This window comes from Pseudophryne corroboree, assembly GCF_028390025.1.
Source record: "Pseudophryne corroboree isolate aPseCor3 chromosome 3 unlocalized genomic scaffold, aPseCor3.hap2 SUPER_3_unloc_70, whole genome shotgun sequence".
In the NCBI taxonomy this organism is placed as follows: domain Eukaryota; kingdom Metazoa; phylum Chordata; class Amphibia; order Anura; family Myobatrachidae; genus Pseudophryne; species Pseudophryne corroboree.
In genome coordinates, this window is record NW_026967564.1 from 296,442 (window position 1) to 440,620 (window position 144,179).

General features: G+C 45.3%; 3 protein-coding genes across 3 annotated transcripts; 2 read left to right on the top strand and 1 right to left on the bottom strand.

Moving 5' to 3' along the window:
- Positions 1-16,494: 16,494 nt before the first annotated feature.
- LOC134984660 (zinc finger protein OZF-like) lies at positions 16,495-23,279 on the bottom strand. Its single transcript, XM_063950188.1, has 3 exons — positions 22,719-23,279; positions 17,610-18,068; positions 16,495-17,357 (listed from the first exon to the last, which is right to left on the bottom strand). The coding sequence occupies exons 1-3, from the start codon at positions 22,906-22,908 to the stop codon at positions 16,654-16,656; spliced, it is 1,353 nt and encodes a 450-aa protein (XP_063806258.1). The 5' UTR covers positions 22,909-23,279; the 3' UTR covers positions 16,495-16,653.
- Positions 23,280-37,638: 14,359 nt separating this feature from the next.
- Positions 37,639-76,490, top strand: LOC134984662 (oocyte zinc finger protein XlCOF6.1-like). Its single transcript, XM_063950189.1, has 3 exons — positions 37,639-38,039; positions 38,970-39,131; positions 74,627-76,490. The coding sequence occupies exons 1-3, from the start codon at positions 37,639-37,641 to the stop codon at positions 75,390-75,392; spliced, it is 1,329 nt and encodes a 442-aa protein (XP_063806259.1). The 3' UTR covers positions 75,393-76,490.
- A 41,950-nt stretch (positions 76,491-118,440) lies between these two features.
- On the top strand, positions 118,441-121,099 carry LOC134984663 (uncharacterized). The gene is made up of 4 exons (XM_063950190.1): positions 118,441-118,941; positions 119,468-119,527; positions 119,603-119,815; positions 120,432-121,099. Exons 1-4 carry the CDS (start codon positions 118,593-118,595, stop codon positions 121,097-121,099), a joined length of 1,290 nt encoding a protein of 429 aa, XP_063806260.1. The 5' UTR covers positions 118,441-118,592.
- The last annotated feature ends 23,080 nt before the right edge of the window (positions 121,100-144,179 follow it).

Consider the following 144,179-nt stretch of genomic DNA (forward strand, 5'->3'; position numbering starts at 1 on the left):
CGCTCCGGCGATCGCATTGTGATTGACAGGAAATGGGTGTTACTGGGCGGAAACACTGCGTTTTAGGGGCGTGTGGCTGAAAACGCTACCGTTTCCGGAAAAAACGCAGGAGTGGCCGGAGAAACGGTGGGAGTGCCTGGACGAACGCTGGGTGTGTTTGTGACGTCAGCCAGGACCGAAAAGCACTGAACTGATCGCACAGGCAGAGTAAGTCTGAAGCTACTCAAAAACTGCTAACTCGTTTGTGATCGCAATATTGCGCATACATCGGTCGCACATTTAAGAAGCTAAGATTCACTCCCAGTAGGCGGCGGCTTAGCGTGTGTAACTCTGCTAAATTCGCCTTGCGAGCGATCAACTCGGAATGAGGGCCATGGTTTTGCCCAATTGCTAACAAACTTGCTGCTGCGATAATCTCAGAATTACCCCCATTATGTCTGTTTATCTGGACTGGAATGGAACAGATAAACCATGCCCTAAAATACCAGTGTTAAGTTTTTGTATTCACGATTGGATAAATCTGTGTCATACTATGGGATTTAAAATGATACATATGTGTGTGCCTCGCTATTATTAATAAATGCGGTCATCAAGTGCTTTATATTATTGTTCTACAAGTTACGGGTGCTCTCTGTAATACGTACAGCAGTAATTGTTTTTAGAGAATTGTAGCACAGTGGGAGGTTGAATGTGTATCTCTTTTTATGGGTGTTGTGATGTGTTTTCTACGCTGTACATATTATTTTGCTGATTGTGTTTGAATAGGGTATATCTCTTATATTTTGATATATTATGATTATATTATCTATTATATTATGATTATTTTAATCAATTTGTAAATATTTTTAATACAAAAATGCACTGCATTATTCAACTAGTTATCATCCATCTATAATACACACCGTCATATTTGTTTTTAGAGAACCACATACTGTATTTGTTCTGCATTGTACAGCTGTGTTAACAAAATAGCGGCGACTCATTGTAATGTAATATATTTTAAAAAAAATACATTGGGGTATATGCAAATGCGGTCGAATTGCCGCAAATGTCGAAAAACGGGGCATTTTTAACACACAAAAAAATTGACAATGCAATACAGTACTTTTCGACAAAAAAACGGATGTTTCAGTTTCAACTTTTTGAAATTCGACAGTTGTCAAATTCGACATGTCTGCAATGGTAAAAATGTGGCTTTTAGACAAAAGTATATTCAATTGAAGAATGTCTATTCGACAACAGTGCTTTTCGACAGTAATTTTGTCAGTTTCATTCCGCCTCACTTGCTGGCGGAATCTAATAAAAAATTTAAAAACATGTTTTTTTGTGTTTTTTTTTATTGCTAATAGCATATCTATTTATATTAGAAGGGATTATGTGCTTGGTTTGTCTATTAGAAGACACAAGTATTATTTATAGATTTTTTAAAATAATATATTTTTTTAACTGATTAAAATAGAGAGAGCATCGTTTTCAGTGGGAAGGGGTGGGAATTGGTTAAAATCAAGAAAAAAATGCGTGGGGTCCCCCTTCCTAAGCATAACCAGCCTTGGGCTCATTGAGCCAGTCCTGGTTGTAAAAATACGGGGGGAAAATTGACAGGGGATCCCCAGTATTTTTACAACGAGCACCGGGCTCTGCGTCCGGTCCTGGTGCAAAAAATATGGGGGACAAAAGACCAGTGCGGGCTCCACTAGCTGGAAAGATAATGCCACAGCCGGGGGACACTTTTATATCGGTCCCTGCGGCCGTGGCATAAAATCCCCAACTAGTTACCCCTGGCCAGGGTACCCTGGAGGAGTGGGGATCCCTTCAATCAAGGGGTCCCCCCTCCAGCCACCCAAGGGCCAGGGGTGGAGCCCGAGGCTGCTCCCCCCATCCAAGGGCTGCGGAATATGGAAACCAGAGGAAGTCACATGATATAATTTCAGCTTCCTGACAGGCCACTGCCCCCACTCCACATAATGCTCGGATATAAATGTCTGCCACTATTTAGTTACACAGAAAGAGACCCCCCCTGTAATGTCACCCACTATTCACATGATATGTCACAATCACACATAGCCACAATCACAGGTACATACAGTCACTATTGGTGGTTCTGGGCTCCGGACAGTTCAAGGGAAATCGCACAGTCACAATGGCAGTGTGTGTATCCACCTTTACACACCAGACGAGATATATATACACAGCAACACTGATATTATGTGGACACAAAAGTAACAATACAAGTGACACATTAACAGGAAATTGTTTCTGTCACCATAGCGACAATTATCTGATAATAAGATAATACACAGACACATAAAAAGACTCAACGGAAATCTTTTGTTTTTAAACGACTTTATTTCATATCTTTAATACACAGATTTTTCTCCATATTTTAAACTGAAATACTTTACTCTGCACAACATGGATAAAAATAAGATTTTAATTACGTACCAGTAAATCCTTTTCTCGTAGTCCATAGAGGATACTGGGGTTCTATTTAGTACCATGGGGTATAGACGGGTCCACTAGGAGCCAAGGGCACTTTAAGAGTTTAATAGTGTGGGCTGGCTCCTCCCTCTATGCCCCTCCTACCAGACTCAGTCTAGAAACTGTGCCCAAGGAGACGGACATACTTCGAGAACAGGATTCACACAGACAGTGGTGAGATTTGAACCAGAACACACATGACCAAAGGAAAACCATGGCAACAAATCATGAAACATGAACAGCAACAGCTGAACCAATACTTAACCAAGTAACTATGCAGGAATACGAAGCACTGGGCGGGTGCCCAGCATCCTCTACAGCAGGCATTCCCAACCGCGGCCCTCAAGGCACACCAACAGTGCAGGTTTTAGTGATATCCAGGCTTCAGCACAGATGGTTAAAATAAGATTTTACTTACCGGTAAATCTATTTCTCGTACTCCGTAGAGAATGCTGGGGACTCCGTAAGGACCATGGGGAATAGACGGGCTCCGCAGGAGATAGGGCACTTTAAGGAAGACTTTGGATTCTGGGTGTGCACTGGCTCCTCCCTCTATGCCCCTCCTCCAGACCTCAGTTAGGGAAACTGTGCCCAGAGGCGACGGACAGTACGAGGAAAGGATTTTAGTTAATCCAAGGGCAAGATTCATACCAGCCACACCAATCACACTGTATAACCTGTGATAAACTACCCAGTTAACAGCATGAACAACAACATATCATCAGCGCAAGACCGATGCAACTATAACATAACCCTTATGTAAGCAATAACTATATACAAGTCTTGCAGAAGAAGTCCGCACTTGGGACGGGCACCCAGCATCCTTTACGGACTACGAGAAATAGAATTACCTGTAAGTAAAATCTAATTTTCTCTTACGTCCTAGAGGATGCTGGGGACTCCGTAAGAACCATGGGGATTATACCAAAGCTCCCAAACGGGCGGGAGAGTGCGGATGACTCTGCAGCACCGATTGAGCAAACAGGAGGTCCTTCTCAGCCAGGGTATCAAACTTATAGAACTTTGCAAAGGTGTTTGACCCCGACCAAGTAGCAGCTCGGCATAGTTGTAGTGCCGAGATCCCTCGGGCAGCCGCCCAAGAAGAGCCCACCTTCCTAGTGGAATGGGCCCTAACCGATTTAGGCAATGGCAATCATGCCGTAGAATGCGCCTGCTGAATCGTGTTACAGATCCAGCGAGCAATAGTCTGCTTTGAAACAGGAGCGCCAACTTTGTTGTCTGCATACAGAACAAACAGAGCTTCAGTCTTCCTGATCCTAGCCGTTCTGGTCATATAAATCTTCAAAGCCCTGACTACATCCAGGGACTCGGAATCCTCCAAGTCCCGTGTAGCCACAGGCACGACAATAGGTTGGTTCATATGAAAAGATGAGACCACTTTTGGCAGAAACTGAGGAAGCGTCCTCAACTCTGCCCTATCCACGTGAAAAACCAGGGCAGGGGCTTTTATGTGATAAAGCTGCCAATTCCGAAACACGCATTGCCGAAGCCAAGGCCAACAACATGACCACTTTCCAAGTGAGATATTTCAACTCCACTGTTTTGAGTAGCTCAAACCAAGGTGACCTGAGGAAACTAAATACCACAGAAAGATCCCACGGCGCCACTGGAGGTACAAAAGGAGGCTGATTATGCAACACCCCCTTCACGAATGTCTGTACTTCAGGAAGAGAAGCCAATTCTTTTTGAAATAAAATGGACAAGGTCGAAATTTCTCCCAAATCCACTCCTGTTTGCAGGAAGTGAAGCAGACGACCCAAATGGAAGTCCTCCGTAGGAGCAGCCCTGGCCTCACACCAAAAAACATATTTTCGCCATATATGGTGATAATGTTTCAATGTCAGATCCTTCCTAGCCTTTATTAGTGTAGGAATGACCTCCTCCGGAATACCTTTTTTCGCTAGGATCCGGCGTTCAACCGTCATGCCGTCAAACGCAGCCGCGGTAAGTCTTGGAACAGACAGTGCCCCTGCTGCAGAAGGTCCTGTCTTAGAGGAAGAGGCCACGGATCTTCTGTGAGCAACTCTTGCAGATCCGGACACCACGTCCTTTGTGGCCAATCTGGAACAATGAGGATTGTTCTGACTCTATTATTCTCAACACCTTGTGTATGAGAGGCAGAGGAGGAAACACATAGACCGACCTGAACACCCAAGGTGTCACTAGAGCGTCCACCGCTACCGCCTGAGGGTCTCTTGACCTGGCGCAATACTGCTTTAGCTTTTTGTTGAGATGGGACGCCATCATGTATATCTGAGGCAGTCCCCACCGACCAACGATCTGAGCGAAGACTTCTGGATGAACTCCCCACTCTCCCGGATGCAGGTCGTGTCTGCTGAGGAAGTCCGCTTCCCAGTTGTCCACCCCTGGGATGAATACTGCTGCTAGGGCGCTTACATGGCCTTCCGCCCAGCGAAGAATCCTGGTCATTTCTGCCATGGCCACTCTGCTCCTTGTGCCGCCTTGGCGGTTTACATGAGCCACTGCTGTGACATTGTCCGACTGAATCAGAACCGGTTTGTTCCGAAGCAATGCCTCCGCTTGGAGTAGGGCGTTGTATATGGCCCTCAACTCCAGGACGTTGATGTGGAGACAAGTCTCTAGATTTGACCAGAGACCTTGGAAATTTCTTCCCAGTGTGACTGCTCCCCAACCTCGGAGGCTTGCGTCCGTGGTCACCAGGATCCAGTCCTGAATTCCGAACCTGCGGCCTTCTAGGAGGTGAGCACTGTGCAGCCACCACAGGAGAGATACTCTGGAAGACAGGGTGATCCTTTGATACATTTGTAAATGGGACCCGGACCATTTGTCCAGTAAATCCCATTGAAAGGTCCTCGCATGGAACCCTCCGAAGGGGATGGCCTTGTACGATGCCACCATCTTCCCCAGGACACGCGTGCAGTGATGCACTGAAACCTTTTTTTAGCTTTAATAGGTTACTGACTAGGGCCATGACCTCCTGAGCCTTTTCCGTCGGAATAAAAACCTTTTTCTGGTCTGTGTCTAGAATCAGGCCCAGAAAGGTCAGACGCGTTGTAGGGACTAGCTGGGACTTCGGTATATTGAGAATCCAGCCGTGCCTTTGCAACTTTCTCACCGACAGCGACACGCTGTCCAGCAACTTCTCCCGAGATCTCGCCATTATGAGGAGATCGTTCAAGTATGGGATAATTGTGACCCCCTGCTTGCGCAGGAGCACCATCATTTCCGCCATTACCTTGGTGAAAATTCTCGGGGCTGTGGAAAGCCCAAATGGCAACGTCTGAAATTGGTAATGACAGTCCTGTACTGCAAATCTCAGGAACGCCTGGTGAGGAGGGAAAATCGGAACATGAAGGTATGCATCCTTTATGTCCAGGGACACCATCCAATTCCCCCCCCCCCCCCCCAGGCTGGCGATGACCGCTCTGAGCGATTCCATCTTGAACTTTTTCAAGTACAAGTTCAGAGATTTTAGATTCAAAATGGGCCTGACCGAACCGTCTGGTTTCGGGACCACAAACAGGGTTGAGTAATACCCCTTTCCTTGCTGGAGAAGGGGAACTTTGACTATCACCTGTTGAAGATACAATTTTTAAATTGCAGTCAACACTAACTCCCTCTCTGATGGGGAAGCTGGCAGAGCCGATTTGAAAAACCGGCGAGGAGGCACGTCTTCGAATTCCAGCCCGTATACCTGAGAAACAATCTCTATAGCCCAGGGATACACCTGTGAGTGAACCCAGACCTGGCTGAAAAATCTAAGACGTTCCCCCACTTGAGCTGACTCCCCCCGGGAAGCCCCAGCGTCATGCGGTGGACTTTGCAGATGTAGGGGAGGACTTCTGCTCCTGGGAACTAGCTGCATGCAGCTTTTTTCCCTTGCCTTTTCCTCTGGCAAGGAAGGACAATCCCCGTACCTTCTTGCTTTTATGGGAACGAAAGGACTGCATTTGATAATCAGGTGCCTTTTTAGTATGCTGCGGGGGGACATAAGGTAAGAAATTCGATTTACCCGCCGTAGCAGTAGAGACAAGGTCAGAGAGGCCTTCTCCAAACAACTCCTCCCCCTTGTAAGGCAACGAGTCCATATGCCGCTTTGAATCGGCATCCCCCATCCACTGTCGGGTCCACAAGAGTCACCTAGCAGAAATAGACATAGCATTTATTTTGGAGCTTAGTAAACAAATGTCTCTTTGAGCATCCCTCATAAAAAAAGCAGCATCTTTGATATGCTCTAGGGTCATTAGAATGGTATCCTAATCTAGGGTGTCAAGTTCCGTAGATAAGGAATCTGTCCATGCTGCGACAGCACTACAAACCTAAGCCGATGCCATGGCCGGTCTAACGATAGTACCGGAATGTGTGTAAATGTGCTTCATGGTAACCTCCTGCTTACGATCAGCAGGATCCTTGAGGGAAGCTGTATCCTGAGAAGGCAGTGCCACCTTCTTGGATAAGCGTGTCAGTGCCTTGTCTACCTCCGGCGAAGATTCCCATCGTATCCTGTCCTTTTGTGGAAAGGGATACGCAATGAGAATCCTTTTGGGAACTTGTAGTCTCCTATCTGGAGATTCCCAAGCCTTTTCGCACAAGTCGCTTAGATCAAATGAGGACAGAAAGGTGACTTCAGGCTTTTTCCCTTTATACATGTGTACCCTCGTGTCAGGGACAGGGGGTTACTCAGTGATATGCAAAACTTCTTTAATGGCCATAATCATGTAACGAATACCTTTCGCCACCTTTGGCTGTAATTTTGCATCCTCATAGTCGACACTAGAGTCAGTATCTGTGTCGGTATCTGTGTCAGTGATCTGGCATATTGTGCGTTTTTGAGACCCCAAAGGACCTGGTGCCACAGGGACAGGTATGGACTGGCTACCTGACTGATCCCTAGCTTCAGCCTTGTCTACTCTTTTATGCAGTAAATTTACATTTGCATTCAAGACATTCCACATATCCACCCAGTCCGGTGTCGGCGTTGCCGACGGCGACCTAACAATCATACGTTCCCCCTCCTCTTTAGATGAGCCTTCCAAATCAAACATGTCGACACACACGTACCGACACACTTCACACACACAGGGAATCTCTTTTCTGAAGAGAGGTTCCCCCTTAGGCCCTTTGGAGAGACAGAGAGAGTATGCCAACACACCCCAGCGCAATATACCCCTGGAGACAAACACAGAATGTTTTTCCCAGTAGCGCTGTGAAATGTATAAAATGCCAATAATGTGCCCCCCCTCTACTTTCAAACCCCCTTTCACCGTATGTAAAGCAGGGGAGAGTCTGGGGAGCTTCCTCTCAGCGGTGCTGTGGAGAGAAAATGGCGCTGGTAAGTGCTGAGGGAGAAGCCTCGCCCCCTCGGCGGCGGGCTTCAGTCCCGCTCAAACTTATGAAAAAAAGGCGGGGCTCTTTTATATACATGTACAGCGCCCACCTGTACATGTATATATACTTTTTGCCATAGGAGAGGTGTTATATTGCTGCCCAGGGCGCCCCCCCTGCACCCTGCACCCTTACAGTGACCGGAGTGTGTGAGGTGTATGGAGCAATGACGCACAGCTGCAGTGCTGTGCGTTACCTCTGTGAAGTACCGAAGGCTTCTGCCGCCTGAGACATCTTCTGTCTTCGTTTCTTTTGCTCTGTAAAGAGAACAGCGGCGCGGCTCTGGGAGTGAACGCCCAGGACGAACCTGTGTTTACCCTCTCTGGAGCTAATGGTGTCCAGTAGCCAAGGAAGCAGAGCCTATCATTTAAGTAGGTCTGCTCCTCTCTCCCCAGTCCCTCGATGCAGGGAGCCTGTTGCCAGCAGTGCTCCCTGAAAAAGAGAAAAAATCCTAACAAAAATGCTTTCTAAGCAGGAAGCTCAGGAGAGCTCCCTGCAGTGCACCCATTCTCCTCTGGGCACAGTGTAAAACTGGAGGAGGGGCATAGAGGAAGGAGCCAGTGCACACCCAGTATCCAAAGTCTTTCTTAAAGTGCCCTATCTCCTGCGGAGCCCGTCTATTCCCCATGGTCCTTACGGAGTCCCCAGCATCCTCTAGGACGTTAGAGAAATCAAAATAACTGAGCTAATTAAGTCACCTGTGTTCAAGCCTGGATATCACTAAAACCAGGACTGTTAGTGTGCCTTGAGGAAGGGAGGGAGAATGCTGAGGGTCCTGCAGAACTGATTGGCCTCTGAGGACCTAACGTTTGGTCAAAGTATCGAACTTGTAGAACTTAGCAAACGTGTTTGAACCTGACCAAGTAGCTGCTCGGCAAAGCTGTAGAGCCGAGACACCCAGGGCAGCTGCCCAGGAAGAAACGAAGAACTGAATGTGGGCCTATACAGATCTTGGAACCGGCAATCCTGCCATGGAATAAGCATGCTGGATAGTAAACCTGATCCAGTGAGCAATTGTCTGCTTAGAAGCAGGACACCCAATCTTATTGGGATCATAAAGGACAAACAGCGCGTCCGATTTCCTGTGACGATCTGTCCGCTTCACATATATCTTCAAAGCTCTCACAACGTCCAATGACTTTGAAGAAGCTGAGGTGTCAGTAGCCACTGGCACCACAATAGGTTGGTTGATATGAAATGCAGGCACGACCTTAGGAAGAAACTGCTGACGCGTTCTGAGCTCAGCTCTATCCTCATAAAAACCAAGTAGGGGCTTTTGTGCGACAATGCCCCCAATTCTGACACACGTCTTGCTGATGCCAAGGCCAACAGTGTGACAGCCTTTCACGTAAGAAACTTTACGTCTACCTCCTGTAAAGGCTGAAACCAATCTGATTGCAGGAACTGTAACACCACATTAAAATCCCAAGGTGTCGTAGGAAACACAAAGGGCGGTTGGATGTGCAGAACCCCTTATGTCTGAGCCTAAGGGAGAACAGCCAATTGTTTCTGGAAGAAAATGGACAAGGCTGAAATGTGGACCTTTATTGAGCTTCTTGTTGAGACGAGAGGCCATCATGTCTATCTGAGGTACTCCCCACCTGCTTGTTACCTCCGCGAAGACCTCCGGGTGGAAGTCCCACTCTCCTGGATGGAGATCGTGTCTGCTGAGAAAGTCTGCTTCCCAGTAGTCCACTCCCGGAATGAAGATTGCTGACAGCGCCAATGCATGTCTTCCCTAGAGAATAATTCTTGCTACCTCTGACAGTGCAGCTCTGCTCTTCTTTCCACCCTGTCTCTTTATGTAGGACACCGCCGTTACATTGTCTGACTGAACCTGAATGGCTTGATCTCGCAGAAGATGTGCCGCTTGTAGAAGGGCATTGTATACGACCCTTAGTTCCAGAATGTTTATTGGAAGGATGGCTTCCTGACTTGACCACTTTCCTTAGAAGTTTTCCCCCTGGGTGACTGCTCCCCAACCTCTAAGACTTGCATCTGTGGGTAGAAGAATCCAATTTTGAATCCCGAACCTGCGGCCTTCGATCAAGTGAGAAGTCTGCAGCCACCGGAGAAGTGAAATTCTGGCTTTTGGCGACAGGCGTATCTGCTGGTGTATGTGAAGATTTGATCTGGACCACTTGTCCAGGAGATCCAGCTGGAAGAATCTTGCATGGAATCTTCCGTACTGCAGTGACTCATAGGACGCTACCATCTTCCCCAGAAGGCAAATGCACTAATGAACCGATACCCAGGCTGGATTCAGGACATCCCGGACCATTAACTGGATCACCAACGCTTTTTCCAATGGAAGAAACACCCTCTGAACTTCCATGTCGAGTATCATCCCCAAGAAGGGAAGTCTCATTGTCGGCTCCAAATGTGATTTTGGAAGGTTCAGAATCCATCCATGATCCTGAAGTAGATGAGTTGAGAGAGTAGTACTCTGCAATAACCACTCCCTGGAAGATGCTTTTATCAGTAAATCATCCAGATATGTAATTATGTTCACTCCCTGCTTGCGGAGGAGCATCAGCTCTTCCATGACCTTGGTGAACACCCTCGGTGCTGTAGAGGCCAAATGGCAGTGTCTGGAACTGATAGTGACAGTCCTGTAGTGCAAACCTTCGATAAGTCTGGTGAGGCGGCCAGATCGGAATGTGAAGGTACACATCCTTGATATCAAGGGAAATTAGGAATTCCCTCTCCTCCAGACCTGAGATTACCGCTATCAGAGACTCCATCTTGAATTTGAATACCCACAAGTAAGGGTTCAAGGATTTTAGGTTCAATATCGGTCTTAACAAACTGTCCGGTTTCGGTACCACAAACAGATTGGAGTAATAACCCCTGTTCTGTAGTTGAGGTGGAACTGGAACAATGACTTGTGTTTGTAACAATTTTTTAATAGCCTTCTGCAGGATTGTACTGTCTTCCTGAGAAGCTGGTAAGCCTGATTTGATGAATCTGTGAGGTGGGAGTTCTTGAAACTCCAGTCTGTACCCCTGGTCAATAATATCTTTTATCCAGGGGTCTAGGCATGATGTTGCCCAGATGTGACTGAAATCTTTTAACCTATGTCGACTTACCTGCAGCTGCCTTGGATATTCACATATCCAGTGTGTCCCCAAACAGGTCCTCACCTGTGAAGGGCAGGATCTCCACACACGTTTCTTGGATTATGTGTCCACAGTCCATTGGCGAAGCCACAGTCCCCTGCATGCCGAAACGGCCATAGTTGTGGCCCTTGCATTAAGCAGGCCAATTTCCTTCATGGCCTACACCTTGAAGCCTGCAGAATCCTGTATGTGATGTAAAAACATGTCAATGTCACTCCTATTCATGGAATCTAAATCATCTAGTAAGGTGCCTGACCACTTTACTATGGCCCTAGAAATCCACGCACAAGCAATAGTGGGTCTCTAAACCACTCCTGTAGCAGTGTATAGTGATTTGAGCGTAGTCTCAATCTTGTGTTTAGCCGGCTCCTTTAAGGAGGCTGTACCAGGGACAGGTAAAACAACCTTTTTTGACAATCTAGACACAGAGGCATCCACAATAGGTGGATTTTCCCACTTCTTCCTATACTCCTGAGGGAAAGGGAAAGAAATGAGCAGCCTTTTAGGGATTTGGAATTTTTTCTATGGGTTTTCCCAGGTTCCTTCAAATAGGGAGTTTAACTCCTTTGATGCAGGGAAGGTAACCGAGGATTTCTTTTTTACATTAAAATAAGATTCCTCTTCCTGAACAGAAACCTTCTCGGTTATCTGCAAAATATCCCTAATGGCCGCAATCATAGCTTGTACCCGTCGGGTAGGAGTTGCATCTCCCCACCAGATCCACCTCACCATCCCCTGTATCTGAGGCATCGGTATCAGTGTCAGCCTGCATTATCTGGGCCAGTGTACACTTTTGTGGATACGTGGGTGGGGTGAGAGGCGCAGTTGTGGGGGCTGAATCCCTATTCATCAGATCCTCCACAGACTCTCTCTAAAATGACGCGTCTTTCTCAGTATGGGATAATCTGGTAGAGATAGTTGATATCATACCCCTTATGGAGTCCACCCAAACGGGTTCAGACCCAGAAGCCTGAGAAGGTGTACTGTTTTGAGTACATAGCAGGGACTCCCCTGGAGAAGATCAACACTCTGCAGTACAAGACACACGGGGTCATTCCAAGTTGATCGCTCGCTGTCGATTTTCGCAGCGCAGCGATCAGGTGAAAAACTGCATTCCTGCGCATGCGTATGCCCCACATTGTGCACATGTGACGTATGGGTACAAAGCCCTTTGTGGTTGTGCTCAGGTTCTAGCAAAGTTTTTCTTCGCACTGGCGGTGTTATAATTCCAGCACTCCTGGTCAGAGGAGATCTTATGGCAAGGACCGGAGCACTGGAACGGAATGCGGGAAAAGGGAGCAGGAAAGAACAATAGCCCCTGGCGCCCTAACTCTGTTGTCTCACCCGTGCTGTCAGAAATCCCTTGCGAGACTATGGTTTCTTGAGCCCTTGGCAGCCGCGTTTGAAGGGCGTATTATGTCTGCCCAACTCTGATGCCCCCCCGGTCTTAGTGAGAGACAAAGGGAAATCCGAGACAGGATGATAACAAGAGGCCCTCTAACTAAACAAACAGGCCAGGGGCTACGAGCTAACTAAAAACCTAAAGTATGTGCGGAGAAACCGCCAGGGAAAAGGACAACCAAAATCCACTTGTCCAATACTCCTACCCGCCACCGCCGAATACCAGAGTGGACCTGTGGAAGCGGAACCCTCCGCAAATGCTCCAAACACAAAATATAAAGGGTAAAGCGGCCGAGCCGCTACACACGGCAGAACCGCGATTCACGAACACCACTGGATGTTAAACGGTGATCAGTCAGGACTCCAGGGACGAGATGATAACTCCAGAGTACAGGACTTCAGAGGACTGGAATGATCGGATACAGCAGGACTGGAAACGGACTCTCAGCAAACAAAGGCAGCATGCAGGAAGCTATTACCGGCGTCTGTGAGAAGCCCTGGGAGTGTACTTAACAGGGAGTCCTCCAATCAGCTGTTTAGAGGCTGATTGGACTAAATGCCGTGCAGCTGCCTTGCTGCACGGCCAGAGAACAGGTGAACGCATTAAATCCTAAAACCCGGCAACGGGGAACGCGGTCCGCTAGTGGCGTCCCCGTTGCTAGGGTCCGTGCGGCTTCAGCGCGCCCGGTGTCTAGCGTTGCTAGGGAGCCGGCGGCTGTACGTGCACGGCGTCCCTAGTTGCTAGGCACCGGGTCGCGCAGACAAGCGGACCCCGGCGCCTAACAGTAGGCTGCTAGAAGATTGCCAGAAAGGGGGCGTTACTGGGTGTCAACTGACCATTTTCAGTGAGTGTTTGCAAAAACGCAGGCATGTCTGAAAAATCGCAGGCATGGCTGGGCGGGTGTATGACGTCAAATCCAGACAAGAATAGGCTGAAGTGATCGCTAGTGCTGAGTAGGTTCAGAGCTACTCAGAAACTGCACAAACTGTTTTTGCAGCGCTCGGCTGCACATGCGTTCGCACTTCTGCCAAGCTAAAATACACTCCCAAGTGGGCGGAGGCATAGCGTTTGCACGGCTGCTAAAACTAGCTAGCGAGCGATCAACTCGGAATGACCCCCACAGTCCCTTGCCATGGTAATGTGAGATATATGCGCACACACACACAGGAAAATGTCAGCTTCCCCCACAGTACCGTCAGAGTGTCACAGAGTATGAGGGACAACCCACACAGTGCCCTATCTGCCTAATATTATGATAAAAGCCCGGCGCTGACCAGCTACCCTCAATAGGGTAGCTAGTACCATTTAATTACACTCCCCCCTCTATAACCCCCTGGTACTGCAGAGGTATGCTGGAGTTGTCTGGAGGGGCAGCGCTTCTCTGTCAGCATTCTGTTGTGAGATCTGCAAGGAGAAAATGGCGCTGGTGAGCTGCTGGGTCTGCCCTGAGTGGAAGCCCCGCCCCCCTGTAATGACGCGCAGCTTCCCGCCCTTTTGTTTATACTGGCCTTGTGGTATTATGTCTGAGAGTGGGATACAGCCCCAGTCAGACCAGTGTAGGGTAGTCTTATTGGCTTCCGAACACCCCTCATAGTGCAGAAAAATATGTTGCTGAGCCTTGCAGGAGCGCAGCCTGCAACCAGAGCTGCGCTCCCACCCTTGTGCCGCCATACCCGCCGGTGACCCACTAACTGGGACGCCAGCGCTGTACTTACCACTCTTCATGTCTTCTGGCTGTTAAGGGTGGCGGCTTGCTGCGGGAGTGTGCGGTCGCCATAGTGGGGCTTGCGGACATTTCCCTCAGGAGCTCAGTGTCCTGTCAGTGGAGTAATGGAGCCATTAACTCTGTATTCATTCGGCCATTCTCCCCCCTAAGTCCCATGAAGCCGGCAGACTGGTGCCAAACAGCCTCCTGTAAAATAACAAACTCTAGAACACAATAAAACTAAGAAAACTCCTAGGAGCCCCCCTAGCTGTGACCGGCTCCTTCGGGCACATAAACTAAACTGAGTCTGGTAGGAGGGGCATAGAGGGAGGAGCCAGCACACAGTGTTAAACTCTTAAAGTGTCCTTGGCTCTTAGTGAACCAGTCTTTACCCCCACGGTACTAAATGGAACCCCAGCATCCTCGAGGACATAAGAGAAATATCCTTAAAGCACAGAAACAATTCAAGTTACATTATAGTATTGCAGGTAAGTAAAACAGATACATATCAGGAGCCAAAAGCCTATGGGGGTCATTCAGACCCAGCCGCAATAGCGGCTCGCAGCAGTTTGCTGGTGGTGGCAAAATACACATGCGCAGCGGCCACGCAGACACACACATTGCAGTCGCATCCCTGAGTGAACGCGGGTGGGCCAGGACCATTTTCCGGGGGCTGTGTGATGTCACATCTGCGTTCATCTCTGATTAACCCCTATAAGCTTCCAGAGTGCACCTCATATCTCATCTTTTCCAAGTTACTACAAATGATATGAGATCGGTAGCAGCACTACTTTCAGGATTATTACACAGAACACACATAACTACTGCCAGTCCTGTCTTTCCCACTACTGCCAGTCCTGTCTCTCCCACTACTGCCAGTCCCGTCTCCCCTCACTACTGCCACCGACCTAGTCTCCCACCACTACTGCAACCCACCCTGTCTCCCCCCACTACTGTCACCCCCCCACTACTGCCACCCGCCCCACCTCCCTGACACCTTAGCTCTGCTTGGGGACAAGATTCTCAGAGACACTGCCTCCTGCAGTCCCTACTACTACTAACCACCCTGTCTCCCTCCTCTATTGCCATCCGCCCTGTCTCCCCCTACTACTGCCACCCACCCTGTCTCCCCCCACTATTGCCACCCACCTTGTCTCCCCCCACTACTGCCAGCCACTGTGTCTCCCCCCGCCACCTCAGCACTGCTTGGGGACAATATTACCCACTAACAGTGCCTTCGGCAGGCCCCACTACAGCAATAGTGCCACCACTCTGTCTCCCCCCTGACATCTCAGAACTGCTTGGGGATTCTTGGTACTGCTGGTAAGAGTCCTTCATCTGCAGATGGAAGTAAGAAAGCAGGGCAGTAATGAGGCAGAAGCTGCTTCTGGTACCATGGACCCTGGTCATGTAGGGCTGAGAGTCAGTCAGATTATGTAATACAGTCACCATCTTACAGGCAGCCGGTGAAGGGAGCAGAGAATGGGTGTTATGTGGCAGGAACGGGCTGGTTAGGTAACAGCCTGGCTGCTGCAATCTGTACAAGCTACAAGCGGTGCAATTATTTTGCTGGGAGACCCAGGTAGAGGACATTGCAGTAGTCTATGTGTGATGATACAAGTACATGTATGACTGTAGGTAGATCTTCTGAGGGAAATAAGTGCTGGAGTCTGGCTATGTTCCTCAGATGAGGATCTGATTGTGGCTGATACGTGATGTCTAAGTTTCACTCCATAATCCAGGACACCAAGATTCCACACATGATCAGCATTTTGTAACTCTGAACCTCCAAGCGTAAGTCTGGTTGGTTTGCAAAGCTGAGCTGTAGCCCTGCCCTTTGTTGGTGAGCTTCTATCTTATGATAGTGTTCCCTCTAGGCTGTTTTAGCAGGGCGCCGCGCCCTGCCCGTTTTTTAACAGGCAAAACCCGCCCTGCCCTTTTGCGGCGCCCTGCTATAACAGCTGCCCGCTCCCTGCCCTCCCGGCGTGTATAGATGCCGTGCGCATGCGCGCGGCATCCATTTACGCATTGGGAGAGGGCTGGGGGAAGCCCAGCACCGACGGAGGTGCTGGGCACGCCCCCAACAGTGACGTCGCCGGCCACAGACGCTCTCTATAGTAGCGTCTGTGGGCCGCACCGCCCCCTAAAATGACGGAGGCGTGACCACGCCCCCTAATTTGCGTGGCCACGCCCCCATTTCGGGCGCGCCCCCGCTGAGCCCGGCGCCCTGCCCCAGTTCACTCCTAGAGTGAACACTATTATGATATACCTGTTTCACCAGGACTGAGTCACAGCCAACTGGCATCACCCACACCTGGAGCTCAACTAGACAACCATTTAGGATTGGTACTGGGTTCTCAGTACCCTGAGCAAAAGACAGATCATCTTCATAGCAGTGGTAGATCAGTACATGACGTCTGATTATTTCACCATGCGGTAGCATGTATATTGCAAAAAGCATAGGAGATAGGATAAGAATCTTGAAGAACATCATATGGCAATAAGTATACCCCAGAAGATTAAAATGGTTTCTCACCTGACTGATGTCTACAAGAGCTGATTTACTTCTTAGAGTATGGAAATGGCTTCTCACCTGTGTGACTTCGAAGATGTGTATAAAGTTGCGATTTCCAGGTAAAACATTTCCCACACTCAGAGCAAGAAAATGGCTTCTCACCTGTGTGACTTCTCTGATGTTTAACAAGATCTGATTTGTATGCAAAACATTTTCCACACTCAGAACACGGAAATGGATTCTCACCTGTGTGACTTCGCTGATGTTTAACAAGATTTGATTTCTGTGTAAAACATTTCCCGCATTCAGAGCAAGAAAATGGCTTCTCACCTGTGTGAGTTCTCTGATGTTTAACAAGATCTGCTTTGCGTGCAAAACATTTCCCACACTCAGAACATGGAAATGGCTTCTCACCTGTGTGAGTTTTCTGATGTTTAATAAGATCTGATTTCTGTGTAAAACATTTCCCACACTCAGAACATGGAAATGTATTCTCACCTGTGTGACTTCGCTGATGATTAACAAGATGTGATTTCTGTGTAAAACATTTCCCGCACTCGGAGCAAGAAAACGGTTTCTCACCTGTGTGACTTCTCTGATGTGTAACAAGATGTGATTTATGTGTAAAACATTTCCCACACTCAGAACATGGAAATGTATTCTCACCTGTGTGACTTCGCTGATGCTTAACAAGATGTGATTTCTGTGTAAAACATTTCCCGCACTCGGAGCAAGAAAATGGTTTCTCACCTGTGTGACTTCTCTGATGTGTAACAAGATGTGATATCCGTGTAAAACATTTCCCACACTCAGAACATGGAAATGGCTTCTCATCTTTGTGACTTTGCTGACGTGCAACAAGATGTGATTTCCGTGCAAAACATTTCCCACACTCAGAACATGGAAATGGCCTCTCACCTGTGTGACTTCTCTGATGTATAACAAGATGTGATTTCTGGATAAAACACTTCGCACAATCAGAGCAAGAAAATGGCTTCTCACCTGTGTGACTTCTGTAATGTATAACAAGATGTGATTTCTGGATAAAACATTTCCCACACTCAGAGCAAGAAAATGGCCTCTCACCGGTGTGACTTCTCTGATGTTTAACAAGATCTGATTTCTGTGTAAAACATTTCTCACACTCAGAACATGGAAATGGCCTCTTACCTACCTTAGCTGGCTGATGGGTAATAAGCTTTGTGTTCTGTATAAAACATTTGGCATCTATAGAACAGGGAAACTCCATATCTCCTGTCAGAGCTGTAACAGATGCACCAATATCAGAGTGATCAGGAGAACATTTCCCAGGATCAGAGGGATCAGCTGATAGAGCTGGATGTATAATTGGGGTAATGGGGTTATCTTCTGGAGAATCCTGTCTACTGTCATTATCTTTTATGTCACAATCCGGGGATAACATTAGATGTCCTTCTGTGATATTCCTGCTTGTGTGTCCATCTGCTGGAAATAAAATACATAATGGAAATGTGACATTTTCTGTAACAATATTAATCTTGTAAACAATAGGAAAAGACGACTCTCTGGGACACTTAATTGTAAATGTGTGTATATAATAAAACATAACTTTTAATGAAGCTTTATAATATTGTGTCAGACTATCATTGTGTCCACCCTCCTGAGAACACTCACAATAACAAATGTAATATTATAACAAGACTTAGATATCTCACTCTCTCTTGTACTGGTAACTAACCATGAAGAATAAATGGAGATATAGTCACTCGCCAAGTCCTATGTCAGCACCAATGTAAAACAATGGATGGGGAACATATCGTATGAACTGGAGATTCTAGCTGAACAATAACATCAGTCGTATAAGCTAATGGGTCAGAGAAATGTCTCCTAACGTTACTCCTGGAAGCATTGGTAAGGAAGCATTCCTTTATGTGTGTGCTCATACGCTGGTAAGCCTGTACAAGTGTTACTAACCCTTATATAAAGTATATTGCTACAGCAGAGTAGGTGTGGAACAAGGTACTTTACATGCAATACGCCATATGATACCCTGTAATCATCATCATCTGCTAGGTTATAATCCACTCTTACACCCCCATCATCAGTGTTTTACCTCTATTCTCTCAATAGTAATAAGGATGATGTGTGTACGATAAGTATGATATAGAGAATGACATATCAGAATCTATACAGCTGCCGCCATACTTCTGCTTCTCATACGTGTGCTACTGGCAACAGTAAACATCTGAGTGAGAGTGCAGGGAAGACAGCAGAGTCTGATGAGAAAGAGATTGGATCTGCCTTTGCAGGGATGTACCACACTTGTTAGTATATAAAATAATAAATAAGAGGTCCGTGGCCTGAGTCCATCTAGATGTGTTTTCTGGATCTCTCCTCACTAAGGGGCTTCTTATCTACCTTACCTGATAGCTTACCATGCCTTCAAAAAAGGTTGAGAAGGTACCAAATCGGCCACACCTGTGCATCTGTTTGGTACCTCAAATTCAGGTGGTCCTTCTGAGACTGATACAACATCATCTGCTTCTTCTTGTCAGACGCACAGCCCAGCTGTAATGGCTGAAGCCATCTTAAGACACTCTAGATGGTCCTGTTACTCTACGCTCTATACATTCTATGTTATCTAGATTTAAGGACTGAAATAACCTCAGAACTTAACTCTAATATTCAAGCTTTGAGGTCCAGTATCAGTGAGATTGGCACTCATACAGACTAAGATGAAAGAGATTGTTGCGTTTCACAAAGATCTGATTTCAGCACATGACACCCTTCAGGAAGACCTGGTCTCTATTCGTGATAAAGTCATTGATTTAGAAGACTGGTCTCGGAGAAATAATATCAGAATAATGGGCGTTCCGGATTCTGTTACAAATGCAGAGCTTTATGATCATGCCACGGTCCTCTTTTCAGAAACTTCCACCAAAGGCATCTGCTGCTGACCATCTTATTGATAGGATCCATAGACTCCCAAAGTCCAAACAGGCCTCTATCCAAGCACACTCTGCTCGGGGTCCACTTTTTCACATTAAAGAACGCATTCTACAAGCCGCTTTGTCTTCCTCATCCACAGCTTAGTGTCTGGATAATCTGCGCTATTTCCGTATATTTCTCCTGCGACACTGGCCAAAAGGCATCTATTCCACCCAAGGAAATGTGCAATACAAATGGGGCTTTCCTACTAAGCTTATTGTAATGCGATACAGCGCCTTCACAGTGATACCTTCACCCGAGGATGGACCTGCTATTCTGAAAAAGTGGGACATTCCTGTTGACAGCCCTTCATGACACTTTACCTAAACCATTACCGGAGGAGTTGTCTTCCGTCTCCAAGTAATATGCTAAAGGAGTAAGACTGTTACAGACACTCAGAGTCTGTTTCCTACTGTAACATGTGCCAACTGGGACTAAGTTACTGGGCATGGATCTATTTTTGGCCCAGATTTATTTGCTCTTGTTATGGGTATAAAACGTATATTTTTATCTTTATTTCCTGTGCTATATAATTGCTATATGATCTGATATTCTTTCCACTGTTACGTTTCATAATACCTTTCTAGAATGTTTGGGTGTTCAGGTAAAGCATGACTGATTCATCTAACATCCTGTTGCCCTTATAAAGGTGTTGGTAGAACCTAAATTGGATATCAGACCATGTTCTTGGCCTTTACCTCAATTGGATACATTGGTTACATTGAGATTTGAGATTTCTTTCTACAATTGTTACTATGCTGATTAGATTTTGCACTCTCGTATGGCTACTTGGGGTAGTCGGTGGGTTTCCCTTTTAGGCCCGATCGCCACCTTTTTCTACCTTTCTGTCACGGTACCCTAGTGACGGAATCTATAGCTCCTTTACGGACGCTATTTCTGTTTGTCTCCCATATTTGTTCCCTATTTTATTTCTTATGTTGATAGTTTGAAGTATGCACACGCCCTACAGACTCTATTGGACTTTGCACAGATGATCTTAGATGTTTCATACCATGATCTGATCTCTCTCTATCACGGCGACGTTTTTAAGTCTTAATGTAAAAGGTCTTTATTCTCCCCGTAAGAGACGTCTTGCATTAAAATATTTAGCTGACCAGAAGGCGGCGGTGGTAGCCACTCAGGAATCACATGTTCCATTGCACTCTCCCCCTCAGTTTACCAATAACTACCCAGCATGCTCTATCTCCTGTGGTGTATCCATCCTTTCTAATAGATCCAGCCCCTTTCATCTGGAAAGCAAGTGGGTGGATTGCAATGGTAGATATTGGATTCTAGTTGGGAAAATTCTTTATAAATACGTCCCCCTCACTTCTCTCTATGCTCCCAATGCCAGACAGCCCCGATTTCTTAGAGAGAGAAGGCCATCAATCAAGTGCGAGGGGACAGGTAATAAACACGGAATGTGCAGGATTCTGAATGTGAGGGAAGAGCAGGAGTATAATAGGGGCTGATGGCTGCTGATGTATGAGATACACCAGAGAGTGTGGGGAGGAGACTGGTCAGATCTCTGGGCTGATAACACACAGTGACATGATGTGAGGAGGAGAGCAGGAGTATAATAGGGGCTGATGGCTCCTGATGTATGAGATACACCAGAGAGTGTGGGGGAGGAGACTGGTCAGATCTCTGGGCTGGTAACACACAGTGACATGATGTGAGGGGGAGAGCAGGAGTATAATAGGGGCTGATGGCTCCTGATGTATGAAATATACCAGAGAGTGTGGGGAGGAGACTGATCAGATCTCTGGGCTGGTAACACACAGTGACATGATGTGAGGGGGAGAGCAGGAGTATAATAGGGGCTGATGGCTCCTGATGTATATGATACACCAGAGAATGGGGGGAGGAGACTGGTCAGATCTCTGGGCTGGTAACACACAGTGACATGATGTGAGGGGGAGAGCAGGAGTATAATAGGGGCTGATGACTCCTGATGTATGAGATTCACCAGAGAGTGTGGGGAGGAGACTGGTCAGATCTCTGGGCTGGTAACACACAGTGACATGATGTGAGGAGGAGAGCAGGAGTATAATAGAGGCTGATGGCTCCTGATGTATGAGATACACCAGAGAGTGTGGAAAGGAGACTGGTCAGATATCTGGGCTGGTAACACACAGTGACATGATGTGAGGGGGAGAGCAGGAGTATAATAGGGACTGATGGCTCCTGATGTATGAGATACACCGGAGAGTTTGGGGAGGAGGCTGGTCAGATCTCTGGGCTGGTAATACACAGTGACATGATGTGAGGGGAGAGCAGGAGTATAATAGGGGCTGATGGCTCCTGATGTATGAGATACACCAGAGAGTGTGGGGAGGAGACTGGTCAGATCTCTGGGCTGGTAACACACAGCGACATGATGTGAGGAGGAGAGCAGGAGTATAATAGGGGCTGATGGCTCCTGAAGTATGAGATACACCAGACAGTGTGGGAAGGAGACTGGTCAGATCTCTGGGCTGGTAATACACAGTGACATGATGTGAGGGGAGAGCAGGAGTATAATAGGGGCTGATGGCTCCTGATGTATGAGATACACCAGAGAGTGTGGGGAGGAGACTGGTCAGATCTATGAACTGGTAACACACAGTGACATGATGTGAGGGGGAGAGCAGGAGTATAATAGGGGATGATGGCTCCTGATGTATGAGATACACCAGAGAATGTGGGGAGGAGACTGGTCAGATCTCTGGGCTGGTAACACACAGTGACATGATGTGAGGGGGAGAGCAGGAGTATAATAGGGGCTGATAGTTCCTGATGTATGAGATACACCAGAGAGTGTGGGGAGGAGACTGGTCAGATCTCTGGGCTGGTAAAACACAGTGACATGATGTGAGGAGAGCAGGAGTATAATAGGGGCTGATAGCTCATCATGTATGAGATACACCAGAGAGTCTAGGGAGGAGACTGGTCAGATCTCTGGGCTAGTAACACACAGTGACATGATGTAAGGGGGAGAGCAGGAGTATAATAGGGACTGATGGCTCCTGACTTCCTCACTGGGAAAATATATATTCCTCATTAGTTTGTACTTACAGAGGAGGGTGTAGTATAAGAGATTGCTGTAGTGACTGAGCAAGGAGAATATGTGACTCTTTTCTGTATTAAATGATTCTTACTCACCTTTGCTGATATCTGTAGGGATCTCCTCCTCCTTACACTGCTGATCACCCCTCTCATACGTCTCTTCTTCTCCCTCTATATCTTCTGCCTTTATATCAGTCACATACGGCTCTTCTTCTCTCTCTGTATCTTCTGCCTTTATATCAGTCACATACGTCTCTTCTTCTCCCTCTATATCTTCTGCCTTCATATCAGTCACATGCGTCTCTTCTTCTCCCTCTATATCTTCTGCTTTTATATCAGTCACAAACGTCTCCTCTTCTCCCTCTGTATCTTCTGCCTTTATATCAGTCACATACGTGTCTTCTTCTCCCTCTGAATCTTCTGCCTTTATATCAGTCACATACGTGTCTTCTTCTCCCTCTGTATCTTCTGCCTTTATATCAGTCACATATGTCTCTTTTTCTCCCTCTATATCTTCTGCCTTTATATCAGTCACATATGTCTCTTTTTCTCCCTCTATATCTTCTGCCTTTATATCAGTCACATACGTCTCTTCTTCTCCCTCTATATCTTCTGCCTTTATATCAGTCACATACGTCTCTTCTTCTCCCTCTGTATCTTCTATCATAATGTCAGTGAGACATTCATCCTAAATAGCCCACAAAACAATATACATTAATAACAGTATAATATCAGTGTATAAGGTACAAAACTTCTCTACAGATCATATAGTGATGGTCACTTTGGTATATTGGTGAGACCCTAAATCCCACCTACCTGATCCTCCTGTGGGATCCTGTGATTCTCCTCTGTACAATCCTGGGCATACAGAGGACGGGGACATCTCTCTGGGGTATCTCTGTTACTGGGCCCATCTGTAGGAGACACACAGTGACTGAGTATAGTGTATATATGTGATTATCAGATGATGTGTGTATACAGGGGGCCCCATACCTGCTCTCCCCTGTACAATACATGACAGTCTCCTCTTACCCAGTGATGTGAGGGTCCGGTGATTCTCCATCATCATGTCCTTGTACAGACCCATGTGTTCCTCTATATACTGCCCGTCCTGCATGGAGACATAGACCGTGACATCCTGACACCTTATAGACACTGGACACAAACAGTGATACGGTCATCACCCAGACACATCCCCTGGTGTTACTGTATAATGTCCCATTCCCAGCAGTCACCTCTCCAGTCATCACCAAGACACGTTCCCTGGTGTTACTGTATAATGTCTCATTCCCGGCAGTCACCTCTCCAGTCATCACCCAGACACGTCCCCTGGTGTTACTGTATAATGCCCCATTCCCAGCAGTCACCTCTCCAGTCATAACCAGGAAAAGTCCCCTGGTGTTACTGTATAATGTCCCATTCCCAGACGTCACCTTTCCAGTCATCACCCAGTCACATCCCATAGTGTTACTGTATAATGTCCCATTCCAAGCAGTCACCTCTCCAGTCATCACCCAGACATGTCCCCTGGTGTTACTGTATAATGTCCCCTTCCCAGCAGTCACCTATCCAGTCATCACCCAGACACGTCCCCTGGCGTTACTGTATAATGTCCCATTCCCGGCAGTCACCACCCAGACACGTTCCCTGGTGTTACTGTATAATGTCCCATTCCCGGCAGTCACCTCTCCAGTCATCACCCAGACACATCCCCTGGTGTTACTGTATAACGTCCCATTCCCAGCAGTCACCTCTCCAGTCATCACCCAGACACGCCCCCTGGTGTTACTGTATAATGCCCCATTCCCAGCTGTCACCACTCCAGTCATAACCAGGACACGTCCCCTGGTGTTACTGTATAATGTCCCATTCCCAGCAGTCACCTCTCCAGTCATCACCCAGACACTTCCCCTGGTGTTACTGTATAATGTCCCATTCCCAGCAGTCACCTCTCCAGTCATCATCCAGACACATCCCCTGGTGTTACTGTATAATGTCCCATTCCCAGCAGTCACCTCTCCAGTCAACCCCCAGACATGTCCTCTGGTGTTACTGTATAATGTCCCATTCCCTGCAGTCACCTCTCCAGTCAACAACCAGACACATTCCCTGGTGTTACTGTATATGTCCCATTCCCAGCAGTCACCTCTCCAGTCATCACCTGGACATGTCCTCTGGTGTTACTGTATAATGTCCCATTCCCAGCAGTCACCTCTCCAGTCATCTCCCAGACACATCCCCTGGTGTTACTTTACAATGTCCCATTCCCAGCAGTCACCGCTCCAGTCATCACCCAGACACATCCCCTGGTGTTACTGTATAACGTCCCATTCCCAGCAGTCACCTCTCCAGTCACCACCCAGACACATCCCCTGGTGTTACTGTATAATGTCCCATTCCCAGCAGTCACCTGTTCAGTCATCACCCAGACACATCCCCTGGTGTTACTGTACAATGCCCCATTCCCAGCAGTCACCTCTCCAGTCATCACCCAGACACGTCCCCTGGTGTTACTGTATAATGCCCCATTCCCAGCAGTCACCTCTCCAGTCATCACCCAGACACATCCCCTGGTGTTACTGTATAATGTCCCATTCCCAGCAGTCACCTCTCCAGTCATCACCCAGACACATCCCCCGGTGTTACTGTATAATGTCCCATTCCCAGCAGTCACCTCTTCAGTCATCACCCAGACACATCCCCTGGTGTTACTGTATAATGTCCCATTCCCAGCAGTCACCTCTCCAGTCATCACCCAGACACATCCCCTGGTGTTACTGTATAATGTCCCATTCCCAGCAGTCACCTCTCCAGTCATCACCCAGACACATCCCCCGGTGTTACTGTATAATGTCCCATTCCCAGCAGTCACCTCTTCAGTCATCACCCAGACACATCCCCTGGTGTTACTGTACAATGCCCCATTCCCAGCAGTCACCTCTCCAGTCATCACCCAGACACGTCCCCTGGTGTTACTGTATAATGCCCCATTCCCAGCAGTCACCTCTCCAGTCATCACCCAGACACATCCCCTGGTGTTACTGTATAATGTCCCATTCCCAGCAGTCACCTCTCCAGTCATCACCCAGACACATCCCCCGGTGTTACTGTATAATGTCCCATTCCCAGCAGTCACCTCTTCAGTCATCACCCAGACACATCCCCTGGTGTTACTGTATAATGTCCCATTCCCAGCAGTCACCTCTCCAGTCATCACCCAGACACATTCCATGGTGTTACTGTATAATGTCCCATTCCCAGCAGTCACCTCTCCAGTCATCACCCAGACACATCCCCCGGTGTTACTGTATAATGTCCCATTCCCAGCAGTCACCTCTTCAGTCATCACCCAGACACATCCCCTGGTGTTACTGTATAATGCCCCATTCCCAGCAGTCACCTCTCCAATCAGCACCTGAATGATCTTGTTGGTGAGTTCCTGGATCTTCTGGTCACTGTGTCTCTCATGTACCAGTGAGTGAGGTGGAGGCACCGTGATGGGGCTCTGCGACCTGCTCAGTCCTCCTGACACACGAGGATGGCTGCTGGGTGTCTCACGCTCACCAGATGTCTTCTTCACACCTCTGTGAAATGGAAGAGACATAAATATCACTGTAAATACGCCCAGATCCCCTCACCTCCACAGTCATGTCCCTGTATTATTACTACAGATAATAGGCTTTTGGTACTTACCAGATAAATTCTTTTCTTTGAATCCACAGGGGGCACTGGAGTACTCTTGGGATATGGACGGTGCGATAGCAGGGATAGGCACATTTAAAAATTTAAATGTGTAGCCCTCCTTCCCCTTCTATACTCCCAAGATGCCTTAGTGTTTTTTTTGCTGAGCCGAATAGGAGCGACAGAGAGGATGAACAATGGAGAATTACATATAACATTATAACATAACGGACAAAGGTGACACGACAACAGATAACAATCACCTTACATTTGAATAAGTCAGTGAAATCGTGTTACCATAAGAACTATTGAACTTACCACCAGCCAGGAGAAACTGCTCTGGGTGGGCGTCCAGTACCTCCTGTGGGTGCAAAGAAAAGGATTTATCTGGCAAGTACCAAAATCTTGTTTTCTTTTTCATCCACTAGGGGTCACTGGAGTACTCTTGGGACTTACAAAAGTTTCCCCCTTCGGCGGGACAGCGGTTTGGCACCTGTAACACTAGACGGCCAAAGCTAGAAGCTGATGCCACAGAATTATCAAACTTGTAAAAGCGCATAAACGTGTGCACTGATGGCCATGTAACTGCATGGCAAGGTTGCGTCGTAGAAGCTCCACGGCCTGCTGCCCATGACATTCCCACAGAACGCGTGGAATGTGCTGAAGCAAATGCAGTCGGTGTTAGACTAGCATGAAAGTACACCTGATGAATGGTCAGGTTAATCTAACTGGCCAAGGTCTGTTTGGAAGCTGCCCAACCTATCTTGACTTCATCATAGAGAACAAAGTATCCGATATACGTACTTTTAATGTTCGGGCTACATAAACGCGGAGTGCGCGTACCACATCCAAAGTAGCCGGAGTACCTGAATTTTCTGAAAAACAGGAACTATGATTGGTTGATTGATGTGAAAGAAGATACAACCTGCGGTAGAAAAACGGGATTTGTCCAAAGGTCCGGTCTGTCAGTATGAAATACCAGATACAGTGGCTTGCATGACAAGGCACCCAAATTGTGCAACACACCTTGCCGAAGCTAAGGCTAGGAGAAACATGGTTTTCCAAGTTCTAAACTTAACATCCGCATGTTGCAAGGGTTCAAAACGTGACTGCAAAACCATGCAAAATTATATTCACGTCCCATGGAGCCGTAGGTGGTGTGAGGGGCGGTTATACTCTGAGGACACCTTGCAGAAAATTGTGAACTGTTGGCAAAGAGCCAAACACCTTTGAAAGAAAACTGACAAGGCAGAGACCTGCACCGTTAGTGTCGCTAAACGCAGTCCTCCATCTAACCCCGTCTGTAAAAAGAGCAAAAGATGGGATAACTTGAAAGAATATGTCGGAAACATCCTAGCTTCACACCAACCACTCGCCAAATCCTGTGATAATGAGCTGCTGAAACTGGCTTCCTAGCACGTAACGTGGTTGGTATAACCAACTGTGGAATGCCCTCTCGTCTTGAGAGTGGTCTCAACAGCCACCCCGTAAAAAGCAGCCACGCTAAATCAGGGTCAAGGAACGACCCCTGCTGTAGTAGGTCTGGACGTAGCGGAATCAGCCAGGGATCGTCTGCGAGTAGACCATGGAGATTCAAGAACCACACTCTCCGAGGCCAACGAGGCGCCACTAGTATGACAGTCGTGGACTCTCGTTTGATCCGCTTTAGCAACCGAGGAAGCAGCGGAAACAGAAATAGATACACTAGGCTGTATGGCCACGTAACTGTCTGATGATTATGGCGAGAAGCCATTAGATCCATCTTTGGGTAACTCCAGCGCTGGACTAACATCTGGAACATCTTCTGGAGGAAAATCTTGATGACTGAGATAATCTGCTTCCCAGTTGTGCACTCCCGGAATGAAGACCGCCAACAATATCACATGGTGATGTTTGGCCCAATTGAGGATCCGAGCAATTTCTTTCATGGCCATGCGACTTTGAGTCCCTCCTGGTTTGTTGATGTATGCGACTTCTGTCGCATTGTCCGACTGAACCTGAACAGTCTGAGACAGGAGCAAGTGAACTGCCTGACGCAGAGCGTTGTAAATTGCCCTGAGTTCCAGGACGCTGATTGACGGTAATCTGTCTCGGTCTGAACATAGACCCTGAAACTGACAATGTTGGACCACTGCTCCCCAACCTTTGAAACTTGCGTCCGTCATCAGAATTATCCAATTCCAGACTCCAAACCTTTTTCCCGCAGTGAGATTGTGTATGTGGAGCCACATGAGTATTGATACTCTGGCCCTGGAGACAAGCGCACCATCTGATGAATTTGTAGACAAGAGCCGGATCACTATGCGAGAAGATCCAGTTGAACGGGACATGAGTGAAATCTTCCGAACTGGAGTGTTTTGAAAGATGCCCCCATCTGTCTTAACAGTCGAATGCATAAATGCACAGAGACTGTCCGTGGTTTGAGCACTGGGAGTACTAGATGATGAATAGCATGTACTTAATGTTGTGGAAGATAAATGCCTTGATCCACCGTAATCAGAATTATTCCTAAAATGGAATTCTTTGACACAGGAAGCGACTCGATTTTTTTTTAAAGTTGACAATCCATCCGTACTGAACTAGTAGACTTTACAACAGTAAGGCATGTTTATGAAGTATTTGTTGAGATGAAGCCTTGATGAGAAGGTCATCTAAGTATGGAACGATTATCACTCCCAGGGATCTGAGATGAACTTTCATCACAGACATCATCTTTGTGAATACCGGAGGCGCTTGTTGAACTGCAAACTTAAGTACGCCTGATGCGGTGGCCAAATTGGAATGTGTAAGTATGCATCCTTGAGATCCCGCAAAATCATGAATTGCTGTGGTCCTAAACCTGCAATCACTGACCGTAGGGATTCCATCTTGAATGTGTAGTAAGTGACGTACCGATTGAACCCCTTTAGGTTCCATATCGGTGTGACCGAGCCATCCGGCTTTGGCACTACAAAAAGATTGGAATAAAACCTTGTTGGTGTACTGAAACCTGAACCAAAACTGCTGAATGTACGAGAGACTGAATAGTGGCCTGCAGACCTGCTCACTTGTTTGCTGACACAGGCAGACCCGTCTTGAAAAACCGCATCGGTGGTAGACAATCAAACTCAATTTTGAAACCTTTGAAAACAAAATTGCCGATCCACCCGTCTGTGATGTCTGAAACCACGCGAAGTGAAACGTCTGAAGGTGTGCTCCCACAACTGAAGAGCCAAGATGGGCTGGGAGCACGTCATGCCACTGGCTTGTCAACGGCCTTTGTGTCCTGACGACGGTTTGTGGTTTGTTGAAAACCACGTCCCTCTGCATGGTTGTTCCTCTAGCCCACCCCACCCCTAATGTTGAGCATGCATACAAATGTCTTTTGTGTCGTCACGTTGGGCAGTCCGATCACTCATCACTCTGGTTAATTCCCAGGTATTTGTCGGTATTAGGGAGGGATCAACCAATTACTAAGGAAGTTGAGGTCTGGCCAGAGGGAGCTTTATTAAGTTTGCAGGGTTGCTTTGAGTGTATTGATTGGGATCAGTTTATTGAGGAGGCTACTGGGGATTTAGGTGTTGATAACGATCGTTGGGCATCAATGGTGTCATTGTATATTAATTGTTGCATAGAAAGTGTTACTAAGAGGAAGTTAACTCATACCTTCCCAAATGACAAACCTTGGAAGAACAGTGAGGTTCGTACCTTATTGAGAGCTAGGGATAAGGCGTTTAGAGTAAAAGACAAATTAGCTTATACGATTTCCCGGTTTAATTTAAAAAAGGGTATTCGTCTTGCTAAGGAAGCTTACTCGAGTAAGATTGAAAACCATTTTAAAGAATCGGGTGATGCAAGAACGATGTGGAGAGGAATTAAATACATCTCTGATTATAAAAGTTCTACTTCTGTCAGGATGGGCGGTCCTTCGGCTGATGAGCTAAATCACTTTTATGCACGCTTTGAAGAGGTTGACTCTTCTATGGGTAACTCTTTTAGATTTCACTCAGATAGTTTTCTGACCCTGACTGAAGTTGAGGTTAGGGATTGTGTCAGCAGAAAGAACGTAAGGAAGGCTCCTGGCCCGGATTGTATTTCAGGCAGAGTATTACGGGCATGTGCTGAGCAGCTGGCAGGCATTTTTACAAAGATTTAAAACTTTTCCATGAGTCAATGCACTGTTCCACGGTGCTTCAAAACTTCAATAATTGTTCCAATTCCTAAGTCTGCGTCGGTCATTGGTCTGAACGACTATAAGCCGATTGCTCTCACTTCATTGAATTCAATTGTTTTGGTACATCCATTGGGATTTGACCCTAATCAGTTTGCCTATCGGTCGAACGGATCAACTGAGGACGCAGCTCTTATGGTGCTTAGTAGAGTACTTTGTCATCTTGAAAATAGAGACACCTATGCTAGATTTTTATTTGTGGATTATAGTTCCGCCTTGAACACGGTAGTGCCGGCGGTGTTAGTAAAAAAGCTTTTACGGATCTGATATGATGCGGCCATATGTGATTGGCTGTTGGATTTCTTGACTGGGCTCGGACCTGTCTTCTGAACTGGTGTTAAGTGTAGGAGTTCCGCAGGGGTGTGCTTTAAGTCCCTTCTTATATTCCTTGTATACCTCTGATTGTGAGTGGAATTTGGAGACAATCTCTGTGATTACGTTTGCGGATGATACCACTCTGGTGGGTTTGATATCCGGTGGAGATGACAGTGTTTACAGAGAGGAAGTGAGAAGATGTCAGCGTCCGGGATCTTACCTGTGTGCTGGGGCCGCGGGGCTGGCTTCACAGGCGGCTTGTGGGCAGCAGCGGAGGAGGGCTGCCGCACCCGGTCCGTGGGCAGCGGTAGCGGCGGTGAGGGGGTCCGCTCGTGGTGGCAGGATGCCGCTGCAGCGGGTCTCTATTGCCGGAATGTTGCTAGGAGACCAGGGGCAGTGAGCTGTGTGACTATGCACAGATGTCTGCATTACTGGGCGCCGCCATGTTGGAGACCAAGTCTGAGGCATAGTTTGGCTTCCTGTTTCCTTCCAGCCAATCCAGGGAGAGTTCTCCTTATAAAAGGGGGCTGCCGCCTCATTAGAGATCCTGCGCCTGCGTCAGGGCACACGTACGGTTAGTCAGTATGTGATCAAGTTTCGTACTCTCTCCTCATAACTGAACTAGAATGAGGAGGCTCTCATTGCAGCTTTCTGGAGTGGTCTCTCCGAAAAGATCAAAGATGACCTAGCAACTCAGGACGTTCCAGACAAGTTGGATAAATTGATTTCCTTATGTAATAAATTAGACCTGAGGTACAGAGAACGCTGTATGGAGAGATCTGGTTAAACAATCAGGAATACCAACTGTCATTTTGGATCGTACCATTTCAATTACTGCGGTGGGTGTAAGTTATATTCCTGAGGAAAGGTTGGAGTTCTTCATTCAGAAAATATCTATTTTCTTGTAATTCCTAAAGTCTCTCACGAACTGATCCTAGGATTTCCGTGGTTAATAAAACACAATCCCCACATACACTGGCAGACCTTGGATGTTCACTCTTGGGGACGAAACTGCTTCCAGAACTGTTTGCCCTCAGTAAGACCCCTCTGTTCTTCCAGCCTTCCTGTGGAATACCAGGCCTTTCAAGATGTTTTCAGTAAGAATGGGGCGGACACCTTGCCTCCGCATCGCACTTGGGATTGTCCCATTGATCTGGTACCAGGCAAGACTCCTCCCCGAGGTCGAATCTACCCTCTCTCACTCCCTGAGACACAGGCCATGTCGGAGTATATCCGGGAGAATTTGGATAAAGGGTTCATCAGGTCTTCCACCTCTCCGGCCGGGGCGGGGTTTTTCTTTGTCAAGAAGAAGGATGGGGGTCTGCGGCCCTGTATTGACTATAGAGGTCTCAACAACATAACAATTAAGAACAGATATCCGTTGCCTCTAATTCCAGAACTATTTGACCGTGTTAAAGGAGCTACTGTTTTCTCCAAATTGGACTTACAGGGGGGCCTACAATCTTATACGTATTCGCCCAGGTGACGAATGGAAGACGACATTTAATACCCGCAACGGGCATTATGAATAACTGGTAATGCCTTTCAGCCTGTGTAACGCCCCAGACGTCTTTCAATAATTCGTTAATTACATTTTCAGAGATCTCCTCTATGACTGCTTGGTGGTATATTTAGATGATATGCTCATCTTTTCCAAAGATCTGAAGACCCACCGAGAACAAGTCAAAGAGGTTCTAACTCGTTTACAGAGGAATCAATTATTATGTAAATTAGAGAAGTGCACCTTGGAAGTACCCACGATTCCATTCCTTGGTTACATCCTCTCGGGACAGAAGTTACAGATGGACCCCGCTAAATTCCAGGCGATCCAGGATTGGTCGCTTCCAGCTACCCTTAAGGGGGTTCAACGTTTTCTGGGATTCGCTAACTTCTACCGAAGATTTATTCAGAATTATTCTTCTATCATAGCTCCCATTACTGCATTAACCAGGAAAGGAGCAGAACCTGCCAAGTGGTCTCCGGAGGCTTTAGAAACCTTTTCGTCTTTAAAGGAAGCCTTCATGACTGCCCCTGTCCTTCGACAACCCGATCTCAGCCGTTCGTTCCTGGTGGAGGTTGATGCCTCCACTGTAGGAGTAGGAGTAGGAGCAGTATTGTCCCAGCTCTTCGAGGTCAAGAAGGTCAATCCCTGTGCGTTCTTCTCGTGAAGATATTCTCCCGCTGAACAGAACTACGCTATTGGGGAACAAGAATTACTAGCAATTAAGTTAGCCTTTGAGGAGTGGAGGTATTTGTTGGAGGGAGCTCAGCATTCAATCTCAGTAACCACAGATGACAAGAAGCTCCTATATCTACAATCTGCTCGATGTTTCAACCAACGCCAAGCAAGATGGGCACTCTTCTTTACCCGTTTTAACTTTAAACTTAGTTACCGACCAGGTTCCCTCTACAAAAAAGTAGATGCATTATCTCATTCCCTAAGTTCTGAAGAACCCTCAGATCGTTCAAAAGAGCAATTTATCTTGGAGTCCACCTCTTTCTCAGCAAGTAATACTTCTCCACTTCCTTCTCCTAGGAAAATATTCGTTGCACCAAATCTTCACAAGAAACTTCTTACATGGGCTCACTCCTCCTCCTTCATGGGCCATGCGGGTGGTCATAAAACGTTCAAATTTATTCAGTGCTCCTACTGGTGGCCTCATCTCAGAACTGACGTTCAGGAATTCGTGGCTGCTTGTCCGAAGTGTGCCCAACATAAAAGTCCCAAAGGTCCTCAAGCTGGGTTACTCCATCCGTTACATGTACCGCAAAGACCATGGACGCAAATTTCTATGGACTTTACTACTAATTTACCTGTGTCTGGCGGACGAAATACCGTGTGGGTCATAGTTGACCAGTTCTCTAAAATGGCACTCTTCGTTCCCCTGGCTAGTCTTCCATCAGCATCCCAGTTGGCAAAATTATTCATAGTATAGATTTTCCGACTCCATGGTCTACCGCAGTAAATCATATCTGATAGAGGTCCTCAGTTTGTGGCCAAGTTTTGGAGGTCCCTATGTTCTGCTCTCGGTGTGAAATTAAATTTCTCCTCAGGATATCATCCCCAAACAGATGGTCAAACAGAGAGAGTGAACCAGGACCTGGAGACATTTCTACGTTTATTCATGTCCTCCTCTTAAGACAACTGGCTGGACTTTCTCCCATTTGCAGAATTTGCCCATAACAATCTCTATCATTCTGCTACAAAATCTTCTCCATTCTTCATAAATTATGGTTATCATCCAAAAGCTCCACAAGGCCCTGCTTAATACATCCAAGAGGTATAAGACCTATGCAGATCTGAAGCAAAAAGCTGTAAAAAGTCTTAAGGTGGGAGATCGGGTTTGGGTTTCCACACGTAACCTAAGGTCGAAAATTCCTACTAAAAAGTTTGCTCCCAGATTTATTGGGCCCTACCCAATCGAAAAAGTATTAAATCCTGTGGCTTACAAGGTGAAGTTGCCTCCGCTTTTAAGAATCCCTAATGCGTTTCATATTTCTATTTTAAAACCATTGGTACTTAATCGATTTAGAGCTGCTCTACCTAAATCTCCCAAGATCCTATCAGCTCAAGGAGACGAATTTGAAATTCACAAGATCCTCGACTCCCAGAGACGATATGGTCGCATCCAGTACCTTGTTGATTGGAAAGGATATGGACCTGAGGAAAGGTCTTGGGTAGGAGCAGAAGATGTCCATGCTTCAAGACTTCTTCGGACATTTCATGCCAAGTTTCCAGCTAAACCATATAGGTGTCCGGAGTCCACCCGCAAATGGGGGGGTTCTGTCAGCGCCCGGGGTCTTACTCGTGTGCTGGGGCCGCGGGGCTGGCTTCACAGGCGGCTTGTAGGCAGCAGCGGAGGAGGGCTGCCGCAGCGGGTCCGTGGGCAGCGGCGTGAGGGGGTTCGCTCGTGGCAGCGGGATGTCGCTGCAGCGGGTCTCTTTTGCCGGAATGTTGCTAGGAGACCAGGGGCAGTGAGCTGTGTGACTATGCACAGATGTCTGCATTACTGGGCGCCGCCATGTTGGAGACCAAGTCTGAGGCATAGTTTGGCTTCCTGTTTCCTTCCAGCCAATCCAGGGAGAGTTCTCCTTATAAAAGGGGGCTGCCGCCTCATTAGAGATCCTGCGCCTGCGTCAGGGCACACGTACGGTTAGTCAGTATGTGATCAAGTTTCGTACTCTCTCCTCATAACTGAACTAGAATGAGGAGGCTCTCATTGCAGCTTTCTGGAGTGGTCTCTCCGAAAAGATCAAAGATGACCTAGCAACTCAGGACGTTCCAGACAAGTTGGATAAATTGATTTCCTTATGTAATAAATTAGACCTGAGGTACAGAGAACGCTGTATGGAGAGATCTGGTTAAACAATCAGGAATACCAACTGTCATTTTGGATCGTACCATTTCAATTACTGCGGTGGGTGTAAGTTATATTCCTGAGGAAAGGTTGGAGTTCTTCTTTCAGAAAATATCTATTTTCTTGTAATTCCTAAAGTCTCTCACGAACTGATCCTAGGATTTCCGTGGTTAATAAAACACAATCCCCACATACACTGGCAGACCATGGATGTTCACTCTTGGGGACGAAACTGCTTCCAGAACTGTTTGCCCTCAGTAAGACCCCTCTGTTCTTCCAGCCTTCCTGTGGAATACCAGGCCTTTCAAGATGTTTTCAGTAAGAATGGGGCGGACACCTTGCCTCCGCATCGCACTTGGGATTGTCCCATTGATCTGGTACCAGGCAAGACTCCTCCCCGAGGTCGAATCTACCCTCTCTCACTCCCTGAGACACAGGCCATGTCGGAGTATATCCGGGAGAATTTGGATAAAGGGTTCATCAGGTCTTCCACCTCTCCGGCCGGGGCGGGGTTTTTCTTTGTCAAGAAGAAGGATGGGGGTCTGCGGCCCTGTATTGACTATAGAGGTCTCAACAACATAACAATTAAGAACAGATATCCGTTGCCTCTAATTCCAGAACTATTTGACCGTGTTAAAGGAGCTACTGTTTTCTCCAAATTGGACTTACAGGGGGGCCTACAATCTTATACGTATTCGCCCAGGTGACGAATGGAAGACGACATTTAATACCCGCAACGGGCATTATGAATAACTGGTAATGCCTTTCAGCCTGTGTAACGCCCCAGACGTCTTTCAATAATTCGTTAATTACATTTTCAGAGATCTCCTCTATGACTGCTTGGTGGTATATTTAGATGATATGCTCATCTTTTCCAAAGATCTGAAGACCCACCGAGAACAAGTCAAAGAGGTTCTAACTCGTTTACAGAGGAATCAATTATTATGTAAATTAGAGAAGTGCACCTTGGAAGTACCCACGATTCCATTCCTTGGTTACATCCTCTCGGGACAGAAGTTACAGATGGACCCCGCTAAATTCCAGGCGATCCAGGATTGGTCGCTTCCAGCTACCCTTAAGGGGGTTCAACGTTTTCTGGGATTCGCTAACTTCTACCGAAGATTTATTCAGAATTATTCTTCTATCATAGCTCCCATTACCGCATTAACCAGGAAAGGAGCAGAACCTGCCAAGTGGTCTCCGGAGGCTTTAGAAACCTTTTCGTCTTTAAAGGAAGCCTTCATGACTGCCCCTGTCCTTCGACAACCCGATCTCAGCCGTTCGTTCCTGGTGGAGGTTGATGCCTCCACTGTAGGAGTAGGAGTAGGAGCAGTATTGTCCCAGCTCTTCGAGGTCAAGAAGGTCAATCCCTGTGCGTTCTTCTCGTGAAGATATTCTCCCGCTGAACAGAACTACGCTATTGGGGAACAAGAATTACTAGCAATTAAGTTAGCCTTTGAGGAGTGGAGGTATTTGTTGGAGGGAGCTCAGCATTCAATCTCAGTAACCACAGATGACAAGAAGCTCCTATATCTACAATCTGCTCGATGTTTCAACCAACGCCAAGCAAGATGGGCACTCTTCTTTACCCGTTTTAACTTTAAACTTAGTTACCGACCAGGTTCCCTCTACAAAAAAGTAGATGCATTATCTCATTCCCTAAGTTCTGAAGAACCCTCAGATCGTTCAAAAGAGCAATTTATCTTGGAGTCCACCTCTTTCTCAGCAAGTAATACTTCTCCACTTCCTTCTCCTAGGAAAATATTCGTTGCACCAAATCTTCACAAGAAACTTCTTACATGGGCTCACTCCTCCTCCTTCATGGGCCATGCGGGTGGTCATAAAACGTTCAAATTTATTCAGTGCTCCTACTGGTGGCCTCATCTCAGAACTGACGTTCAGGAATTCGTGGCTGCTTGTCCGAAGTGTGCCCAACATAAAAGTCCCAAAGGTCCTCAAGCTGGGTTACTCCATCCGTTACATGTACCGCAAAGACCATGGACGCAAATTTCTATGGACTTTACTACTAATTTACCTGTGTCTGGCGGACGAAATACCGTGTGGGTCATAGTTGACCAGTTCTCTAAAATGGCACTCTTCGTTCCCCTGGCTAGTCTTCCATCAGCATCCCAGTTGGCAAAATTATTCATAGTATAGATTTTCCGACTCCATGGTCTACCGCAGTAAATCATATCTGATAGAGGTCCTCAGTTTGTGGCCAAGTTTTGGAGGTCCCTATGTTCTGCTCTCGGTGTGAAATTAAATTTCTCCTCAGGATATCATCCCCAAACAGATGGTCAAACAGAGAGAGTGAACCAGGACCTGGAGACATTTCTACGTTTATTCATGTCCTCCTCTTAAGACAACTGGCTGGACTTTCTCCCATTTGCAGAATTTGCCCATAACAATCTCTATCATTCTGCTACAAAATCTTCTCCATTCTTCATAAATTATGGTTATCATCCAAAAGCTCCACAAGGCCCTGCTTAATACATCCAAGAGGTATAAGACCTATGCAGATCTGAAGCAAAAAGCTGTAAAAAGTCTTAAGGTGGGAGATCGGGTTTGGGTTTCCACACGTAACCTAAGGTCGAAAATTCCTACTAAAAAGTTTGCTCCCAGATTTATTGGGCCCTACCCAATCGAAAAAGTATTAAATCCTGTGGCTTACAAGGTGAAGTTGCCTCCGCTTTTAAGAATCCCTAATGCGTTTCATATTTCTATTTTAAAACCATTGGTACTTAATCGATTTAGAGCTGCTCTACCTAAATCTCCCAAGATCCTATCAGCTCAAGGAGACGAATTTGAAATTCACAAGATCCTCGACTCCCAGAGACGATATGGTCGCATCCAGTACCTTGTTGATTGGAAAGGATATGGACCTGAGGAAAGGTCTTGGGTAGGAGCAGAAGATGTCCATGCTTCAAGACTTCTTCGGACATTTCATGCCAAGTTTCCAGCTAAACCATATAGGTGTCCGGAGTCCACCCGCAAATGGGGGGGTTCTGTCAGCGCCCGGGGTCTTACTCGTGTGCTGGGGCCGCGGGGCTGGCTTCACAGGCGGCTTGTAGGCAGCAGCGGAGGAGGGCTGCCGCAGCGGGTCCGTGGGCAGCGGCGTGAGGGGGTTCGCTCGTGGCAGCGGGATGTCGCTGCAGCGGGTCTCTTTTGCCGGAATATTGCTAGGAGACAAGGGGCAGTGAGCTGTGTGGCTATGCAGAGATGTCTGCATTATTGGGTGCCGCCATGTTGGAGACCAAGTCTGAGGCATAGTTTGGCTTCCTGTTTCCTTCCAGCCAATCCAGGGAGAGTTCTCCTTATAAAATGGGGCTGGTTTATGACAGGGAGGCCAGTGCTTCAAGTTACAACCCTGTTGTAGGTGCTTTAGCCCTGTGCTCCCAGAATTCTTGCCGTGTTCTGGTTTCTCCTAACCCAGCTTAGCCGGTTCTCAGTTGCTGCTGCAGCCCTGCCGTTCCTAACCTACTGCTGCCTGTGGAAGCGCTCCAGGAAAACCTGGTCCAGTTAAACCCTTTGGGCATGGAAGGCCTCTGTCTTTCTGCCTCATCTTTCAAGCCACAGTCCGCAGATCTTTGTCTCCAGCCACGTATTTGAACCACCATCCACAGTTCCACAGTTCATTATCTATAACCTCGTCTTTCAATCCACAGTCCACAGTTCTTTGTCTCCAGCCACGTCTTTTATTACCATTCAGTTCCACAGTTCATTATCTACAGTCTCGTCTTTCAAACCACAACCCGCAGTACTTTGTCTACAACTGTCTTTTAGTCATCGTCCACAAGCCACAGTTCCCTACTTCAGCCTCATTCTCAAGAACTACAACTCACTGAGTCTTAGCCCCGCCTATGTTCCTCATTTCCCCTTGTCCCATGAGAAGGAACTACATCCAACCCCCTCGTCTTATTCATCTGCAGACAACCACTTCCTTGGGCAAGTCTCAGCTGCCGCATTCTCAAACCTTGCTAGACGTGACAGAAGACTCGCTGAGTGGGGGGTTAAAAACAACCTGTTATTAAACAGTAAGAAAACCAAGGAGGTTGTGATAGACTTTAGGAAATCTAAAAAAATCAGCATCTGTCCGCTGTTTTTGAATGGTGCGGAGGCGGAAAGGGTTACCGATGTGAAATTTTGGGGATTAAGTTCACGGAGGATTTATCATGGTCCTTGCATATCATGTCTGTGGTCGGGAAGGCTCAGCAGTGTCTTTTTTTTCTTACGAAAGCTCAGAGTAGCAGGTCTGCAGCAATCGACTCTTGTTAACTTTTATCGCTGCGTGATTGAGAGCTTGCTGACCTACGCGATTACGGTGTGCTACGGTAATGCCAAGTGTTCGGATCTTGTTGCCTTGGAAAGAGTGATTAAATCCCTGTAGAGGATCATCGGCCAACCCTTGCCTAGGTTGGCGAATGTACTCACTGCGAGGAGTCTGTCGAAGGCAACCATGATGATTGAAGATTGGGGTCATCCCTGTAATGTGTTTTTCCCTCTTGCCATCTGGGAGACGTTATAGATGTTTAAGATGTTGTACCACTAGGTTAAGGAATCGTTTCTTCCCTTCTGTGTATATGACATGAACTGTATGTAAAAAAAAGGACTGAGGTCTAAAAGATTTGAACGCTGGTCCAGCGTATTTCCTTTCCCAATGACTGAGAATTCCATTTGTCCAATTCAGGACCAAATACCATCAGTAGAAGGCAACGTCTCAATTGCTCGTTTTGACTTTGCCTCGGCCTATCAAGAACAAAACCACAGTGGCTGTCGGGCCGCAAGCCGAGAACAAACTTGTCCAACATCCAACAAAGCCGTAACTAAATACTCAACCAATTCACAAATGTGACCGGTAAGAAATATAAGCTGGTCTGAGGGAAAACCCTGTTGTAGGCCTAACCTGAGCTGTTTCGCCCATGCAACTACAGCCTTGTTAACCCAAACTCCAACTCAAACAGGTGTAAGCATCACCCCTGTTGCTGTATACATGGACTTTAGCATGGCCTCCAGCTTACTCTCTGAGGGGTCTTTAAGCGTAGCTGCACCCGGGACTGGAATAGTCAATTTTAGTGAAAGTTTAGAAACTGAAGACTCCACCGATGGCGATTTAGTTGTCATAGCCTGTGGTAAAAGATATTTAGACAGAAATCGTGTTGTCCCAGAAAAGTGTTTTACTGGATTTAGCCATGCTTCTATTGCCTGCTTATTAAGAGATAAGAATAAGAAAAACACACAGTCGCCCATAGTCTGCTAGCAATAAAACCTCATATGTTTCAGTGCAACCTAGCAGCTGGCGTTCCGCTCTAATTAGATCATCATAGCTCGGGCTATTAGTGACCTCACTATCTGACTCCTGACCCAATGCTGAGATATCAGATGTGGCATTGAATCGTCAGAATGTGATTATGAGACAAACGATGACCATTCTTAGAAATTGAACTATACATGGACTTTGTTACACAGCAGAGTTCTAGAAACATCCTGAGCCCACATTGGCTGCTCACACGGCATTAACCGCGAATCAGACTTAGCCGCCTCACGGTCTTTTTGTGCAGAGGACAACTCTGACTGCAAATCAGACATTCTCACAGTTATCACAGACAAGCTGCTGTTTCTGATATTGTCATGCAGACAGACAATAATACAGTGAGACAACGTCCGCACAACTCAGTGAAAATAACTGTAGTGTCTATAATACCACGTGCACCGCACTGTGTTATAGAGGAAATCTATGATGGTCACTGTGCCACCTACTAAACACCCCTGCCCCCTCCAGTGGCCGTGTGTTGTAGGACTGACATATTGCTTTAGGAAGAAGCAGGAAGCAGGTGTGTAACCTTTGTGTGAAAACGGCGTCCCAGCATGTGATTTTTTTTTTCAAAATAAACATATAGACATCTGACTATACCCTAGATGTAAAACCCATGTACACCCAAAAGCACTAATAACCTAGGCATAATAGCCTGTTCTGTCCCTTATAGCCCTGGCCACCATCCCTTATATTTACGGGGAACCGCTGAACTAGGGAACGCCATGACCTCCCCCAATGCTTAAAGCAGTGAGCCGCGCATAGCTTCTTCCACCCCATTCCCCCCCCCGCATTGTATACCGTGCGCCAGCTCTGAGTGACGGCGCCCTGCAACAGCCTCAGCTACCCACCGTGGTCTGTGCGCTGGTGGAAGCCGGAGAGCGGGGTAGATGTGTGTCAGGCGTCCAGCTGCGGCAGTGTGATCTGTCCGCTGCTGCAAGCCGCGCTGCCGGGAGCCGCTTCTCTGGAGCAGTGAGGTGTAGCCTGACAGGTGCCCAGCGGCAGCATTATTTGACCACTGCTGGAAGCCGCTTCCCAGTTGTCTAGAGGGGCAGATTGTAGAGGCCAGTGGCAGCGCTGTTTGGAGCTGTGCTGCTGGGTGCCGGGGAAACGGGCAGGTGTGGAGCGACGCAGGTGCCCAGTGGCAGTATGTGTCTGACCGCTGGTGGGAGCCGGGAAGAGGGGGAGTTTGATCCAGTAAAGCTATACCTTAGTAAGCAGCTTGTGGAAAACACATTCCCCACACATGGAGGGGCGGCAGCAGGAGCTAACTGCCCCACTATCACAGCAACAAACAGGCCCAACGGAGCGGCGGCAGCATAAGCTGACCGCCCGCTCCTTACCTCAGTGTAATGGGGAGGTTCTGATGGGGCTTCTGTCTAAGCTCCGTCCAGCTCCTGCAGCCATGTCTGAATCAGCTAACGCTGATGAAGGTCTATAGCGGGTCTTCTCTGTCTAAGCACCAACAAGACTTCGCTGCACAACAGCAGCACACACTCCCGGATCCACGCTTCTTAATAAGCTGGGAAGGGAGTGTAATTGATACAAGAAAAAATATTTAGAAAAAATAAAAGTAAACCCTGGAATGACTCCAGGATGCGACCTTCCCTGGTGAAGGCACAAAAAACACTGAGGCATCTTGGGAGTATGGAGGGGGGAAGAGGGTTACACATTTAAATATTTAAATGTGCCTATCCCTGCTATCGCACCGTCCATATCCCAAGAGTAGTACAGTGCCCCCTAGTGGATGAAAAATAAATAAGTGATGTCACTGTGACACTCCCAGATCCCCTAACCTCCCCAGTCATGTCCCTGTATTATTACTATAGATACAAGTGATTTCACTGTGAAGCTCCCAGATCTCCTCACCTCGCCCTCACGTCTCTGTATTATTACTATAGATATGTGATGTTACTGTGATGCTCCCAGATCACCCTTACCTCCCCAGTCATGTCCCTGTATTATTACTACAGATATAAGTGACGTCACTGTGACACCCCCAGATCCACTCACCTCCCCAGTCATGTCCCTGTATTATTACTATAGCTATTAGTGATGTCACTGTGAAACTCCCAGATCCCCTCACTTCCCCAGTCATGTCCCTGTATTATTACTATAGATATTTGATGTCACTGTAACACTCCCAGACCCCCTCACCCCCCAGTCATGTCCCTGTATTATTATTATTATAATTATTATTTAAGAAATAAGTGATGTCACTATGATGCTCCCAGATCTCTTTACCTCTACAGTCATGTCCCTGTTTCATTAGTGGAGATATAAGTGATGTCACTGTGATGCTCTCAGATCCCTTCACCTTCCCAGTCATGTCCCTGTATTCTTACTAGAGACATACGTGGTGTCACTGTGACGCTCCCAGATCCCTTTACCTCTCCAGTCACGTCCCTGTAGTATTAGTAGAGATATAAGTGATGTCACTCTGATGCTCCCAGATCCCCTCACCTCCCCAGTTATGTCCCTGTATTAATACTATAGATATAAGTGATGTCACTGTGACATTTCCAGATCCCCATACCTCCCCAGTCATGTCCCATTATTATTATTACTATAGATATAAGTGACGTCACTGTGATGCTCTCATATCCCCTCACCTCTCCAGTCATGTCCCTGTATTATTATTATAGATATGTGAAATCACTGTGACATTCCAAGATCCCCTCATTTCCCAGTCATGTCCCTTTATTATTACTATAGATGTAAGTGATGTCACTGTGACACTCCCAGATCCCCTCACCGCCCCAGTCATGTCCCTGTATTATTACTATAGATATAAGTGATGTCACTGTGAAGCTCCCAGATCCCCCTCACATGCCCAGTCATATCCCTGTATTATTACTCTAGTTATATGTGATGTAAATGTGACGCTACCAGATCCCCCTCACCCCCCAGTCATGCCCCTGTATTATTACTATAGATATTAGTGATGTCACTGACACTACCAGATCCCCTCACTTCCCCAGTCATGTCCCTGTAATATTACTATAGATATGTAATGTAACTGTAACACTCCCAGACCCCATCACCCCCCAGTCATGTCCCTGTATTATTATTAAAGATATAAATGACGTCACTATGATGTTCTCATATCCCCTCACCCCCCCCCCACCAATCATGTCCCTGTATTATTACTATAGATATAAGTGATGTCACTGTGACTTTCCCAGATCTCCTCACCTCCCCATTCATGACCTTGTATAATTACTATAGCTATAAGTGATGTCACTGTGATGTTCCCAGACCCCTTGACCCCCCCCCCCATTCATGTCCCTGAATTATTATTACAATTATAAATATAAATAATGTCACTATGATGCTCCCTGATCCCCTCACCTCCCCAGTCATGTCCCTGTATTATTAGTATAGCTATAAGTAATGTAAATGTGACGCTTCCCCATCCCCCTCACTTCCCCCAGTCATGTCCCTTTATTATTGCTATAGATAAGTGAAGTAACTGTGACGCTCCCAGACCACCTCACCTCCCCAGTCATGCCCCTGTATTATTACTATAGAAACATAGAAACATAGAATTTGACGGCAGATAAGAACCACTTGGCCCATCTAGTCTGCCCCTTTTTTTTAATCCTTTAGGTAATCTCAACCCTTTTTGAACCTTAATTCTTTGTTAGGATATCCTTATGTCTATCCCATGCATGTTTAAATTGCTCTACAATCTTAGTCTCTACCACCTCTGATGTGAGACTATTCCACTTATCCAATACCCTTTCTGTGAAGTAATTTTTCCTTAAATTTCCCCTGAACTTTAAGGAAAAATTACTTATAGATATAAGTGATGTCACTGTGACATCATTACCACTCCCAATGTATTATAATAATAATAATAATAATAATAATAATAATAATAATAATAATACCAGGACACCACAAGCTGCTGTCCCTGTATAATAATAACCATACACAAAAACCTGCTCCCTCTGTATTATACTAATTACAACAGGACACCACATTCTGCTATCCCTTTATAGTAATAATAAAATGACACCACAGGCTGCTCCCTCTGCAAAATAATAATAATAATAATAATAAATAAGATTTTACTCACCGGTAAATCTATTTCTCGTAGTCCGTAGTGGATGCTGGGGACTCCGTAAGGACCATGGGGAATAGACGGGCTCCGCAGGAGACTGGGCACTCTAAGAAAGATTTAGGACTACCTGGTGTGCACTGGCTCCTCCCCCTATGACCCTCCTCCAAGCCTCAGTTAGGACACTGTGCCCGGAAGAGCTGACACAATAAGGAAGGATTTTGAATCCCGGGTAAGACTCATACCAGCCACACCAATCACACCATGTAACTCGTGATAGGAACCCCGGTTAACAGTATGATAACAAAAAAGAAGCCTCTGAATAGATGGCTCGCAATAACAACCCGAATTTTGTAACAATAACTATTTACAAGTATTGCAGACAATCCGCACTTGGGATGGGCACCCAGCATCCACTACGGACTACGAGAAATAGATTTACCGGTGAGTAAACTCTGCAGCACCGAATGAGAGAACTCCAGGTCCTCCTCAGCCAGGGTATCAAATTTGTAGAATTTTGCAAACGTGTTTGCCCCTGACCAAGTAGCAGCTCGGCAAAGTTGTAAAGCCGAGACCCCTCGGGCAGCCGCCCAAGATGAGCCCACCTTCCTTGTGGAATGGGCTTTTACTGATTTAGGCTGCGGTAATCCCACCGCAGAATGCGCCAGCTGAATAGTGCTACAAATCCAGCGCGCAATAGACTGCTTAGAAGCAGGAGCACCCAACTTGTTGGGTGCATACAGGATAAACAGCGAGTCAGTCTTCCTGACTCCAGCCGTCCTGGAAACATATATTTTCAGGGCCCTGACTACGTCCAGAAACTTGGAATCCTCCAAGTCCCTAGTAGCCGCAGGCACCACAATAGGTTGGTTCAAGTGAAACGCTGAGACCACCTTAGGGAGAAACTGAGGACGAGTCCTCAATTCTGCCCTATCCATATGGAAAATCAGATAGGGGCTTTTACAGGACAAAGCCGCCAATTCTGACACACGTCTGGCCGAAGCCAGAGCCAACAACATGACCACTTTCCACGTGAGATATTTTAAATCCACGGTCTTTAGTGGCTCAAACCAATGTGATTTTAGAAACTCCAAGACCACATTGAGATCCCAAGGTGCCACTGGGGGCAGAAAAGGAGGCTGAATATGCAGAACTCCCTTGACAAAAGTCTGAACTTCAGGTAGCGAAGACAGTTCTTTCTGGAAGAAAATCGACAGGGCCGAGATCTGGACTTTAATGGACCCCAACTTGAGGCTCAAAGTCACACCTGCTTGCAGGAAATGTAGGAAACGACCTAGTTGAAATTCCTCCGTTGGGGCCTTCCTGGCCTCACACCAAGCAACATACTTCCGCCAAATGCGGTGATAATGCTTTGCGGTGACATCCTTCCTGGCCTTGATCAGGGTAGGGATGACTTCCTCCGGAATACCCTTTTCCTTTAGGATCTGGCGTTCAACCGCCATGCCGTCAAACGCAGCCGCGGTAAGTCTTGGAACAGACAAGGTCCCTGCAGCAGCAGGTCCTGTCTGAGTGGCAGAGGCCAAGGGTCCTCTGCGAGCATCTCTTGAAGCTCCGGGTACCAAGCTCTTCTTGGCCAATCTGGAGCCACGAGAATAGTTCTCACTCCTCGCCTTCTTTTTATTCTCAGTACCTTGGGTATGAGAGGCAGAGGAGGAAACACATAAACCGACTGGTACACCCACGGTGTCACTAGAGAGTCCACAGCGATCGCCTGAGGGTCTCTTGACCTGGCGCAATACTTTTTTAGCTTTTTGTTGAGGCAGGACGCCATCATGTCCACCTGTGGTTTTTCCCAACGGTTTACCAGCATCTGGAAGACTTCTGGATGAAGTCCCCATTCTCCCGAGTGAAGGTCGTGCCTGCTGAGGAAGTCTGCTTCCCAGTTGTCCACTCCCGGAATGAACACTGCCGTCAGTGCTAACACATGATTCTCTGCCCATCGGAGAATCCTTGTGGCTTCTGCCATTGCCCTCCTGCTTCTTGTGCCGCCCTGTCTGTTTACATGGGCGACTGCCGTGATGTTGTCTGACTGTATCAGCACCGGCCGGTTGTGAAGCAGGGGTCTTGCCTGACTTAGGGCATTGTAGATGGCCCTTAGCTCCAGAATATTTATGTGCAGCGATATCTCCTGAGCTGACCACAGCCCCTGGAAATTTCTTCCCTGTGTGACTGTATTCCGAATCTGCGGCCCTCTAGTAGATGAGCCATCTGCAGCCACCACAGCAGCGACACCCTGGTCCTTGCCGACAGGGTTATCCGCTGTTGCATCTGGAGATGGGACCCGTACCATTTGTCCAACAGGTCCCACTGGAACGTCCTTGCGTGGAACCGTCCGAATGGAATCGCCTCATACGAGGCTACCATTTTTCCCAGGACTCGTGTGCATTGATGTACCGACACTTTTCCTGGTTTTAGGATGTCTCTGACTAGAGATGACAATTCCTCGGCTTTTTCCACTGGAAGAAACACTCTTTTCTGGTCTGTGTCCAGAATCATTCCCAGGAACAGAAGACGTGTCGTCGGGACCAGCTGTGACTTTGGGATATTGAGAATCCAGCCATGCTGTTGTAGCACTTCCTGAGAAAGTGCCACCCCCACTACCAACTGTTCCTTGGACCTCGCCTTTATCAGGAGATCGTCCAAGTACGGAATAATTAAAACTCCCTTCTTGCGAAGGAGTATCATCATTTCGGCCATTACCTTGGTAAAGACCCTCGGTGCCGTGGATAACCCAAACGGCAGCGTCTGGAACTGATAGTGACAGTCCTGTACCACAAATCTGAGGTACTCCTGGTGCGGAGGGTAAATGGGGACATGCAGGTATGCATCCTTGATGTCTAGGGATACCATGTAATCGCCCTCCTCCAGGCTCGCAATAACCGCCCTGAGCGATTCCATCTTGAACTTGAACCTTTTGATGTAAGTGTTCAAGGCTTTTACATTTAAGATGGGCCTCACCGAACCGTCCGGTTTCGGTACCACAAATAGTGTGGAATAGTAAGCCTTTCCTTGTTGAAGGAGGGGTACCTTGACAATCACCTGCTGTGAATATAGTTTCTGAATAGCCTCCAACACTGCCTCCCTGGCAGAGGGAGTTGCCGGTAAGGCAGACTTTAGGAAACAACGGGGGGGGGGGGGGGGGGGGTCGTCTCGAATTCCAGCCTGTACCCCTGAAGTACTACTTGAAGGACCCAGGGATCTACCTGTGAGCAAGCCCACTGTGCGCTGAAAATTTTGAGACGGGCCCCCACCGTATCCTGTTCCACCTGGGTAGCCCCAGCGTCATGCTGCGGACTTACCGGACGCAGGTGTGGACTTCTGCTCCTGGGAACTAGCTGTGTGTTGCAGCTTTTTCCCTCTACCTCTGCCTCTCGGCAGAAAGGAGGAGCCTCTAGCCCTCTTGGGGTCGAAAGGACTGTACCTGATAATACGGTGACTGAAAGGACTGTACCTGATAATACGGTGCTTTCTTTTGTTGCGGGGCAGCATGTGGCAAAAAAGTCGATTTCCCAGCCGTAGCTGTGGACACGAGGTCTGAAAGACCATCCCCAAACAGTTCCACCCCCTTATAGGGTAAAACTTCCATGTGCCGCTTGGAGTCGGCATCACCTGACCATTGCCTAGTCCATAACCCCCGTCTGGCGGTAATGGACATCGCGCTTACTCTTGATGCCAGCCGGCAAATATCCCTCTGTGCATCACGCATGTATAAGACAGCGTCTTTTATATGCTGAAGCGTCAGCAAAATATTGTCCCTATCTATGGTATCAATATTATCCAACAGGGAATCTGACCACGCAGCAGCAGCACTGCACATCCAAGCTGATGCAATCGCTGGTCGCAATATAATGCCTGAGTGTGTGTAAATAGCCTTCAGGGTATTTTCCTGCCTTCTATCTGCAGGTTCCTTCAGGGCGGCCGTATCCGGAGACGGTAGTGCCACCTTCTTTGACAAGCGTGTCAGCGCCTTGTCTACCCTAGGGGGCGTTTCCCAACGTGACCTATCCTCTAGCGGGAAAGGGTACGCTGCCAATAATCGTTTTGAAATTACCAATTTCTTATCGGGGGAAGTCCACGCTTCCTCACACACCTCATTTAATTCCTCAGATGCAGGAAAAACTACTGGTAGTTTTTTCTCACCAAACATAATACCCTTTTTTGTGGTACCTGGGGTATTATCAGAAATGTGTAAAACATTTTTCATTGCCTCAATCATGTAACGGGTGGACCTATTGGAGGGTACACTAGTCTCATCCCCGTCGACACTGGAGTCGGTATCCGTGTCGACGTCTCTATCTGTCACCTGAGGTAGCGGGTGTTTTAAGGCCCCTGATGACATTTGAGACGCTGGAACAGGCACAAGCTGTGTAGCCGGCTGTCCTATGTCGTCAAACCTTTTGTGCAAAGAGTTGACACTTTCACGCAATTCCTTCCATAAGTCCAGCCACACCGGTGTCGACCCCTCAGGGGGTGACATCACATTCACAGGCATTTGCCCCGCCTCCACATCATTTTCCTCCTCATACATGTCGACACAGCCGTACCGACACACAGCAGACACACAGGGAATGCTCTTACAGAGGACAGGACCCCACAAAGCCCTTGGGGAGACAGAGGGAGAGTATGCCAGCACACACCAGAGCGCTATATATATCACAGGGATATCACCTATAAAAGTGTGTTTTCCCCTTATAGCTGCATATAAACTTATACTGCGCCTAATTTGTGCCCCCCTTACTCTTTTTTACCCTTTTCCGTTGCAGGACTGCAGGGGAGAGCCAGGGAGCTTCCTTCCAGCGGAGCTGTGAGGTAAAAATGGCGCCAGTGTGCTGAGGGAGAAGGCCCCGCCCCTTTTTCAGCAGGCTTTCTCCCGCTATTTTAATGTATCTGGCAGGGGTTAATATACACCTATATAGCCCCTTGGGCTATATATGGTGTTAGTTTGCCTGCCAAGGTGTTACTATTGCTGCTCAGGGCGCACCCCCCAGCGCCCTGCACCCATCAGTGACCGCAGTGTGTGGTGTGCATGAGGAGCAATGGCGCACAGCTGCAGTGCTGTGCGCTACCTTGGAGAAGACAGAAGTCTTCAGCCGCCGATTTTCCGGACCTCTTCTTGCTTCTGGCTCTGTAAGGGGGACGACGGCGCGGCTCTGGGAACGGACGACGAGATCGGTGCCTGTGTTCGAACCCTCTGGAGCTAATGGTGTCCAGTAGCCTAAGAAGCCCAAGCTACCACCACTTAGGTAGGTTCGCTTCTTCTCCCCTTAGTCCCTCGCTGCAGTGAGCCTGTTGCCAGCAGGTCTCACTGTAAAATAAAAAACCTAAAGTATACTTTCTATCTAGGAGCTCAGGAGAGCCCCTAGTGTGCATCCAGCTCAGCCGGGCACAGAAATCTAACTGAGGCTTGGAGGAGGGTCATAGGGGGAGGAGCCAGTGCACACCAGGTAGTCCTAAATCTTTCTTAGAGTGCCCAGTCTCCTGCGGAGCCCGTCTATTCCCCATGGTCCTTACGGAGTCCCCAGCATCCACTAGGACGTTAGAGAAATAATAATAATAATAATAATAATAATAGGACCAACAGGCTGTTCCCAATTTATAATAATAATAATGATAATAATAATAAAAGGAAACCACAGGCTGCTTCTCCTGTATAATAATAATAATAATAATAATAATAACAGGACACCACAGGCCGCTCCCTTCTGTATACTAATAATAACAGGACACCACAGCCTGCTGCCCCTGTATAATAATAATAAGTGGACACCAATAGCTACTCCTTTATAATATTAATAATAGGACAACAAAGGCTGCTCCTCCTGTATAATAATAATAATAATAATAATAATAACAACAACAACAACAACAACAACAACAACAGGACACCACAGGATACTCCCCCTATTGAAATAATAATAATGCTTCCTCTGTATAATATTAACAGGACACCACAGGCTGCTCCTACTGTATAATAATAATAATAATAACTGAACACCACAGGCTGCTCCCTCTGTATAACAATAACAGGACACGACAGGCTGCTCCTCCTGTATAATAATAATAATAACAGGACACCACAGGCTGCTCCCTCTGTATAACAATAACAGGACACGACAGGCTGCTCCTCCTGTATAATAATAATAACATCAGGACACCACAGGCTGCTCCCCCTGTAGAGTAGGATGCCACAGGCTGCTCCTCCTGTCTATTATGACAACACATGATGCTACCCCTGTATATTATTGCAACACAGGCTGCTCCCCCTGTATATTATGACAACACAGGCCACTCCCCTTGTATACTATGGCAGCACAAGATGTTACCCCTGTATATTATGACAACACAGGCTGCTCCCCCTGTATATTATAACAACACAGGCCACTCCCCCTGTATACTATGACAACACAGGCCACTCCCTCTGTACACCTTGACAACACAGGCCACTCCTCCTGTATACTATGACAACACAGGATGCTACCCCTGTATATTATGACAGCACAGGATGCTATCCCTGTATATTATGACAACACAGGATGCTCCTCCTGTATATTATGACAACACAGGCCGCTCCCCCTGTACAGCACAATGCCACAGGACACAACACCTGTAATGTCCCGTATATAGAATTACGGTAACGGTGGGATCTGTGCCACCTGTAATACGGTAACGGCGGGGTCTGCGCCACCTGTATTACGGTAACGGCGGGGTCTGCGCCACCTGTATTACGGTAACGGCGGGGTCTGCGCCACTTGTATTACGGTAACGGCGGGCTCTGCGCCACCTGTATTACGGTAATAGGACACTAGAGTGTCAGCCACCTGTACAGGGATAATGCAGCACCAGAGGCTGCTCCAGCTGCACTATAACAAGGCACCAGAGGCTGCTCCCCCTGTAGTACAGAACCTGACACCAGAGCTGCTCAGCCTATAGAATAATAATAATAATATAATTACCTGCTGCCAGACACAGCAATGGCTGCTCTCTGCTCCTGCTGCCTTGTGGGAATGATAGAAGGAAGGCGGAGCTCAGACCAGGGGAAAATGGCCGCCGCTCCTGACGTCACTACACGGCCAGGGAACCTATTGCTGCTGCCAGACTGGTCTACAAGAAAATGGCCGCCGGCCTCCTGCACTGAGGACATGTGTGTTAATATTCATTAGCAGAGAGCTGGGCTGTGGGTGGGTCGAAGGAGGGGAGGGGCCAGTAACCAGTAAGCAGCCTGTGCCAATCATGCCCTACTTCCGGACTGTGCGTTCCAGATTACTTCCGTATTGTGCGTTCCACATACAGGAAGTGAGTTTTCATCGACTGTTGCAGCCTCTCAGTGTCCGTGGAGATCAGGTAATGGCGTCTTACTATACAGGGGGAGCAGCCTGTGGTGTCCTGTTATTATTACTATACAGGGGGGCAGCCTGTGGTGTCCTGATATTATTATTATACAGGGGAACAGCCTATGGTGACCTGTTATTATTACTATACAGGGGGGTAGCCTGTGGTGTCCTAATATTATTATTATACAGCGGGGTAGCCTGTTGTGTCCTGTTATTATTACTATACAGGGGAGCAGCCTGTGGTGTCCTGTTATTATTATTATTATTATTATACAGGGGAAGCAGCCTGTGGTGTCCTGTTGTTGTTATTATTATTATTATACAGGGAGAGCAGCCTGTGGTGTCCTGTTATTATTACTATACAGGGGGGTAACCTGTGGTGTCCTGTTGTTGTTGTTATTATTATTATTATTATACAGGGGAAGCAACCTGTGGTGTCCTGTTGTTATTATTATTATACAGGGGGAGCAGCCTGTGGTGTCCTGATATTATTACTATACAGGGGGAGCAGCCTGTGGTGTCCTGTTGTTATTATTATACAGGGGGAGCAGCCTGTGGTGTCCTGTTATTATTACTATACAGGGGGAGCAGCCTCTGGTGTCCTGTTATTATTATTATTATACAGGGGGAGCGGCCTAAGGTGTCCTGTTGTTGTAGTTGTTATTATTATTATTATACAGTGACATCACATATCTATAGTAATGTAACTCCTCTTTTACCTGGGGGTACAGTGTATATGTGCAATGTGTCTCCACCCAAGCTATCTAGAGCCCAATACTCTAATCGCTTAAGAAATACCCTACCCCTGTAGTGGTCGCCTATAACATTAGTATGTGATGTAAGCAGATAGGACTATGCACATTTACCTATCGTACCTTTCCTTTGTGATTTCAGGCTCTTCCACAGATACGGAGACAGTTCCACCCGTAAGTATACTAGTTTTAATATGTAAGAAGTTATAGGCCACCCTATACAGTTATATCATATAATACTCAAACCATGAACCGTTCTAATAATATACTGCACCTATACATAATAATATACCCCACCTATACATAATAATATACCCCACCTATACATAATAATATACTCCACCTATACATAATAATATACCCCACCTATACATAATAATATACCCCACCTATACATAATAATATACCCAACCTATACATAATAATATACCCCACCTATACATAATAATATACCCCACCTATACATAATAATATACCCCACCTATACATAATAATATACTCCACCTATACATAATAATATACTCCACCTATACATAATAATATACCTCACCTATACATAATAATATACCCTACCTATACATAAGGTAATGCATGTAATACAAAAAATATGATTCCATAAGAAAGTTGTGGGGCTGGGTTAGAAAAACCACCCGGGTTCTCTTACTATAATCGTGCACGGTTGGGGCCCTTTCGTGTCTGTGTATAAGAAGTCCTCTGGGTTGTATGGGTATCCACTTGGAGCAATTGTCCTCATGATTGTTGAGCAATCCCTACTTCACGGCAATGAATAGCATGGTTTCCATGGAAGATCTAATTGTAGCGCTCCTAGACAACCTGAAACAGGAAGGTAGTACGTGTAGCTGTCCACCCTGGAATCCCTGACATCCGTGGTGTACTCGTTACATATAGTGGGGTGATGATCTGTGTTTCATGTCCCAGTATAAGCAGTGCCCCACTGTAGATCCATGGGGGTGTCTCCAGAACATACAGAAGTCCCGGTTATTGGCACCTGTCTCTGATAGGCGAGGGGTGCTAAGTCTCTCTAGTGTATTATTTCCAAGTTTAGGTGACCCTGCGCCCTCTCCGAGCTGCTTTCATCATTATACACCACCGCACTCTTAATGACTGCTACCCTGCTGGTCATTATCTAATGGATATAGAGTCTCTAGAGGTGCTATTTATACTCCTCAGATCCACCGATGCTGCTGGTCCCTGTGCTACTGTGCTAGGTGTGGTACTTTAATAGTTAAAGGGTGATAGGGAAGTATGCAGATTAGCAGGATTTATATGGGGGCATCCTGCACTTACAATGATAGTGTGCCCGGTCTGGACCTCCCCCCGACTCTGCCTCCACCAACAACCGGGCTCTTCCTGTCTTCCTGCGGGTTGGATGGGATGAGGGGCACAGCTCTGCCTCGGGGGGAGGGGGGGGGACTGTCTTCTACTGCTGGACTCCTGGTAGCTGCTGCCCAAACTGCGATCTCCTTCCATGTACTAGCCTGTCCCGCCAGTGCTCCGCTTCCCAGCACTCTCCATGACAACCAGGCACCGGGACGTCCCTGCTCAGCGTCCACCAGGGGAAATTAACACAGCGCTTCTCACCCGCAGCAGGAGACATCCAATTCCTTTCCCCCACAGGGGCTCTCTCACTCGCAGGGAACCGCCTTCCTGTAAACTCCCTCGTCTCAGCCGCCAGCCTTTTTCTCTCCCCTTAGTCAGCCCACCAACAAAACCGCCACTACACGCGCCCAGCCACCCCTCTCAGCACACGGGACCTCTGGAAGCTTCTCCATGATCTCCCCCGCACACTGCGCGCTTACCAGAGTCCCCTCACCTTCAGCAGGCACAGAATAATAACATGCATAAACACTATACATTATTGGATCACTAGAAAGATCCAAGTTATTATCACATATATGGTATACATCAGTTGGCAGCATCTCTATTACCTTATAGAGCTACACATTCATTAATTGATTTGCTCCCTCATAGTGACCCAAGGCCTTCAGATCACTAGAGTAGTACAGTAATAATACAGGGACATGACTGTGGAGGTGAGGGGATCTGGGAGCGTCACAATAACATCACTTATATATATAGTAATAATACAGGGACATGACTGGGGAGGTGAGGGGATCTGGGAGCGTCACAATATCGTCACCTATATCTATAGTAATAATACAGGGACATGACTGGGGAGGTGAGGGGATCTGGGAGCGTCACAGCGACATCACTTATATCTATAGTAATAATACAGGGACATGACTGGGAAGGTGAGGGGATCTGGGAGCGTCACAATAACGTCACTTCTATCTATAGTAATAATGCAGGGACGTAACTGGGGAGGTGAGGGGATCTGGGAGCATCACAGTGACATCACTTATATCTATAGTAATAATACAGGGACATGATTGGGGAGGTGAGGGGATCTGGGAGCGTCACAATAACGTCACTTATATCTATAGTAATAATACAGAGACATGACTGGGGTCTGAGGAGACTTGGGAGTACAGTAACACCAGGATATGTGTCTGGGTGATGACTGGAGAGATGACTGCTGGGAATGGGGCATTATACAGTAACACCAGGGGGCATGTCTGGGTGATGACTGGAGAGGTGACTGCTGGGAATGGGACATAATACAGTAACACCAGGGGATGTGTCTGGGTGATGACTGGAGAGGTGACTGCTGGGAATGGGACATAATACAGTAACACCAGGGGATGTGTCTGGGTGATGACTGTATCACTGTGTGTGTCAGGTTCCTATAAGACAGAGCTGGCCAAACTAGTCCTCGAGATCTACCAACAGTTCACATTTTCCAGACCACCTAGCTGGTGCACAGGTGTAGTCATTACTAATTAAAATGTGCTGAATTCATTCCTAACTGACAATTCTACAGATCTCCAGGAGGCCTGGAAAACATGAACTGTTGGTAGATCTCGAAGACTGGTTTGACCAGCCCTGCTATAAGGTGTCAGGATGTCACTGTCTATGTCTCCATGCAGGAGGAGGAGGAGTATATAGAGGAACACAGGGGTCTGTATGAGGACGTGATGATGGAGAATCACCTGCCCCTCACATCACTGGGTAAGAGGAGACTGTCCTGTATTGTACAGGGAAGAGCAGGTATGGGGGCCCCTATATACACACATCATCTGATAATCACATATATACATTGTACTCAGTCACTGTGTGTCTCCTACAGATGGGCCCAGTAACAGAGATACCCCAGAGAGATGTCCCCGTCCTCTGTATTCCCAGGATTGTACAGAGGAGAATCACAGGATCCCACAGGAGGATCAGGTAGGTGGGCTATGGGTTCTCCCCAATAAACCTAAGTGACTGTCACTATATGATCTGTAGAGGAGCTGTGTGTCTTATACACTGATATTATACTGTTTCACCTCAGTTTAATCAAACAGTATGCAAATGTCATTGTATTTTTTGGGTTATTTAGGTAGAACGTCTTTCTGGTATAAAGGCAGAAGATATAGAGGAAGAAGAAGAAACTTATGTGACTGATATGAAGACAGAAGATATAGAGGGAGAAGAAAAGACGTATGTGACTGATATAAAGGCAGAAGATATAGAGGGAGAAGAAGAGACGTATGTGACTGATATAAAGGCAGAAGATATAGAGGGAGAAGAAGAGACGTATGTGACTGATATAAAGGCAGAAGATCTAGAGGGAGAAGAAGAGACGTATGTGAGGGGTGATCAGCAGTGTAAGGAGGAGGAGATCCCTACAGATATCAGCACAGGTGAGTAATAAACACTTATTACAGAAAAGAGTCACATATTCTCCTTCCTCAGTCACTACAGCAATCTCTTATACTACACCCTCCTCTGTCAGTACAAACTAATGAGGAATATGTATTTTCCCAGTGGGGGAGTCAGGAGCCATCAGCCCCTATTATACTCCTGCTCGCCCCCTCACATCATGTCACTGTGTGTTACCAGCCCAGAGATCTGACCAGTCTCTTCCCCACACTCTCTGGTGTATCTCGTACATCAGGAGCCATCAGCCGCTATTATATTCCTGCTCTCCCCCTCACATCATGTCACTGTGTGGTACCTATGTTTTCACCTGCAGGGTTCACAGTAGTATCCACAGGATATACATTGGGATATGAGGTATTGTCAGCGGATTGGCAGTAATGATCAAAAGGTTTCGGCCTCCCAGAATGCAACAGGCCAGTCTCCTATATCCCGCCTCCTGGCTCAGGGAATTCAGTTTTCTCTATCGTCCTAGTGGATGCTGGGGTTCCTGAAAGGACCATGGGGAATAGCTAGCGGCTCCGCAGGAGACAGGGCACAAAAGTAAAGCTTTTCCAGATCAGGTGGTGTGCACTGGCTCCTCCCCCTATGACCCTCCTCCAGACTCCAGTTAGATTTTTGTGCCCGGCCGAGAAGGGTGCAATCTGGGTGGCTCTCCTAAAGAGCTGCTTAGAAAAAGTTTAGCTTAGGTTTTTTATTTTACAGTGAGTCCTACTGGCAACAGGATCACTGCAACGAGGGACTGAGGGGAGAAGAAGTGAACTCACCTGCGTGCAGGATGGATTGGCTTCTTGGCTACTGGACATCAGCTCCAGAGGGACGATCACAGGTACAGCCTGGATGGTCACCGGAGCCGTGCCGCCGGCCCCCTTGCAGATGCTGAAGTAAGAAGAGGTCCAGAATCGGCGGCTGAAGACTCGTGCAGTCTTCTAAAGGTAGCGCACAGCACTGCAGCTGTGCGCCATTTTCCTCTCAGCACACTTCACACGCAGTCACTGAGGGTGCAGGGCGCTGGGGGGGGGCGCCCTGGGAGGCAAATGTAAACCTATATAAAGGCTAAAAATACCTCACATATAGCCCCCAGAGGCTATATGGAGATATTTAACCCCTGCCTGGATTCACAAAATAGCGGAAGACGAGCCCGCCGAAAAAGGGGCGGGGCCTATCTCCTCAGCACACGGCGCCATTTCCTCTCACAGATAAGGGAGCACTTATTATAAGGCTATCCCTGTCATATATAGCGCTTTTGGTGTGTGCTGGCAGACTCTCCCTCTGTCTCCCCAAAGGGCTAGTGGGTCCTGTCTTCGTTAAAGAGCATTCCCTGTGTGTCTGCTGTGTGTCGGTACGTGTGTGTCGACATGTATGAGGACGATATTGGTGTGGAGGCGGAGCAATTGCCAAATATGGGGATGTCACCTCCTAGGGGGTCGACACCAGAATGGATGCCATTATTTGTGGAATTACGGGATAGCGTCAACTCGCTTAAGCAGTCGGTTGACGACATGAGGCGGCCGGACAATCAATTAGTGCCTGTCCAGGCGCCTCAAACACCGTCAGGGGCTGTAAAACGCCCTTTGCCTCAGTCGGTCGACACAGACCCAGACACAGGCACTGATTCCAGTGGTGACGGTGACGAATCAACCGTATTTTCCAGAAGGGCCACACGTTATATGATTTTGGCAATGAAGGAGGCGTTACACTTAGCTGATACTACAGGTACCACTAAACAGGGTATTATGTGGGGTGTGAAAAAACTACCTATAGTTTTTCCTGAATCAGAAGAATTAAATGACGTGTGTGATGAAGCGTGGGTTGCCCCCGATAAAAAGGTGCTAATTTCAAAGAAGTTATTGGCATTATACCCTTTCCCGCCAGAGGTTAGGGCGCGCTGGGAAACACCTCCTAGGGTGGACAAGGCGCTCACACGCTTATCTAAACAAGTGGCGTTACCCTCTCCTGAGATGGCCGCACTTAAAGATCCAGCAGATAGGAGGATGGAAAATATCCAAAAAAGTATATACACACATGCAGGTGTTATACTACGACCAGCTATAGCGACTGCCTGGATGTGCAGTGCTGGGGTAGTTTGGTCAGAGTCCCTGATCGAAAATATTGATACCCTGGATAGGGACAATATTTTACTGTCGTTAGAACAAATAAAGGATGCATTTCCTTATATGCGTGATGCACAGAGGGATATCTGCACACTGGCATCACGGGTAAGTGCTATGTCCATTTCGGCCAGAAGAAGTTTATGGACGCGACAGTGGACAGGCGATGCGGACTCAAAACGGCATATGGAAGTTTTGCCGTATAAAGGGGAGGAGTTATTTGGAGTCGGTCTATCAGATTTGGTGGCCACGGCTACAGCCGGGAAATCCACCTTTTTACCTCAAGTCACTCCCCAACAGAAAAAGACACAGACTTTTCAACCGCAGCCCTTTCGTTCCTTTAAAAATAAGAGAGCAAAGGGATATTCATATCTGCCACGAGGCAGAGGACGAGGGAAGAGACAGCAACAGGCAGCTCCTTCCCAGGAACAGAAGCCCTCCCCGGCTTCTACAAAAGCCTCAGCATGACGCTGGGGCTTCTCAAGCGGACTCGGGGGCGGTGGGCGGTTGTCTCAAAAATTACAGCGCGCAGTGGGCTCACTCGCAGGTAGATCCCTGGATCCTGCAGATAATATCTCAGGGGTACAGGTTGGAATTAGAGACAGATCCACCCCGCCGTTTCCTGAAGTCTGCTTTACCAACGTCCCCCTCCGAAAGGGAGACGGTTTTGGAAGCCATTCACAAGCTGTACTCTCAGCAGGTGATAGTCAAGGTACCTCTTCTACAACAAGGCAAGGGGTATTACTCCACTCTATTTGTGGTACCGAAGCCGGATGGCTCGGTAAGGCCTATTCTAAATCTGAAGTCCTTGAACCTGTACATAAAGAGGTTCAAGTTCAAGATGGAGTCACTCAGAGCAGTGATAGCGAACCTGGAAGAAGGGGATTTTATGGTATCCTTGGACATCAAGGATGCGTATCTCCACGTTCCGATTTACCCCTCACACCAGGGGTACCTCCGGTTCGTTGTACAAAACTGTCACTATCAGTTTCAGACGCTGCCGTTTGGTTTGTCCACGGCACCTCGGATCTTTACAAAGGTAATGGCCGAGATGATGATTCTTCTTCGAAGAAAAGGCGTATTAATTATCCCATACTTGGACGATCTCCTAATAAGGGCAAAGTCCAGAGAACAGCTAGAGATGGGATTAGCACTATCTCAAGAGGTGCTAAAACAGCACGGATGGATTCTGAATATTCCAAAATCCCAGTTAATGCCGACGACTCGTCTGCTGTTCCTGGGGATGATTCTGGACACGGTTCAGAAAAAGGTTTTTCTACCCGAAGAAAAAGCCAAGGAGTTATCCGACCTGGTCAGGAACCTCTTAAAACCAGGAAAGGTGTCTGTACATCAATGCACAAGAGTCCTGGGAAAAATGGTGGCTTCTTACGAAGCAATTCCATTCGGCAGATTCCACGCAAGGATTTTCCAAAGGGATCTGTTGGACAAATGGTCAGGGTCGCATCTTCAGATGCACCTGCGGATAACCCTGTCGCCAAGGACAAGGGTATCTCTTCTGTGGTGGTTGCAGAGTGCTCATCTATTGGAGGGCCGCAGATTCGGCATACAGGATTGGATCCTGGTGACCACGGACGCCAGCCTCAGAGGCTGGGGAGCAGTCACCCAAGGAAGAAACTTCCAGGGTGTGTGGACGAGCCTGGAAAAGTCTCTTCACATAAACATTCTGGAACTAAGAGCAATTTACAATGCTCTAAGCCAGGCAGAACCTCTGCTTCAAGGAAAACCGGTGTTGATCCAGTCAGACAACATCACGGCAGTCGCCCATGTAAACAGACAGGGCGGTACAAGAAGCAGGAGTGCAATGGCAGAAGCTGCGAGGATTCTTCGCTGGGCGGAGAATCATGTGATAGCACTGTCAGCAGTGTTCATTCCGGGAGTGGACAACTGGGAAGCAGACTTCCTCAGCAGACACGACCTTCACCCGGGAGAGTGGGGACTTCATCCAGAAGTTTTCCACATGCTAGTAAACCATTGGGAAAGACCTATGGTGGACATGATGGCGTCTCGCCTCAACAAAAAACTGGACAGGTATTGCGCCAGGTCAAGAGATCCGCAGGCAATAGCTGTGGACGCGCTGGTAACACCTTGGGTGTACCAGTCGGTGTATGTGTTTCCTCCTCTGCCTCTCATACCAAAGGTATTGAGGATTATACGGTGAAGAGGAGTAAGAACGATACTAGTGGCTCCGGATTGGCCAAGAAGGACTTGGTACCCGGAACTTCAAGAGATGGTCACGGACGATCCGTGGCCTCTACCTCTGAGAAGGGACCTGCTGCAGCAGGGTCCCTGTCTCTTTCAAGACTTACCACGGCTGCGTTTGACGGCATGGCGGTTGAACGCCAGATCCTAAAGGGAAAAGGCATTCCGGAAGAAGTCATTCCTACTTTGATAAAAGCAAGAAAGGAAGTTACCGCGAAGCATTATCACCGCATTTGGCAGAAATATGTGGCGTGGTGCGAGGATCGGAGTGCTCCGACGGAGGAATTTCAACTGGGTCGATTCCTACATTTCCTGCAATCAGGATTGTCTATGGGTCTCAAATTGGGATCTATTAAGGTTCAAATTTCGGCCCTGTCAATATTCTTCCAAAAAGAATTGGCCTCAGTTCCTGAGGTCCAGATTTTTGTTAAAGGAGTACTGCATATACAGCCTCCTGTGGTGCCTCCGGTGGCACCGTGGGATCTAAATGTAGTTTTAGATTTCCTCAAATCCCATTGGTTTGAACCACTGAAAAAGGTGGATTTGAAATATCTCACATGGAAAGTGACCATGCTACTGGCCCTGGCTTCAGCCAGGAGAGTATCTGAACTAGCGGCTTTATCTTATAAAAGCCCTTATCTAATTTTCCATTCGGATAGGGCAGAACTGCGGACGCGTCCGCACTTCCTTCCTAAGGTGGTATCAGCGTTTCACCTGAACCAGCCTATTGTAGTGCCTGCGGCTACAAGCGACTTGGAGGATTCCAAGTTGTTGGACGTTGTCAGAGTTTTAAAAATATACATTTCAAGGACGGCTGGAGTCAGAAAATCTGATTCGCTGTTTATTCTGTATGCACCCAACAAGTTGGGTGCTCCTGCTTCTAAGCAGTCGATTGCTCGTTGGATTTGTAGCACAATTCAACTTGCACATTCTGTGGCAGGCCTGCCACAGCCTAAATCTGTTAAGGCCCATTCCACAAGGAAGGTGGGCTCATCTTGGGCGGCTGCCCGAGGGGTCTCGGCATTACAACTTTGCCGAGCAGCTACGTGGTCGGGGGAAAACACGTTTGTAAAATTCTACAAATTTGATACCCTGGCAAAAGAGGACCTGGAGTTCTCTCATTCGGTGCTGCAGAGTCATCCGCACTCTCCCGCCCGTTTGGGAGCTTTGGTATAATCCCCATGGTCCTTTCAGGAACCCCAGCATCCACTAGGACGATAGAGAAAATAAGAATTTACTTACCGATAATTCTATTTCTCGGAGTCCGTAGTGGATGCTGGGCGCCCATCCCAAGTGTGGATTATCTGCACTACTTGTACATAGTTACAAAAATCGGGTTATTATTGTTGTGAGCCATCTTTTCAGAGGCTCCGCTGTTATCATACTGTTAACTGGGTTTAGATCACAAGTTGTACGGTGTGATTGGTGTGGCTGGTATGAGTCTTACCCGGGATTCAAAATCCTCCCTTATTGTGTACGCTCGTCCGGGCACAGTATCTAACTGGAGTCTGGAGGAGGGTCATAGGGGGAGGAGCCAGTGCACACCACCTGATCTGGAAAAGCTTTACTTTTGTGCCCTGTCTCCTGCGGAGCCGCTAGCTATTCCCCATGGTCCTTTCAGGAACCCCAGCATCCACTACGGACTCCGAGAAATAGAATTATCGGTAAGTAAATTCTTATTTTTTTGTTGGTGCGGCAGGAGCTGGACCACGATCTTTGGACTGCTGATTTTGGAATCCCTAAGCTCGTTATTAAATTTATTTTTGTAGTCTTAACTTTTTTGAGCGAGTTTTCTAAAAAGCGTCTTACATGCCACCTTAGAATGAGTCGCTCCAACAACTTCCCGCCCGGTCACGACAACGCTTACCCACGTGTTCAGTGCTGTTTCAGCGGGCACCTGTGTGGGATGTACTAGCAAGTCCAGCTGACGTTACCAGGCTGCGGCCGGAGAATGGGAAGAAGGTCAGGCGTCAGTTCTGCTTAGTGGGGGAGATGCGAGACACAGCCGCACTGTTCTCGGGGTGGGGACTACTGAACAGTCGCTGATGCGGCTGCCACCTCGGGTGCACCAGCACTAGGCCCCAGGGATTGTAGGCTCCGGGGATTAGTGTGAGGCCGTGTTCCCTGGGGTTGATGTCAGCAGTGTGGAGTAAGACGCTCCCCATGTCACCCCTCCCCCCGCTTCATGACCAGTTTCCTCTGAGTTTCCCATCATGAACTGATTTCCCGCTTCTGTCTGAGACGCTGTGTATCTAAAAGGACCCGGTCGCAGTATAGGCGGCTGTGTGACTGGTGCATCTGTGTTCAGTGTTGTGTTCACTGGGCATTGGTGTACACTATTTGCGTCTGGATCCCCTCAGCGTTCACTAAAGTACTGATCCATCCTGGAAGCGGGGGTGAAATCTCCCTGTATCCCACTCTCCTGAGCCAGGTGATACAGCACTAAGTCTCTACCTACCATTGGGTACGAGGAGTTAGATAAGTGCCTGATGCATATGAGTCTGTAAACTATTACTGCTGTTTCATTCACTGTGCGACTGAATACGTTAAATATCCTATACAAGGAAATGCAGTAATATGTTTCTCCTACATACTTGAAATGTATCTGTAGTTGATTATGTGATCATATTGCTTATAATACTAATTAATAACCTGTGACTGATTGCTAGTGTGATTGCTGACTTTACTATTTCTGTCAGTTTTTGGGTATATTTCAATCCTCAATGCTAGTGCAAAGCAGGGAAGTATCAGATTGTATGTTACTTTATAGCTTGTTAAAGTGATTTCAGTCACAAATTGTGTAGTTAACACCGTACAGGTGTGTGATTTGTTTACCATTGTGATCGGACGGTGCTTACGAAAGCCCTCACCGCCTTGCGTCCCGGCCGGGTGTGGTATTGAAAGTCGACAGTAACTAGGTCAACAATGTCTAGGTCGACCACTATTGGTCGACAGTAACTAGGTCGACAGGGTCAAAAGGTCGACAGGGTCAAAAGGTCGACATGTTCTAGGTCGACAGGTCAAAAGGTCGACATGAATTTTTAATGTTATTTTGGTGTCATTTTCTTCGTAGAGTGACCGGGAACCCCAATTAGTGCACCGCGTCCCCTCGCATGGCTCGCTTCGCTCGCCATGCTTCGGGCATGGTGCCTTCGCTCCGCTACCACTTCGCTCGGCACAGATTACCGTTCCAATCGTAGTCCACGTGGATCGTTAAGTATGAAAAGGTTCAAAAAAAGAAAAAAATTGTGAAAAACTCATGTCGACCTTTTGACATGTCGACCTAGAACATGTCGACCTTTGACCCTGTCGACCTTTTGACCCTGTCGACCTAGTTACTGTCGACCAATAGTTATCGACCTAGACATTGTCGACCTAGTTACTGTCGACTTTCAGTCCGGATCCCGTCCCGGCCCCAGTCACAGAATGGAGTTTAGGTCACACGGGACCTGGCCAAATAGGGGATTCCCGCTTACCATCAGTAACCGCCTGTTACTGATTCCACCCACTACGCAGTGGGCGGATTCTATGCAGCCACCACCAGACTCCTATTTAGTGGGGTCTGGAACCACTGCTCTGCTCTGTATGCGTCAACACGCTGTCTTACCACCCCTGTGTGGTATTGACGAATCTCCAATAGTTGCTTGACCAAGCACAGCACGGTAGCAGGTGGAAGGCGGAGCTTGGAGATGCTGGGTGTACCCTGGACAGCCGAAAAACGGACCTAAGTTTCGCTTAGCCCTGCAAGTCACAAGATGAAGCAGTCGTCTTGAGGCAGAAGATGTTTTATTTACCCAGTCTTAAAAAAGACTGTTCCCTATTTGCTACCGGCAACTGCAATACAGCAAGTTGTTTACAGCAGAGTGAAAATGGTCTAATCCACCTCTGAAGCTCATAGGCCTCATCTTTTTATCTCAAACCAACATACAGTTCAACAGGGGGTAGTCCCACCCTGAGTCTTTTTAACCAATTGTTTTAGCTTTCACCAAAGCCTCCTGAATAATCCAAGGCAGGCACAGGCTCAAGTTGAACCCCTGTGGGCTTCTTTTGCACAGACATTATACAATATAGCTGAGTGGATAATGCCAGCTCCTATACTAGGGATAGGTTACCCTGTTAACCCTTACAAGAAAAACAGGCTGAAAGGCCTGTGGAAAATAAATCACACAGACATGAAACAACATCCTCACAGTGTACACATGTTTCAGAAGGAGACACTTGGGAGGATGAGGATTCCTCACATTCTGGGTCTGCATACAGAGACGAGGATGAAGGTCCCATCTCAGTGGTTATACCTGAGCTAATTAGTTCTATGAAAGCCATTCTATCCTTATAGGAGGCAGCAGAGCCTTTGTTAAAATCCAATACTCCTGTGTTTAAACATCCCAAAACAGTCAGAACTGAATTTCTGGGGTCAGAACAGCTGACGGAGATTATGCAAGAGGCTTGGGTAACACCCAATAAGAAGTTTAGAATTCCAAAGAAATGGAATTCCCATTATCCTCTTCCAGCTGGGGACTGTTTAAAAAGGGAGGTGGCTCCCAAAATAGATACGCACGTCATTCGATTAGTGTGAAAATATACATTACTTCTGCCTTCAACATCATTATATGATGTTACGGATAGAAAAATAGATGTTTTTTTAAAAACCATTTTCTCCTTGTCTGGGGCAATTGTGAGACCAGCCATGGCTTCAGCCTGGATGGCAAAAGCAACGGCCGCTGGGCTGATGCATTGGCATCTAGAGAGCAAAAATCCCATTTTGCACATATTAAACAGGCGGCTATGTTTATGGAAGAAGCAGCCTTGGACATGGGTACTATTGCCTCTTAAGCATAAGCCTCAGCAGTAGCCGCTCGCATGTCGGTTTGGCTACGTACATGGAAGTCTGACTCAGAGTCCAAGGAGTTTCTAGAGTCTTTGCCCTTTACTGGAGATATTCTTTTTGGTAAAGAATTACAGTATATTGGAGTCAGAAGCAGACTCTAAGAAAGCGAAGTTTCCTTCTACTTACAAGTCTAAACCTAATTTTTCAGCTTTTCGGTTCTTTCGGACCCAAGGAAAAGCGAAAGGAAAAGTTTACGGCAAACAGTCCCAATCAGACAAGTCTGGAAAGACTAAAAAGCACTGGGCTTACCAGAAGGTCTGCTTCCAAACCAGAAGATAAGCCATCAGGCTGATGGTGCGGGCCTGCACCTGGAGGACCCCAGGGTGGGAGGCCGACTTCTTCATTTTGCACAGATCTAGCAGCAGTCCACCACAGATGCCTGGGAGCAAGAAGCATTATCTCACATTTATGCGTTTGCCTTCAAGAAGCACCCTCCACAAAGGTTTTTTTGTACCAGCCCGTCTTCAGTAGAAACAAAGGCCAGGGTCTTACAAGAGGCAGTTCAGAGGTTGCTTCAGTCAGGAGTGATAATTCCAGTTCCTCCTGTGCAACAAGGACAAGGTTTCTATTCCAACCTGTTTCTAGTCCAGAAGCCAAATGGGTTGTTCCGGCCCATACTCAATCTCAAGGTGCTGAACAAGTACATTTGGGTGCCTCCATTTCATATGGAGACTTTACGTTCCATTATTTTGGCCAAGGAGCTGGAGGCTTTTATGGTATCCTTGGATATTCCGGATGCTTACCTGCATGTTCCTATAGCACTGTCCCATCAGTGCTATCTCAGGTTTACCATCCTCCAGCAACACTTTCAGTTTCAGGCCCTACCATGTGGAATGGCCACAGCTCCAAAAGTGTTCACCAAAAATATGGTGGTAATGGTGGCTTATCTCTGTTGACAGGGGATAAGGATTTTTCCGTCCCTAGATTATTTATTAATTCTTGCACAATCTCAGGAATTGCTTCAGTGTCATCTGCAACAGAAAATAGCTTGTTTACAGAGACACGGTTGGCTCAAAAATTGGGAAAAGTCGTCCCTGGGTCCATCACAACGGATGATGCACTTAGGGGGCTGTATTGGATTCCAGTCTTCAGAGTGTTTTTACCTCTGAACAAAATATCCACAATACAGTTGAGGATTCAGGATTTGCTACAAATTCAAAGGGTATCAATTTATGCAGCTATGTATGTGATGGGATCAATGGTGTCGACATTCAACATGGTGGAGTATGCTCAATTCCATTCAAGTCCTCTTCAATGTCTGATCCTTTCCAAATGGAATGGGTTACATCAGACAATAAAAACTCAAACTATGGTCCTTCCTCTGGAAGTATGGAGGTCATTAGCCTGGTGTCCCAACTGACCAAAGGGAGACCCTATTGGATCTCAGATTGGGAGGTGCTGATTACGGATGCAAGTTTTCAGGGCTGGGGAGCAGTGTCAGAAAAAGGTAGCTTCCAGGGGCTGTGGATCAAGGAAGAAAGTTGCCTGCCGATAAATTTATTGGAACTTTGGGTCATATATATGGCACTCACTCAGGCAAAGGACTTTCTTCAGGGGAAACCGGTTCAAATTTGTTCTGACAATGCAACGGCAGTAGCGTGCCTCAATCATCAAGGAGGAACGCGCAGTCAAAAGGCAATGAAGGAGGTAAGACGCACATTAAGATGGGCAGAACTTCATCATCCAGCATTGTCCGCAGTATTTGTTCCGGGGCTCCTAAACTGGCCATTCATGCAAGCGGATGGGTTTTACACCCAGAGGTCTTCCAGAGTCTGGGAGACAAGTGGGGGCTGCCGGAGATAGACCTCAAGGCCTCTCAGCAGAATTTCGAAGTACCCGCATATGGGTCAAGAACAAAGGATACCAAAGCGATCTTCGTGGATGTTCGGTCAGTGAGATGGGACTTTCAGCTAGCCTATGTGTTTCCACCAATCGCCCTGTTACCCATGGTGATTCGGAAGGTCAAACAAGGAAAGGGCACTGGGATTCTAATAGCTCCAGCATGGCCCAGAAGGCGCTGGTACACAGATCTACAGAGACTATCAGTGGACACTCCGTGGCTACTGCATCAACGTCCAGATCTACTGTTGCAGGGTCCTTATTGTCACAGGCATTGGGATTGGCTGTCTTTGGTGGTGTGGCTCTTAAGACGTCCATCCTTAAATCTAGAGGATTTTCTCAATAGCTATTTCAAACAATGCTTAGAACAAGGAAACTATCTTCTGCTTGTATTTATTACTGTGTGTGGCAAGAATATATCCAACTCTCTTTGTGCTCTATGGATTCCACAAGAGGGTATTGTCTGCGGACAAGCAACAACAAGTTACTCTCGTGCTGATCTCCCTATTCCGGCTAATGTCTCATTCTACCTATATAGTAGTGGTGCCTCAGCTGAACTGATATATAAGGCAGCCACATGGTCTTCCATCAACATATTCATTAGGCATTATGCCTTTGATACCTTTGCCTCTCAGGATGCTACATTTGGGGCGAAGGATTCTCCTGTCCAATCAGGAGCGTCCCCTCCACTAAATTTGCTTTGGGACATCCCAATGTATATCCTGTGGATACTACTGTGGACCCTGCAGGAGAAATATGTAACTATGGTAGACTTACCGTCGTTAACTCTATTTCTCCTAAGTCCACATGGATTCCACCCTGACGCACCTGATTTGCTGATTCTTACACCTACTAACCTTTTCCTTCTTGTACGGAAGGGTGTGCATGTGTGTTCTTCTCGCCTGATTAGGGCTCTCAATGATGCTCCTGCCTTGAGCTTTGGAAAAGAACTGAATTGCCTGAACCAGGAGGTGGGGATATAGAAGACTGGCCCATTGCATTCTCGGAGGTCGAAAGCTTTTGATCGTTGGTGCCAATCCTCTGGTGCTACCTCATATCCCAATGTATATCCTGTGGATACTGTGGACTTAAGAGTAATAGAGTTATTGATGGTATGTCTACTATAACTACATATATTACATGCTATATTATGTACGCTATGAATGTGTATTATTTGTGGCATAGTGCGGCTGCTTGCTGGGGCGCAGGCTCGGGGCTCCTCATGCCTCGTAATGCTTAGGAAATATCTGGCGCAGCCCCTGTCATGTATCCACATGCTCCTGTAGCAGCCGGCCTCAGGGAATTGGCTAATGAACGGCTCCTGTTACTGAGTTGGCAGCATCTGAGTCTTGCTACCGTCACCTTAGGTATATAATACATTTATTGAGCTTGTGTATGGGAACCAGCATTGAGGATCCTGCACATTCCCTGCTGATTACCTGTCCCCTGGCACTAGAATGACGGCCTTCTCTGGCTTCTGATCCATGGCCTTAAGGGCACACCAGTGGTTCCTATCGGAAGTATCTTCAGGAGCGTTCACGTCTAAGTAGGCGGACAGTGTCTTTTGCAAAATTCTAGTGCCTTCCGCATCCATTACTATATAATCCTACAATCTCCAAGGTGCTAAAGGAGGAGTAGCGGGGAAAAGGCGACCAGGACCCTATCAGAGGGATGTGATCAGACCATGAAATTACTGTCGGTAGAAAAATTCAAGTCACCAGGTTCTGGGATACAATGTGATAAATATGGAGACTGACACAGGACATATTATAAAGGATAAGCATTTATTTCTCTAAGTTACAACAAATGAGAACCTGCAAATAACAAGTTATACTCAGTTACAGTAATAGGAAGAACAAATTAGAATACTCTGCTCTTATCTCAGATGTTTCATGATCTGTCCCAGATGATGGTCATCGATTATGTAGTTTAAACAGTATAGTTCAGTCGCCCTCAGGGTCCCTCTTGAATAACTCTGAATTTATTAAACTGTGGTGGGTTTAGGAAGTCTATATCCGCTGCAGACAGAACTAGCTTCAATCAGAACTGACCTGCTATGTGTAAGTCTCTAGACTTTATACCCTGCAAGGATACACTAACATTGTCTCACCAGATATTACACTCAGGGACTGTGATGCTGGGTGCAGTAGTCATTCAGTATAACATCATTTATCTTATCCTGGACAACTGTCCCCTTTCACCTACTTATGTATACAATACCCCAAACATCTTACTAGACAGTTTCCATCTGAGATACTGATAATAGGAAGATATATCTATTATAATCAGCCAGCCTAAAAGCTGTGTATATTCTTCCCACTCACTATGTCCTTCACACTAGGTCAAAGGTGAGAGATCTATATTTCTAACTGGTGTCTAAAGCACTAATCCTAATAAAATGTACATATATAGAGCAATGAGGTCATACATATACAAAATGGAGTTACACATGGACAAAATGGCATCTAAAAAGTAGTTACAAATATCACCCCATACAGAAATATATCAATGTGAGGAATCAATTGTAACGACCTAGAAGAAGGTCTATTCTCTAATATGACCTGTGTACAGCAGAGTAATAACTATAATCACGCACACCTGGATGTCTAATTCTCCAAGTGTTATAGAGGTCAAATTCAGCTAATAAAGGGAGCATGAGGAAGCTGCGTAACGGGCGGCATTACTGGTCTGTTCATCAGTAGTGGAGGATCTATCAAGATGAGGGTCTGGAGCAAGAGTAACATCTCCCATAAGGAGAAGTGCAATTAGTTGTAGCTTTTGAAAAAAAAAAAAAATAATAAATTGGGGCTGTCTGGCATGAGGGGCATAGAGAGAAGTGAGGGTGACATATTTATAATGAATTTTCCCAACTAGAATCCAAAATCTACCACTGCATTCCACCCACTTGCTTTCCAGGTGAAAGGGGCAGGATCTATGGGAAAGGATGGCTACACCACAGGAGATAGAGCATGCTGGGTAGTTATTGGTAAACTGAGGGGGAGAGTGCAATGGAACATGTGATTCCTGAGTGGCTACCACCGCCGCCTTCTGGTCAGTGAAATATTTTATTGCAAGACGTCTCTTACGGGGAGAAATAAGACCTTTTACATTAAGACTTAAAAACGTCACCGTGATAGAGATCAGATCATGGTATGAAATATCTAGGATCATCTGTGTAAAGTCCAGTAGAGTCTGTAGGGCGTGTGCATACTTCAAACTATCAAATCATAGAAAAAATAAAATAGGGAACAAAAATGAGACACAAACAGAAATAGCGTCCATAAAGGAGCTAGAGATTCTGTCACTAGGGAACCGTGACAGAAAGGTAGAAAAAGGTGGCAGTCGGGCCTAAAAGGGAAACCCATTGACTACCCCAAGTTGCCATACGAGAGTGCAAAATCTAGTCATCGTAGTAACAATTGTAGAAAGAAATCTCAAATGTAGCATAACATAGTACTATTCTTAATCTCAATGTAACCAGAGGAGGTAAAGGCTAAGAACCTGGTCTTTTATACTATTTAGGTACTACCAACACAGTTATAAGGGCAACAGGATGTTAGATGCCTGAACACCCAATCATTCTAGAAAGGTATAGCGAAACGTAAGAGTGGAAAGAATATCAGACTATATTATACTATATTATATTATTGCTACTATATAGTATTTAAAGAGCACAGGACATAAAGAGAAATAGACACGTTTTAAACCCATAACGAGAACAAATAAATCTGGCCCAAAAATAGATCCATGCCCACTTAGTCCCAGATGCCACATGTTACAGTAGGAAACAAACTCTGAGTGTCTGCAACAGTCTTACTGCTTTAGCATATTACTTCAAGATGGAAGACCACTCCTGCGGGATTGCTTTAGGTATCGTGTCATGTGGGATTTTTTATGTTGATAGTCCTTCATTTTCAGAATAGCAGGGCCATCCTCAGGTGAAGGTATCACTGTGAAGGCGCCGTTTTGCATTACAATAACCTTAGTAGGAAAGCCCCATTTGTATTGCACATTTCCTTGGGTGGAATAGATGCCTTTTGGCCAGCGTCACAGGAGAAATATCTGCAGATTATCCAGGCACTCAGCTGTGGATGAGGAAGGCAAAGCAGCCCGTAGAATGCGTTCTTTAATATGAAAAAAGTGGACCCTGAGCCGAGTGTCCCTCGGTGCTTGGATAGGGGCCTGTTTGGACTTTGGTAGTCTATGGATCCTGTCAATAAGAAGGTCCACTGCAGAAGCCTTCGGTGGAAGTTTCTGAAAAGAGGACCGTGACATAATCATAAAGCTCAGCATTTGTAACAGAGGGGCAGATGTATTAAGCCAGGTGAAGTGATAAAGTGGAAGGTGATAATGCACCAGCCAATCAGCTCCCAACTGTCATTTTTCAAACCCAGCCTGTAACATGTAAGTTAGGAGCTGATTGGCTGGTGCGTTATCACCTTCCACTTTATCACTTCACCAGGCTTAATACATCTGCCCCAGAATCCAGAACGCCCATTATTCTGATATTATTTCTCCGAGACCTGTCTTCTAAATCAATGACTTTATCACGAATAGAGACCGTGTCTTCCTGAAGGGTGTCATGTGCTGAAATCAGATCTTTGTGAGACGCAACAATCTCTTTCATCTTAGTCTGTACGAGTGCCAATCTCACTGATACTGGACCTCAAAGCTTGAATATTAGAGTTAAGTTCTGAGGTTATTTCAGTCCTTAAATGCAGATAACAGAATGTATAGAGCGTAGAGTAACAGGACCATCTAGAGCAGGCATTCCCAACCACGGTCCTCAAGGCACACTTACAGTGCAGGTTTTTGTGATATCCAGGCTTCTGCACAGGTACTTAATTAGTAGCTCAGTTATCATCTGTGCTGCAGCCCGGATATCTCTAAAACCTGCACTGTTGTTGTGCCTTGAGGACTGTGGTTGGGAATGCCTGATCTAGAGTGTCTTAAGACGTCTTCTGCCATTACAGCTGGGCTGTGCGTCTGACAAGAAGAAGCAGATGATGTAGCGGTCTCAGAAGGACCACCTGAATTTGAGGTACCAAAGGGATGGACAGGTGTGGCCAATTTGGTACATTTTAACCTTTTTTGGAGGCATGGTAAGCCGGCTACAAAGAGACTGACCTCTCAGAGATACTAAAATACAAACGATCTATAAATAAAAGGAGCAGTAGTACGCTGTCAGGAGGTTACACCAAGATGACTCCGTTCAAAATTACATTCTTAGTCGGGGTGATGGGGGTATCGAGGCCAAAATTTCAAGTAAACATGATGTAATGCAACTCAAATAACACAGTAATGAACGAGAAATTCCACTAGAGGTCAGTGTGATCACAGACGGGAAGCGCTCAGCACAGAGAGACACAAATGGCAAAATATATTCAGTGGATGAATCCACAAAATAATATACTGTGAGGTTGTAATCAGAGTGTAATGAGCTGTACTCAGTCGATACTTGATACTGGGCTCTGCTTGTAGACTGAGAGGAAGTAGATTATAGTGGTACCATATAAATAGAAGGTAGTTTCACCTCCAGACAAATGCCTCAGTTTAGTGTAGTGACCCCGTTCCAGCAGCCAGGACACTTATTTAGCAGCTTATATCAATTATAAACCTTATGAGATGGCCGGGCACCAGGATCCAAAATGGCAGCCACCTTCCTTCCCAATATCACCACCGGGCTCTGGTGACTGTGGGCAGCCTGTTCTGTCCCCAGCAGTAGTGGAATCTGCGCACCCATGTGAGTGGGAGAGCAAGTGATCCCGACTGAGCCAAAAGCGCCTCCTAGTCAGGTGGCCGGAGCGTACAGGAAAGCCTGGGCGCACTTAGCCCCAGAATACAGCCCATGGCTTCAGCAGTGTCACTGGGGTAAGCGACTTTAGGGCAGGAGGAGTGGGGGACGTAATAGATTGGGTTTTGGTCCCAGTGGCGGCTGAGAGCTATCAGGTAGGGTAGATAAGAAGCCACTTAGTGAGGAGAGGTCCAGAAAGCACATCTGAATGGACTCAGGCCTCGGCCCTCTTATTTATTATTTTTTATACTAACAGGGGTGACAGGTGTGGTACATCCCTGCAAAGGCAGATCCAATCTCTTTCTCATCAGACTCTGCTGTCTTCCCTGCACTCTCACTCAGATGTTCACTGCTGCCAGTAGCACATGTATGAGAAGCAGAAGTATGGCGGCAGCTGTATAGATTCTGATATGTAATTCTCTGTATCATACTAACCGTACACACACCATCCTTATGACTATTGAGAGAATAGAGGTAATACACTGATGATGGGGGTGTAAGAGTGCATTATAACCTAGCAGATGATGATTGCAGTGTATTATATGGTGTATTGCATGTAAAGTACCTTGTTCCACCTACTCTGCTGTAGCAATATACCTTATATAAGGGTGAGTAACACATGTACAGGCTTACCAGCGTATGAGCACACACATAAAGGAATGCTACCTTACCAATGCTTCCAGGAGTAACGTTAGGAGACATTTCTCTGATCCATCAGCTCATATGACTGATGTTATTGTTCATCTAGAATCTCCAATTCATACGATATGTTCCCCATCCATTGTTTTACATTGGTGCTGACATAGGACTTGGCGAGTGACTACATCTCCATTTATACTTCATGGTTAGTTACCAGTACAAGAGAGAGAGATATCTAAGTCTTATTATAATATTACATATGTTATTGTGAGTGTTCTCAGGAGGTTGGACACACTGATAGTCTGAGACACAATATTATAAAGCCTTCAGTAAAAGTTATGTTTTATTATACACACACATTTACAACTAAGTGTCCCAGAGAGTCGTCTTCTCCTATTGTTTACAAGATTAATATTGTTACAGAAAATGTCACATTTCCATAATGTATTTTATTTCCAGCAGATGGACACACAAGCAGGAATATCTCAGAAGGACATCTAATGTTATCCCCGGATTGTGACATAAAAGATAATGACAGTAGACAGGATTCTTCAGGAGATAATCCCATTACCCCAATTATACATCCAGCTCTATCAGCTGATCCCTCTGATCCTGGGAAATGTTCTCCTGATCACTCTGATATGGGTGCATCTGTTACAGCTCTGAGAGTAGATACAGTGTTTCCGTGTTCTATAGATGCCAAATGTTTTACACAGAACACAAAACCTATTAACCCACAGACAGGTAAGGCAGGTGAGAGGCCACTGATATGTTCTGAGTGTGGGAAATGTTTTACATACAAATCACAACTTGTTATACATAACAGAAGTCACACAGGTGAGAAGCCTTTTCCATGTTCTGAGTGTGGGAAATGTTTTGTATGGAAATCAGATCTTGTTATGCATCAGAGAAGTCACACAGGTGAGAAGCCATTTTCTTGCTCTGAGTGTGGGAAATGTTTTACACAGAAATCACAACTTGTTACCCATCAGCGAAGTCACACAGGTGAGAAACCATTTCCATGTTCTGAGTGTGGGAAATGTTTTGCACAGAAATCAGATCTTGTTACACATCAGAGAAGTCACACAGGTGAGAAGCCATTTTCTTGCTCTGAGTGTGGGAAGTGTTTTACACAGAAATCACAACTTATTCCACATCAGCGAAGTCACACAGGTGAGAAGCCATTTCCATGTTCTGAGTGTGGGAAATGTTTTGCACAGAAATCAGATCTTATTGTGCATCAGAGATGTCACACAGGTGAGAAGCCATTTCCATGTTTTGAGTGTGGGAAATGTTTTGCACAGAAATCATATCTTGTTAGCCATAACAGAATTCACACAGGTGAAAAGCCATTTTCTTGCTCTGAGTGTGGGAAATGTTTTACACAGAAATCACATCTTGTTACACATCAGCAAAGTCACGCAGGTGAGAGACCATTTCCATACTCTGAGAGATAAGCTCTTGTTGCACACAATAGACATCACTCAGGTGAGGGACCATATTAGTCTTCTGGAGTATACTTATCTTTGCCTTGTATTGTTCCTCAAGATCCTGTCTTATCTCCTATGCTTTTTGCAATATACATGCTACAGCAGGGTGAAATAACCCAGTACCAATCCTAACTGTCTAGCTGAGCTCCAGTTGTGGGTGATGCCAGTTGGCTGTGACTCGATTTTAGTGAAACAGGTCCTGATAGAAGCTCACCAACAAGGGGCAGGGCTACAGCTCAGCTTTACCTACCAACCAGATGTCAGGAATCTGCATTCTCCCTTGCATCACTTCCTGTGAACAGGCGTCTCCTGGCTTCAGTCCTCTGTCTTGAGAGTATCCCCTGTGAATTGGACCTGTAGAACTGCAGGTTCCAGCAGTTTAGTTCCAGTCTTCAGTCTCCTGTAGCCTGGCTTAAACAGTGCTTCTAGTTAACAGCATTTACTCCCGGTGCACTACTGAGCCCAGCCAGCAATCAGCAGTGCATTGCAGAATTACTCTCCTGATGAATCGTTAACTTCAGATAACACACAGCTGATCTTAACACCCAATCCATAGGGGTGTGTTCTCATAGAGATGCAACATCCAATCATCACAGACCAAGGGGTATAAACTCCAGTTCCTGGCTCAGTCTCATTGCCTCGGACGAGTCGCATTTGGTGTGTCAAGGTCTCCTGGTTCCTGTCTCCAGTAGTTCCCCATGGATATTCTCATCATTTCATTACATTCATCATTCTGCATTTCTCCTGCTTGTTCCAGACTCCAGCCACAGCCTGCCACAGTTCATCAGCAGTAATAGACTCTCCTCAGATGTTATTCATTGCCTAACTTGTGCACCTTATTACCAGCATTCCATTCTGTGCATTGCATCCAGCACTTATCAAGCATGCTGAGTTAGGACTGTCTCCTGCCTGGGCCTTGCTTGGCTAAAGAACTTTTATGTTACAGAGACTGTGTGCTTTTACAAGTATTACCGGAGTTCTGTCTTCTAAACCATTCACATTTATTTACCAAGTTATTCCACGTTTAGTTATCAGAGACTGTGCTTTGCAAGTATAACCGGAGTTCTGTTTTCTCTAACGTCCTAGTGGATGCTGGGGACTCCGTCAGGACCATGGGGAATAGCGGCTCCGCAGGAGACAGGGCACATCTAAAGAAAGCTTTTAGGATCACATGGTGTGTACTGGCTCCTCCCCCTATGACCCTCCTCCAAGCCTCAGTTAGGTTTTTGTGCCCGTCCGAGCAGGGTGCAATCTAGGTGGCTCTCCTAAAGAGCTGCTTAGAAAAAGTTTTTTAGGTTTTAAATCTCAGTGAGTCCTGCTGGCAACAGGCTCACTGCATCGAGGGACTTAGGGGAGAGATTTTCAACTCACCTGCGTGCAGGATGGATTGGAGTCTTAGGCTACTGGACATAGCTTCAGAGGGAGTCGGAACACAGGTCATCCTGGGGTTCGTCCCGGAGCCGCGCCGCCGACCCCCCTTACAGATGCTGAAGATCGGAGGTCCGGAACAGGCGGCAGAAGACTCTTCAGTCTTCATGAAGGTAGCGCACAGCACGGCAGCTGTGCGCCATTGTTGCTTCACACTTCTCACTGACCAGTCACGGAGGGTGCAGGGCGCTGCTGGGGGCGCCCTGGGCAGCAATATTAAATACCTTTAGTGGCAAAGAATACATCACATATAGCCATTAAGGCTATATGTATGTATTTAACCCAGGCCAGATTTCTCAAAACCCGGGAGATAAGCCAGCCGAAAAGGGGGCGGAGCTTATTCTCCTCAGCACTCAGCGCCATTTTCCTGCTCAGCTCCGCTGTGAGGAAGGCTCCCAGGACTCTGCACTGCACTACAGAAACAGGGTAACAAAGAGAAGGGGGGCATAATTTGGCGATATTATATATATTAAAAGCGCTTATAACAAAAACAACACCTTTTAGGGTTGTTTATATACATTTATAGCGCTTTTGGTGTGTGCTGGCAAACTCTCCCTCTGTCTCCCCAAAGGGCTAAGGGGGTCCTGTCTTCGATTAGAGCATTCCCTGTGTGGCTGCTGTGTCGGTACGTGTGTGTCGACATGTATGAGGACGATGTTGGTGTGGAGGCAGAGCAATTGCCGGTAAGGGTGATGTCACCCCCTAGGGAGTCGACACCGGAATGGATGGCTTTAGTTATGGAATTACGTGATAATGTTAGTACATTACAAAAGTCAGTAGACGAAATGAGACGGCCGGAAAACCAGTTAGTACCGGCTCAGGCGTCTCAGACACCGTCAGGGGCTGTAAAACGTCCCTTACCTCAGTCAGTCGACACGGGTACCAACACAGATGAATCTAGTGTCGACGGTGAAGAAACAAACGTATTTTCCAACAGGGCCACACGTTATATGATCACGGCAATGAAGGAGGCTTTGCAGATCTCTGATACTGCAGGTACCTCAAAAAGGGGTATTATGTGGGGTGTGAAAAAACTACCTGTAGCTTTTCCAGAATCATAGGAATTGAATGACGTGTGTGATGAAGCGTGGGTTAACCCAGATAGAAAACTGCTAATTTCTAAGAAGTTATTAGCATTATACCCTTTCCCACCAGAGGTTAGGACGCGCTGGGAAACACCCCCTAGGGTGGATAAGGCGCTCACACGTTTATCAAAGCAAGTGGCGTTGCCGTCTCCTGATACGGCCGCCCTCAAGGATCCAGCGGATAGGAGGCTGGAAACTACCCTGAAAAGTATATACACTCATACTGGTGTTATACTGCGACCGGCAATAGCCTCAGCCTGGATGTGCAGTGCTGGGGTAATGTGGTTGGATTCCCTGAGTGAAAATATTGATACCCTGGATAGGGACAGTATTTTATTGACTCTAGAGCAATTAAAGGATGCGTTTCTTTATATGCGAGATGCTCAGAGGGATATTTGTACTCTAGCATCAAGAGTAAGTGCGATGTCCATATCTGCCAGAAGAAGTTTATGGACGCGACAGTGGTCAGGTGATGCGGATTCCAAAAGGCATATGGAAGTATTGCCATATAAAGGAGAGGAATTATTTGGGGTCGGTCTATCGGATCTGGTGGCCACGGCAACTGCCGGCAAATCCACTTTTTTACCTCAGACCCCCTCCCAACAGAAAAAGACACCGTCTTTTCAGCCGCAGTCCTTTCGCTCCTATAAAAACAAGCGAGCAAAAGGACAGTCTTATCTGCCGCGAGGCAGAGGAAAGGGTAAGAGAGGGCAGCAAACAGCCCCTGCCCAGGACCAGAAGCCCGCCCCGGGTTCTACAAAGCCATCAGCATGACGCTGGGGCTTTACAAGCGGACTCAGGAGCGGTGGGGGGTCGACTAAAGATTTTCAGCAATCAGTGGGCTCGCTCACAGGTGGACCCGTGGATCCTGCAGATAGTATCTCAGGGTTACATGTTGGAGTTCGAAAGGTCTCCCCCTCGCCGGTTCCTAAAGTCTGCTTTACCAACGTCTCCCTCAGAAAGGACGACGGTATTGGAAGCCATTCACAAGCTGTATTCTCAGCAGGTGATAGTCAAGGTACCCCTCCTACAACAGGGAAAGGGGTATTATTCCACACTATTTGTGGTACCGAAGCCGGACGGTTCGGTAAGACCTATTCTAAATCTGAAATCCTTGAACCTGTACATACAGAAATTCAAGTTCAAGATGGAGTCACTCAGAGCAGTGATAGCGAATCTGGAAGAAGGGGACTTCATGGTGTCCCTGGACATAAAAGATGCTTATCTGCATGTCCCAATTTACCCCTCACACCAAGGGTATCTCAGGTTCGTGATACAAGACTGTCATTATCAGTTTCAAACGCTGCCGTTTGGTTTGTCCACGGCCCCTCGGGTCTTTACCAAGGTAATGACCGAAATGATGGTTCTTCTACGAAGAAAAGGCGTATTAATTATCCCTTACTTGGACGATCTCCTGATAAGGGCAAAGTCCAGAGAACAGCTGGAAGTCGGTGTAGCACTAACCCAAGTAGTGCTTCAGCAACACGGGTGGATTCTGAATCTTCCAAAATCTCAATTGACCCCGACAACACGTCTGCTGTTCCTGGGAATGATTCTGGACACGGTTCAGAAAAAGGTGTTTCTCCCGGAGGAGAAAGCAAGGGAGTTATCCGAACTTGTCAGGAACCTCCTAAAACCAGGAACTGTGTCAGTGCATCAATGCACAAGAGTCCTGGGAAAGATGGTGGCTTCTTACGAAGCAATTCCATTCGGCAGATTCCATGCACGAACATTTCAGTGGGATCTGCTGGACAAATGGTCCGGATCGCATCTGCATATGCATCAGCGGATAACACTGTCACCAAGAACAAGGTTGTCTCTCCTGTGGTGGTTGCAGAGTGCCCATCTGTTAGAGGGCCGCAGGTTCGGCATACAGGACTGGGTCCTGGTGACTACGGATGCCAGCCTACGGGGCTGGGGAGCAGTCACAAAGGGAAGAAACTTCCAGGGTGTATGGTCAGACCTGGAGACGTCTCTTCACATAAATATACTGGAGCTAAGAGCGATATACAATGCTCTAAGCTTGGCAAAACCGCTGCTTCAGGGTCAGCCGGTGTTGATCCAGTCGGACAACATCACGGCAGTCGCCCACGTAAACAGACAAGGCGGCACGAGAAGCAGAAGAGCAATGACAGAAGCTGCAAGGATTCTTCGCTGGGCGGAAAATCATGTCATAGCACTGTCAGCAGTGTTCATCCCGGGAGTGGACAACTGGGAAGCAGACTTCCTCAGCAGACACGACCTTCACCCGGGAGAGTGGGTACTTCATCCAGAAGTTTTCCACATGATTGTGAACCGTTGGGAAAAACCAAAGGTGGATATGATGGCGTCTCGCTTCAACAAAAAACTGGACAGATATTGTGCCAGGTCAAGAGACCCGCAGGCAATAGCTGTGGACGCTCTGGTAACACCATGGGTGTACCAGTCAGTGTATGTGTTTCCTCCTCTGCCTCTCATACCAAAGGTACTGAGAATTATTCGGAAAAGGGGAGTAAGAACATTACTAGTGGCTCCGGATTGGCCAAGAAGAACTTGGTATCCGGAACTTCAAGAGATGCTCACGGAGGATCCGTGGCCTCTACCTCTAAGAAGGGATCTGCTTCAGCAGGGACCTTGTATGTTCCAAGACTTACCGCGACTGCGTTTGATGGCATGGCGGTTGAACGCCGGATTCTAAAAGAAAAGGGCATTCCAGAGGAAGTTATTCCTACCTTGATTAAGGCTAGGAAGGAAGTGACCGCACAACATTATCACCGCATTTGGAGAAAATATGTTGCATGGTGTGAAGCCAGGAAGGCTCCAACGGAAGAATTTCAATTGGGTCGATTCTTACATTTCCTGCAGGCAGGATTGTCTATGGGCCTAAAATTGGGGTCTATTAAAGTTCAAATTTCGGCTTTATCAATCTTCTTCCAGAAGGAATTGGCTTCAGTGCCTGAAGTACAAACTTTTGTCAAGGGTGTACTACATATACAGCCCCCGATTGTGCCCCCAGTGGCACCGTGGGATCTAAACGTAGTTTTGGATTTGCTCAAATCTCATTGGTTTGAGCCTCTCAAATCTGTAGATTTGAAGTATCTTACATGGAAAGTAACCATGCTACTGGCCCTGGCTTCAGCCAGGAGAGTTTCAGAGTTGGCGGCTTTATCGTACAAAGGCCCATATCTGATTTTCCATTCGGACAGGGCAGAACTGCGGACACGTCCTCATTTTCTCCCTAAGGTGGTTTCGGCTTTTCACTTGAACCAGCCTATTGTGGTGCCTGCGGCTACTAGCGACTTGGAGGACTCCAAGTTACTGGACGTTGTCAGAGCATTAAAAATATATATTTCAAGGACAGCTGGAGTCAGAAAATCTGACTCATTGTTTATATTGTATGCACCCAACAAGATGGGTGCTCCTGCGTCTAAGCAGACGATTGCGCGTTGGATCTGTAGCACAATCCAACTTGCACATTCTGTAGCAGGCCTGCCACAGCCTAAATCTGTAAAGGCCCACTCCACAAGGAAGGTGGGCTCATCTTGGGCGGCTGCCCGAGGGGTCTCGGCATTGCAACTTTGCCGAGCAGCTACGTGGTCAGGGGAGAACACGTTTGTAAAATTTTACAAATTTGATACTCTGGCTAAGGAGGACCTGGAGTTCTCTCATTCGGTGCTGCAGAGTCATCCGCACTCTCCCGCCCGTTTGGGAGCTTTGGTATAATCCCCATGGTCCTGACGGAGTCCCCAGCATCCACTAGGACGTTAGAGAAAATAAGCATTTACTTACCGATAATTCTATTTCTCATAGTCCGTAGTGGATGCTGGGCGCCCATCCCAAGTGCGGATTGTCTGCAATATTTGTACATAGTTATTGTTACAAAAATCGGGTTATTATTATTGTTGTGAGCCATCTTTTCAGAGGCTACTTCGTTTGTTATCATACTGTTAACTGGGTTCAGATCACAAGTTGTACGGTGTGATTGGTGTGGCTGGTATGAGTCTTACCCGGGATTCAAGATCCTTCCTTATTGTGTACGCTCGTCCGGGCACAGTACCTAACTGAGGCTTGGAGGAGGGTCATAGGGGGAGGAGCCAGTACACACCATGTGATCCTAAAAGCTTTCTTTAGATGTGCCCTGTCTCCTGCGGAGCCGCTATTCCCCATGGTCCTGACGGAGTCCCCAGCATCCACTACGGACTATGAGAAATAGAATTATCGGTAAGTAAATTCTTATTTTCCAAACCATTTGCATTTATTTACCAATTTATTCCACGTTTAGTTATCAGAGACCTGAATCTAGGTGTGAAGTGATTAGGAGGAGGGGCTGAATAGAACAGCTACCTGAGGAGAAACTATATAAACAGTGACCAGACTCTGTGAGCTGTGCTCTTGTGAGAGGCGTGCATTATAAAGTGAGGCTTGGCTTATTAAGTGAGTTTGTAACAGCAGCAGGTGAGTTAGAATACAGCAACAGGTGAGTTTTAAAATACACCAAGTAACACACAAATTTGCAATACCATTCACATCTGATACAATGTTTGGCCTTGTGCAGTGCAATGGATGTAAAGCATTTGTTTGGAAAGAGGCAGCGTGGAGACTCAGCTGCTGTCCAATCTGTGAGCAATTTTCTCTGCTGAAGGAGGAGATAGCAAAACTGCATGCTGAGATTTGTAAGATGTCTGTGTCTTTGAAGCCTCCACTGCCTCAGAGAGCCACCAGAAGACATTCTGCCTGGACTACTGTGGGCTCTCAAGGGCAGAGGTTTCCAGAGGGACACAGACACCTCCCGCAAGCGGTGACACTGCAAAACTCGTATGCTACTCTTGCAGGGCTGGAAGATACAACTAATAGAGGCACTACAGAACAGGAGGATATGGGGACATCTACCAACCATAGGAACAGGAAATGGAACAGGAAAATTGAATCTCCAAAAAGGACTGCACTTCTTTTGGGAGATTCCATTATTAGAGGAATACATCTGGGAAATGCAAATGAAGTAGAGAAACAAGTAAGGTGCTTACCTGGAGCCACAGCTCCAAGGGATAAAGAGCGCATGCTAAGAATTGTGAAGGCAGCAAGAAAAGATGGGGAGGTGGATGTCATTGTCCACCTAGGGACAAATGACCTGGCAAATGCAGAACTCATTGCTGTAAAAGATGAATTTAGGAAGTTAGGGACTGCTCTGAAGCAGGTGGCAACCACTGTATCTTTTTCAGAAGTATTGCCAGTACACAGAGGGGAAGACAGAACTCATTGCATCAGAAACTTCAATGTTTGGCTAAGGACATGGTGCAATGAGGAGAGATTTGGATTTATAGGCCATAGTCACACCATCTGGCAAGATAGGAGCTTATACAAAAGTGACGGCCTGCACCCATCTTCAACGGGAACGAAAATACTAACTGAACAGTTTGGATGCTTCATCAAGAGCTATTTAAACTAACAAAGGGGGGCAGTGAACCAAATAGGAATAAAGAAATCTGCTCCCCCAACACAGAGGTATTGTTTCTGCAGGCAAAGGGAATAGGAAGCATATCCACAGCAACAGAAGATAATTCAGATCAAAACCAAATAAAAATAGGCAGAGAGAAGAACATAGCTAGGAACAGAAAAAGCACAAACAAAACTCTAAAAGCTATGTGTGCAAATGCTAGGAGCTTAGGAAATAAAATCCCAGAACTAACTGCAATAATGACAAGGGATGATCTAGACATTGTGGCAATTACTGAGTCATGGTACAATGAAAATCATGACTGGGACATAGCTATACCGGGATATACTTTGTTTAGGAAGGACAGAATTGGAAAAATCGGGGGAGGGGTAGCAATGTATGTAAAAAATGCCATAAATACTACATTAATACAAAGTATTGAAGAAAAAACTGAGGCCCTTTGGGTGACCATAGAAACAGGGGAAAAGTTGATTATTCGTATTGGCGTGATATACAGGCCACCAGGTCAGGAAGAGGAACTTGACAAGAACCTATTGCAGGACATAACTAAAATGGCATTAAAAGGAGAGGTAATAATCATGGGAGACTTTAATCTTCCTGATGTAAACTGGGAGGTGTCTGTTGCTAGTTCCACTAGAAGTAGGAACATTTTAAATTCCCTTCAGGGAGCATCCCTCCACCAATTGGTGAGGGAGCCCACTCGGAAAGACGCAATATTAGACTTAATACTTACAAATGGAGACAGATTATCAGACGTAAAAGTGGGTGAAAACCTCGGATCCAGTGATCATCAAGCAGTATGGTTCAGCATTAAGACAGAGACTGACTCGTCCCATACAAAAACAAAGGTGTTGGATTTTAGGAAGGCTGATTTTGTAGGGATGGGAAAATGTGTAAGCGATTCTTTGGCAGAGTGGAGGAACTTGGAAACAGTGCAGGAGAGGTGGAAAACATTCAAATGTGCAATATTGAAGGCAACAGACCTTTGTATCAAAACTGTTAGGAAAAACACAAGGAAAAGGAAGCCAGTGTGGTTTGCAAAAGAAGTAGCAAATATTGTGAGAGCAAAAAAGATGGCTTTTAGGAAATATAAGCAGACACAAAATAATGAAGACAAAAAGATATATCTTGTTAGACAGAAGGAGACAAAGAAGGTAATCAGATGTGCAAAGGCACAAGCTGAGGAGAAAATGGCCCAGTCAGTGGGTAAAGGAGGCAAAACTTTTTTTAGGTATATAAGCGAAAAAAGAAAAACAAAAGGCGGAATTATAAAACTAAAGACGGACACTGGGAATCTTGTTGAGGGAGACAATTTAATAGCAGATCATCTTAATAATTATTTTTGCTCAGTATTTACTACTGAAAGAGAGGGGAAGGGGCCACAGTTAAGTTGCAGGGATATTCAGGAAAATGAAACAAGTACATTTACAGAGGAGAAGGTCCTAACAGAACTCTCAAAGCTGAAAGTGGACAAATCTATGGGGCCAGATGGGATACATCCAAGGATACTAAAAGAACTTAAAGAGGTGCTGGTAGCACCATTGACAGAATTATTCAACCAGTCATTAGCTACAGGAGAAATTCCAGGGGACTGGAAAAGAGCAAACGTAGTCCCACTGCACAAAAGTGGAAGCAAGGAAGAGGCAAACAACTACAGACCAGTGAGTCTTACATCAGTAGTAGGGAAATTGATGGAAACACTCTTAAAAGAAAGAGTTGTAGATCATCTCAAATCCGGCAATTTACTGGATCCCAAACAGCATGGATTCACTGGGGGAAGATCATGTCAAACAAATCTTATTGACTTTTTTGATTGTGTGACTAAAGTGATGGATAAAGGTGGAGCCATGGATATAGCTTATCTTGACTTTAGTAAGGCTTTTGACACAGTTCCACATCGCAGACTGCTAAATAAACTTGAAAGTTTGGGATTGGATATTAGGATTATTGAATGGATAAGATCTTGGTTGAAGGATAGAAAACAGAGAGTTGTGGTAAATGGAGTGCATTCACAGGAGGGAAATGTTACCAGTGGAGTACCCCAGGGATCTGTACTTGGACCAGTGCTTTTCAATATCTTTATTGGTGACATTGCAAATGGGATTAAAGGGAAAGTATGCCTTTTTGCAGATGACACAAAGGTATGCAACAGGGTAGACACACCAGGTGGGGTAAAACAAATGATTGAGGATCTAGGTAGACTAGAGGAATGGTCAAGAGTCTGGCAATTACAGTTTAATGCCAAAAAATGCAAAATCATGCACTTGGGTCTCAAAAATCCTAAAGCTAAATACAGTATTAATGGCACTATACTGGAAACTACTGAGGAGGAAAGGGATCTAGGAGTCACTATTTCAGATGACTTAAAGGCAGGTAAGCAATGTAACAAGGCAATGAGGAAGGCTAGTCAGATGCTTGGCTGCATTGGGAGAGGAATCAGCAGCAGAAAGAAAGAAGTAATAATGCCATTGTATAGGTCATTGGTACGGCCTCATCTAGAATACTGTATTCAGTTCTGGAGGCCATATCTTCAAAAGGATATTAATACATTAGAAACTGTACAAAGGAGGGCAACTAAAATGGTGCATGGCCTACATCACAAAACATACCCAGAAAGACTAAGAAATCTCAATATGTATAGTTTGGAGCAGAGAAGAGAAAGGGGGGACATGATAGAAACTTTCAAATATATGAAGGGTTTTAACAAAGTCCAGGAGGGAAACATTCTCCAAATGAAGAGAAGCAATAGGACACGAGGACATGCACTGAGACTGGAGGGGGGGAGGTTCAGGGGAAATTTGCGGAAAAATTATTTCACAGAAAGGGTAGTGGACAAGTGGAATAGCCTCCCATCAGAGGTGGTAGAGGCTAAGACAGTAGAGCAATTTAAACATGCATGGGATAGACATAAGGATATCCTTACAAAGAAATAAGGATCAAATAAGGTTAGTGATAAAAAAAAATAATATATAAAAAAAAAAAAGGGGCAGACTAGATGGGCCAAGTGGTTCTTATCTGCCGACAAATTCTATGTTTCTATGTTTCTATGAGACTGTGTGCTTTGCAAGTATTACCGGAGTTCTGTTTTCCAAACCATTTACATTTATTTACCAAGTTATTCCACGTTTAGTTATCACAGACTGTGTGCTTTGCAAGTATTACCGGAGTTCTGTCTTCTAAGCCATTCACATTTATTTACCAATTTATTACACGTTTAGTTAGCAGAGACTGTGTGCTTTGCAAGTATTACCGGAGTTCTGTTTTCCAAACCATTCACATTTATTTACCAAGTTATTCCACGTTTAGTTATCAGAGACTGTGTGCTTTGCAAGTATTACCGGAGTTCTGTCTTCTAAACCATTTACATTTATTTACCAAGTCATTCCACGTTTAGTTATCAGAGACTGTGTGCTTTGCAAGTGTTACCGGAGTTCTGTTTTCCAAACCATTCACATTTATTTACCAATTTATTCCACGTTTAGTTAGCAGAGACTGTGTGCTTTGCAAGTATTACCGGAGTTCTGTTTTCCAAACCATTCACATTTATTTACCAAGTTATTCCACGTTTAGTTATCAGAGACTGTGTGCTTTGCAAGTATTACCGGAGTTCTGTCTTCTAAACCATTTACATTTATTTACCAAGTCATTCCACGTTTAGTTATCAGAGACTGTGTGCTTTGCAAGTGTTACCGGAGTTCTGTCTTCTAAGCCATTCACATTTATTTACCAAGTTATGCCACGTTTAGTTATCAGAGACTGTGTGCTTTGCAAGTATTACCGGAGTTCTGTCTTCTAAACCATTTACATTTATTTATCAAGTCATTCCACGTTTAGTTATTAGAGACTGTGTGCTTTGCAAGTATTACCGGAGTTCTGTTTTCCAAACCATTCACATTTATTTACCAAGTCATTCCACGTTTAGTTATCAGAGACTGTGTGCTTTGCAAGTATTACCGGAGTTCTGTTTTCCAAACCATTTGCATTTATCAAGTTATTTCACGTTACCGGAGTTTTTCTTTTTCAGTTATTATTTACAAATCTTTACATCCAGCTACCAAGTTGTTTCACATTTGTGTTACCAGTGGCCTTATTTGCTTTAAACCTGCATTCTGCCATCAACTTGTCATCAATATATATTTGTGTTGCCAGAGACTTTTCTCTTACGTCCTAGAGGATGCTGGGGACTCCGTAAGGACCATGGGGTATAGACGGGCTCTGCAGGAGACATAGGCACGATCAAGAACTTTAGAATGGGTGTGCACTGGCTTCTCCCTCTAAGCCCCTCCTCCAGACCTCAGTTAGATCCTGTGCCCAGAGGAGACTGGGTGCATTACAGGGGAGCTCTCCAGAGTTTCTCTGAAAAAATAATTTTGTCAGGTTTTTTATTTTCAAGGAGCACTGCTGGCAACAGGCTCCCTGCATCGTGGGACCGAGGAGAGAGAAGCAGACCTACTTAAATGATAGGCTCTGCTTCTTAGGCTACCGGACACCATTCACTCCAAAGGGAGTTGGAACGCAGGTCTCACCCCGCCGTTCGTCCCAGAGCAGCGCCGCCGTCCTCACAGCCGGAAGATAGAAGCCGGGTGAGTATAAGAAGAAAGAAGACTGCAAAGGCGGCAGAAGACTTCAGCTCTACCCTGAGGTAAGCGCGCAGCGGTAACACTGCACGCTATTGCTCCCGCTCACAACACGCACTGCTGGCACTGCAGGGTGCAGTGGGGGGCGCCTTGGGCAGCAATATAAACCTCTAGTACTGGCAAATACGTATATATAGGCTGCGGAGGCAGTAGATATAAAAATCCCCCGCCAGTATTACAAAATTGAGCGGGACTGAAGCCCGCCGCTGGATGGGGCGGAGCTTGATCCCACAGCACTAATCAACGCCATTTTCTCCACAGAGCACTGCAGAGAAGCTGTCTCCCCGGACTCTCCCCTGCTGAACGATGTGACAGGGCAGAAAAGAGGGGGGGCACTTGTAAGGAGCAGTGAGTGTATTATACAGATAATTATATATAAAAGCGCTATATTATCTGGGAATTTGTTTCCACTGTCAGTTGGCGCTGGGTGTGTGATGGCATACTCTCTCTCTGTCTCTCCAAAGGGCCTTATTGGGGAACTGTCTCCATATAAATATATCCCTGAGTGTGTGGGTGTCGGTACGAGTGTGTTGGCATGTCTGAAGCGGAAGGCTCATCTAAGGAGGAGTTGGAGCAGATGATTGTAGTCTCTCCGTCGGCAACACCGACACCTGATTGGTTGAACATGTGGAATGTTTTAAATGCAAATGTGACCTTATTAAATATTAGGATGGACAAACCAGAGTCCAGGGAAAAGCAGAGAGTCAATCCATGGCTTTTACTGTGTCACAGGGCCCTTCAGGGTCTCAAAAATGTTCTCTATCCCAAATAGCAGACACTGATACCGACACGGATTCTGACTCCAGTGTCGACTACGATGATGCGAGGTTACACACAAGGGTGGCCAAAAATATTCATTATATGATTATTGCAATAAAAGATGTTTTGCATATCACAGATGACCCCTCTGTCCCTGACATGAGGGTGCGCATGTATAAGGAAAAGATACCTGAGGTAACCTTTCCCCCATCTCATGAGCTAAACGAGTTATTTGAAAAAGCTTGGGAAACTCCAGACAAAAAACTGCAGATTCCAAAGAGGATTCTTATGGCATATCCTTTCCCTGCACAGGACAGGGTACGGTGGGAATCCTTGCCCGGGGTGGACAAGGCTTTAATGCGTTTGCCCAAGAAGGTGGCGCTACTGTCTCCAGACACGGCAGCCCTCAAGGATCCTGCTGATCGCAGACAGGAAACTACCTTAAAATCTGTACGCATACGGGTGCTTTACTCAGACCGGCAATAGCATCGGCATGGGTATGTAGCGCAGTAGCAGCTTGGACAGATACCTTGTCAGCTGATATTGATTCCCTAGATAGGGATACCATTTTATTGACCTGGTCACATTAAAGACGCAGTCTTGTATATGAGAGACGCTCAAAGAGATGTTGGGCTGCTAGGTCCGAGAGCCAACGCATGGCGATTTCTGCTAGGCGAGCCCTGTGGACCCGCCAATGGATGAGTGATGCTGACTCAAAGAGGCATTTGGAGGGTTTACCTTAGAAGGGTGAAGTTTTATTTGGGGAAGTTCTCGCGGACCTGGTTTCCACAGCTACGGCCGGTAAATCTACTTTTTTACCTTATGTTCCCCCACAGCAAAAGAAAACACAATATCAGATGCAGTCCTTTAGGTCACATAAGTCCAGAAGAGGTCGGGGCTCATCCTTCCTCGCCAGAGGTAAGGGTAGAGGGAAAAGAACACCTGCTTTGGCTAGTTCCCAGGAACAGAAGTCCTCACTGGCTTCTACTAAATTCACCGCATGATGCTGGGGCTCCACTGAGGGAGTCCGCACCGATGGAGGCACATCTTTGACTCTTCAGACAGGTCTGGGATCTGTCAGATGTGGATCCTTGAGCGATGGAAATTGTATCCCAAGGCTACAAACTGGAATTCGAAGAGGTGCCCCCTCGACGATTTTTCAAGTCGGCCTTGCCAGCTTCTCCCCCAGAGGGAAGTAGTGTTAGCTGCAATTCAAAAGCTGTGTCAACAGCAAGTGATTATCAAGGTTCCCCTAGTCCAACAGGGGAAAGGGTACTATTCAACCCTGTTCATGGTCCCGAAGCCGGATGGCTCGGTCAGACCCATTTTAAATCTAAAATCCCTAAACCTGTACTTGAAAAAGTTCAAATTCAAGATGGAATCGCTCCGGGCCGTGATCTCCAGACTGGAAGGGGGGATTTTATGGTATCACTAGATATAAAGGATGCATACCGTCATGTCCCCATATATCGTCCTCATCAGGAATACCTGAGATTCGCTGTAGAGGACTGTCATTACCAGTTTCAGACATTGCCGTTTGGGCTTTCCACAGCCCGAGGATTTTCACCAAGGTGATGGCGGAGATGATGGTGCTCCTGCGCAGGCAGGGAGTCACAATTATCCCGCAGGTTTGGCATTTAAGACTGGGTCCTGATAACCACGGACGCAAGCCTCCAAGGATGGGGAGTAGTCACACAAGGAAGAAATTTTCAGGGACTATGGTCAAGCCAGGAGGCTTTTCTACACATCAACGTACTGAAATTGAGGGCCAGATACAACGGCATATGTCAAGCGGAGAATCTTTGCGACCTACCGATTCTGGTTCAGTCAGACAACGTCACAGCAGTGGCTCATGTAAACCGCCAAGGTGGGACAAGGAGCAGAGTGGCAATGGCGGAAGCCACCAGGATTCTTTGCTGGGCGGAAAATCACGTAAACGCTCTGTCAGCAGTCTTCATTCCGGGAGTGGACAACTGGGAAGCAGACTTCCTCAGCAGGCACGATCTCCATCCATGAGAGTGGGGACTTCATCAAGAAGTTTTTGCAGAGATAACAAGTCTTTGGGGAATTCCTCAAATAGACATGATGGCATCATGCCTCAACAAGAAGCTTCGGAGGTATTGTGCCAGGTCAAGGGACCCTCAGGCAGTAGGGGTAGACGCCCTGGTGACACCATGGGTGTTTCAGTCGGTCTATGTGTTCCCTCTTCCTCTCATCTCAAAAATATTGAGAATCATAAGACGAAAAAGAGTGCAGGCAATACTCTGTTCCAGATTGGCCTCGAAGGGCCTGGTACTCAGATCTTCAGGAAATGCTCACAGAAGATCCGTGGCCTTTTCCTCTCAGGGAGGACCTGTTGCAGCAGGGACCCTGCGTGTTCCAAGACTACCGCGGTTATGTTTGACGGCATGGCGGTTGAACACCGAATCCTAGCTGGAAAAGGTATTCCGGAAGAAATCATCCCTACGCTGATAAAGGCTAGGAAGGAGGTGACGGCGAAACATTATCACTGTATCTGGAGGAAGTATATATCTTGGTGTGAAGCCAAGAATGCTCTTTTACGGAGGATTTCCATCTGGGCCGTTTTCTCCACTTTCTGCAAACAGGAGTGGATATGGGCCTGAAGTTAGGGCTGAAATCTGTACCTTAATGGAGCCGATCTATATTCTTTCAGAAGGAATTGGCTTCTCTCTCAGAAGTCCAGACTTTTGTAAAGGGAGTGCTGCACATCCAGCCTCCTTTTGTGGCACCATGGGACCTTAACGTGGTGTTATAGTCCCTAAAATCTCACTTGTTTGAACCTCTTCAAAAGGTTGAATTTAAATTTCTCACTTGGAAGGTGGTCATGTTGTTGGCCTTGGCATCTGCAAGGCGGGTGTCTGAATTGGCGGCCTTGTCTCACAAGAGCCACTATCTGATTTTCCATGTGGATAGAGCGGAGTTGAGGACTCGTCCTCAATTTTTGCCTAAGGTGGTTTCATCATTTCATATGAACCAACGTATTGTGGTGCTTGTTGCTACGGGTGATTTGTAGGACTCCAAATCCCTGGATGTAGCCAGGACGGCTCGGGTTAGGAAAACAGAAGCACTGTTTGTCCTGTATGCAGCCAACAAAGTTGGTGCTCCTGCTTTGAAGCAGACTATTGCTCACTGGGTCTGTAACACGATTTAGCAGGCTCATTCTACAGCTGGATTGCCATTACCAAATTCGATAAAGGGCCATTCCACTAGGAAGGTGGGCTCTTCTTGGGCGGCTGCCCGAGGCGTCTCGGCTTTACAGCTTTGCCGAGCAGCTACTTGGTCGGGTTCAAACACTTTTTTGCAAAGTTCGATAAGTTTGACACCCTGGCCGATGAGGACCACGCGTTTGCTCAATCGGTGCTGCAGTCTTCCGCACTCTCCCGCCCGGTCTGGAGCTTTGGTATAAACCCCATGGGCCTTACGGAGTCCACAGCATCCTCTAGGACGTAAGAAAATAAGATTTTACACCTACCGGTAAATCTTTTTCTCCTAGTCCTTAAGAATGCTGGGCGCCCGTCCCAGTGCAGACTACTTTCTGCAAGGCTTGTATATAGTTATTGCTTACATAAGAGTTATGTTACAGTTGAAATCAGTCTTTGCCTGATACTGTTTTTTGTTCATACTGTTAACTGGTTGCGTATATTCCAGGTTATACGGTGTGGATGGTGTGGGCTGGTATGAATCTTGCCCTTGGATTAACAAAAATCCTTTCCTCGCTCTGTCCATCTCCTCTGGGCACAGTTCTCTAACTGAGGTCTGGAGGAGGGGCATAGAGGGAGGAGCCAGTGCACACCCATTCTAAAGTTCTTTATAGTGCCCATGTCTCCTGTGGAGCCTGTCTATACCCCATGGTTCTTACGGAGTCCCCAGCATCCTCTACGGACTAGGAGAAAAAGATTTACCGGTAGGTTTAAAATCTAATTTTTATTATTACCTTGGATTTAGTTACCGTTTATCATTTCAGTTCTGCTACTACCATCTATTATATCATTGTTCTGTGACCTTTTGTGTTTATTAAACATCAGTGCATATGTGCAGGACTTTATTCAATCTCCACGCTTCATACTTCATTCCAACACTGACCCACTAGTGCCCCCTCCAGGAACAGACAAAATCAGAATCCTGACAACAGACTTAGGCTTGTGGGTTCAGAGTAACAAAATGCTGATCATGTGCGGAATCTTGGTGTCCTGGATGGCGGAGAGACATTTAGGGGGTATTTAGTTTGAAAGGTAACTTAGGTGTGTGTTTTTTCTCTAACAGACCCCCAACCGACTTTTCAAACAATTGACTTTCACTCTTACAATCAGGTATCAGCCACAATCAGATCCTCATCTGAGGAACATAGCCAGAATCCAGCACTTATTTCCCTCAGAAGATCCACCTACAGTCATACATACACTTGTATCATCACACATAGACTACTGCAATGTCCTCTACCTGGGTCTCCCAGCAAAAGAATTGCACCGCTTGTAGCTTGTACAGAATGCAGCAGCCAGGCTGCTACCTAACCAGCCCGTTCCTGCCACATAACACCCATTCTCTACTCCTTCCACTGGCTGCCTGTAAGATGGTGACTCTTACATAATCTTACTGACTCTCCCAGCCCTACATGACCAGGGTCCATGGTACCAGAAGCAGCTTCTGCCTCCTTACTGACTTACTGTAGGCCCCTATTACATAATCTTACTGACTGTCCCAGCCCTACATGACCAGGGTCTATGTACCAGAAGCAGCTTCTGTCTCCTTACTGACTTAATGTAGGCCCCTATTACAGAATCTTACTGACTCTCCCAGCCCTACATGACCAGGGTCCATGTACCAGAAGCAGCTTCTGCCTCCATACTGACTTACTGTAGGCCCCTATTACATAATCTTACTGACTCTCCAAGCCCTACATGACCAGGGTCCATGAACCAGAAGCAGCTTCTGCATCCTTACTGACTTACTGTAGGCCCCTATTACATAATCTTACTGACTCTCCCAGCCCTACATGACCAGGTTCCATGTACCAGAAGCAGCTTCTGCCTCCTTACTGACTTACTGTAGGCCCCTATTACATAATCTTACTGACTCTCCCAGCCCTACATGACCAGGGTCCATGTACCAGAAGCAGCTTCTGCCTCCTTACTGACTTACTGTAGGCCCCTATTACATAATCTTACTGACTCTCCCAGCCCTACATGACCAGGGTCCATGTACCAGAAGCAGCTTCTGCCTCCTTACTGATTTACTGTAGGCCCCTATTACATAATCTTACTGACTCTCCCAGCCCTACATGACCAGGGTCCATGTACCAGAAGCAGCTTCTGCCTCCTTACTGACTTACTGTAGGCCCCTATTACATAATCTTACTGACTCTCCCAGCCCTACATGACCAGGGTCCATGTACCAGAAGCAGCTTCTGCCTCCTTACTGACTTACTGTAGGGCCCTATTACACAATCTTACTGACTCTCCCAGCCCTACATGTCCAGGGTCCATGTACCAGAAGCAGCTTCTGCCTCCTTACTGACTTACTGTAGGCACCTATTACACAATCTTACTGACTTCCAGCCCTACATGACCAGGGTCCGTGTACCAGAAGCAGCTTCTGCCTCCTTACTGACTTACTGTAGGCCCCTATTACACAATCTTACTGACTCTCCCAGCCCTACATGACCAGGGTCCATGTACCAGAAGCAGCTTCTGCCTCCTTACTGACTTACTGTAGTTCCCTATTACAGAATCTTACTGACTCTCCCAGCCCTACATGACCAGGGTCTATGTACCAGAAGCAGCTTCTGCCTCCTTACTGACTTACTGTAGGCCCCTATTACAGAATCTTACTGACTCTCCCAGCCCTACATGACCAGGGTCCATGTACCAGAAGCAGCTTCTGCCTCCTTACTGACTTACTGTAGGCCCCTATTACACAATCTTACTGACTCTCCCAGCCCTACATGACCAGGGTCCATGTACCAGAAGCAGCTTCTGCCTCCTTACTGACTTACTGTAGGCCCCTATTACAGAATCTTACTGACTCTCCCAGCCCTACATGACCAGGGTCCATATACCAGAAGCAGCTTCTGCCTCCTTACTGACTTACTGTAGGCCCCTATTACACAATCTTACTGACTCTCCCAGCCCTACATGACCAGGGTCCATGTACCAGAAGCAGCTTCTGTCTCCTTACTGACTTACTGTAGTTCCCTATTACATAATCTTACTGACTCTCCCAGCCCTACATGACCAGGGTCCATGTACCAGAAGCAGCTTCTGCCTCCTTACTGACTTACTGTAGGCCCCTATTACATAATCTTACTGACTCTCCCAGCCCTACATGACCAGGGTCCATGTACCAGAAGCAGCTTCTGCCTCCTTACTGACTTACTGTAGGCCCCTATTACATAATCTTACTGACTCTCCCAGCCCTACATGACCAGGGTCCATGTACCAGAAGCAGCTTCTGCCTCCTTACTGACTTACTGTAGGGTCCTATTACATAATCTTACTGACTCCCAGCCCTACATGACCAGGGTCCATGTACCAGAAGCAGCTTCTGCCTCCTTACTGACTTACTGTAGTTCCCTATTACAGAATCTTACTGACTCTCCCAGCCCTACATGACCAGGGTCCATGTACCAGAAGCAGCTTCTGCCTCCTTACTGACTTACTGTAGGCCCCTATTACACAATCTTACTGACTCTCCCAGCCCTACATGACCAGGGTCCATGTACCAGAAGCAGCTTCTTCCTCCTTACTGACTTACTGTAGGCCCCTATTACACAATCTTACTGACTCTCCCAGCCCGACATGACCAGGGTCCATGTACCAGAAGCAGCTTCTGCCTCCTTACTGACTTACTGTAGGCCCCTATTACATAATCTTACTGACTCTCCCAGCCCTACATGACCAGGGTCCATGTACCAGAAGCAGCTTCTGCCTCCTTACTGACTTACTGTAGGCCCCTATTACATAATCTTACTGACTCTCCCAGCCCTACATGACCGGGGTCCATGTACCAGAAGCAGCTTCTGCCTCCTTACTGACTTACTGTAGGCCCCTATTACATAATCTTACTGACTCTCCCAGCACTACATGACCGGGGTCCATGTACCAGAAGCAGCTTCTGCCTCCTTACTGACTTACTGTAGGCCCCTATTACATAATCTTACTGACTCTCCCAGCCCTACATGACCAGGGTCCATGTACCAGAAGCAGCTTCTGCCTCCTTACTGACTTACTGTAGGCCCCTATTACATAATCTTACTGACTCTCCCAGCCCTACATGACCAGGGTCCATGTACCAGAAGCAGCTTCTGCCTCCTTACTGACTTACTGTAGGCCCCTATTACATAATCTTACTGACTCTCCCAGCCCTACATGACCAGGGTCCATGTACCAGAAGCAGCTTCTGCCTCCTTACTGACTTACTGTAGGCCCCTATTACACAATCTTACTGACTCTCCCAGCCCTACATGACCAGGGTCCATGTACCAGAAGCAGCTTCTGCCTCTTTACTGACTTACTGTAGGCACCTATTACATAATCTTACTGACTCCCAGCCCTACATGACCAGGGTCCATGTACCAGAAGCAGCTTCTGCCTCCTTACTGACTTACTGTAGGCCCCTATTACAGAATCTTACTGACTCTCCCAGCCCTACATGACCAGGGTCCATGTACCAGAAGCAGCTTCTGCCTCCTTACTGACTTACTGTAGGCCCCTATTACATAATCTTACTGACTCTCCCAGCCCTACATGACCAGGGTCCATGTACCAGAAGCAGCTTCTGCCTCCTTACTGACTTACTGTAGGCACCTATTACATAATCTTACTGACTCTCCCAGCCCTACATGACCAGGGTCCATGTACCAGAAGCAGCTTCTGCCTTCTTACTGACTTACTGTAGTTCCCTATTACAGAATCTTACTGACTCTCCCAGCCCTACATGACCAGGGTCCATGTACCAGAAGCAGCTTCTGCCTCCTTACTGACTTACTGTAGGCCCCTATTACATAATCTTACTGACTCTCCCAGCCCTACATGACCAGGGTCCATGTACCAGAAGCAGCTTCTGCTTCCTTACTGACTTACTGTAGGCCCCTATTACATAATCTTACTGACTCTCCCAGCCCTACATGACCAGGGTCCATGTACCAGAAGCAGCTTCTGCCTCCTTACTGACTTACTGTAGGCCCCTATTACATAATCTTACTGACTCTCCCAGCCCTACATGACCAGGGTCCATGTACCAGAAGCAGCTTCTGCCTCCTTACTGACTTACTGTAGGCCCCTATTACACAATCTTACTGACTCTCCCAGCCCTACATGACCAGGGTCCATGTACCAGAAGCAGCTTCTGCCTCCTTACTGACTTACTGTAGGCACCTATTACATAATCTTACTGACTCTCCCAGCCCTACATGACCAGGGTCCATGTACCAGAAGCAGCTTCTGCCTCCTTACTGACTTACTGTAGGCCCCTATTACATAATCTTACTGACTCTCCCAGCCCTACATGACCAGGGTCCATGTACCAGAAGCAGCTTCTGCCTCCTTACTGACTTACTGTAGGCCCCTATTACATAATCTTACTGACTCTCCCAGCCCTACATGACCAGGGTCCATGTACCAGAAGCAGCTTCTGCCTCCTTACTGACTTACTGTAGGCCCCTATTACATAATCTTACTGACTCTCCCAGCCCTACATGACCAGGGTCCATGTACCAGAAGCAGCTTCTGCCTCCTTACTGACTTACTGTAGGCCCCTATTACATAATCTTACTGACTCTCCCAGCCCTACATGACCAGGGTCCATGTACCAGAAGCAGCTTCTGCCTCCTTACTGACTTACTGTAGGGCCCTATTACACAATCTTACTGACTCTCCCAGCCCTACATGTCCAGGGTCCATGTACCAGAAGCAGCTTCTGCCTCCTTACTGACTTACTGTAGGCACCTATTACACAATCTTACTGACTTCCAGCCCTACATGACCAGGGTCCGTGTACCAGAAGCAGCTTCTGCCTCCTTACTGACTTACTGTAGGCCCCTATTACACAATCTTACTGACTCTCCCAGCCCTACATGACCAGGGTCCATGTACCAGAAGCAGCTTCTGCCTCCTTACTGACTTACTGTAGTTCCCTATTACAGAATCTTACTGACTCTCCCAGCCCTACATGACCAGGGTCTATGTACCAGAAGCAGCTTCTGCCTCCTTACTGACTTACTGTAGGCCCCTATTACAGAATCTTACTGACTCTCCCAGCCCTACATGACCAGGGTCCATGTACCAGAAGCAGCTTCTGCCTCCTTACTGACTTACTGTAGGCCCCTATTACACAATCTTACTGACTCTCCCAGCCCTACATGACCAGGGTCCATGTACCAGAAGCAGCTTCTGCCTCCTTACTGACTTACTGTAGGCCCCTATTACAGAATCTTACTGACTCTCCCAGCCCTACATGACCAGGGTCCATATACCAGAAGCAGCTTCTGCCTCCTTACTGACTTACTGTAGGCCCCTATTACACAATCTTACTGACTCTCCCAGCCCTACATGACCAGGGTCCATGTACCAGAAGCAGCTTCTGTCTCCTTACTGACTTACTGTAGTTCCCTATTACATAATCTTACTGACTCTCCCAGCCCTACATGACCAGGGTCCATGTACCAGAAGCAGCTTCTGCCTCCTTACTGACTTACTGTAGGCCCCTATTACATAATCTTACTGACTCTCCCAGCCCTACATGACCAGGGTCCATGTACCAGAAGCAGCTTCTGCCTCCTTACTGACTTACTGTAGGCCCCTATTACATAATCTTACTGACTCTCCCAGCCCTACATGACCAGGGTCCATGTACCAGAAGCAGCTTCTGCCTCCTTACTGACTTACTGTAGGGTCCTATTACATAATCTTACTGACTCCCAGCCCTACATGACCAGGGTCCATGTACCAGAAGCAGCTTCTGCCTCCTTACTGACTTACTGTAGTTCCCTATTACAGAATCTTACTGACTCTCCCAGCCCTACATGACCAGGGTCCATGTACCAGAAGCAGCTTCTGCCTCCTTACTGACTTACTGTAGGCCCCTATTACACAATCTTACTGACTCTCCCAGCCCTACATGACCAGGGTCCATGTACCAGAAGCAGCTTCTTCCTCCTTACTGACTTACTGTAGGCCCCTATTACACAATCTTACTGACTCTCCCAGCCCGACATGACCAGGGTCCATGTACCAGAAGCAGCTTCTTCCTCCTTACTGACTTACTGTAGGCCCCTATTACACAATCTTACTGACTCCCAGCCCTACATGACCAGGGTCCATGTACCAGAAGCAGCTTCTGCCTCCTTACTGACTTACTGTAGGCCCCTATTACATAATCTTACTGACTCTCCCAGCCCTACATGACCAGGGTCCATGTACCAGAAGCAGCTTCTGCCTCCTTACTGACTTACTGTAGGCCCCTATTACATAATCTTACTGACTCTCCCAGCCCTACATGACCGGGGTCCATGTACCAGAAGCAGCTTCTGCCTCCTTACTGACTTACTGTAGGCCCCTATTACATAATCTTACTGACTCTCCCAGCACTACATGACCGGGGTCCATGTACCAGAAGCAGCTTCTGCCTCCTTACTGACTTACTGTAGGCCCCTATTACATAATCTTACTGACTCTCCCAGCCCTACATGACCAGGGTCCATGTACCAGAAGCAGCTTCTGCCTCCTTACTGACTTACTGTAGGCCCCTATTACATAATCTTACTGACTCTCCCAGCCCTACATGACCAGGGTCCATGTACCAGAAGCAGCTTCTGCCTCCTTACTGACTTACTGTAGGCCCCTATTACATAATCTTACTGACTCTCCCAGCCCTACATGACCAGGGTCCATGTACCAGAAGCAGCTTCTGCCTCCTTACTGACTTACTGTAGGCCCCTATTACACAATCTTACTGACTCTCCCAGCCCTACATGACCAGGGTCCATGTACCAGAAGCAGCTTCTGCCTCTTTACTGACTTACTGTAGGCACCTATTACATAATCTTACTGACTCCCAGCCCTACATGACCAGGGTCCATGTACCAGAAGCAGCTTCTGCCTCCTTACTGACTTACTGTTGGCCCCTATTACAGAATCTTACTGACTCTCCCAGCCCTACATGACCAGGGTCCATGTACCAGAAGCAGCTTCTGCCTCCTTACTGACTTACTGTAGGCCCCTATTACATAATCTTACTGACTCTCCCAGCCCTACATGACCAGGGTCCATGTACCAGAAGCAGCTTCTGCCTCCTTACTGACTTACTGTAGGCACCTATTACATAATCTTACTGACTCTCCCAGCCCTACATGACCAGGGTCCATGTACCAGAAGCAGCTTCTGCCTTCTTACTGACTTACTGTAGTTCCCTATTACAGAATCTTACTGACTCTCCCAGCCCTACATGACCAGGGTCCATGTACCAGAAGCAGCTCTGCCTCCTTACTGACTTACTGTAGGCCCCTATTACATAATCTTACTGACTCTCCCAGCCCTACATGACCAGGGTCCATGTACCAGAAGCAGCTTCTGCCTCCTTACTGACTTACTGTAGGCCCCTATTACATAATCTTACTGACTCTCCCAGCCCTACATGACCAGGGTCCATGTACCAGAAGCAGCTTCTGCTTCCTTACTGACTTACTGTAGGCCCCTATTACATAATCTTACTGGCTCTCCCAGCCCTACATGACCAGGGTCCATGTACCAGAAGCAGCTTCTGCCTCCTTACTGACTTACTGTAGGCCCCTATTACATAATCTTACTGACTCTCCCAGCCCTACATGACCAGGGTCCATGTACCAGAAGCAGCTTCTGCCTCCTTACTGACTTACTGTAGGCCCCTATTACACAATCTTACTGACTCTCCCAGCCCTACATGACCAGGGTCCATGTACCAGAAGCAGCTTCTGCCTCCTTACTGACTTACTGTAGGCACCTATTACATAATCTTACTGACTCTCCCAGCCCTACATGACCAGGGTCCATGTACCAGAAGCAGCTTCTGCCTCCTTACTGACTTACTGTAGGCCCCTATTACATAATCTTACTGACTCTCCCAGCCCTACATGACCAGGGTCCATGTACCAGAAGCAGCTTCTGCCTCCTTACTGACTTACTGTAGGCCCCTATTACACAATCTTACTGACTCTCCCAGCCCTACATGACCAGGGTCCATGTACCAGAAGCAGCTTCTGCCTCCTTACTGACTTACTGTAGGCACCTATTACATAATCTTACTGACTCTCCCAGCCCTACATGACCAGGGTCCATGTACCAGAAGCAGCTTCTGCCTCCTTACTGACTTACTGTAGTTCCCTATTACATAATCTTACTGACTCTCCCAGCCCTACATGACCAGGGTCCATGTACCAGAAGCAGCGCCCTGTTTGGTTCCATCTGCAGATGAAGGACTGTTACCAGCAGTATCATAATTCCCCAAGCAGTGCTGAGATGTCGGGTGACACAGGGTAGGCGGCACCTTTGCAGTAGCGGGGGCTGCCGGAGCAGTGTCTACATAGGAAATATTGTCTCCAAGCAGCGCTGAGGTGTCAGGGGAGACAGGGCGGATGGCTGCAGTGCGGTACCAGGAGCTGCTGGAAGAAGTGTCTATGTGGGTAATCATGTCCCCAAGAAGCACTAAGGTGCCAGAGCGGGTGGCAGTAGTGGGGGGAGCCGGGGCAGTGGCAGTAGTTTTTTTGGGGGGGCAGGTGGCAGTAGTAGGGGAGACGAGGTGGGTGGCAGTACAGGGAAGTGGGGTGGGTGACAGTAGTGGGGGGGAGATGGGGCATGTGGCAGTAGTGGGGGGAGCCAGGGCGGTGGGAGTAGTGGAAGGAGACGGGGTGGATGGCTGCAGTGCGGTACCATGGGCTGCTGGAGGCAGTGTCTATGTGGGTAATCATGTCCCCAAGAAGCACTAAGGTGTCAGAGAGGAAGACAGAGTGGGTGGCAGTAGTGGGGGGAGATGGGGCGTGTGGCAGTAGTGGGGTGGAGACGGGACGAGTGGCAGTAGTGGCGGGAGATGGGGCAGTGGCAGTAGTGTGGGAAGATGAGGTGGGTGGCAGTAGTGGGGGTGAGACACGAGGCGGATGGCAGTAGTGGCGGGAGATGGGGCGGTGACAGTAGTGGGGGAAGACAGGGCGGTGGCAGTAGTGGGGGGAGACGGCAGATGGCAGTAGTGGGGGGAGGTAGTAGTAGATGGAGGCAGTAGTGGGGGTAGACAGGGCGGATGGCCGCAGTGCAGTACCAGGGGCTGCTGGAGGCAGTAAAGAGGTGTATGGGTCCCGCACAGAACCAGTTGATAATTAGACTTAATGATTATTATGCTTCCTTATTTCTAATTAATCCCTTGTATGTGTTACTGTTATTTGCTGTGTCAGCCTTTATGTGTGTTCTGTGTAATAATCCTGAAAGTAGTGCTGCCACCGATCTCATATCATTTGTAGTAACTTGGAAAAGATGAGATATGAGGTGCACTCTGGAAGCTTATAGGGGGTTAATCAGAGATGAACACAGATGTGACATCACGCAGCCCCCCGGAAAATGGTCCCGGACCACCTGCATTCACCCCTCAGGGATGTGACTGCAATGTGTGTGTCTGCGCGGCCGCTGCGCATGTGCATATTGCCACCACCAGCAAACTGCTGCGGGCCGCTATTGCGGCTGGGTCTGAATGACCCCCATAGGCTGTTGTGCAGAGAAAAGTATTTTTAAGTTTAAAATATAGACAAAAATCTGTGTATTAAAGATATGAAATAAAGTTGTTTAAAAACAAAAGTTTTCCGTTGAGTCTTTTTACGTGTCTGTGTATTATCTTATTTCCAGATAATTGTCGCTATGGTGACAGAAACAATTTCCTGTTAATGTGTCACTTGTATTGTTACTTTTGTGTCCACATAATATCAGTGTTGCTGTGTATAAATATCCCGTCTGGTGTGTAAAGGTGGGTACACACACTGCCATTGTGACTGTGCGATTTCCCTTGAACTGGCCGGAGCCCAGAACCACCAATAGTGACTGTATGTACTTGTGATTGTGGCTATGTCTGATTGTGACAGCTCATGGGAATAGTGGGGTGTATATAGATATCTTTTTTTTTAAATGATGTCTGTTCAAAGGTTCAGTTTTTGTGATTTTTACTTGTAGGTGAATTAGGGTTGTTGTATTGTCGAAGTCAAAAAATAAGATTTTAAACCTACCGGTAAATCTTTTTCTCCTAGTCCGTAGAGGATGCTGGGGACTCCGTAAGGACCATGGGGTATAGACGGGCTCCGCAGGAGACATGGGCACTCTAAAGACTTTATAATGGGTGTGCACTGGCTCCTCCCTCTATGCCCCTCCTCCAGACCTCAGTTAGAGAAACTGTGCCAGAGGAGATGGACAGTACGAGGAAAGGATTTTTGTTAATCTATGAGCAAGATTCATACCAGCCCACACCATCCACACCGTATAACATGGAATATACGCAACCAGTTACCAGTATGAACAAAACAGTATCAGCCAAAGACTGATCTTAACTGTAACCATAACCCTTATGTAAGCAATAACTATATACAAGCCTTGCAGAAAGTAGTCCGCACTGGGACGGGCGCCCATCATCCTCTACGTACTAGGAGAAAAAGATTTACCGGTAGGTTTAAAATCTTATTTTCTCTTACGTCCTAGAGGATGCTGGGGACTCCGTAAGGACCATGGGGATTATACCAAAGCTCCAGACCGGGCAGGAGAGTGTGGATGACTCTGCAGCACCGATTGAGCAAACATGAGGTCCTCATCGGCCAGGGTATCAAACTTGCAAAGGTGTTTGAACCTGACCAAGTAGCTGCTCGGCAAAGCTGTAAAGCCGAGACACCTTCCACCTTCCTAGTGGAATGGGCCTTTACCGAATTTGGTAAAAGCAATCCAGCCGTAGAATGAGCCTGCTGAATCGTTAACAGATCCAGCGAGCAATAGTCTGCTTAGAAGCAGGAGCGCCAACCTTGGGGTAAATTTACTAAGATGGGAGTTCTATTTAGGATGGAATGTTGCCGAAAGCAACCAATCAGATTCTACTTCTCATTTATCTAGCAACTTCTGGAAGATAATACCCGGAATCTGATTGGTTGCTATGGGCAACATCTCATCTTAAATAGAACTCCCACCTTAGTAAATGTACCCCCTTGTTGGCTGCATACAGGACAAACAGTGCCTCTGTTTTCCTAACTCGAGCCTTCCTGGCTACATACATTTTTAAGGCCCTGACTACATCAAGGGACTTGGAATCCTCCAAGTCACCCGTAGCCACAGGGACCACAATGAAACGATGGAACCACCTTAGGCAAAAATTGAGGACGAGTCCTCAACTCTGCTCTATCCACATGGAAAATCAGATAGGTGCTTTTGTGAGACAAAGCCGCCAATTCGGACACCCGCCTTGCAGATGCCAAGGCCAACAACATGACCACCTTCCAAGTGAGAAATTTTAATTAAACCGTTTGAAGAGGTTCAAACCAGTGAGACTTCAGGAACCGTAACACCATGTTAAGGTGCCACTGGGGGCACAAAAGGAGGTTTGATGTGCAGCACTCCCTTTGCAAAAGTCTGGACTTCTGGGAGAGAAGACAATTCCTTCTGAAAGAAAATAGACAGGGCCGAAATCTGTACCTTAATGGAGCCTAACTTTAGGCCCATATCCACTCCTGTCTGTTGAAAGTGGAGAAAACAGCCCAGATGGAAATCTTCCGTAGGAGCATTCTTGGCTTCACACCAAGATATATACTTCCTCCAGATACGGTGATAATGTTTCGCCGTCACCTCCTTCCTAACCTTTATCAGAGTAGGGATGACTTCCTCCGGAATACCTTTCCCAGCTAGGATTCGGTGTTCAACTGCCATGCCGCAAAACATAACCGCGGTAAGTCTTGGAACACGCAGGGCCCCTGCTGCAACAGGTTCTCCCTGAGAGGAAGAGGCCACGGATCTTCTGTGAGCATTTCCTGAAGATCTGAATACCAGACCCTTCGAAGCCAATCTGGAACAATGAGTATTGTCTGCACTCTTTTTCGTCTTATAATTCTCAATATTTTTGAGAGGAAGAGGAAGGAACACATAGACCGACTGAAACACCCATGGTGTCACCAGGGTGTCTACCGCTACTGCCTGAGGGTCCCTTGACCTGGCACAATACCTCCGAAGCTTCTTGTTGAGGCGTGACGCCATCATGTCTATTTGAGGAAGTCCCCAATGACTTGTTATCTCTGCAAAAACTTCTTGACGAAGTCCCCACTCTCCTGGATGGAGATCGTGCCTGCTGAGGAAGTCTGCTTCCCAGTTGTCCATCCCGTAATAAAGACTGCTGACAGAGCGCTTACGTGATTTTCCGCCCAGCGAAGAATCCTGGTGGCTTCCACCATTGCCACATTCCTCCTTGTCCCGCCTTGGTGGTTTACATGAGCCACGGCTGTGACGTTGTCTGATTGAATCAGAACTGGTAGGTCGCGAAGAAGATTCTCTGCTTGTCATAAGCCGTTGTATATGGCCCTCAATTCCAGCACGTTGATGTGTAGACAAGCCTCCTGGCTTGACCATAGTCCCTGAAAATTTCTTCCTTGTGTGACTGCTCCCATCCTCGGAGGCTCGCGTCCGTGGTCACCAGAACCCAGTCTTGAATGCCGAACCTGCGACCCTTTAGAAGGTGAGCACTCTGCAGCCACCACAGGAGAGACACCCTGGCCCTGGGGGACAGGCTTATTTTCTGATGTATTTGTAGATGGGACCCGGACCACTTGTCCAGAAGGTCCCACTGAAATGTCCTTGCATGGAACCTACCGAAGGGGATGGCCTCGTAGGCCGCCACCATTTTCCCCAGAACTCGAGTGCATTGATGAACTGACACTCTTTTTGGTTTTAGCAGGTCTCTGACCATGTTCTGGAGTTCCTGTGCTTTTTCCATTGGGAGAAAAACCCTCTTCTGTTCCGTGTCCAGAATCATGCCTAAGAATGATAGCCGAGTCATTGGAATCAATTGTGACTTTGGTAGATTTAGAATCCAACCGTGCTGCTGCAGCACTCTCAGGAAGAGTGACACACTTTCCAGCAATTCATCTCTCGATCTCTCTTTTATCAGGAGATCATCCAAGTACGGGATAATTGTGACTCCCTGCCTGCGCAGGAGCACCATCATTTCCGCCATTACCTTGGTGAAAATCCTTGAGGCCGTGGAAAGCCCAAACGGCAACGTCTGAAACTGGTAATGACAGTCCTGTACAGCGAATCTCAGGTACGCCTGATGAGGAGGAAATATGGGGACATGAAGGTATGCATCCTTTATGTCTAGTGACACCATAAAATCCCCCCCTTCCAGTCTGGAGATCACTGTCCGGAGCGATTCCATCTTGAATTTGAACTTTTTCAAGTACAGGTTTAGGGATTTTAGATTCAGAATGGGTCTGACCGAGCCATCCGGTTTCAGGACCACAAACAGCATTGAATAGTACCCTTTTCCCTGTTGTACTAGGGCAACCTTGATAATCACTTGCTGTTGACACAGCTTTTGAATTGCAGCTAAATCTATTTCCCTCTCTGGGGGAGAAGCTGGCAAGGCCGACTTGAAAAATCGTCGAGGGGGCACCTCTTCGAATTCCAATTTGTAGCCTTGGGACACAATTTCCATTGCCCAAGGATTCACGTCTGACAGAACCCAGACCTGGCTGAAGAGCCAAAGACGTTCTCCCACTGGCGCGGACTCCCTCAGTGGAGCCCCAGCGTCATGCGGTGGATTTAGTAGAAGCTGGGGAGGACTTCTGCTCCTGGGAACTAGCCGTAGCAGGCATTCTTTTCCCTCTACCCTTACCTCTGCCGAGGAAGGAAGAGCCCCAACCTCTTCTGGACTTATGCGACCGAAAGGACTGCATCTGATATTGTGGAGTTTTCTTTTGCTGTGGGGGAACATAAGGCAAAAAAGTAGATTTTCCCACCGTAGCTGTGGAAACCAGGTCCACGAGACCTTCCCCAAATAAAACTTCACCCTTGTAAGGCAAAACCTCCAAAATGCCTCTTTGAGTCAGCATCACCCGTCCATTGACAGGTCTACAGGGCTCGCCTAGCAGAAATCGCCATGGCGTTGGCTCCCGGACCTAGCAGCCCAACGTCTCTCTGAGCGTCTCTCATATATAAGACTGCGTCTTTAATGTGACCTAAGGTCAATAAAATGGTATCCCTATCTAGGGTATCAATGTCAGCTGACAAGGTATCTGTCCAAGCTGCTACTGCGCTACAAACCCAAGCTGATGCTACGGCTGGTCTGAGCAAAGCACCCGTATGTATATAAATAGATTTTAAGGTAGTTTCCTGTCTGCGATCAGCAGGATCCTTGAGGGCTGCCGTGTCTGGAGACGGTAGCGCCACCTTCTTGGACAAGCGCGTTAAAGCCTTGTCCACCCTGGGCGAGGATTCCCACCGTACCCTGTCCTGTGCAGGGAAAGGATACGCCATAAGAATTCTCTTGGGAATCTGCAGTTTTTTGTCTGGAGTTTCCCAAGATTTTTCAAATAACGCGTTCAGCTCATGAGATGGGGGAAATGTTACCTCAGGTTTCTTTTCCTTATACATGCGCACCCTCGTGTCAGGGACAGAGGGGTCATCAGTGATATGCAAAACAGCCTTTATTGCAATAATCATATAATGAATACTTTTGGCCACCCTTGCGTGTAACCTCGCATCATTGTAGTCGACACTGGAGTCAGAATCCGTGTCGGTATCAGTGTCTGTTACGTGGGACAGGGGACGTTTCTGAGACCCTGAAGGGCCCTGTGACACAGTCAAAGCCATGGATTGACTCCCTGTATTATCCCTGGACTCTGCTTTGTCCAATCTTTTATGTAATAAAGTCACACTTGCATTTAAAACATTCCACATGTCCAACCAATCAGGTGTCGGCGTTGCCGACGAAGACACCAGTCATCTGCTCCACATCCTCCTTAGATGAGCCTTCCGCTTCAGACATGCCGACACACACGTACCGACACCCCCACACACTCAGGGATATATCTATATGGAGACAGTCCCCCAATAAAGCCCTTTGGAGAGACAGAGAGAGAGAATATGCCAGCACACACCCAGCGCCACCGGACACTGGAATAAAATCCCAGTTAGTATAGCGCTTTTATATAAATATGTATAAATACACTCACTGAGCCAATTAAATGTGCCCCCCTCCCTCTTTTTTGCCCTCTGTAACCGTGTTCAGCAGGGGAGAGTCCGGTGTGCTGTGGAGAAAATGGCGCTGATTAGTGCTGGAGGATCAAGCCCCGCCCCCTCACTGGCAGGCTTCAGTCCCGCTCAAATTATTTATACTGGCGGGGGTTTATTGATATACTGCCTCTGCAGTATCTACTTTATATGCCAGTGTCCCTAGAGGTTTTTATTGCTGCCCAGGGCACCCACCCTGCACCCTTACAGTGCCCGTGGTGTGTGAATGTGTGGGAGCAATGGCGCAGCGTTACCTCAGTGAAGATCTGAAGTCTTCTGCCACCTTTGAAGTCTTCTTCTCAATACTCACGCCGGGTGAGGACGGAGGAGGAGGATGGCGGCGCAGCTCCGGGACGAACGGCGAGGGTGAGACCTGCGTTCCGAACCTCTGGAGCTAATGGTGTCCAGTAGCCTAAGAAGCAGAGCCTATCATTTTAAGTAGGTCTGCTTCTCTCTCCTCAGTCCCACGATGCAGGGAGCCTGTTGCCAGCAGTGCGCCCTGAAAATAGAAAACCTAACAAAAAGTCTATTTCAGAGAAACTCAGGAGAGCTCCCCTGTAATGCACCCAGTCTCCCCTGGGCACAGGATCTAACTGAGGTCTGGAGGAGGGGCATAGAGGGAGGAGCCAGTGCACACCCATTCTAAAGTCTTTAGAGTGCCCATGTCTCCTGTGGAGCCCATCTATACCCCATGGTCCTTACGGAGTCTCCAACATCCTCTAGGACATAAGAGAAATATTACACACCACATGCAAACACCAGAGTGGACTCTGTGCGTGCGTGTAGTCGCCATGCGTACACATACGCGCACGCTACGTACACTGGTTCACGAGCCTTGCGTATTGACACGTGGTATGAGTATATACGGTAGCATACGCATTCGCACAGAAAATCCAGAAAGACAGATTCAATGTTCTATTTATATAGTGCATAATTTGCACACAGTCTCCACACACATTCCCAGCAAGTTACATATACTCAAAGGATAGAACAGCAGAGTCATTCAGGGTTACAGGATGTGAGGGGTGGAGCAAGGTTAGGACTTAGTGTTTGGTATCCAGAAGTGCAATATCTTGAGACCTATATTCTGGTTGCTATGTGCAGTTTATAGCATGTTTCTGCACATATATAAGGATAGAACAGCAGAGTTATTCAGGGTTACAGGATGTGAGGGGATGGAGTAAGGTTAGGACTTAGTGTTTGGTATCCAGAAGTGCAATATCTTGAGACCTATATTCTGGTTGCTATTTGCAGTATATAGCATCTTTCTGCACATATATAAGGATAGAACAGCAGAGTTATTCAGGGTTACAGGATGTGAGGGGATGGAGTAAGGTTAGGACTTAGTGTTTGGTATCCAGAAGTGCAATATCTTGAGGCCTATATTCTGGTTGCTATGTGCAGTTTATAGCATGTTTCTGCACATATATAAGGATAGAACAGCAGAGTTATTCAGGGTTACAGGATGTGAGGGGATGGAGCAAGGTTAGGACTTAGTCCTTGGTATACAGAAGTGCAATATCTTGAGACCTATATTCTGGATGCTATGTGCAGTTTATAGCATGTTTCTGCACATATATAAGGATAGAACAGCAGAGTTATTCAGGGTTACAGGATGTGAGGGGATGGAGTAAGGTTAGGACTTAGTGTTTGGTAACCAGAATGCAATATCTTGAGACCTATATTCTGGTTGCTATTTGCAGTTTATAGCATGTTTCTGCACATATATAAGGATAGAGCAGCAGAGTTATTCAGGGTTACAGGATGTGAGGGGATGGAGTAAGGTTAGGACTTAGTGCTTGGTATCCAGAAGTGCAATATCTTGAGACCTATATTCTGGTTGCTATTTTCCGTTTATAGCATGTTTCTGTACATATATAAGGATAGAACAGCAGAGTTATTCAGGGTTACAGGATGTGAGTGGATGGAGTAAGGTTAGGACTTAGTGCTTGGTATCCAGAAGTGCAGTATCTTGAGACCTATATTCTGGTTGCTATGTGCAGTTTATAGCATGTTTCTGCACATATATAAGGATAGAACAGCAGAGTTATTCAGGGTTACAGGATGTGAGGGGATGGAGTAAGGTTAGGACTTAGTGCTTGGTATCCAGAAGTGCAGTATCTTGAGACCTATATTCTGGTTGCTATGTGCAGTTTATAGCATGTTTCTGCACATATATAAGGATAGAACAGCAGAGTTATTCAGGGTTACAGGATGTGAGGGGATGGAGTAAGGTTAGGAATAAGTGTTTGGTAACCAGAAGTGCAATATCTTGAGACCTATATTCTGGTTGCTATTTGCAGTTTATAGCATGTTTCTGCACATATGTAAGAATAGAACAGCAGAGTTATTCAGGGTTACAGGATGTGAGGGGATGGAGTAAGGTTAGGACTTAGTGTTTGGTAACCAGAAGTGCAATATCCTGAGACCTATATTCTGGTTGCTATTTGCAGTTTATAGCATGTTTCTGCACATATATAAGGATAGAACAGCAGAGTTATTCAGGGTTACAGGATGTGAGGGGATGGAGTAAGGTTAGGACTTAGTGTTTGGTATCCAGAAGTGCAATATCTTGAGACCTATATTCTGGTTGCTATGTGCAGTTTATAGCATGTTTCTGTACATATATAAGGATAGAACAGCAGAGTTATTCAGGGTTACAGGATGTGAAGGGATGGAGTAAGGTTAGGACTTAGTGTTTAGTAACCAGAAGTGCAATATCTTGAGACCTATATTCTGGTTGCTATGTGCAGTTTATAGCATGTTTCTGCACATATATAAGGATAGAACAGCAGAGTTATTCAGGGTTACAGGATGTGAGGGGATGGAGTAAGGTTAGGACTTAGTATTTGGTAACCAGAAGTGCAATATCTTGAGACCTATATTCTGGTTGCTATGTGCAGTATATAGCATGTTTCTGCACATATATAAGGATAGAACAGCAGAGTTATTCAGGGTTACAGGATGTGAGGGGATGGAGTAAGGTTAGGAATAAGTGTTTGGTAACCAGAAGTGTAATATCTTGAGACCTATATTCTGGTTGCTATTTGCAGTATATAGCATGTTTCTGCACATATATAAGGATAGAACAGCAGAGTTATTCAGGGTTACAGGATGTGAGGGGATGGAGTAAGGTTAGGACTTAGTGCTTGGTATCCAGATGTGCAGTATCTTGAGACCTATATTCTGGTTGCTATTTGCAGTATATAGCATGTTTCTGCACATATATAAGGATAGAACAGCAGAGTTATTCAGGGTTACAGGATGTGAGGGGATGGAGTAAGGTTAGGACTTAGTGTTTGGTAACCAGAAGTGCAATATCTTGAGACCTATATTCTGGTTGCTATGTGCAGTTTATAGCATGTTTCTGCACATATATAAGGATAGAACAGCAGAGTTATTCAGGGTTACAGGATGTGAAGGGATGGAGTAAGGTTAGGACTTAGTGTTTGGTATCTAGAAGTGCAATATCTTGAGACCTATATTCTGGTTGATATGTGCAGTGTATAGCATGTTTCTGCACATATATAAGGATAGAACAGCAGAGTTATTCAGGGTTACAGGATGTGAGGGGATGGAGTAAGGTTAGGACTTAGTGTTTGGTAACCAGAAGTGCAATATCTTGAGACCTATATTCTGGTTGCTATGTGCAGTTTATAGCATGTTTCTGCACATATATAAGGATAGAACAGCAGAGTTATTCAGGGTTACAGGATGTGAGGGGATGGAGTAAGGTTAGGACTTAGTGTTTGGTAACCAGAAGTGCAATATCTTAAAACCTATATTCTGGTTGCTATTTGCAGTTTATAGCATGTTTCTGCACATATATAAGGATAGAACAGCAGAGTTATTCAGGGTTACAGGATGTGAAGGGATGGAGTAAGGTTAGGACTTAGTGTTTGGTAACCAGAAGTGCAATATCTTGAGACCTATATTCTGGTTGCTATTTGCAGTATATAGCATGTTTCTGCACATATATAAGGATAGAACAGCAGAGTTATTCAGGGTTACAGGATGTGAGGGGATGGAGTAAGGTTAGGACTTAGTGTTTGGTAACCAGAAGTGCAATATCTTGAGACCTATATTCTGGTTGCTATGTGCAGTATATAGCATGTTTCTGCACATATATATAAGGATAGAACAGCAGAGTTATTCAGGGTTACAGGATGTGAGGGGATGGAGTAAGGTTAGTACTTAGTGTTTGGTATCCAGAAGTGCAATATCTTGAGACCTATATTCTGGTTGCTATGTGCAGTATATAGCATGTTTCTGCACATATATAAGGATAGAACAGCAGAGTTATTCAGGGATACAGGATGTGAGGGGATGGAGCAAGGTTAGGAATAAGTGTTTGGTATCTAGAAGTGCAATATCTTGAGACCTATATTCTGGTTGCTATTTGCAGTATATAGCATGTTTCTGCACATATATAAGGATAGATCAGCAGAGTTATTCAGGGTTACAGGATGTGAGGGGATGGAGTAAGGTTAGGACTTAGTGTTTGGTATCCAGAAGTGCAATATCTTGAGACCTATATTCTGGTTGCTATGTGCAGTATATAGCATGTTTCTGCACATATATAAGGATAGAACAGCAGAGTTATTCAGGGTTACAGGATGTGAGGGGATGGAGTAAGGTTAGGACTTAGTATTTGGTAACCAGAAGTGCAATATCTTGAGACCTATATTCTGGTTGCTATGTGCAGTATATAGCATGTTTCTGCACATATATAAGGATAGAACAGCAGAGTTATTCAGGGTTACAGGATGTGAGGGGATGGAGTAAGGTTAGGACTTAGTGTTTGGTATCCAGAAGTGCAATATCTTGAGACCTATATTCTGGTTGCTATGTGCAGTTTATAGCATGTTTCTGCACATATATAAGGATAGAACAACAGAGTTATTCAGGGTTACAGGATGTGAGGGGATGGAGTAAGGTTAGGACTTAGTGCTTGGTATCCAGAAGTGCAATATCTTGAGACCTATATTCTGGTTGCTATGTACAGTATATAGCATGTTTCTGCACATATATATAAGGATAGAACAGCAGAGTTATTCAGGGTTACAGGATGTGAGGGGATGGAGTAAGGTTAGTACTTAGTGTTTGGTATCCAGAAGTGCAATATCTTGAGACCTATATTCTGGTTGCTATGTGCAGTATATAGCATGTTTCTGCACATATATAAGGATAGAACAGCAGAGTTATTCAGGGATACAGGATGTGAGGGGATGGAGCAAGGTTAGGAATAAGTGTTTGGTATCTAGAAGTGCAATATCTTGAGACCTATATTCTGGTTGCTATGTGCAGTTTATAGCATGTTTCTGCACATATATAAGGATAGAACAGCAGAGTTATTCAGGGTTACAGGATGTGAGGGGATGGAGTAAGGTTAGGACTTAGTGTTTGGTAACCAGAAGTGCAGTATCTTGAGACCTATATTCTGGTTGCTATTTGCAGTTTATAGCATGTTTCTGCACATATATAAGGATAGAACAGCAGAGTTATTCAGGGTTACAGGATGTGAGGGGATGGAGTAAGGTTAGGACTTAGTGTTTGGTAACCAGAAGTGCAATATCTTGAGACCTATATTCTGGTTGCTATGTGCAGTTTATAGCATGTTTCTGCACATATATAAGGATAGAACAGCAGAGTTATTCAGGGTTACATGATGTGAGGGGATGGAGTAAGGTTAGGACTTAGTGTTTGGTAACCAGAAGTGCAGTATCTTGAGACCTATATTCTGGTTGCTATTTGCAGTTTATAGCATGTTTCTGCACATATATAAGGATAGAACAGCAGAGTTATTCAGGGTTACAGGATGTGAGGGGATGGAGTAAGGTTAGGACTTAGTGTTTGGTAACTAGAAGTGCAATATCTTGAGACCTATATTCTGGTTGCTATTTGCAGTTTATAGCATGTTTCTGCACATATATAAGGATAGAACAGCAGAGTCATTCAGGGTTACAGGATGTGAGGGGATGGAGTAAGGTTAGGACTTAGTGTTTGGTAACCAGAAGTGCAATATCTTGAGACCTATATTCTGGTTGCTATTTGCAGTATATAGCATGTTTCTGCACATATATAAGGATAGAACAGCAGAGTCATTCAGGGTTACAGGATGTGAGGGGATGGAGTAAGGTTAGGACTTAGTGTTTGGTATCCAGAAGTGCAATATCTTGAGACCTATATTCTGGTTGCTATGTGCAGTTTATAGCATGTTTCTGCACATATATAAGGATAGAACAGCAGAGTTATTCAGGGTTACAGGATGTGAGGGGTGGAGTAAGGTTAGGACTTAGTGTTTGGTAACCAGAAGTGCAGTATCTTGAGACCTATATTCTGGTTGCTATTTGCAGTTTATAGCATGTTTCTGCACATATATAAGGATAGAACAGCAGAGTCATTCAGGGATACAGGATGTGAGGGGATGGAGTAAGGTTAGGACTTAGTGTTTGGTAACCAGAAGTGCAATATCTTGAGACCTATATTCTGGTTGCTATGTGCAGTATATAGCATGTTTCTGCACATATATAAGGGTAGAACAGCAGAGTTATTCAGGGTTACAGGATGTGAGGGGATGGAGTAAGGTTAGGAATAAGTGTTTGGTAACCAGAAGTGCAATATCTTGAGACCTATATTCTGGTTGCTATTTGCAGTTTATAGCATGTTTCTGCACATATATAAAGATAGAACAGCAGAGTTATTCAGGGTTACAGGATGTGAGGGGATGGAGCAAGGTTAGGAATAAGTGTTTGGTAACCAGAAGTGCAATATCTTGAGACCTATATTCTGGTTGCTATTTGCAGTTTATAGCATGTTTCTGCACATATATAAGTATAGAACAGCAGAGTTATTCAGGGTTACAGGATGTGAGGGGATGGAGTAAGGTTAGGACTTAGTGTTTGGTAACCAGAAGTGCAATATCTTGAGACCTATTTTCTGGTTGCTATGTGCAGTTTATAGCATGTTTCTGCACATATATAAGGATAGAAAAGCAGAGTTATTCAGGGTTACAGGATGTGAGGGGATGGAGTAAGGTTAGGACTTAGTGTTTGGTAACCAGAAGTGCAATATCTTGAGACCTATATTCTGGTTGCTATTTGCAGTATATAGCATGTTTCTGCACATATATAAGGATAGAACAGCAGAGTTATTCAGGGTAACAGGATGTGAGGGGATGGAGCAAGGTTAGGAATAAGTGTTTGGTAACCAGAAGTGCAATATCTTGAGACCTATATTCTGGTTGCTATTTGCAGTTTATAGCATGTTTCTGCACATATATAAGTATAGAACAGCAGAGTTATTCAGGGTTACAGGATGTGAGGGGATGGAGTAAGGTTAGGACTAAGTGTTTGGTAACCAGAAGTGCAATATCTTGAGACCTATTTTCTGGTTGCTATGTGCAGTTTATAGCATGTTTCTGCACATATATAAGGATAGAAAAGCAGAGTTATTCAGGGTTACAGGATGTGAGGGGATGGAGTAAGGTTAGGACTTAGTGTTTGGTATCTAGAAGTGCAATATCTTGAGACCTATATTCTGGTTGCTATGTGCAGTTTATAGCATGTTTCTGCACATATATAAGGATAGAACAGCAGAGTCATTCAGGGTTACAGGATGTGAGGGGATGGAGTAAGGTTAGGACTTAGTGTTTGGTAACCAGAAGTGCAATATCTTGAGACCTATATTCTGGTTGCTATTTGCAGTATATAGCATGTTTCTGCACATATATAAGGATAGAAAAGCAGAGTCATTCAGGGTTACAGGATGTGAGGGGATGGAGCAAGGTTAGGACTTAGTGTTTGGTAACCAGAAGTGCAGTATCTTGAGACCTATATTCTGGTTGCTATTTGCAGTTTATAGCATGTTTCTGCACATATATAAGGATAGAACAGCAGAGTTATTCAGGGTTACAGGATGTGAGGGGATGGAGTAAGGTTAGGACTTAGTGTTTGGTAACTAGAAGTGCAATATCTTGAGACCTATATTCTGGTTGCTATTTGCAGTTTCTAGCATGTTTCTGCACATATATAAGGATAGAACAGCAGAGTCATTCAGGGTTACAGGATGTGAGGGGATGGAGTAAGGTTAGGACTTAGTGTTTGGTAACCAGAAGTGCAATATCTTGAGACCTATATTCTGGTTGCTATTTGCAGTATATAGCATGTTTCTGCACATATATAAGGATAGAACAGCAGAGTCATTCAGGGTTACAGGATGTGAGGGGATGGAGTAAGGTTAGGACTTAGTGTTTGGTATCCAGAAGTGCAATATCTTGAGACCTATATTCTTGTTGCTATGTGCAGTTTATAGCATGTTTCTGCACATATATAAGGATAGAACAGCAGAGTTATTCAGGGTTACAGGATGTGAGGGGTGGAGTAAGGTTAGGACTTAGTGTTTGGTAACCAGAAGTGCAGTATCTTGAGACCTATATTCTGGTTGCTATGTGCAGTATATAGCATGTTTCTGCACATATATAAGGATAGAACAGCAGAGTCATTCAGGGTTACAGGATGTGAGGGGATGGAGTAAGGTTAGGAATAAGTGTTTGGTAACCAGAAGTGCAATATCTTGAGACCTATATTCTGGTTGCTATTTGCAGTTTATAGCATGTTTCTGCACATATATAAGGATAGAACAGCAGAGTTATTCAGGGTTACAGGATGTGAGGGGATGGAGTAAGGTTAGGACTTAGTGTTTGGTAACCAGAAGTGCAATATCTTGAGACCTATATTCTGGTTGCTATTTGCAGTATATAGCATGTTTCTGCACATATATAAGGATAGAACAGCAGAGTTATTCAGGGTAACAGGATGTGAGGGGATGGAGCAAGGTTAGGAATAAGTGTTTGGTAACCAGAAGTGCAATATCTTGAGACCTATATTCTGGTTGCTATTTGCAGTTTATAGCATGTTTCTGCACATATATAAGTATAGAACAGCAGAGTTATTCAGGGTTACAGGATGTGAGGGGATGGAGTAAGGTTAGGACTTAGTGTTTGGTAACCAGAAGTGCAATATCTTGAGACCTATATTCTGGTTGCTATGTGCAGTTTATAGCATGTTTCTGCACATATATAAGGATAGAAAAGCAGAGTTATTCAGGGTTACAGGATGTGAGGGGATGGAGTAAGGTTAGGACTTAGTGTTTGGTATCTAGAAGTGCAATATCTTGAGACCTATATTCTGGTTGCTATGTGCAGTGTATAGCATGTTTCTGCACATATATAAGGATAGAACAGCAGAGTTATTCAGGGTTACAGGATGTGAGGGGATGGAGCAAGGTTAGGACTTAGTGTTTGGTATCTAGAAGTGCAATATCTGGAGACCTATATTCTGGTTGCTATGTGCAGTTTATAGCATGTTTCTGCACATATATAAGGATAGAACAGCAGAGTTATTCAGGGATACAGGATGTGAGGGGATGGAGTAAGGTTAGGACTTAGTGTTTGGTAACCAGAAGTGCAATATCTTGAGACCTATTTTCTGGTTGCTATGTGCAGTTTATAGCATGTTTCTGCACATATATAAGGATAGAACAGCAGAGTTATTCAGGGTTACAGGATGTGAGGGGATGGAGTAAGGTTAGGACTTAGGGGGACATTTACTAAGATTCGTATTTTTCAGAATCATGTTCAAGTTCAAATGCGACTGACATCGACAGTGTAATCTTGCAACTTTTTGAATTGATTACGACTCATTTACTAAGCATTCGTATTCGTATTTTTTGTATCTTCCGATGTCGATGTCATTCGTGCTTTTCTGCTGTAGAATGCGGCCGCGTTTAGTTTTTCACGGCCGCGTAGGGGTTTTTTTTTAACGAATGCGTCACAAGTCTGTTACGGCAGTGTTTTTTATTTTGCGGCCGCGATTTGTCTTCTAAGTTTCGTTTTCGTCACGCGGCCGTGATTGGTTGTATTCGTCAAGGAGGAGTGTCTGTGCATGTTACTATAAAAACGCCCCAAACACTCCGCACCTCGTGGGTTTAGCTAGTGGAGAGGAGAGAGGAAGGTGTATTTGGAGTTGGTGAGTTTGGTGGAGTTTTTGGTGGATTTGGAGAGGAGTTTGGTGATTGTTGAGTGCTGTACTGTGTGTGTTAGTAGTCTTGTGAACTTTGTTGTATTGTTTTTTACCAGTTTGTTAATTTTTTTGTCCTTGTTTTTTTTTTCAGTCTTTTGTCTTTGTTTGTGAGTGAGTGAGCGTGTGTGTTGGCTGTGTGGTGTGTAGTAGGAGTAGTGGAGGAGTGTGTTTTGTGTTTTCTTTTTTCAGTGTTTTCTGTTGTTTGTCATGTCCGACTCAGAGGTCAGTGTGGTGGCGGAGGTTAGTGAGGTGGAGGCTGGTAGTGAGGTGGAGGCTCGTAGTGAGGTGGAGGCTGTTAGTGAGGTGGAGGGGGGTAGTGAGAGGGAGGAGGTGAGTGAGGAGGAGGAGGAGGGGGTGCCTGTTGGTCAGTTTTCTAGTGATAGTGATGGTGCTGTGGCTCCGCAGCCACGCACCACTACCAAGACTGGCAGGAATATAAAGTTCAGCTATGCTGAAAACATGGCGTTGGTGCGGGAGCTGATGAAGCACCATCGCCAATTGTTTGGTCAGGATGCTGCCAGGGTGTCCTCCCGCAGGAAGTCTGCCCTGTGGGGGCAAGTCATACTTGCTGTCAATAGTGAGGGTGTGGTGAGGCGGACAGAGGACACGTGCCGCAAGCGGTTCTATGATATCAAGCGGCGTGTCAAGGCCAAGATGGCCAAAGAGTCCAAAGCTGCACGTCGGACCGGAGGTGGCCCACCTTTACGTGTCGCCTATCGGGACTGGGAGGAGCCTGTGCGGGCATTGATTCCTTGCGAAGTGGTGTCTGCTACTCACGTCCGGGATTCTGACCGACCCACGCAGGATGGTAAGTTTGTTTGTTAATGGTGTTTTTTTTTTTTTTATTTCTTTTTTTTTGGGTGTAATTTTTGTGTTTTTTACTGGGTTTTTTTTAAAAGTGCAGGCCTATGCTCCCTTAAGATGTGTTTTTGTTCTTTGCAAAATTTATGCAGCAAGCATATGTTGCTTTACAATTTATGGCCCTATTTTTGGCGCTAATGCTGTAACGTGTGTTTGTTTGCATGCCTCATTTGGATTTAACTTAAACAGACCACTGTAAAACGTGTACTTTTCAAAAACATTACATTTTGAATAACTTTGAAAGTAATTACTCTCTGCCATATTTTTCAACATTGATGTTTGTTTATGATAAAAAGTGTTGCTCACATGACTTACTTTTTTTTTACCAACTCCAAAAACCAAAAAAAAACGCACTTAAGCTTTTTATTCTTGTGTAAAAAAAACAAAATATATGCTTACAGTACATCAATGGTTTGCACTGGGTCCTTTTTAAAAATAATTTGAAAATAATGTTGATGTTCCTTTTTTCACAGTCACACAGGCCAGCCGGCAAGAAAGGCCTCAGACCAGTCGTGATGATGCCGGTATTGCAGGTAAGTCTTTACTGTAGTCACTTTTTCTGAAAAAACATAGAAGTACAAAATATTAATTTTAAATTTTCAACCTAGGTTCTGCTTCTGGAAGCCGCCCTCCTGTAAGGCGCCCATCACAGGGCTCGGGCCACTTACCAAGGAGGCCAACTAAGACTCGGCGTCTTGGGTCTGATTCTGCTCCTCCATCATCCCCACCCAGGCGAAGGCTATCGGCAGTGTCATCCCAGCCACCACTGGCACTATTGGCGAGTTCGCAGAGTGATGAGCCCACATCACCTCAGTTATCTGGTGAGTAAAATTTGTAAAAAAACACATAAGCAAGAATATACACAGTACATTTATGATGTTGTTAGTGTGTTTGGAGTTTACATGTTTTCCCCTGCAATCAATGTGATGTAATGTCTTCAATTGCTCAAGGTGATTTGATTCAAATAACTAAGGTCTTAGTGGATGGTCTAGACAATCTAGTTGTTTGTAAAAAACTGTTTGGACGAAACATTAAGCACACACACGTTTTCCTTGAACACAATTATGAAGTGTATTAAATTTAATTACTAAACACAAAAGCAAAAATAGTGATCACACATCGTCCCTAACCAGTATGTAGATGGCTTACTTGCTCAGCTCCTCGGCACTATACAGGTAAGTAGTCTATCTCGTGGTGAGGGGAGGGAATATAACAGTGTAATGTTGTGGAGGGAAGTTAGTTATGTGAGGAATCTGCAAATGGGTCAATATCTGTGCCAGTGTGGGGTTTATGTTTGTAAAAAGTGCAACATAGTTAACGCATAGAAAAACAAGAGGTAATATTTCAAAATGGTCTTATTATGAATGTATTAATGTGTTGTATTAGCCACGCCCAAATTTAAAACAAACAACATTGCATGTTGCCTACCCCATACAGAGCCCAACTTGATGTCCGGTGACGAGCAGCAGGGACCAGAACAACAGCCATCATTCACACTGCAACTTACAGCTGTTGATCCAAGCATGCCAATCCAGTTGCAGGATATACCCCAACCAACCAGCAGTCCACAACTGGCACAAGCTCCCCCCCAAACCCAAATTCCAGACGACTTTTGGTCAAGTTGGACAAGCCAACAGGCCCAAAGCAATGCCACCCTCACCCAACACACACAACACCTTGCCAGTCTGCCCCATCATCTTCCGCGTCTTAGTCGCAACTCGGGCAGACTAATAGTCCAAGTAGGGAGAATGGCGACCTCTATGGAACAAATTAGGGCGGAAAATAGTCAAATGAACGCAAACTTAACACGCATTATAGATGACCAACAGCGACATCAGCAGGCACTTGTACAGATAATCCAACACAATCAAGTGGTGAATGAGGCCTTATCCAGGATAGTAGCCAGCCACACTGCTACAAACACTCAGCTGATTGCCAGTTTGAATAATCTCAGCAGCAATATTGCTAACATGGGTGGGCATCAAGCTACCTCCAGCTCTGGAACCACAACCCCGGTTCAAACGCCAGTAACCTCCCCTGTCCGGCGTTCATCAAGAGCACGTGCCAGTGAGCCAGCACCCAGCACACACAAGAGAAAAAAATAAATGAAAACTTTTGTTACGAAAAAATAAAAGCTTTTGAATTAAAAACACATTCCTGTGTCCGACTCTAAAATGTATGAAGCTGGTCTGTATGTATAATGTTATGTTTTTCAAGGGTAATGACTGTAAATGTTTTGTTAGCATCAACTAAGCACAATGGACACAGCACTATAAACAACAAACAGTAAGTAACAGAACACACAATAGAAAGTATACGAAAGTGTTTAGAGAAGGATAATTAGAGCATAATAAAACTAACCTGTAAAATATCGCAGGATCACTTCTTGACGTACCTGCCTCCCTACATTTGTACTGACACTGTCACCAGATGGTTCTAACTCCTCTGCTTGCTGGCTGCTTTCTCCCTCACCATGTGCAAGATGTTGGCTTAAACACAGATTATGGAGAAAACAGCAGCAGAACACAATCCTAGTCACCTTTGAGGGACTATACAACAAAAGGCCACCAGATTTATCTAGACACCGAAAACGTGACTTCAGCACCCCAAAACATCTTTCTATCACATTCCGTGTAGCCTTATGTGCATGATTATAACTGTGTTCAGCAGGAGAATCAGGTTGGGACAATGGAGTAAGGAGCCAAGAGTAGCAGCCGTAACCCCCATCACCTGAAAAACATATATAGTCAACATTAGGACATATGTTAGATGATTCTCTCACCTCCTACAAAATGTAGCCTGTGGTTAAAAGACATACACACATAACATTTACAACATACCCAACAGCCAGCCATCAGGCATTTGTCCCTCCTCAAATTTATCGAAGAGCGATGACTGACTGAGGATGAAGGAGTCATGGCAGGCACCAGGGTAACCAGCAACAACACTCATAATTTTTAATTTTGCATCACAGACCACCTGGACATTAGTTGATGCATCCATATGCCTATTAGTATATATATACTGGCGGCCCTTAGGTGATCTCAGCTGAACGTGTGTGCAATCTATGGCCCCAAGCACATTGGGCATGCCAGCAAGCTCATAGAAAGCTACCCTGACAGCACTCCACTCCGACTCCTCTGTAGGGAAGCAGATTGATGCTTTAATGTGTGGCTCCAACACATCCAAAACCTGAGTGGACATTAAAGAAGCTAAGGTGAGTGTCATGTTAGCTTAGTCTCTACAATACTGTGGTGTTTCAAATTACACAAGCAACACTTAGCCATAACCGCATAGGTATTTGTAGACTCACCTGCATCAAATATCTAGAAAAGGTGGGCTGTGAGATCCCAATGACGTCGCCTGCCACAGCCTGGTAGCTCCCAGTAGCCATAAAGTGTAACACAGCCAGGAGTTTGTGTAGGCCTGAGACAGAGCGAGAGCGTGCTGTCTCAGGGTCTATGCCCAGTTTGACAAGGTCATACAGGTGGAAAATTTTGTTTCTATTTAGGCGGAACATCTGTATGACCCTATCATCGGACAATGCATTTAAGTTTAAACGCCCTTTAAAAAAACGAGGCTGGCGCAGCCTCCGCGGTACCTGGACAACCTGTTGGCCATGTTCACTTACCTGGTCCTGATTCATGGAAGCCTCATGGAGCAGTCTAACGTATCCCACAGCCAACAAAAAACCATTGCCACACACTACAGCCGCCATTTCAGAGTGAGAGTAGTTCAGAATGTGGCTGAAACTCTTTTATAGGCCCAAAAATTCAGGTGTGAGTAATGGAAAATTAAGTTCACATGTAAACGCGGCTTTCAAAGGCTGGCGCGTTTTTTTTTAGGAAAAAAATGCGATTCGTAATAATTTGCGGCCGCAAATGCATTTTCGCGGCCGCAAATACAATTACGAATGGTTAGTAAATGACCGAGATTCGCATCTAAACAGGCGTAATTTGACCGATGGTGTATTCATTCGTAATTTTAGACTTGACCAAGGAAAAAAATACGAATGCCCTCATCACTGCCGTAAATACTGTTAAGTAAATGACCGAGATGACACTTAGAAGAAAAAACGCAATCACGGTCAAAATCGGGAGCTTAGTAAATGTCCCCCTTAGTGTTTGGTATCTAGAAGTGCAATATCTTGAGACCTATATTCTGGTTGCTATGTGCAGTGTATAGCATGTTTCTGCACATATATAAGGATAGAACAGCAGAGTTATTCAGGGTTACAGGATGTGAGGGGATGGAGCAAGGTTAGGACTTAGTGTTTGGTATCTAGAAGTGCAATATCTTGAGACCTATATTCTGGTTGCTATGTGCAGTTTATAGCATGTTTCTGCACATATATAAGGATAGAGCAGCAGAGTTATTCAGGGTTACAGGATGTGAGGGGATGGAGTAAGGTTAGGACTTAGTGTTTGGTATACAGAAGTGTAATATCTTGAGACCTATATTCTGGTTGCTATTTGCAGTTTATAGCATGTTTCTGCACATATATAAGGATAGAACAGCAGAGTTATTCAGGGTTACAGGATGTGAGGGGATGGAGTAAGGTTAGGACTTAGTGTTTGGTATCCAGAAGTGCAATATCTTGAGACCTATATTCTGGTTGCTATGTGCAGTATATAGCATGTTTCTGCACATATATAAGGATAGAACAGCAGAGTTATTCAGGGTAACAGGACGTGAGTGGATGGAGTAAGGTTAGGACTTAGTGTTTGGTAACCAGAAGTGCAATATCTTGAGACCTATATTCTGGTTGCTATGTGCAGTTTATAGCATGTTTCTGCACATATATAAGGATAGAACAGCAGAGTTATTCAGGGTTACAGGATGTGAGGGATGGAGTAAGGTTAGGTCTTAGTGTTTGGTATCCAGAAGTGCAGTATCTTGAGACCTATATTCTGGTTGCTATTTGCAGTTTATAGCATGTTTCTGCACATATATAAGGATAGAGCAGCAGAGTTATTCAGGGTTACAGGATGTGAGGGGATGGAGTAAGGTTAGGACTTAGTGTTTGGTATACAGAAGTGCAATATCTTGAGACCTATATTCTGGTTGCTATGTGCAGTTTATAGCATGTTTCTGCACATATATAAGGATAGAACAGCAGAGTTATTCAGGGTTACAGGATGTGAGGGATGGAGTAAGGTTAGGTCTTAGTGTTTGGTATCCAGAAGTGCAGTATCTTGAGACCTATATTCTGGTTGCTATGTGCAGTTTATAGCATGTTTCTGCACATATATAAGGATAGAACAGCAGAGTTATTCAGGGTTACAGGATGTGAGGGGATGGAGTAAGGTTAGGAATAAGTGTTTGGTAACCAGAATGCAATATCTTGAGACCTATATTCTGGTTGCTATGTGCAGTGTATAGCATGTTTCTGCACATATATAAGGATAGAACAGCAGAGTTATTCAGGGTTACAGGATGTGAGGGGATGGAGTAAGGTTAGGACTTAGTGTTTGGTAACCAGAAGTGCAATATCTTGAGACCTATATTCTGGTTGCTATGTGCAGTTTATAGCATGTTTCTGTACATATATAAGGATAGAACAGCAGAGTTATTCAGGGTTACAGGATGTGAGGGGATGGAGCAAGGTTAGGACTTAGTGTTTGGTAACCAGAAGTGCAATATCTTGAGACCTATATTCTGGTTGCTATTTGCAGTATATAGCATGTTTCTGCACATATATAAGGATAGAACAGCAGAGTTATTCAGGGTTACAGGATGTGAGGGGATGGAGTAAGGTTAGGACTTAGTGCTTGGTATCCAGAAGTACAATATCTTGAGACCTATATTCTGGTTGCTATTTGCAGTATATAGCATGTTTCTGCACATATATAAGGATAGAACAGCAGAGTTATTCAGGGTTACAGGATGTGAGGGGATGGAGTAAGGTTAGGACTTAGTGTTTGGTATACAGAAGTGTAATATCTTGAGACCTATATTCTGGTTGCTATTTGCAGTTTATAGCATGTTTCTGCACATATATAAGGATAGAACAGCAGAGTTATTCAGGGTTACAGGATGTGAGGGGATGGAGTAAGGTTAGGACTTAGTGTTTGGTAACCAGAAGTGCAATATCTTGAGACCTATATTCTGGTTGCTATTTGCAGTTTATAGCATGTTTCTGCACATATATAAGGATAGAACAGCAGAGTTATTCAGGGTTACAGGATGTGAGGGGATGGAGTAAGGTTAGGACTTAGTGTTTGGTAACCAGAAGTGCAATATCTTGAGACCTATATTCTGGTTGCTATGTGCAGTGTATAACATGTTTCTGCACATATATAAGGATAGAACAGCAGAGTTATTCAGGGTTACAGGATGTGAGGGGATGGAGCAAGGTTAGGACTTAGTGTTTGGTAACCAGAAGTGCAATATCTTGAGACCTATATTCTGGTTGCTATGTGCAGTTTATAGCATGTTTCTGCACATATATAAGGATAGAACAGCAGAGTTATTCAGGGATACAGGATGTGAGGGGATGGAGTAAGGTTAGGACTTAGTGCTTGGTATCCAGAAGTACAATATCTTGAGACCTATATTCTGGTTGCTATTTGCAGTATATAGCATGTTTCTGCACATATATAAGGATAGAACAGCAGAGTTATTCAGGGTTACAGGATGTGAGGGGATGGAGTAAGGTTAGGACTTAGTGTTTGGTATACAGAAGTGTAATATCTTGAGACCTATATTCTGGTTGCTATTTGCAGTTTATAGCATGTTTCTGCACATATATAAGGATAGAACAGCAGAGTTATTCAGGGTTACAGGATGTGAGGGGATGGAGTAAGGTTAGGACTTAGTGTTTGGTATACAGAAGTGTAATATCTTGAGACCTATATTCTGGTTGCTATTTGCAGTTTATAGCATGTTTCTGCACATATATAAGGATAGAACAGCAGAGTTATTCAGGGTTACAGGATGTGAGGGGATGGAGTAAGGTTAGGACCTAGTGTTTGGTAACCAGAAGTGCAATATCTTGAGACCTATATTCTGGTTGCTATTTGCAGTTTATAGCATGTTTCTGCACATATATAAGGATAGAACAGCAGAGTTATTCAGGGTTACAGGATGTGAGGGGATGGAGTAAGGTTAGGAATAAGTGTTTGGTAACCAGAATGCAATATCTTGAGACCTATATTCTGGTTGCTATTTGCAGTATATAGCATGTTTCTGCACATATATAAGGATAGAACAGCAGAGTTATTCAGGGTTACAGGATGTGAGGGGATGGAGTAAGGTTAGGAATAAGTGTTTGGTAACCAGAAGTGCAATATCTTGAGACCTATATTCTGGTTGCTATTTGCAGTTTATAGCATGTTTCTGTGCATATATAAGGATAGAACAGCAGAGTTATTCAGGGTTACAGGATGTGAGGGGATGGAGTAAGGTTAGGACTTAGTGTTTGGTATCCAGAAGTGCAATATCTTGAGACCTATATTCTGGTTGCTATGTGCAGTATATAGCATGTTTCTGCACATATATAAGGATAGAACAGCAGAGTTATTCAGGGTTACAGGATGTGAGTGGATGGAGTAAGGTTAGGACTTAGTGTTTGGTAACCAGAAGTGCAATATCTTGAGACCTATATTCTGGTTGCTATGTGCAGTTTATAGCATGTTTCTGCACATATATAAGGATAGAACAGCAGAGTTATTCAGGGTTACAGGATGTGAGGGGATGGAGTAAGGTTAGGACTTAGTGTTTGGTAACCAGAAGTGCAATATCTTGAGACCTATATTCTGGTTGCTATGTGCAGTTTATAGCATGTTTCTGCACATATATAAGGATAGAACAGCAGAGTTATTCAGGGTTACAGGATGTGAGGGGATGGAGTAAGGTTAGGACTTAGTGTTTGTTAACCAGAAGTGCAATATCTTGAGACCTATATTCTGGTTGCTATGTGCAGTTTATAGCATGTTTCTGCACATATATAAGGATAGAACAGCAGAGTTATTCAGGGTTACAGGATGTGAGGGGATGGAGTAAGGTTAGGACTTAGTGTTTGGTATACAGAAGTGCAATATCTTGAGACCTATATTCTGGTTGCTATTTGCAGTATATAGCATGTTTCTGCACATATATAAGGATAGAACAGCAGAGTTATTCAGGGTTACAGGATGTGAGGGGATGGAGCAAGGTTAGGACTTAGTGCTTGGTATCCAGAAGTGCAATATCTTGAGACCTATATTCTGGTTGCTATGTGCAGTGTATAGCATGTTTCTGCACATATATAAGGATAGAACAGCAGAGTTATTCAGGGTTACAGGATGTGAGGGGATGGAGCAAGGTTAGGACTTAGTGTTTGGTATCTAGAAGTGCAATATCTTGAGACCTATATTCTGGTTGCTATGTGCAGTGTATAGCATGTTTCTGCACATATATAAGGATAGAACAGCAGAGTTATTCAGGGTTATAGGATGTGTGGGGATGGAGTAAGGTTAGTACTTAGTGTTTGGTATACAGAAGTGCAATATCTTGAGACCTATATTCTGGTTGCTATTTGCAGTTTATAGCATGTTTCTGCACATATATAAGGATAGAACAGCAGAGTTATTCAGGGTTACAGGATGTGAGGGGATGGAGTAAGGTTAGGACTTAGTGTTTGGTATCCAGAAGTGCAATATCTTGAGACCTATATTCTGGTTGCTATGTGCAGTTTATAGCATGGTTCTGCACATATATAAGGATAGAACAGCAGAGTTATTCAGGGTTACAGGATGTGAGGGGATGGAGTAAGGTTAGGACTTAGTGCTTGGTATCCAGAAGTGCAATATCTTGAGACCTATATTCTGGTTGCTATTTGCAGTTTATAGCATGTTTCTGCACATATATAAGGATAGAACAGCAGAGTTATTCAGGGTAACAGGATGTGAGGGGATGGAGTAAGGTTAGGACTTAGTGCTTGGTATCCAGAAGTGCAATATCTTGAGACCTATATTCTGGTTGCTATGTGCAGTTTATAGCATGTTTCTGCACATATATAAGGATAGAACAGCAGAGTTATTCAGGGTTACAGGATGTGAGGGGATGGAGTAAGGTTAGGACTTAGTGCTTGGTATCCAGAAGTGCAATATCTTGAGACCTATATTCTGGTTGCTATTTGCAGTATATAGCATGTTTCTGCACATATATAAGGATAGAACAGCAGAGTTATTCAGGGTTACAGGATGTGAGGGGTTGGAGTAAGGTTAGGACTTAGTGTTTGGTATCTAGAAGTGCAATATCTTGAGACCTATATTCTGGTTGCTATTTGCAGTTTATAGCATGTTTCTGCACATATATAAGGATAGAACAGCAGAGTTATTCAGGGTTACAGGATGTGAGTGGATGGAGTAAGGTTAGGACTTAGTGTTTGGTAACCAGAAGTGCAATATCTTGAGACCTATATTCTGGTTGCTATGTGCAGTTTATAGCATGTTTCTGCACATATATAAGGATAGAACAGCAGAGTTATTCAGGGTTACAGGATGTGAGGGGATGGAGTAAGGTTAGGACTTAGTGTTTGGTAACCAGAAGTGCAATATCTTGAGACCTATATTCTGGTTGCTATGTGCAGTTTATAGCATGTTTCTGCACATATATAAGGATAGAACAGCAGAGTTATTCAGGGTTACAGGATGTGAGGGGATGGAGTAAGGTTAGGACTTAGTGTTTGTTAACCAGAAGTGCAATATCTTGAGACCTATATTCTGGTTGCTATGTGCAGTTTATAGCATGTTTCTGTACATATATAAGGATAGAACAGCAGAGTTATTCAGGGTTACAGGATGTGAGGGGATGGAGTAAGGTTAGGACTTAGTGTTTGGTATACAGAAGTGCAATATCTTGAGACCTATATTCTGGTTGCTATTTGCAGTATATAGCATGTTTCTGCACATATATAAGGATAGAACAGCAGAGTTATTCAGGGTTACAGGATGTGAGGGGATGGAGCAAGGTTAGGACTTAGTGTTTGGTATCTAGAAGTGCAATATCTTGAAACCTATATTCTGGTTGCTATGTGCAGTGTATAGCATGTTTCTGCACATATGTAAGGATAGAACAGCAGAGTTATTCAGGGTTACAGGATGTGAGGGGATGGAGCAAGGTTAGGACTTAGTGTTTGGTATCTAGAAGTGCAATATCTTGAGACCTATATTCTGGTTGCTATGTGCAGTGTATAGCATGTTTCTGCACATATATAAGGATAGAACAGCAGAGTTATTCAGGGTTATAGGATGTGTGGGGATGGAGTAAGGTTAGTACTTAGTGTTTGGTATACAGAAGTGCAATATCTTGAGACCTATATTCTGGTTGCTATTTGCAGTTTATAGCATGTTTCTGCACATATATAAGGATAGAACAGCAGAGTTATTCAGGGTTACAGGATGTGAGGGGATGGAGTAAGGTTAGGACTTAGTGTTTGGTATCCAGAAGTGCAATATCTTGAGACCTATATTCTGGTTGCTATGTGCAGTTTATAGCATGGTTCTGCACATATATAAGGATAGAACAGCAGAGTTATTCAGGGTTACAGGATGTGAGGGGATGGAGTAAGGTTAGGACTTAGTGCTTGGTATCCAGAAGTGCAATATCTTGAGACCTATATTCTGGTTGCTATTTGCAGTTTATAGCATGTTTCTGCACATATATAAGGATAGAACAGCAGAGTTATTCAGGGTAACAGGATGTGAGGGGATGGAGTAAGGTTAGGACTTAGTGCTTGGTATCCAGAAGTGCAATATCTTGAGACCTATATTCTGGTTGCTATGTGCAGTTTATAGCATGTTTCTGCACATATATAAGGATAGAACAGCAGAGTTATTCAGGGTTACAGGATGTGAGGGGATGGAGTAAGGTTAGGACTTAGTGCTTGGTATCCAGAAGTGCAATATCTTGAGACCTATATTCTGGTTGCTATTTGCAGTATATAGCATGTTTCTGCACATATATAATGATAGAACAGCAGAGTTATTCAGGGTTACAGGATGTGAGGGGATGGAGTAAGGTTAGGACTTAGTGTTTGGTAACCAGAAGTGCAATATCTTAAGACCTATATTCTGGTTGTTATGTGCAGTTTATAGCATGTTTCTGCACATATATAAGGATAGAACAGCAGAGTTATTCAGGGTTACAGGATGTGAGGGGATGGAGCAAGGTTAGGACTTAGTGTTTGGTATCCAGAAGTGCAATATCTTGAGACCTATATTCTGGTTGCTATGTGCAGTTTATAGCATGTTTCTGCACATATATAAGGATAGAACAGCAGAGTTATTCAGGGTTACAGGATGTGAGGGGATGGAGTAAGGTTAGGACTTAGTGTTTGGTATCCAGAAGTGCAATATCTTGAGACCTATATTCTGGTTGCTATTTGCAGTTTATAGCATGTTTCTGCACATATATAATGATAGAACAGCAGAGTTATTCAGGGTTACAGGATGTGAGGGGATGGAGTAAGGTTAGGACTTAGTGCTTGGTAACCAGAAGTGCAATATCTTGAGACCTATATTCTGGTTGCTATGTGCAGTATATAGCATGTTTCTGCACATATATAAGGATAGAACAGCAGAGTTATTCAGGGTTACAGGATGTGAGGGGATGGAGTAAGGTTAGGACTTAGGGCTTGGTATCCAGAAGTGCAATATCTTGAGACCTATATTCTGGTTGCTATGTGCAGTTTATAGTATGTTTCTGCACATATATAAGGATAGAACAGCAGAGTTATTCAGGGTTACAGGATGTGAGGGGATGGAGTAAGGTTAGGACTTAGGGCTTGGTATCCAGAAGTGCAATATCTTGAGACCTATATTCTGGTTGCTATGTGTAGTATATAGCATGTTTCTGCACATATATAAGGATAGAACAGCAGAGTTATTCAGGGTTACAGGATGTGAGGGGATGGAGTAAGGTTAGGACTTAGTGCTTGGTATCCAGAAGTGCAATATCTTGAGACCTATATTCTGGTTGTTATTTGCAGTTTATAGCATGTTTCTGCACATATATAAGGATAGAACAGCAGAGTTATTCAGGGTTACAGGATGTGAGGGGATGGAGTAAGGTTAGGACTTAGTGTTTGGTATCCAGAAGTGCAATATCTTGAGACCTATATTCTGGTTGCTATGTGCAGTTTATAGCATGGTTCTGCACATATATAAGGATAGAACAGCAGAGTTATTCAGGGTTACAGGATGTGAGGGGATGGAGTAAGGTTAGGACTTAGTGCTTGGTATCCAGAAGTGCAATATCTTGAGACCTATATTCTGGTTGCTATGTGCAGTTTATAGCATGTTTCTGTACATATATAAGGATAGAACAGCAGAGTTATTCAGGGTTACAGGATGTGAGGGGATGGAGTAAGGTTAGGACTTAGTGTTTGGTATACAGAAGTGCAATATCTTGAGACCTATATTCTGGTTGCTATTTGCAGTATATAGCATGTTTCTGCACATATATAAGGATAGAACAGCAGAGTTATTCAGGGTTACAGGATGTGAGGGGATGGAGCAAGGTTAGGACTTAGTGTTTGGTATCTAGAAGTGCAATATCTTGAAACCTATATTCTGGTTGCTATGTGCAGTGTATAGCATGTTTCTGCACATATATAAGGATAGAACAGCAGAGTTATTCAGGGTTACAGGATGTGAGGGGATGGAGCAAGGTTAGGACTTAGTGTTTGGTATCTAGAAGTGCAATATCTTGAGACCTATATTCTGGTTGCTATGTGCAGTGTATAGCATGTTTCTGCACATATATAAGGATAGAACAGCAGAGTTATTCAGGGTTATAGGATGTGTGGGGATGGAGTAAGGTTAGTACTTAGTGTTTGGTATACAGAAGTGCAATATCTTGAGACCTATATTCTGGTTGCTATTTGCAGTTTATAGCATGTTTCTGCACATATATAAGGATAGAACAGCAGAGTTATTCAGGGTTACAGGATGTGAGGGGATGGAGTAAGGTTAGGACTTAGTGTTTGGTATCCAGAAGTGCAATATCTTGAGACCTATATTCTGGTTGCTATGTGCAGTTTATAGCATGTTTCTGCACATATATAAGGATAGAACAGCAGAGTTATTCAGGGTAACAGGATGTGAGGGGATGGAGTAAGGTTAGGACTTAGTGCTTGGTATCCAGAAGTGCAATATCTTGAGACCTATATTCTGGTTGCTATGTGCAGTTTATAGCATGTTTCTGCTAATATATAAGGATAGAACAGCAGAGTTATTCAGGGTTACAGGATGTGAGGGGATGGAGTAAGGTTAGGACTTAGTGCTTGGTATCCAGAAGTGCAATATCTTGAGACCTATATTCTGGTTGCTATTTGCAGTATATAGCATGTTTCTGCACATATATAAGGATAGAACAGCAGAGTTATTCAGGGTTACAGGATGTGAGGGGTTGGAGTAAGGTTAGGACTTAGTGTTTGGTATCTAGAAGTGCAATATCTTGAGACCTATATTCTGGTTGCTATTTGCAGTTTATAGCATGTTTCTGCACATATATAAGGATAGAACAGCAGAGTTATTCAGGGTTACAGGATGTGAGGGGATGGAGTAAGGTTAGGACTTAGTGTTTGGTAACCAGAAGTGCAATATCTTAAGACCTATATTCTGGTTGTTATGTGCAGTTTATAGCATGTTTCTGCACATATATAAGGATAGAACAGCAGAGTTATTCAGGGTTACAGGATGTGAGGGGATGGAGCAAGGTTAGGACTTAGTGTTTGGTATCCAGAAGTGCAATATCTTGAGACCTATATTCTGGTTGCTATGTGCAGTTTATAGCATGTTTCTGCACATATATAAGGATAGAACAGCAGAGTTATTCAGGGTTACAGGATGTGAGGGGATGGAGTAAGGTTAGGACTTAGTGTTTGGTATCCAGAAGTGCAATATCTTGAGACCTATATTCTGGTTGCTATTTGCAGTTTATAGCATGTTTCTGCACATATATAATGATAGAACAGCAGAGTTATTCAGGGTTACAGGATGTGAGGGGATGGAGTAAGGTTAGGACTTAGTGCTTGGTAACCAGAAGTGCAATATCTTGAGACCTATATTCTGGTTGCTATGTGCAGTATATAGCATGTTTCTGCACATATATAAGGATAGAACAGCAGAGTTATTCAGGGTTACAGGATGTGAGGGGATGGAGTAAGGTTAGGACTTAGTGTTTGGTAACCAGAAGTGCAATATCTTGAGACCTATATTCTGGTTGCTATGTGCAGTTTATAGCATGTTTCTGCACATATATAAGGATAGAACAGCAGAGTTATTCAGGGTTACAGGATGTGAGGGGATGGAGTAAGGTTAGGACTTAGTGTTTGTTAACCAGAAGTGCAATATCTTGAGACCTATATTCTGGTTGCTATGTGCAGTTTATAGCATGTTTCTGTACATATATAAGGATAGAACAGCAGAGTTATTCAGGGTTACAGGATGTGAGGGGATGGAGTAAGGTTAGGACTTAGTGTTTGGTATACAGAAGTGCAATATCTTGAGACCTATATTCTGGTTGCTATTTGCAGTATATAGCATGTTTCTGCACATATATAAGGATAGAACAGCAGAGTTATTCAGGGTTACAGGATGTGAGGGGATGGAGCAAGGTTAGGACTTAGTGTTTGGTATCTAGAAGTGCAATATCTTGAAACCTATATTCTGGTTGCTATGTGCAGTGTATAGCATGTTTCTGCACATATATAAGGATAGAACAGCAGAGTTATTCAGGGTTACAGGATGTGAGGGGATGGAGCAAGGTTAGGACTTAGTGTTTGGTATCTAGAAGTGCAATATCTTGAGACCTATATTCTGGTTGCTATGTGCAGTGTATAGCATGTTTCTGCACATATATAAGGATAGAACAGCAGTGTTATTCAGGGTTATAGGATGTGTGGGGATGGAGTAAGGTTAGTACTTAGTGTTTGGTATACAGAAGTGCAATATCTTGAGACCTATATTCTGGTTGCTATGTGCAGTTTATAGCATGGTTCTGCACATATATAAGGATAGAACAGCAGAGTTATTCAGGGTTACAGGATGTGAGGGGATGGAGTAAGGTTAGGACTTAGTGTTTGGTATCCAGAAGTGCAATATCTTGAGACCTATATTCTGGTTGCTATGTGCAGTTTATAGCATGGTTCTGCACATATATAAGGATAGAACAGCAGAGTTATTCAGGGTTACAGGATGTGAGGGGATGGAGTAAGGTTAGGACTTAGTGCTTGGTATCCAGAAGTGCAATATCTTGAGACCTATATTCTGGTTGCTATTTGCAGTTTATAGCATGTTTCTGCACATATATAAGGATAGAACAGCAGAGTTATTCAGGGTAACAGGATGTGAGGGGATGGAGTAAGGTTAGGACTTAGTGCTTGGTATCCAGAAGTGCAATATCTTGAGACCTATATTCTGGTTGCTATGTGCAGTTTATAGCATGTTTCTGCACATATATAAGGATAGAACAGCAGAGTTATTCAGGGTTACAGGATGTGAGGGGATGGAGTAAGGTTAGGACTTAGTGCTTGGTATCCAGAAGTGCAATATCTTGAGACCTATATTCTGGTTGCTATTTGCAGTATATAGCATGTTTCTGCACATATATAATGATAGAACAGCAGAGTTATTCAGGGTTACAGGATGTGAGGGGATGGAGTAAGGTTAGGACTTAGTGTTTGGTAACCAGAAGTGCAATATCTTAAGACCTATATTCTGGTTGTTATGTGCAGTTTATAGCATATTTCTGCACATATATAAGGATAGAACAGCAGAGTTATTCAGGGTTACAGGATGTGAGGGGATGGAGCAAGGTTAGGACTTAGTGTTTGGTATCCAGAAGTGCAATATCTTGAGACCTATATTCTGGTTGCTATGTGCAGTTTATAGCATGTTTCTGCACATATATAAGGATAGAACAGCAGAGTTATTCAGGGTTACAGGATGTGAGGGGATGGAGTAAGGTTAGGACTTAGTGTTTGGTATCCAGAAGTGCAATATCTTGAGACCTATATTCTGGTTGCTATTTGCAGTTTATAGCATGTTTCTGCACATATATAATGATAGAACAGCAGAGTTATTCAGGGTTACAGGATGTGAGGGGATGGAGTAAGGTTAGGACTTAGTGCTTGGTAACCAGAAGTGCAATATCTTGAGACCTATATTCTGGTTGCTATGTGCAGTATATAGCATGTTTCTGCACATATATAAGGATAGAACAGCAGAGTTATTCAGGGTTACAGGATGTGAGGGGATGGAGTAAGGTTAGGACTTAGGGCTTGGTATCCAGAAGTGCAATATCTTGAGACCTATATTCTGGTTGCTATGTGCAGTTTATAGTATGTTTCTGCACATATATAAGGATAGAACAGCAGAGTTATTCAGGGTTACAGGATGTGAGGGGATGGAGTAAGGTTAGGACTTAGGGCTTGGTATCCAGAAGTGCAATATCTTGAGACCTATATTCTGGTTGCTATGTGTAGTATATAGCATGTTTCTGCACATATATAAGGATAGAACAGCAGAGTTATTCAGGGTTACAGGATGTGAGGGGATGGAGTAAGGTTAGGACTTAGTGCTTGGTATCCAGAAGTGCAATATCTTGAGACCTATATTCTGGTTGTTATTTGCAGTTTATAGCATGTTTCTGCACATATATAAGGATAGAACAGCAGAGTTATTCAGGGTTACAGGATGTGAGGGGATGGAGTAAGGTTAGGACTTAGTGTTTGGTATCCAGAAGTGCAATATCTTGAGACCTATATTCTGGTTGCTATGTGCAGTTTATAGCATGGTTCTGCACATATATAAGGATAGAACAGCAGAGTTATTCAGGGTTACAGGATGTGAGGGGATGGAGTAAGGTTAGGACTTAGTGCTTGGTATCCAGAAGTGCAATATCTTGAGACCTATATTCTGGTTGCTATGTGCAGTTTATAGCATGTTTCTGTACATATATAAGGATAGAACAGCAGAGTTATTCAGGGTTACAGGATGTGAGGGGATGGAGTAAGGTTAGGACTTAGTGTTTGGTATACAGAAGTGCAATATCTTGAGACCTATATTCTGGTTGCTATTTGCAGTATATAGCATGTTTCTGCACATATATAAGGATAGAACAGCAGAGTTATTCAGGGTTACAGGATGTGAGGGGATGGAGCAAGGTTAGGACTTAGTGTTTGGTATCTAGAAGTGCAATATCTTGAAACCTATATTCTGGTTGCTATGTGCAGTGTATAGCATGTTTCTGCACATATATAAGGATAGAACAGCAGAGTTATTCAGGGTTACAGGATGTGAGGGGATGGAGCAAGGTTAGGACTTAGTGTTTGGTATCTAGAAGTGCAATATCTTGAGACCTATATTCTGGTTGCTATGTGCAGTGTATAGCATGTTTCTGCACATATATAAGGATAGAACAGCAGAGTTATTCAGGGTTATAGGATGTGTGGGGATGGAGTAAGGTTAGTACTTAGTGTTTGGTATACAGAAGTGCAATATCTTGAGACCTATATTCTGGTTGCTATTTGCAGTTTATAGCATGTTTCTGCACATATATAAGGATAGAACAGCAGAGTTATTCAGGGTTACAGGATGTGAGGGGATGGAGTAAGGTTAGGACTTAGTGTTTGGTATCCAGAAGTGCAATATCTTGAGACCTATATTCTGGTTGCTATGTGCAGTTTATAGCATGTTTCTGCACATATATAAGGATAGAACAGCAGAGTTATTCAGGGTAACAGGATGTGAGGGGATGGAGTAAGGTTAGGACTTAGTGCTTGGTATCCAGAAGTGCAATATCTTGAGACCTATATTCTGGTTGCTATGTGCAGTTTATAGCATGTTTCTGCACATATATAAGGATAGAACAGCAGAGTTATTCAGGGTTACAGGATGTGAGGGGATGGAGTAAGGTTAGGACTTAGTGCTTGGTATCCAGAAGTGCAATATCTTGAGACCTATATTCTGGTTGCTATTTGCAGTATATAGCATGTTTCTGCACATATATAAGGATAGAACAGCAGAGTTATTCAGGGTTACAGGATGTGAGGGGTTGGAGTAAGGTTAGGACTTAGTGTTTGGTATCTAGAAGTGCAATATCTTGAGACCTATATTCTGGTTGCTATTTGCAGTTTATAGCATGTTTCTGCACATATATAAGGATAGAACAGCAGAGTTATTCAGGGTTACAGGATGTGAGGGGATGGAGTAAGGTTAGGACTTAGTGTTTGGTAACCAGAAGTGCAATATCTTAAGACCTATATTCTGGTTGTTATGTGCAGTTTATAGCATGTTTCTGCACATATATAAGGATAGAACAGCAGAGTTATTCAGGGTTACAGGATGTGAGGGGATGGAGCAAGGTTAGGACTTAGTGTTTGGTATCCAGAAGTGCAATATCTTGAGACCTATATTCTGGTTGCTATGTGCAGTTTATAGCATGTTTCTGCACATATATAAGGATAGAACAGCAGAGTTATTCAGGGTTACAGGATGTGAGGGGATGGAGTAAGGTTAGGACTTAGTGTTTGGTATCCAGAAGTGCAATATCTTGAGACCTATATTCTGGTTGCTATTTGCAGTTTATAGCATGTTTCTGCACATATATAATGATAGAACAGCAGAGTTATTCAGGGTTACAGGATGTGAGGGGATGGAGTAAGGTTAGGACTTAGTGCTTGGTAACCAGAAGTGCAATATCTTGAGACCTATATTCTGGTTGCTATGTGCAGTATATAGCATGTTTCTGCACATATATAAGGATAGAACAGCAGAGTTATTCAGGGTTACAGGATGTGAGGGGATGGAGTAAGGTTAGGACTTAGGGCTTGGTATCCAGAAGTGCAATATCTTGAGACCTATATTCTGGTTGCTATGTGCAGTTTATAGTATGTTTCTGCACATATATAAGGATAGAACAGCAGAGTTATTCAGGGTTACAGGATGTGAGGGGATGGAGTAAGGTTAGGACTTAGGGCTTGGTATCCAGAAGTGCAATATCTTGAGACCTATATTCTGGTTGCTATGTGTAGTATATAGCATGTTTCTGCACATATATAAGGATAGAACAGCAGAGTTATTCAGGGTTACAGGATGTGAGGGGATGGAGTAAGGTTAGGACTTAGTGCTTGGTATCCAGAAGTGCAATATCTTGAGACCTATATTCTGGTTGTTATTTGCAGTTTATAGCATGTTTCTGCACATATATAAGGATAGAACAGCAGAGTTATTCAGGGTTACAGGATGTGAGGGGATGGAGTAAGGTTAGGACTTAGTGTTTGGTATCCAGAAGTGCAATATCTTGAGACCTATATTCTGGTTGCTATGTGCAGTTTATAGCATGTTTCTGCACATATATAAGGATAGAACAGCAGAGTTATTCAGGGTTACAGGATGTGAGGGGATGGAGTAAGGTTAGGACTTAGTACTTGGTATCCAGAAGTGCAATATCTTGAGACCTATATTCTGGTTGCTATTTGCAGTTTATAGCATGTTTCTGCACATATATAAGGATAGAGCAGCAGAGTTATTCAGGGTTACAGGATGTGAGGGGATGGAGTAAGGTTAGGACTTAGTGTTTGGTATCCAGAAGTGCAATATCTTGAGACCTATATTCTGGTTGCTATTTTCCGTTTATAGCATGTTTCTGTACATATATAAGGATAGAACAGCAGAGTTATTCAGGGTTACAGGATGTGAGGGGATGGAGTAAGGTTAGGACTTAGTACTTGGTATCCAGAAGTGCAATATCTTGAGACCTATATTCTGGTTGCTATTTGCAGTTTATAGCATGTTTCTGCACATATATAAGGATAGAGCAGCAGAGTTATTCAGGGTTACAGGATGTGAGGGGATGGAGTAAGGTTAGGACTTAGTGTTTGGTATCCAGAAGTGCAATATCTTGAGACCTATATTCTGGTTGCTATTTGCAGTTTATAGCATGTTTCTGCACATATATAAGGATAGAACAGCAGAGTTATTCAGGGTTACAGGATGTGAGGGGATGGAGTAAGGTTAGGACTTAGTGTTTGGTATCCAGAAGTGCAATATCTTGAGACCTATATTCTGGTTGCTATTTGCAGTTTATAGCATGTTTCTGCACATATATAAGGATAGAACAGCAGAGTTATTCAGGGTTACAGGATGTGAGGGGATGGAGTAAGGTTAGGACTTAGTGTTTGGTATCCAGAAGTGCAATATCTTGAGACCTATATTCTGGTTGCTATTTGCAGTTTATAGCATGTTTCTGCACATATATAAGGATAGAACAGCAGAGTTATTCAGGGATACAGGATGTGAGGGGATGGAGTAAGGTTAGGACTTAGTGCTTGGTATACAGAAGTGCAATATCTTGAGACCTATATTCTGGTTGCTATGTGCAGTTTATAGCATGTTTCTGCACATATATAAGGATAGAACAGCAGAGTTATTCAGGGTTACAGGATGTGAGGGGATGGAGTAAGGTTAGGACTTAGTGTTTGGTAACCAGAAGTGCAATATCTTGAGACCTATATTCTGGTTGCTATTTGCAGTTTACAGCATGTTTCTGCACATATATAAGGATAGAACAGCAGAGTTATTCAGGGTTACAGGATGTGAGGGGATGGAGTAAGGTTAGGACTTAGTGTTTGGTAACCAGAAGTGCAATATCTTGAGACCTATATTCTGGTTGCTATGTGCAGTGTATAACATGTTTCTGCACATATATAAGGATAGAACAGCAGAGTTATTCAGGGTTACAGGATGTGAGGGGATGGAGCAAGGTTAGGACTTAGTGTTTGGTAACCAGAAGTGCAATATCTTGAGACCTATATTCTGGTTGCTATGTGCAGTTTATAGCATGTTTCTGCACATATATAAGGATAGAACAGCAGAGTTATTCAGGGATACAGGATGTGAGGGGATGGAGTAAGGTTAGGACTTAGTGCTTGGTATCCAGAAGTACAATATCTTGAGACCTATATTCTGGTTGCTATTTGCAGTATATAGCATGTTTCTGCACATATATAAGGATAGAACAGCAGAGTTATTCAGGGTTACAGGATGTGAGGGGATGGAGTAAGGTTAGGACTTAGTGTTTGGTATACAGAAGTGTAATATCTTGAGACCTATATTCTGGTTGCTATTTGCAGTTTATAGCATGTTTCTGCACATATATAAGGATAGAACAGCAGAGTTATTCAGGGTTACAGGATGTGAGGGGATGGAGTAAGGTTAGGAATAAGTGTTTGGTAACCAGAATGCAATATCTTGAGACCTATATTCTGGTTGCTATTTGCAGTATATAGCATGTTTCTGCACATATATAAGGATAGAACAGCAGAGTTATTCAGGGTTACAGGATGTGAGGGGATGGAGTAAGGTTAGGAATAAGTGTTTGGTAACCAGAAGTGCAATATCTTGAGACCTATATTCTGGTTGCTATTTGCAGTTTATAGCATGTTTCTGTGCATATATAAGGATAGAACAGCAGAGTTATTCAGGGTTACAGGATGTGAGGGGATGGAGTAAGGTTAGGACTTAGTGTTTGGTATCCAGAAGTGCAATATCTTGAGACCTATATTCTGGTTGCTATGTGCAGTATATAGCATGTTTCTGCACATATATAAGGATAGAACAGCAGAGTTATTCAGGGTTACAGGATGTGAGTGGATGGAGTAAGGTTAGGACTTAGTGTTTGGTAACCAGAAGTGCAATATCTTGAGACCTATATTCTGGTTGCTATGTGCAGTTTATAGCATGTTTCTGCACATATATAAGGATAGAACAGCAGAGTTATTCAGGGTTACAGGATGTGAGGGGATGGAGTAAGGTTAGGACTTAGTGTTTGGTAACCAGAAGTGCAATATCTTGAGACCTATATTCTGGTTGCTATGTGCAGTTTATAGCATGTTTCTGCACATATATAAGGATAGAACAGCAGAGTTATTCAGGGTTACAGGATGTGAGGGGATGGAGTAAGGTTAGGACTTAGTGTTTGGTATACAGAAGTGCAATATCTTGAGACCTATTTTCTGGTTGCTATGTGCAGTTTATAGCATGTTTCTGCACATATATAAGGATAGAACAGCAGAGTTATTCAGGGTTACAGGATGTGAGGGGATGGAGTAAGGTTAGGACTTAGTGTTTGTTAACCAGAAGTGCAATATCTTGAGACCTATATTCTGGTTGCTATGTGCAGTTTATAGCATGTTTCTGTACATATATAAGGATAGAACAGCAGAGTTATTCAGGGTTACAGGATGTGAGGGGATGGAGTAAGGTTAGGACTTAGTGTTTGGTATACAGAAGTGCAATATCTTGAGACCTATATTCTGGTTGCTATTTGCAGTATATAGCATGTTTCTGCACATATATAAGGATAGAACAGCAGAGTTATTCAGGGTTACAGGATGTGAGGGGATGGAGCAAGGTTAGGACTTAGTGTTTGGTATCTAGAAGTGCAATATCTTGAAACCTATATTCTGGTTGCTATGTGCAGTGTATAGCATGTTTCTGCACATATATAAGGATAGAACAGCAGAGTTATTCAGGGTTACAGGATGTGAGGGGATGGAGCAAGGTTAGGACTTAGTGTTTGGTATCTAGAAGTGCAATATCTTGAGACCTATATTCTGGTTGCTATGTGCAGTGTATAGCATGTTTCTGCACATATATAAGGATAGAACAGCAGAGTTATTCAGGGTTATAGGATGTGTGGGGATGGAGTAAGGTTAGTACTTAGTGTTTGGTATACAGAAGTGCAATATCTTGAGACCTATATTCTGGTTGCTATTTGCAGTTTATAGCATGTTTCTGCACATATATAAGGATAGAACAGCAGAGTTATTCAGGGTTACAGGATGTGAGGGGATGGAGTAAGGTTAGGACTTAGTGCTTGGTATCCAGAAGTGCAATATCTTGAGACCTATATTCTGGTTGCTATTTGCAGTTTATAGCATGTTTCTGCACATATATAAGGATAGAACAGCAGAGTTATTCAGGGTAACAGGATGTGAGGGGATGGAGTAAGGTTAGGACTTAGTGCTTGGTATCTAGAAGTGCAATATCTTGAGACCTATATTCTGGTTGCTATGTGCAGTTTATAGCATGTTTCTGCACATATATAAGGATAGAACAGCAGAGTTATTCAGGGTTACAGGATGTGAGGGGATGGAGTAAGGTTAGGACTTAGTGCTTGGTATCCAGAAGTGCAATATCTTGAGACCTATATTCTGGTTGCTATGTGCAGTATATAGCATGTTTCTGCACATATATAAGGATAGAACAGCAGAGTTATTCAGGGTTACAGGATGTGAGGGGTTGGAGTAAGGTTAGGACTTAGTGTTTGGTATCTAGAAGTGCAATATCTTGAGACCTATATTCTGGTTGCTATTTGCAGTTTATAGCATGTTTCTGCACATATATAAGGATAGAACAGCAGAGTTATTCAGGGTTACAGGATGTGAGGGGATGGAGTAAGGTTAGGACTTAGTGTTTGGTAACCAGAAGTGCAATATCTTAAGACCTATATTCTGGTTGTTATGTGCAGTTTATAGCATGTTTCTGCACATATATAAGGATAGAACAGCAGAGTTATTCAGGGTTACAGGATGTGAGGGGATGGAGCAAGGTTAGGACTTAGTGTTTGGTATCCAGAAGTGCAATATCTTGAGACCTATATTCTGGTTGCTATGTGCAGTTTATAGCATGTTTCTGCACATATATAAGGATAGAACAGCAGAGTTATTCAGGGTTACAGGATGTGAGGGGATGGAGTAAGGTTAGGACTTAGTGTTTGGTATCCAGAAGTGCAATATCTTGAGACCTATATTCTGGTTGCTATTTGCAGTTTATAGCATGTTTCTGCACATATATAATGATAGAACAGCAGAGTTATTCAGGGTTACAGGATGTGAGGGGATGGAGTAAGGTTAGGACTTAGTGCTTGGTAACCAGAAGTGCAATATCTTGAGACCTATATTCTGGTTGCTATGTGCAGTATATAGCATGTTTCTGCACATATATAAGGATAGAACAGCAGAGTTATTCAGGGTTACAGGATGTGAGGGGATGGAGTAAGGTTAGGACTTAGGGCTTGGTATCCAGAAGTGCAATATCTTGAGACCTATATTCTGGTTGCTATGTGCAGTTTATAGTATGTTTCTGCACATATATAAGGATAGAACAGCAGAGTTATTCAGGGTTACAGGATGTGAGGGGATGGAGTAAGGTTAGGACTTAGGGCTTGGTATCCAGAAGTGCAATATCTTGAGACCTATATTCTGGTTGCTATGTGTAGTATATAGCATGTTTCTGCACATATATAAGGATAGAACAGCAGAGTTATTCAGGGTTACAGGATGTGAGGGGATGGAGTAAGGTTAGGACTTAGTGCTTGGTATCCAGAAGTGCAATATCTTGAGACCTATATTCTGGTTGTTATTTGCAGTTTATAGCATGTTTCTGCACATATATAAGGATAGAACAGCAGAGTTATTCAGGGTTACAGGATGTGAGGGGTGGAGTAAGGTTAGGACTTAGTGTTTGGTATCCAGAAGTGCAATATCTTGAGACCTATATTCTGGTTGCTATGTGCAGTTTATAGCATGTTTCTGTACATATATAAGGATAGAACAGCAGAGTTATTCAGGGTTACAGGATGTGAGGGGATGGAGTAAGGTTAGGACTTAGTGTTTGGTATACAGAAGTGCAATATCTTGAGACCTATATTCTGGTTGCTATTTGCAGTATATAGCATGTTTCTGCACATATATAAGGATAGAACAGCAGAGTTATTCAGGGTTACAGGATGTGAGGGGATGGAGCAAGGTTAGGACTTAGTGTTTGGTATCTAGAAGTGCAATATCTTGAAACCTATATTCTGGTTGCTATGTGCAGTGTATAGCATGTTTCTGCACATATATAAGGATAGAACAGCAGAGTTATTCAGGGTTACAGGATGTGAGGGGATGGAGCAAGGTTAGGACTTAGTGTTTGGTATCTAGAAGTGCAATATCTTGAGACCTATATTCTGGTTGCTATGTGCAGTGTATAGCATGTTTCTGCACATATATAAGGATAGAACAGCAGAGTTATTCAGGGTTATAGGATGTGTGGGGATGGAGTAAGGTTAGTACTTAGTGTTTGGTATACAGAAGTGCAATATCTTGAGACCTATATTCTGGTTGCTATTTGCAGTTTATAGCATGTT

Bases quoted from the DNA above. Each gene is read 5' to 3' on its own strand.
- LOC134984660 (XM_063950188.1), bottom strand. From the start codon at position 22,908: ATGAAGGCAGAAGATATAGAGGGAGAAGAAGAGACGTATGTGACTGAT. The intron at 18,069-22,718 runs GTGAGTAAGAAT...TATTTCCAGCAG, and splicing joins CCCTACAGATATCAGCAAAG to ATGGACACACAAGCAGGAAT. The intron at 17,358-17,609 runs GTGAGAAGCCAT...GAAGTCACACAG, and splicing joins ACATTACAGAAGTCACACAG to GTGAGAAACCATTTTCTTGC.
- LOC134984662 (XM_063950189.1), top strand. From the start codon at position 37,639: ATGGTTATCATCCAAAAGCTCCACAAGGCCCTGCTTAATACATCCAAG. The intron at 38,040-38,969 runs GTACCTTGTTGA...ACTGTCTTTTAG, and splicing joins AGACGATATGGTCGCATCCA to TCATCGTCCACAAGCCACAG. The intron at 39,132-74,626 runs GCAAGTCTCAGC...GTTTCCGTGTTC, and splicing joins GCAGACAACCACTTCCTTGG to TATAGATGCCAAATGTTTTA.
- LOC134984663 (XM_063950190.1), top strand. From the start codon at position 118,593: ATGGCGTTGGTGCGGGAGCTGATGAAGCACCATCGCCAATTGTTTGGT. The intron at 119,528-119,602 runs GTAAGTCTTTAC...TTTTCAACCTAG, and splicing joins TGATGATGCCGGTATTGCAG to GTTCTGCTTCTGGAAGCCGC. The intron at 119,816-120,431 runs GTGAGTAAAATT...TACCCCATACAG, and splicing joins CACATCACCTCAGTTATCTG to AGCCCAACTTGATGTCCGGT.